This window comes from Rhinolophus sinicus, chromosome 2, assembly GCF_057876585.1.
Source record: "Rhinolophus sinicus isolate RSI-liver-muscle chromosome 2, RSI-T2T, whole genome shotgun sequence".
NCBI lineage: Eukaryota > Metazoa > Chordata > Mammalia > Chiroptera > Rhinolophidae > Rhinolophus > Rhinolophus sinicus.
Window position 1 is genome coordinate 137,145,090 of NC_142502.1, and position 105,754 is coordinate 137,250,843.

Here is a 105,754-nt window from a genome sequence, read left to right on the forward strand (position 1 = left end):
AGACCTCAGGCTGCTGGGTCAGTACCCTACCAGTTAGCAGTGTGAGTGTGGGGGTCAGATATCGGGAGTCCTGTGCCTCTTGGAGAAGATTCAAGTCTAGGACAGGCTAAGAGGTACTGGGGAGGGGACATTTCTGAAAGGCTGGAAGAGCAAGGAGCCAGCTCAGCCTGAAAGCAAAGATACTACACAGTAATGGTGGGCAGTGATTCTCTGAGGGGCCAGGAGCCCTAGTGGAGTCTCCAAAGCAGAGAGGTCCCCCAGAACTAGAAGGCCAGATGGGCCAGCCTCTGAGGGAGTCACTGTAATATAATCACCCCTTAAACAAACTACTTCTCCCCAACCAGGCATGAGCAAAGAATTTCCAGGGCAAATAATTCTATACTTAGGGAGGGGCCAGTCAAGTTAATTGGCTCTGAGCCATAATCCCCTTCCACTTGAGGCTTCCTAAATTCTAGCCCAATGCTGCCACCTCTTGTAATCAAGCTTTGAATAAACAAAACTCAAACATATCCCATCAAAATGGTCTCTAGATGGGTGTCTCCTCGGCTAGGTCCCAGAGCAGTGCATTAGAATCACCTGGAGGTCTACTGAAACACAAGTTTCTGTCCCCCCCCCCCCCCCCCCGCAGATTCCGATTTAGAAGGTCTAGGGTGGGAATTTGCATTTGTAACAAGTTCCCAGGTGACGCTGATGCTGCTGGTCCAGGTTCCACACTTTGAGAACCACAGTCCCAGGAACTCTCTATTTTGTGACATAAGCAATTTACTCACACTACTGTCTTTCCACCACGAGAATCATGAATATGTAGGACAGATGCAGATAAAAACTGGTTTATTTAACAGCCACTATATACCAGGCACTTGGTAGGTATTTTCTCACACTTTCTCTTTCAGTCCTCACAACAGCCCTGTGAGGTAGGGATTGCCCCCATTTTACAGATGAGGGAACTGAGGCACAGATATTGAGAGACCTGCCCAAGGAGACCCAACTAGTAATGGTAGACTTCATCCTGCTATATAGCATTTAAGGGGCCTGCACCATAGACAACAAAAGGAATTTGGGAAAGCCCTATATAAAGGAGGTGTTTCAACACCTCCTATCTCCAGGTGTAAATGCTGCCTGTGAGCAAGTCCCATAAAGCAGCAGGAATCATCCTGATGAATGGTTCCTCTTGGGAGGGCATTCTGGGAGGCCTAAAGGTCCCCTACAGATCCACATTTAAATGAGCTGAGGGTTCCAGGCAGGGTTAGGTAGCAACTAGCCAGGGGCAGCTGCCAGGATCTCAGAAGAGAAAACAAAAGGAACTCATGATTCTTACACAGGAAGTAGAGAATTATAGCCCTCTCTGGGGGCAGTGACCTTTGGTGGAAAAACAGAAATGCACACAGGGAAAGGCTAGTTACAATGCCCAGTGCTGGACTAGAGAAAGAGCATGGCCAAGCTAGCAGCAGCCTGGGCGCCTGCTGAGGCCCCAGCACAGCAGAGCAGCAGTGAGAAGTGTGGGGCTCCAGGCAGGAACTGGTCAGGGAATTCCCAAATGCAAACCCTTGGTGGATCTTCTAGCAATTGGAGGAATGAACATCAGACCACTGGGCAAAGGTGAAGTCAGAATGTGCACAGAAATGGGGACAGGAAGCAGGGCATGAGGGGCTGGGGCTGGAGAAAACAGGGCAAGAACTGGGATCAGGAAGAGATGGGCATGCATCAGGGTGAAGTGGGGACTATTCTTCACCATGACCCCATTCCTGAGCACACAGGTCTGGCTGGTGAATGAGTCCCCCAGGGCCAAGAGCAGAACAAACCCCAAATGCCCCTTGCTGGATAGTCTGAAACCTGACCTTTTGTACAGTTCCCTTCTTGAGCCTTGGTGAGTTTTATTTTTCCTTACTGCCCCCCAGAGGACATTTATCTGCTTGAGAACCAAAGACAGGCTGTTTCAGTGGACGAGGGGGTCCTTTCTCTCATCAGGTCTCCATGGCAAGAAGAATGATGGCCAGGGGTGTCTCTAGCTATGGTTTTAGAGTACAAGGTCTCAAAATATGCAGGGAACCACCACCACACAGTGTCCCTCTCCCTGTGGGATGCACACATGGCCTTGTCCTATGAGGGACAGGTCCTCCCTCATCTTGCCTGAGGTAGATGCCGGGGCCCCAGCCCCAGGATGTCGTAGCTCTTGGAGGGGTTCTGGAGACGGACAGGACAGGGGCTTCTACTAGGCGTCTGGGGGAGGGGCCGGTTGGAGGGGCTCAGGAGACATGGCGGATAATGCAAGGGTGGAGACAGAAGGCCAGGGGCCCTTGGAGCCCTGTTTTGAGGGCGACTGGGGGAGAGGAGGCCTGAGGCCCCTGGCTCAGTGTGGGGTAATGGTAACGGCTGGGGGCACCTGCTTGGCAGAGGTGACGCATGGATTCTTCCCGGCTGATCCTGCTGAGAAGGGAAGGGAGGCGCGCCTGGTACTCCTTTCCAGCAGCACAGCCCCTGCCCCATCACCCACGGAGGCAGAAGACACTGCTGCTGGGTGCTGCAGGCCCAGCCAGTGCTTCCTCTGCCCCCTCAGCAGAGAGTGGGCCTGGTTCCCTTACCAGAGAGAGTCGCTGAAGACACGAGTGAAGCTCCCGGGCGGCGTCAGGCTGAGACCCGCCTCTCAGAGTCTCCTGGAACACAGCAGCTGCGTCCTCAAAGAGCTGCGGTCCCCGAGGGATTAGAAAGAGGAACGTTTAGGTATGGGGGGTTGTCAAGGAACTTAAAAGTGCCCCCTTTCTCAAACTGGCCCAGTTCCTAGTACCATGAACATTGTGACACGGTGGTATTCAGAGCTTACCTAGAAAACTTCAGTGTAGACCTGATACCCACCCCATCCCACCCAAATTCCTCCTCTGCTCCCAATTCCAGACCCATTACCTGCAGTCCCATCAAGGCCTTGCCCAGGCGGAAGAGGCCCCGGGGCCAACCGGGCCTCAGGGTAAGGGCCACCTGTGCGTCAGCCAGTGCCCATGCTGGCTGACCCAGCCGCTCATGGCAGAAAGAGCGATTTCCAAATAACCTGAGGAAGACAGAGCGACCACAAGTCCATTGCTCAGCAGGGTGCCTCGCCCTGACCTCCCAGCACAGCGGCCACGCCCCACTCACCGGTGGTCCCGGGGGTTGAGCTTCAAAGCCTGAGTGAACAGGCCCACAGCCTCGCGGTAGAAACCTTTTTGGGCAAAGCTGGTACCCAGCTCTGGGGAAGAGAGAGGGTGTGAAGATTCAGATTGCGCTACCCCAGGGAGGGTGTGGTGAGGAGAGAGAGAGAAAGAATCTCACTTGCTAGCTCCTGGCTCTGTTGTATGGCAGCTGCCAGCAGTCTCAGAGATGCCTAGGGACAGGAGAAAAGTCAAGCAGGACTCAAGGCCTCAGCCTCCCCAAACCTTTCTCCTTTGTTTAAACAGTTAACATTGCAATTAGCATCACCCAACTCATGGAATTCTCCTGGCAGCTCTGCGAGATGCTATCAGCTCTCCCTTCCTGCAGAGGAAACCACCCAGGATCAAGGTGACAATGATGCAGCTTGATCCCAGGTCTCTTAATCCTGGGACCAGAGAACTCCTGCTGGTCACTGCCCTCAACACTTAGACCATGGGACTTCCCAAAGACCTCTGCCACCCTTGCCACTGGCTCCAGCTGAGCTTCTTCTGCCCCTCCCTCACCTCTTCCTTAGGACTCTGCGTGGGGCTCTCTTCTCTTGGAGAGCTATCGTCCTGCTGGTCCATCTTCTCCTGGGGGCCCAGGCTCTTGCCTTGGGGCTCCTGGCTCAGTTCCTTCTCTCTGAGGGTACTGGGGGGCCAATCCCCAACCTTGCGCAAAGCCAGAGACACGAAAGTACTAGATAGATCCAGTGAGTCCTGTGAGCAGAAAGAAAAGGTAGGGAGTGGGTGGAATGAAGTATGTCCTGGAGTAGGGGGAGGAGGGCGTGGGCAGACCAAGAAGGGAAGGAGGGGGCCTCTCACCTCTTCCTCACCACAGCATCCGTGAGCTGGGTTCCCAGGGCTGGATGGGGGACTCCCATCCCCCTCTGGGGTGGCCTCGGCCTGGAGGGAAGGTGGACAGATACAGAGTTGGGATCGCTTTGAGCTGCCTGCCTTCTCAGCCTCCACCTTTCTGGCACTTGGGGCTTAGTATCTTCCTGTCAACACTCACCTTGAGCTCCCCACTGTCCTGCTCCAAGCGCTTCTGTCGCTTTCGGTCCTTTTGACGCTGCAATAATAATAATGACGATGTATTTTGAGCACTATATTTAAGTACACACACACAGACACACACAATTTGTCTCTTGAAACCAATTCTTCATGTGTGTAATATATATTTTATGTCGTACTAGGCTGAGTTTTGCATACGTTATTTAATCCTTGGAACTCTGTGAGGTAGGTATTGTTATCTTCATTTTACAGGTGAAAAGAGAAGACAAGAGAGTCACCAGGCAGATGTCTCACAGTAAGGAGGCAGATTCCAACCCAGGCAGTATCCTGTGACCCTACAACTGCTGCACCACGTGGCCTCTGGGAGACCCTCCAGTCTCTGAGCCCCTTGGGCGCCCCTGGCAAGAGGATCCACTCACTGCAGGCCACCCTGAGTCCTTTCCTGTTCTCGCAAAGCTTCCCTCTTTCGCTCCCCCAACACCCCTGAACTCCCACTCCTTCCGCCCTCCAGCTACCTTCTTCTTGAGTCGCTTCTTCTCTGCTTTCTGTTTCACGCGCTCCTCCTCAGCTACGAGCTCCTCAGCCAGGCGGTTGGCTTCCTGGAGGAGGAAAGGCAGGTGACAGGAAGAGAGAGAATGAGAGAGAAAACAATAGGGAGGCAAGCAGTATGGAAGGCTCTTGAAATGTCCAGATTAGGGGAGAATACAGATATGGGAATCTGGGGGCTGGAAGAACCTGGGGGACAGTCTCACCTCTTCAGTCAGCAGGAGCTTCTGGGGCATGGCCACGTGAAGCAGGCTGTCTGAGCTACTGGGGAAGGACGCCGAGGCCGAGGGTCTTGGAGGGCAGGGCTTAGACCCTTGGGGAGTGTACAGGAAGGACTTTGGGAAACTGCAGTAGGTGCCCAGTCCCTCAGCCCCCTTGTCCCTGTCACTCTGTCCAGTAGTTTCCCCCTCATCACAGAAATGGTCCAGGAGGTAATCTGTCAGGAGGAAGAAAGAGAAGGGAAAGGAAGAACATGAGAGAGAGGAACGTCCGAGGGCCAGCCCTCCCAGGGTCCAGCCTCGATCCCTGGGCCGGGCCCCTGCACTCCCCACCATGGTGCCACAGCTGCAGCCGCCCGCTGCTCCCATCCACATGGATCCGGTGCAGGCGCTGGGGATCACTCTCCACAAGTCTTCGAAGAAAATCCACTATGTCCTGGGAGGGGGAGGGAAGGGGAGGCTGGTGTTGGGGGGAGCTCGGGAAGACAGCAAGGGGCTTGGCTGGACCCCTCCACCGTGACAACCACAAATCAGCAACCCAGCCTGGAGAACGTTGCTGGCTGACCTCCCCCCCAGGCACCCCAGAACACACTGCTCCCAGCTTTCATAGTGTATCACCTCACTACTGGCCGGCCTTCCCAGGGGTTGAGTGTGGCATTCGGCCCGGCCTTCTCTACCACCCAGGATCCCCTCCCCTTGACCTGCCACTAGGTCAGCCACACTGAAGCCCCTGAAATGGAGCCTCCTTACCTGCTCTTCCAGCTATGTCCCCTGTTATATTCTTGAACATGAAAGCCTCATACAACCAACCCTGGAGCTACCTCACATTTATAGGAGTAGAGCAGTTCCTGGCTGGCCTCTCCCCTGTATTTCATCTGTTTCCCCCCCAAAGCAAGATCTCAACAATCATTCCCTTACTCAAAAGCTTCCAGTTATTCCCCCACTGCCAGGGCCACAGGCAGGATTGAATCTAGCTCCTCAGCCTGGGATTTGGAGCCTTCCAAAAAGCTCCCTGGCTGGCTTTTCCAATCTTCCCTTGCAATCCTCCCCTGCCGCCCTCCCTCTGCCAGCAGGCTCCTTCCAGCCTTGGGGTCTTCCCCTAGCAGTCCTTGAATCCCTCCTGCTGAGCTTTCTTCTCACCACATCTTGGCTCACCTCAAGGTCCAGTTCAAATTCCATTTCCTCTCAAAGACTTGCCAGACCCTTTCATCTCCAATTATGTCTACCCTCTCTCAACAAAGCTGTACTCACACAGTCTGTGGTATACAATTTAGAGCCTTACTAGCCATTGCTTTTTATTCGTCTCTTCATTGGTGAGGCAGCATGGACCTGGAAAGAGCACTGCGCTGGAGCAGAGCCGCTTGTGTCCTAGTTCTGCCTCAGCCACTGCCTGGCTGTTTGATTTTGGACAAGTCATTGAACATCTCTGGACCTCAGCTTCCTCATTCACAAAATGAGGCAAGACTCTTCAAGCCCTGGCCTGTACATTCTGTGATTCTAATGAGAATCGTTTCCTCAGTTAGTATACGCTAAGGAGGACAGAGATCGTCACATCCCCGTGTGGCATAATTAGGCCTAAACAGGGCAGACACCAACCAAGTGGTGGCCCACTGACTGAGAGGCTTAGAAGCCACATGAAACTCCAAAGTGCTGACAATGCATAGGCAGCACTTCAGATCACTCGAGGAACAGTCAACCTTCTAAACAATTTTAGATCCAGGGCTCCCCTCAGGAGACAGTCCTGACTCAACAGCATCTTTATTTACACTGCTGGGCACTTTCATCAAGTCTTATTCTCAAATTCAATTTCCTGGTGGGTTTATTTCAACTTCCTAACTAGAACTTAGACACAAATAATGCGTGCTCTAGATACACTTTGAGCAACATCCCCAGGAAGTGCCACTCAAATATATAATGTCTTTTCCTGTATCTTCAACTTCCTTCTTCCTCCTCAGCCCAGGCCAGCCATCAAAAAAAAAGGTCTTCTTTGACCTTCCACCTCTCACGCAAACAGTCTATGCTACTCTCTTAATTCACTACATGACCACACGTGACCTGGCCCCCCAGTACCTTCAGGAATCATGTCCTACCCTCTCGTTGCCCTCCTCCAGCTACTGTCGTCTCCTTTGAAGTTCCTACAACACACCAAGTGCACTGAAAAGCTATCTCAGAGCTTTTGTACTTGCTATTTCCTCTGCTCTTTCCCCAGGGAATGGCTCAATCCTTTGTCTCCTTCAAATCTCTGCTCCAACCTTCTTAGGGAGGCCTTCTCTGACCATTCCTTTTAAAACAAGAAATCGCTCAACTCCACTCAATGCTCCCTCTCCTCCTTCTTGCTTTATTTTTCTTTGCACTTCTCTTATTTGATATACTATATTCTTTATTTATTGACTGGCTGCCCCCACTAGATTCTTCTCATTTATTAAATAGAGGGATTTTTGTCAGTTTGATTTGTCTTCCCAGCCTATGACAGTGCTCGTTTTAGGTGCATAGTTGGTACTCAACGAGTGTGTAATGATGAGTAAAAGCAGAGATTGGTGAGGAGACTATTCTAATAGAGATGCAGTCGGGAGCTGTATCTGAATTCTGTGTGACACAGTGAGTTTGAACTTTGTCCTGTCAGTGATGGGAGTGGACCTGATCTGGGGAGTGAAACACTCAAATAAAATAGTCCTGAGGAAGTCTAAGGGTGGAATGTTTAGTTAGAAGGCCATTACAACTGTTCAAGCCCCAGAGAATGAGTTCTTGAACTAAGGCAGTGGCAGTGGGAGCAGGAATGGAAATGATGGGTTTGATTTAAGAGACATTTTAGAAATAGGTTTTAGTGACTAAATGTGTGAGGTAAAGGAAAGGGAGGACTATACAGAATGATTCTCAGGTTTCTGGTTTAAGCAACTAGATGGAAATTTGTGTTACTAACCAAAACTAAGATTAGAGAAAAAGCAACCAATTTGCAAAGATGATGAATGAACTCCTGGACTTGCGAGTGTGCGGTTTTAGAGCTGACGGAAGCAGCTGGAAGTATAGCTTCCCAATGTGCCCAAATCTGATCCTGTCCCTCCCTCAATAACCCTATCACCTACCTGAGCACATCCAAACTCCAGTGTCGGGCAAGGCCTTTCAAGTCACGTGCTGCCTTCTTTCCCACCTCATCTCTTATGGTTCCAGCCAAACCCTCCACTCAGGTCTCATTTCAATGAGGTTCTTTTAACTTTCCCTTGCCTTACTGTCTTTGCTCCACACTGCTCCCTCTGTTTATAATATCCCTCCCCAGAGAACTAGCCACACCCCAATCTTCAGCCCAGATACTCCCACTGTCCAACCCTGCCCACTTCAAGCATTTATCCCGCAGCGTGGTCCCGGATCCCCGCCCCGCCCCGCCCCCGTCCCTCCCCGCCTCCCGTGCGCTCCTGGAGGGCGGGCCCCAGGCAACGCCTCTCCCGGGCCCCAGAAGTCCAGCGCGGCGCCCCGCCCGCCACGGCCCAGTTCAACACAGCAGCTTGAGAAGAGGCGTGACAGGGCGGGGGCGAGAGTCCCTTTTACCTCTTCGCCGTAGTCCTCAGGACCAAATTCCTTGCAGAGTTTGGGGACAGCAGCGACCCCCAGCGGGCAGCCAGGCCGCAGAGGGCAGTCTACAGGAAAGGAAAGCCGCGGCGCGTTAGGGGGACTCGGGATGGATTGGCCGCAGCCCTCTGCTCACCGCGTGAAGTTCAAAATCTTGCTGAAAACCGATAGACCCAAGTGAGGCTGCCCCGACCCTCCTGGACCCCCTCCCGTCCTGTCACACCTGCTCACCTAGCTTGATCCGCCCCACCGTCTTGGGAATCGGCGCCATCTCCCGTCCACCGTGACCCGAAAGTGAAAGAGTCTGGTATTTGTTGCCGGCCAAAGGAGGAGTAGGGCGGGCTGGGCAGCCATTTTTGTTAGGGGCAGAAGCCTCCGACTACGGAGCGCGAGAGAGTCCAGGACGGTTCCGGAGGCTCCCGGGCAAGAGATGACGGCTGTTGGGGTGGGGCGGAGTCCCGGCTGCAGCGGGCGTTGGGCGGTGCGGGCAAGTGGGACTCATTAGGTTCGTTCCCGACGCGCCGCTCTATGGCCCAGGCATCTCGCTCGGGTGGCCTTCTGCCTCCGCTCGGTCCTGTGCCGCCGTTGCGGTCGCAAGCCGGGAGCGCCGGGGAGGAGCAGTGGGAGAGAGGGCGGACGGGCGCTCTCGGCTGGGATGTTCGTGCCCGGCCCGAGCTGCCGGTTGCCGGGAGCATCCCCTGCTCGAACCCACCGCCCGGCGGAGTTCCCGGAGGGCAGCCGTGGTGGGCGGCGCCGGCGGGCGCGGGAGAGCACCCCGAGGCTGCCGCTGCGGACTGGAGGCAGGAGTCCGCCGCGAGAGGCCCGATCCCCCCGGCGCTGCAGTGTCTCCGGGCCGTGTTGTTGCGGCTGCACCGCGAGCGGGAGCAGCTCCTCCAAGCCCGGGAATGCGCCCGCCATCTCCAGGCGGCCGTGCACCTCCTGAGGATACTGAGTCCCGGCGCGCCGTCCCCTGGCCCCCTGCCTCAGCTGTGTCGCGACCTGCTGCCGCAGCCTTCCCGAGGGGCCATCCTGAGAACCGGTCTTCGGGAGACTCCAGAGCCGCTACTCCTGGCGCGCGCGGTCGGACTAGCAGCCCAACGCCTACATGCTGTCATCGAGATGCAGCTTCGCGCCCTGGGCCGGACGCCTGCCAGCCCCGGCCTGTTGTCCCAACTTGCCGACCTGTTGCTGGTGCTTCCGGCCTACCATCAGCTGCTGGGAACAGCCTTGAGCCACGTTCCAGGGGCGGCGCGCCCTTTCTCCCCAGCGCGTGTGCTATCCCTCCTGACCCAGGAGCGGGGTTGCCAAGTGGCAGGTCGGCTGCTTGAGGCGCTCAGGGGATCCGGCTTACGGGACCAGCTCAGCAGGCAGTGTTGTGAGGAGCAGGAGCTGCTGCCAGGACTCCTGGGCCTGATGAGGGGCATGGAGAATTCAGCCAGCAGTGGACTGGGGCTTGAAGGGACTGGAGCCCTGTGGAGCCAGTACTGGACCCTGCTGTGGGCCGCCTGTGCGCAGAGTCTGGACCTAAGTCTAGGACCCTGGAGGGACCCCAGGGCAGCGGCACAACAGCTGAATAAAGCACTGGATCAGGGTGAGTGGTGGACTTGGGTGGGCATTTGGGAAAGCTGGGGTCCCTTCCTTCTCCCTAATCACCTCACTCACCGGCCAGCCTGACTACAAAAGCAGGTCCTTTAGCATCAACTACCCCTTCCCCGCCTCCCCTTACCCTCACCCTGTGGTTCAGGCTGTAGCTTCAGAGCTTTCAAGGTAAAGTCTTGCTTCCTGCCCCAGTCTTGCTTGAGTCTCGGTGGATTCCTTCCCTCTTTCCCATCATTCAGGGAACCGTGATTGTGGAAAATCGAGGCCTTGTTTGCAGGCTCTAAGGTCATTTCTCCCACTAGGGTCATTTCTGCCTCAGCAGTGTGAGAAGGAGCTGGCTTCTTTGTGTCACAGCCTATTTCATCAGTCTCTTATCCGGAGCTGGGACCAAGGTGAGAAGGAAGGGGCACTGGGAGTGACAAGCCCCAGGTTGCCCCTTCCCCATTAAACCATACCCCCTCATCCTCAGGCTTCTGCCAGGCCTTGGGATCTGCTGGTGATCAGAGCAGCCTTTCTTCGTCCTCTCCTACCACTGAACTTCTGCAGCGGCTCTTCCCTCCTCTCTTGGATGCTCTTCGGGAGCCCAGGTCAGGGCTGCTCCTCTGTCAGCCTTCAGGTGAGGGAGTTGGGGAACAGAACAGTTGAGGATATCTCCTTTATTCCTCCACTCTCTTCTGAAGCCTGCCTCCTCCCAGACGTGCTCCATGATGTCTCAGATACTTGTCCCTCCCCTCCCCAGGTCCTGTACTCCTTGCTCTGGGGCTCTGCACCCTGCAGACAACCTTGCTCTGGTTTTGGGGCAAAGCTCAGCAGCATTTGGCATCGTGGGCCCCAGGTTCCTTCCTGCCTCTCATCCAGAAGGACTTACCTGTGAGTAGCTGGGGATGGGGAGGGGAGCAGCCTAGGCTAGGCTCAGACCTCATATCCTGTCTCTGCCAAAGCCTCTATTGCACAAGGCAGAAGCTCTGTCTAGCCTGGCAGCAGAGGAAAGCTTGGCCCTGGAAGTGGAACAGCAGCTGGGCCTGGAGATCCGGAAGCTGACAACACAGATCCAGGTGAGGAAAGTGGGGACCCTGACAATGGCCAGCTTTGGGGTTAGTGTGGTGGGTGGTGGAGGCAGAACATCTCAGTGACTTGGAATCTTTTTGGAGTCTGCTAAATTTATCTTGTTTGCTTTGCTTATTTTTTGTTGTTTTTATTATGGAATATTTCAAAGGTAGAGAAAAGAGTATAATGGACCCCATATTCCTACCATAGAGGCTTTAACAATGATCAACTTGTGGTCAATTTTGTTTCATCTATACATTCTACCCGCACCATACCAGGCTCTCATTTTATTATGTTAACAGCCACTGATGACCATTGCCTAGATCCTTGATTTCATTAGGGGGTGCAAAGTGGTGATATTCCAATTCTATCATGCCTTGTTTGTTTGTTATTTGGATTACTCCCATAAAGTGAAACTTGCCCTCCTTAATTATTTGGTTACTCTGAGTTATATTTGTAGAGAAAAAAGCAAGATAAATGATTCCTTTTATTTACAAATTTTGAATACAATGTTTCTCCTTTTTTAAACATGTAATTTGTATCTTTGTTAAAGTAATACACTCCATTGTTTAAAAGTGAAGTAGAATATTACTTTAGAAGGCCTCTAATGAAAACATGGCACTTTAATTGCCCCCCACTCCTACCTCTGACTCCCGTTCCACTGTGGTAATAACCTTCATCTACTCTTGGCTGTTTCTTCCAACATTTATTTTCTTCTAAATTTATGAAAAAATTACTATGCTTGTATTTTAATTTTCCACCATTTTGCACATTATCTGTTCTACTATGAAAGATTTCTCTCGTTTTCTCTTCCTGCCCAAATTTCTCCTCCTTGCCTTGAATAAGGGCATAGCTGTAGAGTTCAGTCCTTGTCCCTCTGCTCCTTTCTCTCTGCATTTCTGCTTACCCACAGTGCCTTGGTGCTGTGGACTGCCCCCTCCCGCCCCCCAGTTTAGACCTAATCCACCATGTGCATCTGCCTGTTGGGCATTTCCACCTCCATTTATTGCTGCTTCCTTCAACTCAGCGTGCCCCAGAGCAGGCTCCTCGAGTAGGGTGGACAGTGGGGTCATGGGAGCTCTTAAGAGGGAAGATGGTAGCATGTGGTGACAGAAGCTCCATACAAGGCCTATGGCTCGAGCTGGTGCCTGGGCAGCCTCAGAGGAGTGCCAAGAGGTAGGCAGTTCGTATTCCTTGGGGGAGCAATGGGGAGATAGCCTGACCAAAGCAGAAGCTCCCTTTGTGTATAGTGTGTATGCATGTGTGCATACATCTGGGATGGCGCTGGGGGACTATGGAGGAGTAAGCAGAGTGGTATCAAGTTGTGGAGGGCACTGAACACCAGTCCACAGATTTGGAGCTTTATCTCATGAGTGATGGGGAACGACTGTAAGAGCAGAAGGGGAACAGGGAAGACGGTGATGGAGTTCGATCCAGATATAGTGGTTACGATGGAAGGGAGGTGAGGAGAGCTAACATGAGAAGGGTCCAGCTCTTGGCAATTGCGAGACAGAGCAAAAGGAACAGGGACATTGTGTTCACTGTATGAGCCAAATACTGTGCAACGCTCTCTGAAGTCTCGCTCCTCTGCCTGACAATGGCACTGTCAGGTGTCTGCTCTGGGCACTCCACCATGCAGCACTGGGATGAACAAGAAGAAGCTGATGTTGTGAATTTTCTCCCCGGCTGGACTGTAGTGTCCCAGAGAGAAAGACTGTCTCATCGTGTGACCTGTGTTTCTTGGGTGTTGAGTGCAGAGGTTCCTCACCAATATCACTTGACAGGGGTGATTTCTTTGGCCTAAATAAGGAAGAAGGGGGTGCTGATTTTCAGGAGAAGAGAGGAAGAGTTTAGATTTAGATAGGTTGTTTTCAGGATATGTGCCAGGAACTACATGGGCTCCATAACCACCCCTATGTTTGGCCCCCCTCTCCTCAGGCTTGCTGGCCTCTAGTCACCTTTTCTTTATAGAGCTGCACCTTTTCTTTATATCCCATTCATTGGAGTTCTCCTCCAACATGAGCTGTAGAGATCCTCTCTTTTTTGCCATCCCCTCCTCCTCCAAAAACAAAACCTATCAAACCAAAGAAACCAAACCAGCACATGGGCTTATTCTTGCTTTACAGGCTCCACTGCTCTGGAGAAATGCAAGTGAGCTGGAAGAACACTCAGTGTAAGGACGTCCCAGAGGCTCCTGAATCTCAGTTATAGTCATTGCTCCTCATTTACACGCAGTTCCTGCCTTCCTTTCATAGGTGATAGCCAGAGATTATAGACTCCCCTTTGTTTCTTCAGCTTCTCCCTAGCATTTGCTTTTGAACTTTGGTCATGGTGAGGGTGTCTGTTTCCTATTAATGTTCTCATAGAAGAAAACCTGGAGGATTTCCATCCTCTGAACCAAGCTGGGGAGAGCAGGTAATCCTAGTACAACTGTCCATAATCTTTTCTGGGTCCAGACCTTTTGGAAAACCCAATAAAAGCTATGGCATCTCTCCTCAGAAAATGCCTGAGCTCATACAAGTACACATATAATTCTGTTCTGGGATTTTATGGATGCCAGGTTAAACACCTCAGATTTAGAAGAACATCAGAACTTGACAAGTACCTAACAGATAAGCCCCTTTTATTTTGTCCCTATTCCAACAGCTCCTGCCTGAAGAGTCACTACGTCTCTTTTTTCAAGAATGTCATAAACAAGCTACACAGGGCTTTGAACTTCACATGCCACGGGGTCGGTACTGGCGGCATCGTCTCTGTCCTGGTAACTCCTCATTGCAGCACCCCCAGGGTCCCCAGGGGGTAAGAGTATTCCAACCCCTCCAAATCTGGATTCTGCTCGTCTCTCTCCATCCTTCTCGTCACCTCCTATGTCCCTCTCCCCCTCCGGAAATCATATTTTCTCCCCCCAAACACTCCATTAGGGGCTCACTAGATCTCTATAGCCTTATATCCTGTCCTTTCTCTTCTCTCACTCCAGAACTGCCCAGCATTCCTAGTGAGTATGCCGGGTTGGTGGTCCGCACTGTACTGGAGCCCGTATTGCAAGGATTGCAGGGGTTGCCACCTGAAGCCCAGGCCCCTGCCCTTGGCCAGGCGCTGACAGCCATGCTGGGTGCCTGGCTTGACCACATTCTCACCCACAGGATCCGGTTCAGGTGGGGAGGAAAGGAGGCAGGGGCAAGGGGATGAAAGGAACTGGAAAAGGGAGGGGGAAAGGGGACAGAGCAGTTTGGAGAGACGCGGGTCAAGCGGCCACATTGTACCTCGGCCTCCAGCCTGCAGGGGGCACTGCAGCTCAGACAAGACTTTGGAGTGGTCCCAGAGTTGCTGGAAGAAGAGCGGTGGGGACTGACCCCTGAACTTCGCCAGAGTCTGCTCAGGCTCAGCATATTCCAGCGGCTGGATGGGGCCCTGCTGTGTCTATTGCAGCAGCCCTTGCCCAAAACTCAAGTCCACAGAAGGCCTCCCTGTTGCTGTGAGTCACTCCCCCTCCCCATCTCCAGATTCTCTTGACCCTCCCTCACTATTTTATGTGCCCCACTCCCCATACTCATCATTGAGCTGGTTTCAGCGACCCCCCGCAGCCACCTGCCTTCCATTCCTGCCTTACCAGGTGCCTGTAATGAAGTCCAGACCTTAGACTTGCCCAGCAGTAGCCTCAACAGCCTGGAGAGCTTGGAACCCCCTCTTCGGCCTGGAGCACCCCCAGCCCAGACAGCTCAGCTGCTAAGCACGCTGTGGGAAGGGGGACCTAGCCCCCAGGTTTACATGGTGGGAAATCAGCAGGCCTGGCTTGCCCTGAGGCAGCACCAGCGCCCCCACCCCCGTTGGCACTTGCCTTTTCTTTCCTGCCTGGGGACTAGTCCTGAATAGTAAGGAGGCTGATGAGGAGCCAGAAGGTCAGAGCCCTGCATTTCTGGCTGGAAAAGCCCAGGCATTTGGAACTACATGTTAAAGAAGCCTACAATTGGAAACAGGAAGAAAGCATACCTGAGAACCACAAACTACACAGAGCCTGGACTAGCAAGCTAAGAATCCAAGATCACTCCAGTACCAGGAATCCAAGTAAATGGCAAAACCACAGCCTGGAAGCTGGAGGTCAGCATTTCTGAAGGTTCAGGCCTAATTCCCCATCAGTGAAGCCATCTCAGGGCTAGACACTGGGAGGACGGCTATAGGGTTGGATCCCAGGGGAGAGGGAAAGAGAAAAAGCAATAGAAAGCAGCCTAGATGCCACTTCCTCTTAAATCCTCAGAGCCAGGCTAAACATAAAGTTAATTCATCAGGAACCAGAGGTGAAGTAGATCTTTCTATGGCTGCATCAGCCCCAAGGGCTGTACTACCCTGTACTCCCCTCCCCATTATTATTTCAGCCATTGAAGCATACTGAGCTGTAGGACCTTCACGATTAAGCTTTGGTTACTCAGAGTTCAACATGTTCAATCTTTAATTACCTGAGTGGGGTTTACCCCCTGGTAGGTACATAATCCCTGGTGGTGGTGGTGGTGCCCTCTCCTTGGAAGGGACCAGCACTTAATCGGGCACAGCAGGGTATTGAAGGGGAATGTATGCAGAAGACGGATGTTAACGAGCCAGGTGCAAGTGGCTTCTGCACTGTTTAGTGTCTTCACCGTGGTACCAGAGGGCTATGAATGAAAGTAGTATTTGTTGACCGCTTACTTTGGGCGACTCGTACCCAAGGCCGAAACCACCTCACCCTTCTCCAACTCCTCTCGGGTTGGAGAGCCCGGAGTGGCGGTTCCTAGTGGATGGCACGTGGGAGTGCGCGCTCCTGAGGGGCGGATGGGGCGAGTCCTGCAGCGAGCGCGGCCACTCACAGTCGTCCTTACTGCTAACGCGTCCGTCCGCCCGAGTGCTTCCGGGGTGGAGGTTACCATGGCGGCAGCCTTGGCTCGGCTCGGGCTCCGGGCTGTCAAGCAGGTTCGGGTTCAATTTTGCCCCTTCGAGAAGGACGTGGAGTCGACGAGGTACGAGGGGGAGGGAATGGGGACGGGAAGGGACGAGCCTCGCTCCCGCCGGGCGTCCACCCCCTCGGCTTGGCGCTCACGCCGCTTTCCCACCGCAGGACCTTCCTCCAGGCGGTGAGCAGCGAGAAGGTCCGCTCCACCAACCTCAACTGCTCGGTGATTGCAGACGTGAGGCACGACGGCTCCGAGCCCTGCGTAGACGTGCTGTTCGGTGGGCTTGAGTGGGGAGTAGGGTGGGAGGGGGCAGCAGGCAGCCCGCGCGCCCTCAGCCCCCGCCCAGCCGTCCTTCCCGTGCCTGATGCGTTCGTTTCTTCCCCAGGAGACGGCCATCGCCTGATTATGCGCGGCGCCCACCTCACCGCCCAGGAAATGCTCACTGCCTTCGCGTCCCACATCCAGGCCAGGGGCGCGGCGGGGAGCGGGGACAAGCCTGGTCCTAGTGCCGAGCGCTGATAGCGCGGAAGAGACCAGCAAGCATATTTTAGCCTGGGACTTACTAGGATACTTATCCAAGAAAAGCTTGACTTATTCACTCAAATCACTATTTGGAGGGACACAAAGAATGTTCCCCGCCCCCCGCAAAAAAAAAAAAAAAGAGCCCTTTGACTACAAATCTAACCAGTGTTTCTGGGACGAGACAGGATCCTGGAGGGGTCTGGACAAACTTGAATTCATTTCACTTTCTTACCATCACTCAATTGCTGAACCGTTTTGAATCTGGCTTCCCCCACCACTCACTCAAGGTACCTCTTACTCTTATTACATAGCTAAATTCAGTGCTATTTTCTCAATCCTCATGTTTCCATATCAGTAGCTTCTGCCACTTTCAATTCACTCCCTTGTAGAACTTCTCATCCTTTTTCTTATCTTAACCGTAAAGGGGCACTTCATTTTTTCCTCTATTTTGGAGGCATCTCTTCTGTCATGACTTGAACTACCCTCTTTGGCTAAACCTTACATTTCTGTTTAGCTCTAATCTCAATTTCTGTGCTATAGTTAAATTACCTACTACATGTTTTCTCCAAATCCCACTAACACTTTCTGTCCAAAATAGAAGTGACGATCTTACGTACACATGTACTTTCCCCACCCCCTGACTACCTGGTTCCTTTTAAAGACAGTTCACCTGCTCAGCCACCTGGGCTGGTAATCACAGCATTATCTCTGGTTCTTCCCTCTCCGTTCCCTGCATATCCAGTCAGTAAATTCAGAATATTCTGTCTTAAACAAAAGCTCCTGAAATGTTCTCTTCATTCCCATTCACTCCTGTATCATTGTTGCATTCTCCTAGCTTGTCTCCTTTTTTCTAATCATTTTTGCGGCAGCTTCATCCTATCTTTCCAAAGCATATCACTGGTTATTTGTCTCACTACTACTTGTTTGAGAGAACAGTACCTAAAGTACTTTTAGGCATTGTGTTTAAAGTATTTTTCATATTGAGTTACCACCTGTTAGTGTGGATATGAAATGAATTTAGGGAGTAAATCAACCTTTAAAAAACAAAGTAAAATAGAATAAAAAGTATCAGAGTGCATGGCACATGAAATGGGAAGTATTCTTTTAAGAAACTGAAGTTTTAGGCATATATGAATATATATGTGCATGTGTATAGATATAAAGTATGTGTATGTGTGTGTAGCTGTATGTACTTGGTTGCAAGAGAGAATTATTTCTTACTGTAGGTTATAGGAAAAATGGTTGCTAGTCATTGGTTTAGAGAACTTCAGAATGCTCAGCTAGGCAATCAAGGAAGGCTCTCTAGACACTGGCTCCTGTGTACTCTGGCAAATACATTTTCCATGACTCTCCTATAGCATTACTACACTGTTCTGCTTAAAAGGGTGCTATCTTCAAAGAGTTATTCTTTTCCCTCCCCCTTTAAAAAAAGAAAACAATCAGGAAGCAGTATAGTGTAGAAGAGCCAGAATGCTTGAGGTTGAATTCCCAACTTTGCTCTTAAGTAGCTGTGTACCTTTGGACAAATGACTTAAGTCTCTCAGTGCCTGTTTCCTCATTTATAAAATGGGGATAATACTGTGTTTCCCCGAAAATAAGACCTAGCTGGACAATCAGCTCTAATGCATCTTTTGGAGCAAAAATCAATATACGACCCAGTGTTATATTAATTATATTTTATTATATTTATTATGTTATATTTATTATATTACATTACATTATATTATTACCCAATCGTATAGTAAAATAAGATCAGGTCTTATATTAATTTTTGCTCCAAAAGACCCGTTAGAGCTGATTGTCCGGCTAGGTCTTACTTTCAGGGAAACACGGTAGTACATACCTTATAAAACTTTGAGAGGATTAAATGAATTGATAACTGTTAAGCACCTAGAACATTACTAGGAACAAAATAAATGTTATGTAGAGTCCTTACTGTGCTACTTTGGGTACACCATGAGAAGGCAGACTCACCATGAGAAGACTTTTCTTTGGAAAAGTCAGTAATGCTGGAAAAAATAGAAGGCAGCAGGAAAAGAGGAAGACCAAATGTGAGATGGATTGACTCCTTAAAAGAAGCCACAGGCATGAGTCTTCAGGAGTTGAGCAGGGATGTTGACAGGACATTGGGGACATCACCTTATTTATGGGTCATCAGGAATCGGAGCCAACTCAGCGGCACAGCACATAACACATGAGGCTTTATGCTAGAGGCGAAAAAATACTGACAACCTAAATGTGAGTCCCCACTTCTGTGGTTAACTGGCTATTGTCTGGCCAGACTTAACCACTCAATTGTAAAATGGGGATGGTTCAAACATTACTATAAACATGGATTGAGTGTTGGCAATGTATTTCTAGATTGTGAACTTGAGGTTGGGGCTGTTTTCTCTCTGTCCCCAGCACTTTATATAGTCCCTGATACAGAGTGTACAATAAACATTTGTTGAATTTACAAGTATTTAGCATCTACCTTGTGCCTATAACTGTGATTAGTACTGGGATACAAAGATGAATAATAAAACTCAGGTATGTAATAAGTGCTACAATAGAGATGTGGACCAGGTACAATGGTAGCAAGAAAGACAGGGCTGACCATTGGGTTTGATCAGAAGACGACTGCTGGGGGCCGGCCCGGTGGCTCAGGCGGTTGGAGCTCCGTGTTCCTAACGCTGAAGGCTGCTGGTTCGATTCCCACATGGACCAGTGGGCTCTCAACCGCAAGGCATGGTGGGCTGTGCCCCCTGCAACTAACAACGGCAACTGGACCTGGAGCTGAATAGCGCCCTCCACAACTAAGATTGAACGGACAACGGCTTGGAAAAAGTCCTGGAAGTACACACTTTCCCCAATAAAGTCCTGTTCCCCTTCCCCAATAAAATCTTTAAAGATGACTGCCAAATGAGCAAAGTCTACCAGTGCAGGGTGGGCCCAGAAATTAGATTATAGTGGAATAGGAAGTGGATGTCAGCATAAAATATTAGTTTTATCTAATGCATTTGGGTGGGAGGTGTGGTAATAGAAAAGCATAGAGGTGTGAAATAGTTTTTTTAAAGAGATTTTAAAAGTTTTTTAAAAAGGGATTTTCAAAATCCCTATTTTGATAGGGATTTTTACTTTACGAAAATACCTTTTGTGGAGGAGAGACTACTCTGTGACATGACTGCTGCCTGCCCCTACCCGCCAGGTAGATCCTGGCCAGAACAGATTGCTTCTCGAAAATCCCTTCAGAGTCTGATCATCTCCCAGCCCCAGGCACACGTAAGGCATTTTCCCCTTATCTGGGTTAGGTCATAACTCCTTAGTGCCTGCCTCGTGGCGTGGAGGGTACCCATGTTGTCTTGCTGGCGCACCTCATATGTAAGTTCCCTTCATGTAATGATGCAATTGCCAGCCTCTTTCTCTAGTCTCTTGGTCCCCGGAAATGTTACATAATACCTTTTATGCGGAGCTGTTGGTGAGAAATAAGTAACCATCTAAGTTCTAAAGCAACATCAAATGTAACGTCTCTTTTAGGTTAACCTGAAGTGCTGATGCTACCTCCTTCCTACAGCCTTCCCTGAGCTGGACATTAAAACGATCCTTTCCCTAAGCTCCTTTGCTTTCTAGGTTGTAGAAAAGAAAAAAATACACATTCTCTAGGTGCATGCACCACCATTATGGTCCTTTTAGGGTTCATCTAGATAAGGAATCCTAGAATGAGGAGAGATATAACTTATTTAAAGTGTAAAAACCCTACTGGAACAGATCTCAGGCTTCATCTTGGGCCCACTCTAGCACTCTTTACTAGGAAAGTGGCCAAATTGATTGAGTTTGATTCAGACACACCTGGGTTCCAAGTTACCCACTTCCTGTCTCTGGCCAGGGCCAAGTGACTTGAACTTTCTAAGCCACAGTTTTCAGCCACCTGACTGGCGTGTTGTGGGAGTAGTTAAATATAAAACACTCAGGATAGTATCTCAGGTGTATATCTATAATATATGTTTTGAAATATATATGTATCCCCCCCCCCCACACACACACACACACACACACACACTCCGGTTCAAGCCATTGTTTCTCCGTCTAGTTGTGTAGGACATAGCTCCTTGGCCCATGCTGGTATTATGAGCTTTGTGCTTCCCCTGGGCTGAGACAGTCAGTCACCAATGGTTGGTCGGCCGCTCACGGCAGCACACCACAACACACAGCAGCCCATGGCAGCACACAGCCACTCACGCTGGCCACCGGCTGCTAGTGGAGGCACGCAGCAGGCCAGGGCAGCTCACCCAACCTCTGGCTGTTCACTGCAGCCCAGTTGCAGGGAGAGCTGTTGTTCACAATCTTAGCTGTAGAGGGCGCAGCTCACTGGCCCATGTGGGAATCTAACCCAAGACCTCCCTGTTAAGAGCATGGCGCTCCAACCACCTGAGCACCGGGCTGGCCTAAGATATGTTTAAAAGAGCCCAATGTCAGATTTTATTTTTCCGTACTAGCCTGGGAACTCCGTGAGGACAGCAAATAAACACGACCCGGCCGAGGGAACCGACCAGACCCAGGGAACCAATCCGGTTGACTAGCCTTATGCCACGCCGACGACCACAGTTCCGGTTCGGGGGTCTTAACCTAACGTAGTGGGGCGGGACTTCCGGTAGGAGGCGGAAGCGGAGCTGGAGCGCCGGGCTGTCTCGTGTGGCTGGTAGATCAGCGGCAGCCCAGGCGCTGCGCTAGACCGGGAGGCGAGGCAGGACCCTGCCTCCTTTGCCGCCTCCCGGAGCTCCCGCGACGCCGACCTCCGTGCCAGGATGGCTCGCGGCGAGAGGCGGCGCCGCGGAGCGCCGGCAGATGGAGCGCGGACGGCTGAGGGGGCGGCTCGGGGCGGCCCCGCGCGACGGGACAACCGGGTCGGCGTAGCTCGTAGCACGGTCAGGGGAGCAGTTCTGGCCATTGTGGCTCTGATTCTGGCCCTGAGCCTGTCGGGAAGCTGGCTGCTGGCGTGGTACCGTGTGCGGCGGGCGGTCACACTGCACTCTGCGCCCCCGGCGCTGCCTCCAGACTCTTCCAGCCCCACCGTGGCCCCGGACTTCTTCTGGGGCACCTACCGCCCTCACGTCTACTTCGGCATGAAGACTCGAAGCCCGCAGCCCCTGCTCACCGGTAACAGGGCCCCGGCGGGCAGGCAGGCAAACTCTTAATCTAGGTGCCCCAGCTTCACGCCAGAGCAAGGGTGGGGAGGAGTGGATCAGGAGAGTTATGAAGAGGGAAGACCCAGAAGTTCTCGGAGACCCAGAGGGACAGGATCCCTGCTCTTGACTTACGTGGCCATTCTACCCCCAGGACTGATGTGGGCGCAACAAGGCGCCACCCCAGGGACCCCTAAGCTCAGGCACACGTGTGAGCAGGGGGACGGCGTGGGTCCCTATGGCTGGGAGTTCCACGACGGTCTCTCCTTCGGGCGGCAACACATCCAGGATGGGGCCTTAAGGCTCACCACTGAATTCGTCAAGAGACCTGGGGGTCAGCACGGAGGGGACTGGAGCTGGAGAGTGACTGTAGAGCCTCAGGTCAGGGCCCCAGGACACCCTTCCCCCAGCCCAGACTCCCTCCACCCTTTGCTGCCAGCGAATGCAGTGTGAAGGTGGGGGAGGGGTAACAGAAGGAACTGAATCTGGCTATCTAGTTTGAATCTGGTTACCTGCCTTAAACACTTGCTGGTAAAACCATCTCTATACTATTTCTAAGCCTTGGTTTCCTTTTTTTGTAAAATGAAGATAAAAATAGCACCTAACTCAATAGTATTGTAAGAATTAAAGGAAATGATATGTAGCATTCTTAGCATATGTGGCACGGTACTCTTATTTCCCAGAGAACCCAGTTCTAGGCTCTTTGTCTCATCCTGGGTGCTTACCTCAGTGACCCTCAGCACTGCCAGATGTATGTTGTTTCTCATGTTGCTCCCACCTAGTGCCCTTTTCCCTCACTAAGCCTGATTTTCAAGGGAGAATGCCAATCTAATGCTGTTTTTCTGTTCTCTCTGGTTATCCAGGCCTCAGGTACCTCTGCCCTCCCTTTGGTGTCCCTGTTCTTCTATGTGGTGACAGATGGCAAGGAAGTCCTAGTGCCAGAGGTTGGGGCTAAGGGCCAGTTGAAGTTCATCAGTGGGCACACCAGTGAACTTGGTGACTTCCGTTTTACACTTCTGCCACCAACCAGTCCAGGGGATACTGTACCCAAGTACAGCAGGTAACTGGGGGAAGAGTGTGGGGTGGTATGGATGTTGACCTAGCCTGATTTCTCCCTCCCCCACTCTACCCTTTCCACCAGTTATTTCCCTTTTCACCAGGCTCCACGTCCCCTGCTTTGCCAAGACCCTCCCATCCTGACTCCTGATGACCTCATGTCTCTTTATAATCCCCTCCACTTCTTCCTTAGTAACATTTCCTATTTATCTTTTTCATTTCAAGCTACAATGTCTTCTGGTCCTCCAACCCGGGACTTCCCTTGCTGACAGAGATGGTGAAGAGTCGCCTAAATAGCTGGTTTCAGCATCGGTCGCCAGGGGCCTCCCCTGAACGCTACCTTGGCTTGCCAGGTTCTCTGAAGTGGGAGGACAGAGGCCCAAGTGGGCAGAGACAGGAACAAGGGCAATTCTTGATACAACAGGTGACACTGAAAGCCCCCTTTTCCATGGAGCTGGTGTTTGAATCAGGCAGTGCCCGGGCAGGAAGAAACCAAGCTCTGGGGCAGCTGGCAGGCAGCCTGCTGAGCCAGGCCCTGGAGACCCATACTGAAGCCTTTAAAGAACGCTTTGAGAAGACCTTCCGGCTGCAGGAGAAGGGCCTGAGCCCTGGGGAGCAGGCTTTGGGTCGGGCTGCCCTCAGCGGCCTCCTTGGGGGGATTGGCTACTTCTATGGACAGGGTCTGGTGTTGCCAGACATGAAGGTTGAGGGGTCTGAACAGAAGGTGGCCCCCGCCCTTTTTCCCCCTGTCCCTCTTTTCACAGCGGTGCCCTCCCGGTCATTCTTCCCACGAGGCTTCCTTTGGGATGAAGGCTTTCACCAGCTGGTGGTCCAGCGGTGGGATCCCCGCCTCACCCAAGAGGCCCTAGGCCATTGGCTGGGACTGCTTAATGCTGATGGCTGGATTGGACGGGAGCAGGTGCTCGGGGATGAGGCTCGAGCCCGGGTACCCCCAGAATTTCTGGTGCAACGAGCAGCCCATGCTAACCCCCCCACCCTACTTTTGCCTGTAGCCCACATGCTAGAAGGTGGTGACCCTGCGGACTTAGCCTTCCTCCGCAGGGCTTTTCCCCGTCTGTACGCCTGGTTCTCCTGGCTCCATCAGAGCCAGACAGGGCCAGTGCCACTATCTTACCGCTGGCGGGGCCGGGACCCAACCTTGCCAACGCTGTTGAACCCCAAGACGCTGCCTTCGGGACTAGATGATTATCCCCGAGCTTCGCACCCTTCAGCCACTGAACGGCACCTGGACCTGCGGTGTTGGGTTGCACTGGGTGCCCGTGTGCTGATGCGGCTAGCAGAGCAGCTGGGAGAGGCTGAGGCAGCTGCAGAGCTGGGCGCACTTGCTGCCTCACTGGGAGACGAGAAGATCCTGGATGAGCTGCACTGGGCCCCAGAGCTAGGAGTCTTTGCAGACTTTGGGAACCACACAAAAGCTGTGCAGCTAAAGCCTCGGCCCCCTCAGGGGCTGGTGCGGGTGGTGGGCCGGCCCCACCCTCGCTTGCAGTATGTGGATGCCTTGGGCTATGTCAGTATTTTTCCCTTGTTGCTGCGGCTGCTGGACCCCCACTCATCCCGCCTTGGGCCCCTACTGGATGTTCTAGCTGACAGTCGCCATCTCTGGAGCCGTTTTGGTTTGCGCTCCCTTGCAGCCTCCAGCTCCTTTTACGGCCAGCGCAATTCAGAGCACGATCCTCCCTACTGGCGGGGTGCTGTGTGGCTCAATGTCAACTACTTGGCCCTGGGGGCTCTCCACCACTATGGGCAGCTGGAGGGTCCCCACCAGGCCCGGGCTGCCAAGCTCCACAGTGAGCTACGTGCCAATGTGGTGGGCAATGTGTGGCAGCAGTACCAGGCCACAGGTTTCCTGTGGGAGCAATACAGTGACCAGGATGGGAGGGGCATGGGTTGCCGGCCTTTCCAAGGTTGGACCAGCCTTGTGCTACTGGCCATGGCTGAAGACTACTAAAAGGGGAGTGTGGGAAGAGAGCCAGGCCCCTTGTGCCACTCTGGACTAGAAAGATAAGGTCTCTAGCTTCTGCCCCCAGCCCTCAGATACCAGTGCTTCAAACCCTCCTCAGCTCATCTCAGGTGTCTCCTTACTGTTATACCACACAGCCCTGGGGTGAATGTGAATTCAGAGTCTTATTTTTCTAAATAAATTGGAAAAGCATGCCAAACTCTCTTGTTTTTGCCAGCTTTGCCTCACCAAGAGAGGTCTTAGCTCAATCCAGACCTTAAGGCTGCCTGCTGTCCTTTAGAGAAGGTGCAAAGAGTGGCCATTACCTGTCCCTTCCCAATCCAGTCAGGTCAAGTGCAATGCAGTGAGTTGAGCACTGGTCCACCCAAGTCCACAGCAGCTGGTTCACATCTCTTTAATGAGATCAAAGGCTCCTGTGTATGTCATGGGGGGGTAGAACTAGCACAGTCCCCCAAACACTGCCCCTTTCTGTAAGACACCAGCCCTTCCAGGCAGATTCTAGGAGGACAGAGGCAGAAGAAAACTCAAGGAGTTAGGACCAGGCCTGTTTTTGGTGGACAAGTAACCCACCCACCCTCCCCTAACTGCTTATGGGATATCCCCTTCACTGGAAGCCAGCCCCGCAGGAGAAACCTGGGGTATGGGATCTAGGGGCAGGGCACGAGGGGAGTGGTCCCTCAGATCAGGCTGAGTGGCACCAACCCTAGCTTTGATTGGCTCGCCCTCACTGGAGTCAGGACAAGGGCAGAGCTCAATACCCGAGTCACCAGTCAGGCGGCGATAGCGGCCAGAAGGGGTTGTGGGGTCAGGGCTCACCCCTGCCCCAAGCTCACCCTCCTGATGAGGGGGGGCACTCTGGTGGGAGGAAACACCTTGCACATTTGTTCCCTCGCAGTGGGCAGGGCAGCTAGAAGCAGAGGAGCAGCAGGTGCATTCCCTGGAAGCAGTCAAGGCGCAGCCTGGGGCTGCAGTGTAAGGAGGCGGCGGTGTGCCTGGGTGGTGAACCACGTCCTCATAGGCTGGGGGTTTGAAGGCGCTGAGGAGGCCTGCAGGAAAGAAGGGCATGGTTGGTTGAAGGCAACCAGAGGTGAGATGGTGGTCTCTTTCCTATTAGGGAAAAGTGCTTTGAAATGTCTGAAAAGGGAATGTGGGGATGATTCAGGGTCGTGGTGTGGGAGGGGGCAGTCGTGGTGAGCCCGGAGCCTCAAGTCACTCACGAAGGTCAAGCAGTGAACCGGTAGGGACAGGGCCAGCCCCATGGCACGCCCCATGGTAGGCCAACAAGTTGATCTCACGCTGCCGCTGCTGTTGCTGCAGCCGGAGTTTAGCTCGACGATGGCGGAAGGCGCAACAGCAACTAAAGAGGATGAGGACAGTCCAGAGAAGCCAGAACCCTGCAGGGGGTGAGGAGAGTATTAGATACTTCCCATGCAGGGAAGGTCGGTCCTTGAAGGCTGGAATTCTGAGGTCCAAGGGAGGGTGGGCAGGACCAGAGAACAGCCCCCCTGCAGACTCACACCAAAGCTCATAGTAGTAGGTGCAGCAGCCAGTCTCCCCACAGCAGTGACCACTCTCACAGAGGTAGGGCTGGTTGTTCACTCCTGGACACAGCTCTCGAAGCTGGGAGCAAGGAGGCACTTAGAACCAGCCCAAGGCACTGTCCACCCCCATCCCCAACCCCTGCATGCACATACACAACCCCACCCTGGGAACCGAGTTTAGCTCAGATCTATGGGGAGAGGGAAGAGTGATGCTGAGAGGAGTGTTCAAATATCTGAAGGGCTGTCAACATGGAATAGCAAAAATCAGTCTAGCGAACAAGATGAAAGGGGGGACCTACAGAGGCAGATTTGAGCTCTGCGTATAGGCTGGCCCCCAAGGTGTTTTCTGTTAATGGAATGTTTTGGCAGAAGACAATCTGAGATATCTCAAAGTCTTGGACAATGGGTAAGGGGTTTAAAGTAATTTCCAAAGCTAAGATGCTTTCATCGTCCCCCACCGTCTGCCACTCCCCCTCCCCAAGGTGGATCTTTCCACCCCTGGATCTCAGACTTCCTAGGGTAGAGGACTGGCAGTGTGAGACCCAGAACAGTGCTCCCAACCAGATGGGATTGCTGTGGATGATAAAGGATGGCATCCAGGCCGCGAGTCTGGGTTCCAGCTCTCCAAATTGCTCCCTCAGGAGAAGCCGCTGCTGGACTCTGTTGTGACAATAGGCACACAGAAAAAAAATCACAAATAACTGATGCAAGACAGGGAGCCTCCCTGGGGCCTCTCTATGCCTCTGGTCACTGGAGAGCCACTGCAAGCTCCCACCGCAGCCATGGGATGAGTCTATGAGGCTTCAGGCAAAGTCAACTGCATCTACGTTACAAAGTTTAGACAAAGAGTGGAAGGAGCATATTTAGGAACTTCACAGTACCTTTAGCTCCGTGAGTTCCTCCCTCACCCCACCCCTCCCCCACCCTAAAAAGCAGGGACAGGAAAGGGGAAAGGGAAATAAATGGCTGTCGCGATGGGCTTTGGGAGCTGTTGGGATACCTGCTGTTGCGGCACCCGAAGTGCCCCCCAGGCCTCCTCGCTGCTGTTCCCGCTGCTGGCCTGAGCCATGCCTCCACCTACAGCCCCTTGAAGGCCACAGCCTCCTCCACTGCCAGCCACCCCGCCCCTGCCACCACGGCCGCCACCGCCATGGTCCCTGCCCGGCCCATCTTCACTGCTGCCACCATCACTCCACGGTCGGAGCTCCCATCCGGGGAGAGCACTGCCAACTAGGACCCAGGTTGCTCTGTCCTACCAATCAGCATCGCCCTCCGGGGAACGGGCGAATAGGAGCTGGTCGGAGGCTTCTCCCGGTGACCAATCCACAGCAGCGCCTCCGCCACTCTCCCAGACAACAAGAGCTCTCACAGACAAAGAGTGGGGTAAGATTCGACCCATGGCTCTGACTGACAGCTACAATAGCCAATACGGACAATAGAACAGGCTTGGAGTTGTCAACCAATGAACGGCCATCCAGAAGAGCCAAGTTTCCGCCGATTGGCTTGAGCCCTGTTTTCGGGATGACACCAAAAGCCTGACCTCGCCAGTTAACACCGGTGGAAGAAGCTAGGTCCCCAAATCAGCCTGAGTCTGGGCGCAAGTGGCCCGTCTTCCTGCGGCCTGGTGGACGTTTCCCAGGCGTGGATGCAAGCTTCAATGGGGGCATTGGTACGGGGAATTGGCCTCCCATACCCCATTCCCCAATTCTGTACAAGTCGAGGCACTGGATTAAATTTAATAAGGTGGGGAAAGACACTGAATCTGGGCAGGGGAGAGGGCGCAGTCTGGGTTAAAGGCCTTAAGTAGCCAAAAGGGGGGATCCGGGGCCCTCGGGTCCCCCCAGCCGCATCTGCAGGTTGATGCGGTAGCATTGAAGGCTGCAGAGTGCCTGGCCGGTGCGGGAGCAGGCGTAGCGGCGCGGGTGCGGGCAGCCAGGGACGGAGCATCGGGGAGGAGGGCCAGATGGGGACGGCCGCTGAGCCACTGGCGCGGGGGTGGGGACGCCAGGTGGGAAGGAAAGTGTGGAACCCTGGGCCCCACTGCTGTAGCGCACCATGGGGGCCGGGGCCGCAGCCCGCCCTCCCCGCCGCTCTCCCCGCGCAGCCCCGCGGCCGCCCCTCCCACTGGGGGCAGCAGTCTTGGTGAGGCGCTCAATAGTCTGGTTCTTGTGCTCCTCCGCGCGCCGCGCCGCCTGCAGTCGCCTCTTACGGGCCCGCTCCTCACGCTTCAGCAGCATCTCCTCGGTGAGGACGGGGGCCGGGCACTCTCCAGCCACAGGCAGGGGCAGCATGGGGGAAGGCTGACTCTGTGCCTTTTGGAGCAGAGCTCGCTGGTAAGAGACAAATGGGTGGTGTCAGAAAATGGATAGGTGAGGTCCACAGGAAGGAGGCGGGGGGAGGAGGGAAGAAGGCATGTGTAAAGCGGGGTCTTAAGGACCTTGAGCACCCTTCTCCAGGAGCCCTTACTACTCCTCCCTGGTCTCCACACTTGCAACCTGCCTGCCCTGTGTACCGAAACTCTGCAGCACATGGGGGGAAGGGGGTTGTTTTCAATCTTTTTATCTCAATAGATAGCATCAATGGATAACTGCTCAAGCTAAAAACTCAAGGTTACCCTTGATTCCTCTTCCCTGCTCCCAATAAACGTCTACTTGTAAAACATACCCATCTGATTTTCTCCTACAACTTCACCTTGGTTCAAGCCACCACCATCTTTCAATGACTACTTTAACAGCTTCCTAGTTGGTTTGCTGGCTTCTATCCCTTATCCCCCCCAAGAAGCCAAAGTAATCTACTGAAATGTAAATCAAATATATCACTTCTCTGCTTCCAATCCTTCCATGTTTTAGTCACACTTATTCTCCTTGACCACTACTAGGCATGTTCCCCTCAGGGCCTTTGTGCCTGTTGGTCTCTGCCTGAAAAGCAACTCTGGTATTAGAAATGTTACCTCTTCAGAGAGGTCATCCCTCCCTATCTAATGTTGTTCCTTTTCCACCACTTTGTTTCATCACCCTATTTTTGTTATAAACCTAATAGCTTTTCAAAATTATCTACTTATTTACCTCCCAACATACACACACGAATACCAGGTCCATGAGAACAGAAACCTTGTCTTTTCTCCACTGTTGATTTCCCACTGCCCAGAAAAGTTCTTGGGACATGGAAGGTTCTCTCTATATATTTGGTAACTGAATAAAAAATGGATCAACTTACCTGTCGAGCAGTGAGCAGCCGTTCATTGATCTCCTTCTTCAGATCTCCATTGTCATCCAGCTCCCCCTTCTCCAGGGCATCCAGCCACCTCTGTTCCTCCTCTTCCTCTTGACCCCCTAAGTCCCCTGACAGGTCACGAAGTGGGGAGGGGGACAAATTACTGTCTTCATCTGGAAAGGAAAATTGGAGAGATAAAAGTAGAATTGTTCAGATGAGGCAGCCTAATTTGGCCAATACTGGGACACAAAATTCTCACCTTCCTCGGAACCAACCCTCTCCCATTAACCAGGTATGATGAGAAACCCAGTTTCCCCACCTCCAGATCCTTCTCACCCAGCCAGGCACGGTACTGCTCAAGGGGGACTCCTTCCATAGGTTCCTCTTCATTGTCCACAACCATAAGGGGAGAGGGTGAGCGAGGCCCCTCAGGGATCACAGTGAAGGTAGGAACACTGCAGAGAAGCAACACCACTGTAAGCTGAGCAAGTGCCCTCCTTCTGCTCAGTAGCTACATCCAGCTTTCCTCCACATCCTTTAGGGTTCTTGCTGCCTTCACCCCGGCCCTGTAGTCACAGTGTCCATTCTGTCTTCTGGAAAGCCCAGCCAGCTTCCCCCTCTAGCTTTGTGGGCTCCTAAAGTTCCCCAAGTAACACACCTTGGCTCTCTTGGCCTCACCTCTTGGTGCCCAGGACCTGCCCGCCCAGCTTAATTTTGAGTTTGAGCTGCGGCTTGGCAGGAGACGGTTGTGTGGGTCCAGCCTCTTCTTCCTGGTGGTGTTTCTTCTTGTGTTTCTTCTTGTGCTTCTTGTGCTTTTTCTTGTGCACTCCGTGGACGTGGGCACCTGCCAGACTCAACTCAAGCGCCTCCCCTGCGGAAGGAGAGTCTGTCAACAGTTTATGGGAGGAGAGGGATAGTGAGAGCGCTGAAGAACCCAGTACCCCTATGAGGTCCCCTTCTTCCCGCGGTACTCGCTGTTACCATAACAACAGCCCCACCTACCTCCTCCCACCTGTGGCGAAGTACCCTGGAAGCTCCGAGGAGCTCCTTTTTTTTGTTTTGTTTTGCGAAGGTCTGGGATGCTTCATCGACTCGCGCTTACCTGGCTCAGGGGCCTCCATAGCACCAGAGATGTTCCCGCGTCGCCACAGCTTACTCATGAGGTCCTGCTAAGAAAGGGGACTGCAAACGGTCTGGACACACGCAGACACGCCTTTTCCGCCCCGCGGAAGAACTAAATCCAGCAAAATAACCGGCTACTTCCGGTGCGTAGCAACCATGCTTGTGCCGGGTACGCTTTGCGGCTAAAAAAAAAAAAAAAAAAATCCTCCCTGAGAAACAACGATACTCCCCAACAGAAGTTCCGGGCCCTCTGAGAATGGGACAAGTCAAAGGGGCAGGGCTTTCCCCTCGCTCTGCCTCTCTACACTCGATTCCAGAACTCAGCGCGGTCGATTCAATTATTATTACATTCAAGAGGGGTGAGCATATATACTCCGGACCAAATTCGGGGCTAGACTGTGAGGATGCAAAAATGAATATGAACACTTTACTTTGCCTTTGAAGAGCTCACAGTTTGATTGAGGAGTACATAAGAAACTGTATTGCCGGCAAAATGGCAGAAATGCTTAACAGCACAAGTGCCCTAGGAGCAGGGCAAACAGTGTTTAAGCCTAAATGCTAGCAAGTAGGGAAATGGATAAATGAATTATGGGTACATCTGTCCAATCTGGAGCACCATGTTGCTAACAAAAGAGTGATAAATAACTGATAAAATTGACATGGTATTTAGATCCGAGTGGGTAATGGCATTGGAAATGGTCTTAAGTGTCGCTCTAATAAAACACCAAAATAATTTGGGATATGGTTTTGGTTCATCCATACAATGGGAAGGTATACTGCTATTAAAAGCAGTGAGGCCCCAGAAGACTACTCAAGTAACTGGTGACAGCAATTCTGATGGGTAGCTGGGGAACAAGGGTGAAGGGAGACTTGTTTTTCATAAAATACCCTTTTTTGCCTATTGAACTTTGTATAAAACCTGTGTTTTTTTAACCTAACTTCAAAAAAAAAAAGAAGAAGCTAGGTCTGTATATGCTGATATGTAAAATGAGAAAAAAGCAAGTTTCAAGATGATGTGATTCCATTTTTAAAAGCATAATATGCTATTAATATATGCATAGAAAAAAATTGAGGAATGTATACTTACCATTAATGGTGATTGTCTTTAAAAGTTAGGGTTGGAGAATTTTCACTATCTAGAGCTGTAATGAATTTTCTTACATCCAGTATATATCACATTTATAATTAGAAAAAAAAGCACCATCTATATACATATATTTAAATATGTATGAGGTATGTATCTGAACAAGATATTACAGTAACAGTGAAAAACGAAAGAACTGATTCAAGAGATATTTCACTGAGAAAATTAAAAGGAATCAATGAGCAATTTTATATGAGAATTCAGTCAGGAAGAAATCAATGTTATATATATATAGTGATTCAGATTAAAAGAAGGGACTTTGGAGTCAGACAAACCTATTATCAAATACTAGTTCTACCATGTAGATGAAGAGGGGACCACATACTATACCTGACAAGCTCAGGGGAGGCCAGCATGGAGGGCCTTACAAATTCAGAGACCAAAAGTAACCACGTAGGATGGGCTGAATGTAAAAATTCTTAACTAAAAGCAGGTAGTCGTGTCCTAGCCCTATAGCTTCCTTGACAAAGGTCTATTTTTACTTTACATGAACCTGTCTATTGTCTTTTTTTTTTTTAACAGGACTTTATTGGGGAACAGTGTGTACTTCCAGGCCTTTTTTTTTTTCCAAGTCAAGTTGTTGTCCTTTCAATCTTAGTTGTGGAGGGTCCCGTTCAGCTTCAAGTTGTTGTCCTTTCAGTTTTAGTTGTGGAGGGTGCAGCTCAGCTCCAGGTCCAGTTGCCATTTCTAGTTGCAGGGGTGTGCCCACCCTTGTGGGAGTCTAGCGGCAACCTTGTGGTTGAGAGCCTGTGCTCCAACCTACTGAGCCAACCGGGAGCTCAGCGGCAGCTCAGCTCAAGGTGCCGTGTTCAATCTTAGTTGCAGGGGGCTCTGCCCACCATCCCTTGCGGGACTCGAGGAATTGAACTGGCAACCTTGTGGTTGAGAGCCCGCGCTCCAACCTACTGAGCCATCTGGGAGGCAGCTCAGCTCAAGGTGCTGTGTTCAATCTTAGTTGCAGGGGGCGGAGCCCGCCATCCCTTGCAGGAGTCGAGGAATTGAACTGGCAACCTTGTGGTTGAGAGCCCACTGGCCCATGTGGGAATCGAACCGGCAGCCTTCAGAGTTAGGAGCATGGAGCGCTAACCACCTGAGCCACTGGGCCGGCCCATGTCTATTGTCTTTTTTACATCTAAGATAACATAACTTTGAAATGTCCGAATAATTCCCTTTTCCAGACCCTCAGAGCACAACCTACTGTATCAGAGCAGGAGACCAGAGAACCCCTCATTATTATCTTGTTCCCCACATACCATCTCCATGTGCTGTAAATGTTAATTATTAACTATCCCATACCCACTAAGGTAAAAGAAGTATGTGTCTCCATTTTTTTATCCAGTCTCAGTGATTCCCCGCTTTGCTTTCTCCCACCTCCTTAATCTACCACCAATAGATTTCATGTAACCCTCCTTACATCTCCTCCTTTGATTCTAATGTATAAAATAAGTGGCAAAGCTACCATTCTCCAGAGCATTTTCTCAATCCGTTGAGATTTTGTTTCCTGGCAATTGACATCAGTTTGGCTCGTAAAAATTCTCTACAGGTTTAGACATTTCTTACGTTGACAATCCTTCATTAGCTATGTAATCTTGAGCTCAAAGTTATTTAAGCTCTCTGAACCTCAAATTTCAGCTTTGTAAGATGGAATAAAATGGGATCTATTTCATAGGGTTCTTTCAAGGATTAAAGCAAATCAAGAATGCAGTACCTAGGGTAGTATCTAGCACATAGTATGTGTTCAATAAGCAAACAACAGCAACAATAATAAATAACCTCCACATTTCTAGCCCAAGTATTTAGAGGAAACAAAGTGTTTTAAATAAAGAGAACATAGGTAGAAAAGCAAGTAAGAAGAGAATCATTTAGTGTTGCCTAAGGTGAGTTTGAAGTACCTATGGGAGTGTGCAGATGAAGATGGAATACTGAGAGAAGAAACCAATGCAGAAGGTGTGAGGGTTTCATCAGCATAATAATGGAGGTCCCTAAAGGGACAGAAACAGATGAAACAAGTAGATGAAGCAAGTAGATGAAGAGGAAAGGACTAGGAACAGATCTGAATGGGCACCTGTCCTGGACAGGCAGGCAGAAGGGCCGGGCTAGGTTGAGAAGAGGAGGTCGAGAGGCAAGAAAGGCATGCACGGGCAGAGAGTACCAGCAGACGAAGACTGATCAGCAATGTACAGTCCTGCAAAGGGCGGGCTGAGCTCCTAGAAGAAGATGCATTCTAGCAGGGTGTGAAGGCAATAGTCCTCTATCACCAGGAGTTACAGAGACGGATCACCTGCTGTTGGCATTGGAATTTATAACCTGCTTTCATATCCCTTCTCTCCATTGATCCCCATGGCAGCTCCATAAGGGAGATGCTATTGTTCCCTCATGAGGACACTGAGGCTCAAAGAAGTTAAATGATTTGGCCAAAGTCCCCTGGTTAGAGAGTGGCAGAGCCAGCCTCAAACAGGCTTCCTGACAGTGGGCCCAGTGATGTTTCCTCAACATCCTGATACCCAGCAGGGAGGAAGTGGCAACAGCAAGTAGCCACTGGCTTCATTATTTTGTTTTGTTTTTAATTTTGCTTTGTTTAGAATGGGAGAGGTTTGAGCATGTTCCTAGGCTGAAAGGAAGAACTTTGTCTTTCTGAAAGAGTTCTTGGCCTTATTTTTTAAATATAACTTACTTTGAAATAATTTCAAACTTTAGAAAAGTTGCAAGAAGAGTGCAAAGAACTTTCTTAACTCCTTAAATAGATTCTTCAATTGTTAACATTTACCATTTTGTTCCCCCATCCCATTATCATATTCGTTTTCTAATTAATCTGAAAGCTAGTTGCAGACATGACACCATTTCACCCCTAAATATTTCCTCAAAACAAGTACACTGTTCTCTAACCTTTGTGCAGCCCTCCCAATGAGGAAATTAACATTGATACAACATTACTGTCCAATCCACAGACCCCATTCAAATTTCACCAAATGTCTTATGTCGCTTTTTCTAGCCCAGGATCCAAATCCAGGATCATGCATTCCACTTACTTATCATTACTCTTTGATCTGCTTCAATCTGGAATATTTCCTTGCTCCTTCCCTATCTTTTGTGACCTTGACAATTTTAAAGAGTATGGGCCTGTGATTCTGTAAGTTGTCCCTCCACCTGGATCTGTCTGGTGTTTCCTCATGTCTAGACTCATAAATTCTTGGGAGGAGTACTACGCACACACCAAAAGGTTATGGTGTGTTCATCTCAGTGTATCACATCAGGAGGCACACGATGTCAGCCTGGCCCCACCACTGGTGATGCTAAACTTGATCACCTGGTCAAGGTGGTGACTGCCATTTTCTTCACTATCAAGTCACTATTTTCACTTTTGTAATTAATGAGTGTTTTCTGGGGAAATACTCTGAAACTAATATCCTATTCCCCGTCAAACCTCCATTTACCAGGCTTAGTATCCATTGATGAATACTGTATAAATCAGCTCTACTATAATAATTGCCAGTTGGTATAATAATCTTTCTACTTCCATTCCATCGACATGTATTAGTTGGCATTCTACTGTGACGAAGAGCTTTCTCTTCTCCTTATATTCATTTACATATATATCAGTATGGATTCCTGTTTCAGTCAGTGGTTGTAATCTATTACTCTCATTGTTTATTTTGATGCTCAAATTTGTCCCCGATTTTGTGAGTGGGCAATTCTTTAAGATGGCTTCCATGTCCTTTTGACATGTATCCATTATTCTTTGAGCACTTTTTTACTTCCTTGCACTACAAAATGATTGGGGGTCATCTTGCACTTTCCCTAGACAAGGGGTGGGAACCAAAGGCGGCCAGGCAGTAGGAATACACAGCTGAGGTTATGCCAAGGCCACACCAAAGTCACACAATAGGAACCTGCTGGTGAGACTTTTCTTGTTGGCACAGCCACCCACTCCTCATGGGTTGCAGGTGCAGTGATTATGACTGAACTCTGTCTGAGTCTTGTTTTCATTTATTTGAGATTCAAAGTCCAGTTGGGAGCATTCCAGTTGCTTGGATTAGGCCAAGTGCCTACCCCTCGGCTGTGAAGAAGTGGGAGGGAGGACGAATGTCCTTCCACAGCTGCCAGAAAAAGGGTAGAGCCTCAACTTACTAATATCGTCCACAGTAGGGGACTATGCAGAAATAAGAAGATGATTTGAATGTTGGGTGACCAACAACCTCTTCCCCCAATGTCTACTTCATAGTTGGGGAGACAGAGATACAGACATAAGCAGCAGAGGAAAAAGTTGGAAAGATTATGCACCAAACCAGTGGTATGCTGGTAAATATTTAACAAAAGCTCCTGAAGATAAAAACAGACCTGATTTATAGTGTTCACCTATTTCTATTGTGTAAATACTCCCACCATGGCCAATTTAAAATGTGACATCATTGAAGACAGAATTGGGAAGAAATGTGCGGTAGGTCACCATTACATAGCATTTCTACCATACAGGTACAATAGATGTAAACGACCTCAAGAGATAATAGGGAAATGGAGTAAAATAATTAGGAGATGATGAGTTTTGAGTATCTATCACCTTTGCTTTAATAAAATTTATTTAGTTGTGAGCTTTTGTAATTTAATTTTTAATTAAAGTTGTGTTTAACAACTGGAATGCACGATTCCAGAAAATTCAGCAGTTGTCTCTCATGAGCCAGCGTGAGGCACCACATTATCTCAGTATTTTTCTCTGATGGTAGGGAGGGCATGCTTTGATTCATTTATGTTTTTACTTTATGTTATTTTTAAGTGGTAGAATTAGGAGTTTTTTTTTTTTTTTTAAAAACTGTATAAAAATGAATAAATCCATGGAAAGTTTGGCCCTTGTTTCTCCACCCTCAGTGGAGAACAGTGTCAGCTGGCTTCCCTGACCCCACTCACAAATCTCCAACTGATTTATGCAAAAAGTTGCTAGGTTATGATCTCCAAAACGTAACTAGTTGTGTCACTCCTTTTCCAAAATATTCAGTCACATCGAATACAAATTCTCAGGCAGGATTTGAGCTTCACTTCCTTTCCAAACGTCTTCCAATCCTCCACCTCTTGTCAGGGGTTTTCGAACTCTCCGTAGAGTCCCTGTTCCACTGAGAGGGTTGGCAGTGGGGCAGCTGAGGGCCTGCAGAGAGGACAAGGCGTGAGCCCACAGCCCCTGCTTCCATTACAGAAGCTCTGGCTCCATTTCACATATTCCAGGTAAGGTTTCATTTGGGGGAAAGAAAGCATTGTGTTGCTAAAAAACAAATGTTTGAAATGAACCATTTTAGTCCAACATCCTGGCTCATCCCAGTCAAGTACTCTGAAATCTGCCTGTTCTATTTAGGCATCTCCTTTGTTGATTTACTTCAGCTGATGGTTTATGGAGTGCTTCCTATGTGCCAGGCACTGCACATAAAACAGTGGATAAGACAGACTGTCCTTCTCTGGGGAACATACAGGTTGGAGGAATGACAATAGATACTAGAAGAAATTAAGAAATAATGGCTTTCCCTTTCTTTCCCCTCACCTATCATTTGAGGTTTATCTCAGAGGCCACAGGTTTTATGAAATCTTTTGATCTGTCTTTCTCATTGATCAGAAGAATGCCCTTTCCATGTAAATTTTTGTAAGTTGAGGATGTTGTTTTTCCTGTCCAACATCCATTCCTTTACCTGGGGGAACCACCTCTCTCCTGCCTCCTCTCTTTCCCAGCTCACTGGGTTCAAGCTGATCTCTAGGAGGACAAGTGGCCCAGTCTTGGCCTATTAGCACAGAATCCTCCTTAGTCCAGTGATTGGTTCAAGTCTGGCCACCCCTCTGGCTACAAAGATTGGTTTCGGAGGGATAAACTATCCCAAATGGCCCACAGTGAATCCAAAATATGTAGGAACTTCAGGAAACAGCTCTCTTTACCACTAAATTTAAACCTGAAAAGATACAGACCCAGAATTTTTGGCAACAATCTTGTGCTGTGGAGAGTGAAGCCCACATGGAGAAGAGAAGAGCCAGACGATGGGAAGAGACAGGATCCTGGCAACACTAAATTCCTGGGCCAAGCCACATCCAAAGCCCGACCCCTTGTCACTTTAGTTTCTGAAGCCAATAAAGTTCCCTTTTTGCTAAAGTAATTTTAAGTCAGTTTCTCTAAAAGAATATTGGGTTAATTTGCCATATCAGAGCAACGTTCACCTGGGCTGTCTAAAGCCAAAGGCTGGTATTTTTTTTTTTTTCTCCAGCCCACCTGCTATGAAGGAGCCCTACTCTCTCAATTTCTCCCCAGTAAGTTCTAAAGTCCCCTGGAGACTCCTCATGTGTAGTCAGCAAGCCAAGCCAATCTTCTGTCATTTCCTTCTCCCTAACTAGGCTCTCTTGGAGTGAGGAGGGGGCCCCCTTTTTTTCTGCAGAAACAGAGAATGGTAACCCTGTTTAAGCCACCCAGCAAAAGAGCTGGAAGATAGCCACTACTGACGCCACCATTTCCTCATCCTCTTAAAGAACTTAAGGTCTGGGTCCAGAGAGCTGAGGTCGCTGGTGCCCCATCCAAGGGCACAAGAGTCCTTGCCACACTTGCTCCTTTTTCTTCATAGCTCCACTTATGGACCGCTTGTCTTGTGCTGGGCACTGTCCTGGGTATTTTACGCTCATTCTCACATGTAATTCTCATAGCAACCCGAGGAGTGTAGATAATTACAGTATCCCCATTGAACAGATGAAAAAACAGAAGCTCAGAAAGTTCAATGACTGAGTCAGGGCGCCACAGTTAGTAAGTGACAGAACAGGTTTCCAAGCCGTTTCCAAGACAGCTTTCCAAGGCATTGCCCCATGAATTTTGGTCACAAGAGATGGACAGAGAGCCGGGAGGGCAGCCTAACGGGGGAGGTGGACGAAGAAGGAACATTTGGGATTGTAGGAAGTTGGAATGGTCTCTTCAGAAGCTGCTCAAGTGTGCCCGGCGGCGATCCACGTGGCCAAGGGGTTTTGCGCGCTCAGGGAACCTGACATGCCAGGTGGGGGCGGTGGGTGGGGCGGAAGCCCCGCCCCGTGTCCAGGTGAGGAGCTCCGGGCCGGAAGGGATGGTGCGCCCCCGCAGTGCTCGCGAGGCGTTGGGTGTCGTCGCGGTGGGACTAAGACGGCTCGGCGTCCCGGGACTGGTCCCGCAGGCCGGGCTTTCGGCAGGGGTGGAGGAGGAGTGGGCCGTGCCCTGCCCGGCCCAGGTGCCGTCTCCAGGGGCGGAGTTTAGGAATTCCGCAGCGTGAGCTTCCCGGCCCGGGCCGGCGGGCGGACTTCGAGGGACTGAAGCGGAGCGCACCAGGCAGAGCCGGGCGGCGCGGGAAGCGCACAGGGCGGGCAAACGCGTCGAGCCGCCAGCATGTTTTCTCGAAACCACCGGAGCCGGGTCACCGTGGCTAGGGGCTCCGCCCTGGAGATGGAGTTCAAACGCGGCCGCTTCCGACTCAGCCTCTTCAGCGACCCGCCGGAGGTGAGCGCCCGCATTCGGTCTTCCCTTCCCCTCCGGGACTCCCGCAGCCGCGGCCGCCTCTACCCCGCCCTCGCGCACGCCGGGGGGCGGGGACGCTGCTGGCAGTGTCCAAACCCGTGGTTGTTGACTTAAAAAGTCGGGCGCGGACCGTGTGCACGTTAATCGGACTTGTGTGACCCCAGACACTCCCTGCCCCGGTTGGGATGATTTGCCTCTGCCGGGACAAACTCCGCTTGGACTCAGTTGAAGGGGCCATGGGTTCAATTCCCCAAATGTGCCAGGCCCCTCCTGGGCATCCCCGCGCAAAGGACGGTAGGCAGCTGGGCGGGGCCCAACAGCTTGGACTCTTGGCTTGGACGCCCGCTCCTTCCCCGGGCCGTCAGCCCCATCTCGCAACCTGTCTCAACCGTCTGGGACAGCCTCCACCCTCAGTCTCGACTTCCAGGCCAGACCTGCCCACTTCTCTGACGCTCTTCCCAACCGCTCCTCTGTGCCCCTGAAGGGCTTGGGAAGAGGTGTGTGTGTGTGTGTGTGTGTGTGTGTGTGTGTGTGTGTGTGTGTGTATGTGGGGAGAGGGGCCCCTTTTAATGATTAGGGGTTATTTTCCACACCCACTCCTTTCCTGGGGACTGAGATGAGTCCAGCCCCAAGTCTGACAGTTTCCTCCCGAGCCCAGCGCTTTTCAGGGTGGCCAGGTCTGAGCCCTAGCGAGGCTTCGGAGGGTCTGAGCTAGGGCTGAGAGGGCAAGTAACGACAGCTAAGAGGTTGTCTCCAAGGTCAGCTCTCCTGCCCTGCTGGGCCTGGAAGGGTTAAATGAGGGGGCCTTCCTCCCGCCCCACTCTCTCCGGCGGGGATTCCAGGCCTGGCTTTTGCCTTTTCCCCCCCAGCCTGCCCAGAACAAAGGCCCTTTCACACCCGCGTCCCGATGTCCTGGGCCTTTTCTGACTCAGAAGCTAGTGGGCTTCGGGGACAGGGCCTTTGTCGGGTCTCTCACAAGCAACCCCGCCCGTGGCTAGCGTGGGAGAATGAGGGGCCAGGCCCCGGGACCAGGAGGGAGGGGCCTGTGGGCTGGGGCCGCCCCGGGATAAGCCGGGCCTTTGGGGGCCAGTGCGGAGAGCCGGGGCGGAGCCGCAGGGCCCGGCCAGCCGCCCAGGGGAGTGTGACTCCGTGGGCCTGGGGTGGAGGGGGGGGGGCAGGCAAAGCTGCAGCTGGCTGGGAATCGGGGCTGGTTTCCTGTCTGGAAGGGAAGGGGCCCGCAGAGGGGAGCGGGGGCAGCAGCAGACAGGCACACCCCTGCCTTTCTCCCTCCCTCTTCTCCCTTCTGCTGGAAAAGCGAGGTAATTGTGAGCCGGGGTGGGGGTGGGAAGTCGGGCTGGATGGGGCCCCCAAGTTGGAAGAGGTGGCCCTGGGGGTTGGGCCGCATTTACCCCTTTGTCCCACTCCCAGGGCTCACTTTCCCAAGTCCTCACTTCCGTCGCTCTTCTTCCTCACACTAAGCCAGAACTCCTCTCGGAAAGCTCCTGCCTCCTGACAAACTCCAGGACTCTGTAGAACCTGCTTGAGGCGTCCCCTCCCTGCCCCCTTCCAGCTGTGCCTGCCCCTCAGGCCCTACTGGCACACAGATTCTCTGTCCACCCGGCCAGGGATGTGGGCGGGGGCTGGGGAGGGGCCAGAGTCGGAATGAAAGGGCCTTTTTCTTCCACAGCTGGGAGAACAGCTGCCACCAAAGCAAGACTGGACACTCTGTGCCCAGAGCCCCTTCTGCAGCTGGCCTCCCTTCCCGGGACCCCACTTACCCTCACCTCGCTTTCCTTTCCTCCCATGCCTGGCTCCCACCAGGGCCCTGGAACAGTGGTAGGCAAGGAAAGTTTGTCACAACAGCCAGAGGGGTCTAACAGGAGTGCAGAGGGACAGGGGCACCCTCTGCCCTCTGTCCAGGAGCTGCCCATCTCTTTCAAGAGCAGGGGAGCAGTGGGAGGAGGCATTGTGGGGTAGTGTGGTACCTGCCAGCCCCCTCCCTCTGGAGGGTTTGACAAGGGAAGAGGCACTGGGGGGCACAGAGATGCAGGACAGATTGCACATCCTGGAGGACCTGAATATGCTCTACATTCGGCAGATGGCGCTCAGCCTGGAGGTAATGTCCTGCAGCGCCCCCCACCCCCACCCCCTGCATCCATGCATGCCTCCCATCCCCAGTCTCTGCCTTGCTCACCCCTGCTGGGGCTGAGGGGGGAGGGTGGGCCTGCTCAAAGTGGGGAGAGGGACAGGTGGTTCTGTATGCCTTGCTTGGCCTTCACAGAGAAGGGAAAGGGGACTCTGGGTCAGCATGTAAACATTTTGCTGGCTCTGGAGATGGCAGGGAGCTGCTTATTCATTTATTCTTAAACACATTCATTGAACACTTACTATGTGCCAAGCTCCCTTCTAGATCATGGGATACTTCAGTGAACCAGACAGGAAAGGTCCATTAGACTGGGGAACAGACAATAAACATCAAACACATAAATAATCTCACATAGTGAACTTATGATGAAAATGGGGATGGAATCAACATGAGGTAGGGAGGGCAGCATTAGATGTGCTGGTCAGAGAAGGCTTCAATGAGGAGGCCGTTGAGCCGAGGGGACCAGAAGGGTTTGGAGAGATGTGAAGATTGAAGGAAAGGCTTTCCAACCAGGGCACAGAAAGCTCAGAGGCTCTTGCGTGGGTATGAGTTCCAGTTCCGGTGTGGCTGGAACATAGTTGGGGTGGAGCTCATGGGCAGGGGACAGATATGCAGGGCCTTGAAAGTCATACAAGGCACTTAGATTGTACTCAGTGTGATGTTGGCCTACGGAAGGGTTTTAAGCAGGGGGACGACTCATCTAATGTTTTAAAATGATGGCTGCTTAGGAGACTGGACTCGGTGGGGGTGGGAGTGGGAGAGAATAGGGTTGGCACGAGAGATAGCAGACCACCACCAGATGGGAGGTTGTTACAGCATCAGAGGAGTGAACCTGGTGATTTGGATGAAAGTGCTCGTGGTGGAGAAGAGAAGTGGGTGGATTTCAAACGATTGTAGTAGATCTGACTGGGCTTGCTGATGGATTGGATGTGAGGGCTGAGGCAAAGGACTCCAGGATGATTCCTGGGTTGTGGCTAAGCAACTGGGCGGTGTGGTCATTGACTGAGGTGGGGAAGATGGAGGAAGCTTTGGAAATGACCGTGTGCACTAGGCAGAGGTTTTCTGCTGAGGAGGTCAGAGGCAGGACTGGAGAGAGTCTAGATCAGGAATGGCAATTTATTTCACCTGTGTTGCCCCTCTCAGCCCAAACCCTGATTCCCTGGTCATAGTAGACATTACAATCACTCATGGCACGCTTTACCAGCAAGCCCAGATGTACCTCAGAATCTTTCTCAGCACAACCTTGGCATACATTGTGCAGGTTGTTTCCTTCATAAGGGTGCCAGGCAGAGGCAGGAGTCCTGGCCTGGGTTTTAGGCTGCATCAGGAGGAGGCACCTTTTTCTAATTTGTTTGCCTAGAGAGGGTCACCTTTTTCTAATATGCAGAAAGGTGCCCAATGAGCCTGTCGGGACTCTGACACTACCTGTTTTTCTGCGTTGGTACATGACAAGAAACCTATTTGCCATCCCAGGTCTTCTGCACTGTCCATGTTACTAGTTATATGTGGCTATTTAAATTTATAATTTAGTTAAAATGAAATAAAATAAAAAATGTGGTTCCTTAGTTGCTCTAGCCGCATTTCAAGTGCTAGATGGCTACTGAATATTTCCATCATTGCAAATTTTATTGTTCAGGTTGGTCTAGGTATTTAAATGTTTAAATTCTGCATCCCCCCACCCCCATACCCAAGTAATTTTTCTTCATGGGAGGTTTGCCCAAATTCTGGGGCAGAGGAAGGACCTTAGATTTCACTTTTGTCACCTCTGCTTCAGCTATGGGCTGCGGATGCTGTGTTCTTTCTCCATGAAGCTCAGCAGTACCCTTCCCTCCTCCCTAAGAGAGAGACCCATTGATGTTTCAGGGATTTCGCAAGAGAGGTAGTCATAGAGTAAATCCAAGAAGACTTCCTGGAGGAGGCAACTTAAGCTGCAAGTAAAGGGGAGGTGGGAGTAAGAAAAAGGTTGTTTTTAAATATGTCCTGGGCCCAGGTAGAGGTTAGACTTTCCCATTTAATCCTCAAACAGTGCTATAAAGGAGGTGGAGTACTCCCCTGGTTTACAAACTGAGGCTACAGAGGTTAAATTCTCACAGCTCGTGAAATTCCTAAGCTAGGATTTGAATTTAGCCCTGGTGGAGATTCTGAAGGGAACAGAAGGTGAAGCAGGGTAGGAAGTCCGGGACAGAAGAGAGTAGGAGGGACAGGAAAGGATGTCCCATGTGTGTTGGGGCCTCAGCCCATTACTCATCCTCCTTCAACCCCTTGGGCCCTGACCCTGGATGTCAGTTGGCTGATATCCAACTTTGGGCTCTTTCTCTGGATAGTCTGGTGAAAATGCTGCCTCCTTGGGGAGAAGGTGTGGGCGTAGGGGGTGGGGAAGGGGTGACAAGAAGCTATCCCTGGGGCAGGGAGATGAGTGCAAATCCAGCAACTGCACCAGGATTCCTGAGATGCTCTGTCCAAAGGGTTGGAGCTGTGGTTTCTGTGCCGTGGGAGAATGGATTTGGGGCCTGAGGGCAGTGAGCTTGTGGTAGCAGGGGTGTCTACGGGTAGCAGGGCCCTTAGTCAGGCTCATCCCGGCTGGCCCAGTGACTTCCACAGCCCCAATTATTCCAATTTACACTCTATCCTCTTCCTGCATGCTCCCGGTCAAGGGGTCACCTTGGAGGGAAAGCGCACCGGCCTCCTGCAGTTTGAGATCGCAGCCCTGGGCGGAAGCCCTTTACAGATCGACTCAGGCGCTCCCGGTGCTAGCGTCACACCGTGGTCATGCCACTGAGAGCCCGGAGCCTCGCCTGGCCGCACTCACGGAGGGACCGCCAGCGCCCTGGAGCCCCTCAGCCGTTATCGCGGCAGTTGGGAGCTGATGTCACCAGCGCCCTGAGCGCCGCGGGCGGGGGTGGGGGTGGGGGTGGTTGAGCCGGCACCGGAGCTGTGCGGCTTCCCGGACCTGCGCGCCCTGCGGTGTCTGCGTTGGCGTGGCACGGGCAATGGCCAGGGCTAGGGAAGGATCCGTGAGTGCTGGGGCCGGGACGGAGACGCCAGCTAGGAGGGGGGCTTGAGGACGCCAATCTGTCGTCCCCCCGCCCTGCTCTCACTCGTTTGGGGGTGTTTGTGGCGGAAGCTGGATGCAGAATGGGATGGGGGTTGGCAAGCAGGGAAGCTTAGCAGAGGTGGGACCCTGGTGCCCACAGATAGATATAGCGGTGCTGGGGGGAGCTGTGTAGTCTGGGAGGGCTTCCTGGTGGAGGGGGCTTTGGTACCAAGTTGGCCTATTTCTGAAAGGTCAGGAAGGGTAACAGTACTGAGGCAAGGGGTGTGAGTCTGGTCTTGCCCAGTGGCCTGGGAATAGATAGTGAAGGAAGAATCTGCAGGGAGGCCAAACAAGGCTTTTGCCAGCAGGAATTTAGGGTGTTCATGTCTTAGAGACTTGAAGGCTGGAGCCACGAGGACGGAAGCAAGGGCACAGGGTGTGGAAGAGACCTGGTGTGAGGGAGAAGACAGGTTTTCAGTGGTCATATTTCCCCCCGTCTTCTAGTCCGATGCCTCCATTGGCCTGCCTCCTGAGCTGATCTGCACTGTGTGATGGGGTTAGTCTTCCACCTCTCTGAAGCCTTCCCTGTCACTCAACCAGAAACGAACAGGGTCTGTTGCCTACGAGCATATTTATACCATGACATGGCACTTATGGAGCAGCTATTAATGTCTGCATCTCTTACCAGCTGGATATTCAGTGGAGCCTTGGATGCACCAGTGTTTATTGGGTGAATGCTACTGCTGCCGAAGTAACATCATGAAAACAAGCATCCCCACCATTCATGTGTACCACATGCTGGGCACCCGGCTAATGCTTTACCTTCCTGTCTCACTGAGTCCTCCCAACTCTGGCCCGTGGGGACTATTTTCATCCTCATTTTACAGATGGAGAAACCAAGGTTTAGGGAGGTTGAGTACATTTCCAGTGCTTTTTCAATAAGTTTCTGCCCAGCTTCTCAAGGCTGGCAGGGCTGTGACTTAGACCCAGGTTTGTCTCATGTCAAACTGGTGCCCTCCCCTCTGCTCTGTACCAAGACCTCCAGGGCTCGTTTCCGAGAGAATGGTTCTGAGAATCATGGTGCCTCCCCTAGCCCCCCACCTGGCCCTGTGCACAACCTGCTTACCCCTCATTCCTGACCTCCTGCCTCACCTGCCCCCCATCCCCACTCCTTGCTTCTGTCCTCACCTCCCAAGCTCAGAGCGCCAGCAGGGGGCAAACCCCTAATTTAGGGTGTGTACTGGGTAAACTCTGTAGATGGTATGCTACTTCTCCACTGCTCCCTTGCCAATTTGATACTCCCCCATCACTTGAGTCTTTGGGGTAACCCAGGATGGCTTTTACTATCTGTGTCCATTCCCTTTAGTTGGTGGTTTAAAAAAAAAAAAAAAAAAAGCACATGCCCCACTTATTCTTCAAGTCTAAGGTAGGGCCTGGTACTTTTTCTTTTTTTTTTTTAAACTGAGAAGATTTAAGTTTTTAAAAAGGCAACACAATTTCCAATAGTACAGTAGTAAAGACAGGTACATGTAAATAAGTGTAATAAATCTGTTTTCCATTCCTGGCTCCCAGTCCTGCAAGCACTACTTGTTTATGCGTATCTCTGTCTATGTAAAGGCGTGTGTATATATTGTGCACAAATGGTAGCATACTATAATACTGTTCTTTTCTCACTTCACATTTTTAAGAATGTTTCATATCTGCACACATGTCTAACTCTTTAATGTCTGCACTATTCCATATTCCATGGTAGACATGAGCTGTAAATTATTTAACCAATGCCCTTCTGAATGACTTTTATTCTTGGTGTTTTAAAACGTGGCTTTGCTCACGTGTATAACTATATCTATAGGATAAACTAGATATTGGATGGCTGGATCAAAGGAATATGTGAATTTGTAGTTTTCATAGGTTTTTTCCAAACTGCACTCTAAAGAAGCTGAAGGAATGTATACTTCCCCCATCAAATGCATGAAGGCATCTGTATGCACAAAGCTGCTCTGGTAAATCTTGGGTAGCGGAGGTTGAGACAACCCATAACCTTGAAGTACTTGAAATACAAGTTTCCCCTGGGCCACAGCCCACTTGGGGACTGGAGGGTGTATCTGCTTGTCCCTTGTCTGACATGTCCCTCTCATCCTTCTCCTCACTCCGGCCAGGACACAGAGTTGCAGAGAAAGCTAGACCATGAGATCCGGATGAGGGAAGGGGCCTGCAAGCTGCTGGCGGCCTGCTCCCAGCGTGAGCAGGCTCTGGAGGCCACCAAGAGCCTGCTGGTGTGCAACAGCCGCATCCTCAGCTACATGGGCGAGCTGCAGCGGCGCAAGGAGGCGCAGGTGCTGGGGAAGACAGGCCGGCGGTGAGCGAGGGGGACGCGAGGACTTGGGGGGTGGGTGCCGCATGTGTGTGTCCGGAGTGGGCCACCCTGAAGCCGACCCCCCATGCCACCTTGGGGTTTCAGCACCGCAGCGTGCTGCCCAGAGGTCACTGCTGAGGAGCGAGGCTGGGCTCGGGAAAGCCAGTGTCTCTGGGGAAAGGCTGGCAGTCTGAGGGTTAGTAATGCAAAAGCGCTAATTGGATAACCCTGTCTGCAATCTGGTGAGGCTGGCTGGCTGGCGGGCTTCTGGAAGGCCACTTTTCTCAAAGCTGGTTCACCAAATGGCCAATTTGCTGACTAGCCAATTTACCACAAACTGACACTAGTTCATTTTTTTTTTTTTTTAAAGATTTTATTGGGGAAGGGGAACAGGACTTTATTGGGGAACAGTGTGCACTTCCAGGACTTTTTCTCCAAGTCAAGTTGTTGTCCTTTCAATCTTAGTTGTGGAGGGTTCTGTTCAGCTTCAAGTTGTTGTTCTTTCAGTCTTAGTTGTGGAGGGCGCAGCTCAGCTCCAGGTCCAGTTGCCGTTTCTAGTTGCAGGGGGCGCAGCCCACCATCCCTTGCGGGAGTCGAACCGGCAACCTTGTGGTTGAGAGGACACGCTCCAACCAACTGAGCCATCCGGGAGCTCAGCGGCAGCTCAGCTCAAGGTGCCGTGTTCAATCTTAGTTGCAGGGGGCGCTGCCCACCATCCCTTGCGGGAGTTGAGGAATTGAACTGGCAACCTTGTGGTTGAGAGCCCGCGCTCTAACCAACAACTGAGCCATCCGGGAGGTAGCTCAGCTCAAGGTGCCGTGTTCAATCTTAGTTGCAGGGGGCAGAGCCCACCATCCCTTGCGGGACTTGAGGAATTGAACTGACAACCTTGTGGTTGAGAGCCCACTGGCCCATGTGGGAATCGAACCAGCAGACTTCGGAGTTAAGAGCACAGAGCTCTAACTGCCTGAGCCACCGGGCCGGCCCTGACACTAGTTCATTTTACCTGGGGTTCATGATCAGAGGCAGGGATTGTGGAAGAAATTAATTAAAAAAAAAAAAAAAATTGAAGGGAAAGGCTGCCCCATCACATAAATTAGATTGTGCATCCTAAAAGGGCTCGGCTTCTGGATGTGAAACACAAGCAACCCTGACATTACACTCGGCTGATCTGACAGATCTGCAGTGAAATGGTTGAGGTGATGCTCTGGTAAAATGTTGGAGAAAATAGTTGGCAAATTGATCATTCCAAGAATTGGCCATTTTTGATAAGTTGGTCACTTGGAAAATTGGCTTCTGGCAAAATAGTCTGCTTGAACCCGCAAGGTGAGAGAAGGTTCTAGCTCAGCCCCGAAGGCTGACACAAGGAGAGATTGCCAGGAGCCCTCCAGAGCTCACCCGTGAAGCTACAGGGTAGGCAGAAAACCCATTCATTCTATACCTGCCCCAGAAAGCTGAAGGAAGGGCACGCAGGCAGGGGGACAGCTTCTACTATGAGTTTGTTGTCTCCTGAGAGGCAGTCATCAACAGTCTCTGCCCTGCCCGAGCCCCCACACGGCCTGGACAGTGTGACTTGAGGTGCACCCCAAGTCCCTGACAGCTAACCAAACTGCCATCAGTGCCACGTCATTTAGCTTAAGGCCTAAGTTGCTAATTACATCAGTGGCATCATGAATTAGTGTGGGTAAACTGGCTGTCATCTTAGAGAGACGCATGCTTGGTGGGTTCTGATGCGGGGCAGGGAAGTGAGGAAAGCTGGGTGTCTGGGGCTGTGTAGCGGGGTACTGGGGAATTTGGGGCACTGGGAAAGCTCAGCTTATCTAGCCAGAAGGTAAAGGAGAAACCAGAGCTGAGGGGTAAGAGAGAGGTTTGTGGCAAATGGAACACAAATGTTTCCTACTTGGGTTGTTTTCCTTTTGTTAAACACTGGTCCACTTGATTTTATGACTGACCACGACCCTCCTGTATCTAAGAAGTGATGAGGTGGTGCAGACAAGCAGCTTCCCTTATTAAAAAGAAAGCCTGCAAACTCCTCCGAGCCTGGGGTTTCTCAGAGAAGAGCCCTTGAAAGGGAGTCTGTGGGCCCGTCCCCTCAATTCCCACTGGTCCCTGGCAGGGGTGTAGGGAGGGAGAGTACTTGGAGGGAGAGGAGTCCTGAGCTTGTACTGTGTGAGAGCTAACTGCCTCCAGTGAGCCCAGCAATCCCCTGGGTTAAATCTACAACTCTGCCAGTCCCTCTGGCTGGGCACCTAGGGGCTGCCTGGGCTGGGGAGGGGGCGGTCCTAGAGCCCTTGGGAGCCACAGCCAGGGGGAGTTTGTCTGGAGGCAGGCTGGGACGCTGTGATTTGCCCACAGGCCTTCTGACAGTGGGCCACCCGCCGATCGCTCCCCCTGCCGAGGCCGGCTCTGCATCTCTGGTAAGAAGCACAGTTACTCCAGCTGGCTCCTTGCCCCACCACACGACCCCCTGCCCCGTCTCAACATTTATTCCTACCCCTCCGCCCCTTAGACCTCCGGATTCCACTCATGTGGAAGGACACAGAATATTTCAAGAACAAAGGCGGTGAGTTCCACACACACTGGGACAAATCCAGGGGAGTGACGCGGAGTATGGAGGCTCCTATGTGGGGGTTTGTTTTTTTAACCAGTTTTGCCCTCTTTGTCCCCAGACCTGCACCGCTGGGCTGTGTTCCTGCTGCTGCAGTTGGGGGAAGACATTCAGGACACGGAGATGGTCCTGGTGGACAGGACCCTCACAGACATCTCCTTCCAGAGCAGCCTGCTCTTGTGAGTACCTCACCCCTGTGGCTCCCTCCTCTCTCCACTCTGCTCCAGTACCTGCTGAGGTAGCTTCGGGGAGGGGAAGGGAGGAGAGGGGAGAGCGAGAGGAGATGGGCCTCCCTCTGGAGCTGTCCTGAGCTTGTACCACATGCATCCTCCACCCCACCCCCAGCCCTTGCGCCTCCTGGACTTCTCCAGAACCATCCTTCTCTCTTGCTTCCACACTTCCCTAGCACCGAGGCAGGGCCAGACTTTGACCTCCGGCTGGAGCTGTATGGGGCCTGCATGGAAGAGGAAGGGGCCCTGGCTGGTGCCCCCAAAAGGCTGGCCACCAAACTCAGCAGCTCCCTAGGCCGTTCCTCCGGGAGGCGTGTCCGGGCATCGCTGGAGAGTGCTGGGGGTTCCGGGAGCAGTCCCATCCTGCTCCCCACCCCAGCTGTGGGGTAAGGCCCTGCATTTCCCCACTGCCCTCAGATGCCTGTCCTGGCCACGGGTGACCTCTGAGCTGTGGGGAGCAGGCAGAACCTACTTTGCATGGCTGCCAGGACGTGCAGACAGACATGGGTGAGCAGTGGCCACTTAGCTGGGAGGCACTCATAGCTGGGCCCAAGCCAACTGAGACCCACAGGAGTGCAGAGCGAGCTAGGCTCCCGGGTCTTCACTTCTTTCGCAGCAGCAAACGCATCTCACATGGATGGAGTGCCCTGGTTGGAGGCGGGTGGCCTAGGCTCTGTGGTGGTGCCTACAGGTGACTGGAAGCGCCCGGTGCAACCACTGGGCCTCTGAGGAGCAGTGTGAGAACCTCTAGGGTAACGAACAGAATGATGATTTTAGAGACGGACATGAGTTCAAATCCCAGCTCCACCATCTACCAACTGTACCTTATGGGCAAATTTCTTAACCTCTCTATACTTCAAGCTGCCTCATCTATTAACTAAAGAATGCCATCAAGCTCACAGGGCGGTCATGGGCATATAGTAGGATAAGATATATAAAGCACAGGCTTCGGCACCTAGCAGGAACTCAGTAATTGTTTGTTCCCACCCCTGTGGGGGAGGCAAGCTAGTTATCCATGGGGCTGTGGGAACAGGGCAGACCCACACTCAGCCTTACAGTGCCTGCCATCTAATGTGGCCCTCACTTGCCCTTCACGTGGCTGAGGCCCACTTCTCCATCTGCCCTGCAGTGGCCCTCGTTACCACCTCTTGGCTCATACCACGCTCACCCTGGCAGCAGTGCAAGATGGGTTCCGCACACATGACCTCACCCTTGCCAGCCATGGTGAGTATGTGTGTGCCTGGGGGATGCTGGATGGTGAGAAAAGTGGCCGTCGGATGGTCCCCTTCTGACTCCCCACCTTTACTCTGCACTTCCTCTCCCCGCTAGAGGAGAACCCTGCCTGGCTGCCCCTTTATGGGAGTGTGTGTTGCCGCCTGGTGGCTCAGCCTCTCTGCATGACTCAGCCTACTGCAAGTGGTTCCCTCAGGGTGCAGGTGAGGGGCGCTGACAAGTGGAAAGGCATGGGGGAAGGCAGAGCAGAGCTGGATTTGGGAATGGAAGGACTACGGAAAAATCAAGTTCTGGGTAGGAGGAGGAGTATGGCAGGATGAGAGGACGCTCAGATAGGAGGGTGGGCAGGAAGGAGCAGATTTTTGATGGGGGCTGGGAAGAAGGGTGTTGGGGGGGGTGTGATTCCCCTAGGAAACCTTGAGTCATTTATGCAGCAAGCTGGGGAGCGGCAGGACTGGGCACGAGTGCACGGAGTCCTGAAAGGCACAAACCTCTTCTGTTACCGGCAACTCGAAGATGCAGACACTGGGAAAGAGCCACTGTTTACTATTGCAATCAACAAGGTGATGGGTCCCCTAGTGGTCAAGCCACCAGGTACTGGGGCCCCAGGAGTCTCTCCTTCAGGCCCCAGGAGGGTGGGCACAGACCTCAGAGAGATCCAAGCCTCATGTTGCTCACAGCACCACACCCGGCTGCAGGGCCAGGAATGCTGAGGGACCATATTCTCCGCAGGCAGCATCACTGGAAAACAGTGTCCCTTCTACTTTACCAGCCTCAGCCCCTATCAGTTCTCAGAGAGGATTCTACAACCAGTTTTGGATTTCTCATCCTCCTGCCATCTTCCCCCTCAGAGTCTGATCTCCATCTACTCCATCTTTTCCTGGTTTCCTCTGCCAACCCGAGTCCAATGACCCCCTGTCCCCTAGCCCCTTTGCTGACTTTCCTGCCAGCTTTCATGGAAATAGCGAGGGACCCCAGGTCTCAGCGTTCATGCCTGCCTCCATGCCTTCCCCACCCAGTCCCTCTTTCCCTGTCTGAGGACCACTGTTGCAGCCCCAGTCCCTTCCTACCATTCCTTCCCACTCTGGTCAGTAGGAGGCAAAGGAGAGGGCTTGGTGAAAGCCCCACAAGCCCCTCTTTCCGAGGCAGGACGACCAAGCCCACCCTGAGCCCCTGCTGACTTCTGTGACCAAGGTGGAGCTGGAAGCAGACCCTTTCCTTCTGCAGGAGACTCGAGTCCGGGCAGGGGAGCTGGACCAGGCTGCAGGCCGGCCCTTCACCCTGAGCATCAGTAACCAGTATGGGGAGGACGAAGTGACACACACCCTTCAGACTGAGAGTCGGGGAGCCCTGCAGAGCTGGATGGAAGCTCTGTGGCAGCTTTTCTTTGACATGAGTAAGAGGAGGGGACTGGATTGAACCTTTGAGAAGAATTGGAGTTTGTTATTTTTACCATAAGCCTCTGTTTCAAGAATGTGTGGAAGGGAATGTAGCAGAAGAGAGGGCAGCTTGGCCCTCTCAGTCCTGCCCGCCTCTGCCCGCCCCCAATCAGTGCTCTCCCTTCAGGCCAGTGGAAGCAGTGCTGTGATGAAATCATGAAGATTGAAACCCCAGCTCCCCGGAAACCACCCCAAGTACTGGCCAAGCAGGGCTCCTTGTACCACGAGATGGGTGAGTGACAGTATACTCTGGGAACCTGATGGGAAGTGGGATTGGGGGCTTCCAGGGAACCCAGATAATGGAAGCAGTCAGCAAGTACACTTTGGGCTAAGGCAGAGCTCCGGGGATCCAAGTCCCACCAAATCCTAGTGTATTCCTTTTTCTTCTCCAACTCTTAGAACCACCTCCACCAAAGTTCAAAACAAAACCCCAGAGAACCAGACTCATTTCATGGATTTCTTTCCTAATTTCTTCTTTTTTGTTTCCCTTTCTGCATGCGGATTCCCGTCTCTTCCTCTGACCTTCACTTGCCTGGCATTGCTCTCATGTTTCCTCCTCTTTCTTGATTTCTTCATCCACTTCTTCCCACCCCCCATCCCTGTCCACACTGTACTCTGTATCCCATAGTTTTACCAGAGCCTGGGGCTCCAGGGGGCCCAGGGGAGGGGCTGCTCCTGCAGGATACCGCAATCTCGGCTGAGATCCGGGCTTTGCTTTCCTCCTATTACAGTGACAGGTGATGGTCAGGGTGGGGTAGGCCTGGGCCCTGAGCTCTGACTAGCCCCCTCCCCTTACCCCCTTCCTGGTGCCACAGCTATTGAGCCACTGGATGACATTGCAGCAGTGACAGACATCCTGGCCCAGCGGGAGGGCGCGAGGCTGGAGACCACCCCACCCTGGCTAGCCGTGTTTACAGACCAGCCTGCACTGCCTAACCCCTGCACGCCTGCCACAGTGGCCCCAGCCCGGACCCACCCCCTGCCCTGGGGGCGACCCCGAACGTTCTCCCTGGATGCTGCCCCCCCAGACCACTCCCCCAGGGCTTCCTGCTCCGTGGCCCCTCTACCCCCGCATCGATCCCCACGGCCCAGAGGCCTCTGCAGCAAAGGCCCGCCCCGCACTTGGCTCCAGTCACCGGTGTGAAAGAGAAAGGTACTGCCAACAGGTTTGGCCAGAAGAGGAGATGACCTGTATGCAGCTGGGCTCTGGATACGGCACTGTCTGTGGCAGGTTGGCTAGCTCGGCCTCCCCTTCCTCTGCTGGACTGGGAGGAGGCTGGAGGTGGGGAGCAGAAGCCCCTCAAAGTTGTGGTTGTCATGGTGTTGAGGGACTCATTCCGAGGGCTGGCTGGGACCCCCTAGGCCCTTCCTGGGTGAAAACTGGAACCAACCCTGCCCTACCTCCTGCACTAATCAGCTTTGAGGATGGCACTGAAGAGCCCTGGGACAGAATGCACCTCCTTTGTGACTCCCACGTTAACCATTAAAGTTATTTAACAGCAGCTTTCACCTGGTTCTTGACGACAGGTTGCCTCTCTGCTTGGTCTGGACATGCTCCACCCCCTCCTCCTGGGGCTTAGTTTGTGGTGAAGGATGACTGATGCTGAGTAACGAGACAGGGCTAGGTGTGGAGGTACTTTATATACACCACAGGGAGAAAGGAGGGCTGCTCTCCTCACACGCTGCTGAACCTCAGGATCTCAGCGAGGTCGTAGCCAGTCACAGCGAAGGCGCGGCCTGAGGGATCACAGAATCGGGCGCCACACACCTGGGTGTCGGGCACAGACTCCCCGTGACAGTGTTCCACCTGGGTGACAAGAGGAGCTGCTCAGGGCCTGCTGCCCCAGCTTGGGTCCCCACTCCACAACTCGAGCCATACGTACCTCAATGTGGCCACTCTCCGGGCTTCTGCTCAGCTTCCACATGTGTACAAAGGTGTCCTCGGCCGCAGACAGTAGCTATTTGAAAAAGGCAGGGAAGACAAGTGGGAGTCGGCACATGCTGATGGGACTGGGATAGCTGGACTGGCTAGACCAGGTGCCCGGGTGGGGGCTACACCAAGTGGCAAAGACAAGCTTGGACAGTTCCTTTCAACATCCCAGCACCAGGAACAAGGGAATGTAGGGATGGAGGAGGACACTGACCTTGCCCACCTCGGGAGCCAGGTCCAGGGCACAGATGGCCCGGGCATGGGCGTTGATCTGGACATGTAGAATTCCTGTACTGGCCTCGTACAAACGTACTTGCCCGTTCCCATAGCCTGCTGCTACAGTCCCCTGCCACAACTGCACGGAAGTACATGGGACCCTGCAAAGGTGATGCCCCACTTTAATTTCCCCAGACCCAAGCACACTCCCCACCCTGAAGCTACCCTCAGGAAGGCCTCAGCTGCTTCTGCCTCACCTACCCAAATCCTGGAATTCTGGTGGATAATGTGAATTCAGGCCCTGATTGCCAGACGCACAGCAAGCCGGAGTCATCTGCTGTCACCATGTCAGCCACGCAGTCCTGCGGGGAAAGGCAGGATCAGCCCTGCCCTTTCTTCCCTGCTGGGTCCTATATACAGGGGAAGGGAGGCAGTATTTATTTGCATCTTTGCCTCTCCAGGGAAAGGAAAGATGTGGAGCCCTCCACAGGCTGGACCCAGGGTTCCCTCAGGAAGCAAAATGCTTTCCTTGCGTTCTTTGGACCCTTCCCACACACACACCACGTGTTAGGAGGCAGCATACAATTGTCCTCAGTGGATGGATGATGAAACAGGCCATAGGGTTGTGACATTCTGGAGGTCTAACAGAGAGCCTGTCACAGTCATGTCTAGACTCCGCCTTGTGACCCCCAACTCCAGGGAGCCACCATAGCCCATGGACCTAGCTCTGGGCCAGGTTCAGTGGAGAATATGAATTAGAAGAGACAAACCAGGTCGTCAAGAGGTTTGCAATCCAATTAGGGACAAAAGAGTTGTCTTTGAAAGCGGTACCAATTCAGGGTTCAGCTAAGGGAGATCAGTGGGAGCTAGAATAAGGAGAAGGCTTCCTGGAGGTGGTGGCACTGGAGGTAGGCCTGACAAGGTAGGACTTGCCCAAGTCCAGAGAAGGAAGCTGCACATGTTAGAGCTAGAAACCATTTGTCCCAACTCCTCAACTTACGCCAGCATTGAAAAGTGTTAGTGAACTATTAAATGCCATGTAAACGTAAAGTATCTGGCTTCATCACTGGACCTCAGGTTGCTGATACCCAGGAAAGTGCAGTAATTTGCCCAAAGTCATCAGCTGATTAGTGGCAGAACCAAGAACCAGAATCCAGGTCTGTTGCGTCCCAAGGGGGGAAGGCTCCCAGGCTCACTGCAATTGGAAGGGGGAATCCACTCACCTGTCCCTGGGCAGGCTCGCTGGCAATGTCTGTGATTGATGTTGGGTGCGCAGCCAGCTCTTCACTCAGTACAATGTTGGGACCCTTGGCTGGTATGTCAAATACCAGTACCCGGCCTGACCATGTTCCTGCAGAAGCAGTGCGTCCTGGTCCTCACTAGTCTCCAGCCACCACGCTCAGCACCCCCTCCATCCCAGAAACCTTAGTAACAAATTCACTTCTCACTGTTCCAACAGTTCTGCCCCTCCATGATGACCCTTATTCTATCCTACCCTGCACCTCTGAACCTTTCCACGCCTTTTTGGAGTCTCGCATGCCCCCCTTCACTTCTACGCTTTCCTCTAACCCTCCACAATTTCCTCAGACCTTCAGCATCCTCCTGGCCAAAGTCCACACTCCTATGACTCCCGCAGCCCCCAAAGTCTTCCCCTTGGCCCCCTCACCCACACAGATGAAGTGGCCACTGCAAGCAATTCCTCGGGCAAACACAGCCTGTACTGAGTAGGAAAGGGGGAAAGTATTAGACATAGAGCCTCTTCCAGCCCCAGAAAACACTCCCTACCCCCACCCGACTCAGTCCTGCAGGTACCTGGAGAGGCATCTCCAGAGTCCAGCGCGTGCCAATAGACCATGACGGAGCCATCAGACTCATACACCTAGAAGATGAGGGCAAGGGCAGGGGCACAACCCAGCTAACCTTTGCTGCACTCTGCTGAGCCTGTCGCATACTCATCTTAGCGTTAGCCCATTTAATCCTCAGAACAACTCTGGCAGAAGGCACTACTTTTATTCCTATTGTACAGAGGAGGACATGGAGGCTCTGAGAAGTGAACTCAATTGCCCAAGGGCATACAGCTAGCAAAGGGGCAGATAGTGGAGATGGCACTTGAGAATTGGAAAAGATAGAAGAAGGCAAGACGATGAGAAATAAGGAAGAGTGGGCTAAGCATGTGTAAACTTCGGGAGTGTTTAGAAGAAAGTGGGAAAGGTCTCAGGGCCTTGGAGGGGTTGAGACGCCTCTAGTGGGGGAGGATAGGTAGGTCCTCCTCTTACCTGTATTCCTCTATGTGAGGTGAGCACCAGCAATACTCGGAAGGGAAGGACACACCAGTGGACCTGGGGCGAGGTGGATCAGGGCAGGAAGAAGTGGTCAGAGCAGGGGACACGAGGACTCAGAAAAGTGGAAATTCAGAGGGTTAGGGAAAGCCTATTTGAAGTTTGGCGAGAAAGAACAGGGGTTAGGGCTGGGTTCAGCAACACCACCCCTAAATCCATGCCTTACCTGGGTGATAAGTGCGGGGCTCACTCCGGCTCCCTCTTTAGCGTGGAGCTGGCGCTGGGCCAAAGGCACACCCTCAGGAGCAGCGCTCAGAAGTTGGGCGCTGGGTCCATGGACTACCCCAAAATGTGTGAGGTTGCGGACGGGCAACTGCAGCACACTGAGGTTGTTGCACAGGGCGGCGGCAGAACCACCAAGGGGAATGGAGCGCTCCCGACGGAACATGCTGGAGGAGAGACGCCCGAATCACCAAAAGAGCAGGGTAAACAGATGGCAGCAGTGATTCCTGCGGAGGGTCGGGGGGTTCCTGCGGGGTGTCGGGGGGTTCCTGCGGGGTGTCGGGGGGTGCCGTAGTGAGGCACTGGGGAAGACTCCTGAGATTGGGTCATGATGTAATGGTGGACCCCCAAGGACAGTGATGGGGGTTCTGGCATAGGGAGCGTCTCGTGGAGCAGGAGAGGGGAGCCCTAGGGCTGTCATGGGGCGATGGGGGAATTCTAGAGGAGGAATGGTGATGGCACAGGACCCGGTGGCCCCAAGTGCCCGAGCCAAGGCGGGTTGAGGCAGGGTAGCTCCCAGGTCGTTCCTCCCTTGGTTCGGCTCCCAGAAGCCCCCGGCCCGGGTCAGAGGTCACACCCGTAGCCCCAGGTCGGCTTGCCTGACGCCAGGATCCTTCCGTCCCTCCGAATCCGCCGCCACCATAGAGACGACGCACGTACGCACGGCCGTTGGGCGGGGCGAGCAACCCAAACGTACAGCGCGTGGAGCGGTTGCCAGGGTAACTATGGGCGGGGCGAGCGGCTCTGCGCACTGTTTGGTTGTCGGTGCGACGGTTAGGCAGAGGGTACAGCGTCCGGGCAGGGCAGCGGCTGAAACCTAGGGGTTGGAGAGTCAGCTGCGGCGATGACGCACGAAAGCTCGGTGAGCTTCAGCTCAGCTCGGGGTGCGCCAGAGCCGGGATCGGCCTTTAAGGTCGGTGTCGGAAACCGTGAGCCAGCTATGGGACACCCGGTGCCCGCCCGCCCACGCAGGCGTACAAGATGACCAAGGAATCCACGTCGGATACCTGGGCGGAAAACCTACACCTGCACCACGCCCACTCACACTCTCGCTTTGTCGCACTCGGAAGCTGAGGGAAGGGGTCAGATGGGTGGTGCAGAGTCCAAGAACAAGAAGTGACTTGGAAATAACTAATGCATGTAATAAGTCTCTTACGTTGAGGTACCTATTTAAATGTATAAATCAGGCATTGGGGACAGGTGTTGCCAAATAAGTTACCCGCTTTGAGAGTTTCAGAAGGAAGAAATGGATTAAGGAACTCAAGAGGCTGCACTTGAAAATCAAATCATTTTAAAACCAAGCAATTTTAAAATAAAACAGATTTGAAGAGCCTTTGTGTAACAATATGTCTGGCATCTCTGGTCAGGCCACATCTAGGCATGGTCACTATTACGGGTGTCACATGAGAGGCTGGGAGGGAAACTACGGAACTGGATTCTCCTCTTCCAGCCCTACCTGTCCTGCTCTGGCCAAGCCTAAACCGGACTTTGGGCCATTACCTAGGCTTGCCACCAGGGTTGTTCTCACTAGCAGAGAGGGCAAATGAGACTTAAGGGATTTTGAGTTCAGTGTGTGAAGTTTAGAAAACACCAGACTTGGGGGAGAATGAATTTTGGGCAACGTCAATATGAGTCAATAAAGTCGGGGGTGAGGAGGCAAAGGTTTGGGAAGATTACATTTGGAGATCAATTTTAGAAGGAACCAAGTTCAAGGAGACTGTTGTGGGGAAGTGAGGAGACTCCCAAGAATCTGCTAGGAAATTCCTATGTCCTGAAATGAATCTTTGGGACTAGTCTTTTTCTAAGTGGATTTTTCTTGATTGTAAAGGGATACAAACTAACTGTAGAGAACTTATAAAATAAGTAAGAGCTTAGGAAAGAAACAGGCCCATTGTTAAAGTTTCGGTGTTTTCCTTTTCTTCAACAATACTGGTTTACCTTATCTTTGATCATGCTTGATATGTAATTTTGTATCCTGTTTCTTTCATTTAACATTAGGTCATTTACAAATTCTTAAAGATTACCTTCAATAATTGCGTAATATTTCATCATATAGATAGTGCACAATTAGCCATCTATTCTCTTTTTGTTAGATATATGTTCTCAATATTCTGATATTATAAATCACACCACAGGAAATATGTTGGAGAATGTATTTTTATTTTCATTTCAGAGTATGCCTTTGAGTGCATATATAAAACTAGAATTGATATTTTTGAAGATTAGACATATTTTCAAATGTTTATTAGTGACCCAACAGTTCCACTTTTGTGAAATGTTATGTCGTTTGCTTATTTTCCTTTGTAAAAATTTTATTTAAAAAAATTTTTTTTCAATTACAGTTGACATTCACTATTATTTTAGTTTCAGGTGTAAGGTTTTTCTTATGTGAGTTTTTAATATAATTTGGGGATATTTATTTTTTTCATATTTGCTATAAATATTTTTTGTTTGGGAAGCAGTATAAAGTCAGGCTCTAGGGTCACACTTGCATATGAATCATGATTCCACTACTTCCTTGCTGTGTGATCCTGAGAAAATTCTGTAAAATGGGGATAAAAAGAGTATGTAGTCTAAAAAAATGTAGGAATTGAGTCAATATATGTAACTTTAAATGCCAGTGTTTACTTTACATGCCAGCAAATGGAAACCACTATCAGCTTGTAAGTAGGAATGTTTTAAAATATAAGTAGAGGAAAATTTGACTTATATGTATATACCTATCTATTTTTTAAATTATTATTACATTACTTTTATGCTTAAGCAGTTCTTTCTCGCCCAGAGGTTATATGACAATTTATCCTATTTCCTACATTTAATTTTTGTTTATATTTTTGTTTTATGTGTGTGTGTGTGTGTGTGTGTGTGTGTGTGTGTGTGTGTGTGTTTATCCTTTACTGCATCTGGAATTTATTTAGAGGCATATTGTGAAATGAGGATCTAAGTTGATTTGGAGGACGGGGAGGAGGAGAGGAGGCTCTAAACAGCATCAATAATACCAGCACCATATATTGACTGTCTTTCTCAAAAACTTTGAACACGTTGAACTGTGAAGTTGGAGCTATGTATAGCCTGGGTGTACTGTGTGATCCCAAGCAAGTACTGGTTAACTTGTGTCAAGTTTCGGTTTCTTTGTCAGGGAAATGGGTTTAGTGAGCTGTTATGAAAATTAAATTATCTATGTCAAACACCTAAAGAGCATCTGTTACTCGGTAGGCTCTTACGAGTAGTAAATTGTCCCTTTCAAAAGGTTTTTCCTTACTACTGGATAACTTGAGAAAGCTTCTCCCTAGCCTATAGTTGCTTCTCTGTTCCACTCCTGGGTTTCCTGCACTGATTGCCCTCTTCCTTTCCCACAGAGGCAGGCCCGAGACCGCGGGGTGACCCGATCCAAGGCAGAAAAGGCACGGCCGCCTACGGTGCCGGTGCCGCAGGTGGACATCGTTCCTGGGAGGCTCACTGAAGCTGAGTGGATGGCGCTGTCTGCTCTGGAGGAAGGCGAGGACGTGGTGGGGGACATCCTGGAGGAGCTGCTGGCGAGAGTCATGGACTCTGCCTTCAAAGTCTACCTGACTCAGCAGGTGGGCCTTGATCCGGGTCCTCCAGACCCACTTCCCGACTCTCCAACAGTCCCTGCCCAGCTGAGACCCCTCTCTTGCCTCCACAGTGCGTTCCATTCACCATCAGCCAGGCTCGGGAGGCCATGCTGCAGATCACCGAGTGGTGCTTCCTGGCCCGGGACGAGGGAGAATCTGCAGTGGCCGAGGACCCCACATGGGGCGAGGATGAGGAGCCCTTGCCCTGTCCAATTGACGCTTGGGCTCAGGGATGCGTGCCCGTGCTGCACGCGCCCGCCTCCGTGGGGCTGGAGGAGACCTTCCAAAGTGAAGTAAGCCCAACCCCCAGCTCCCTCTGACCCCTACGCCTACCCCAGCGGGATCTTAGTTCTCCTCAGGGCCTCTCTGGACTCCTTCACCCTTAGTTCCTCTCTCGTCTTCCTGACGTCTTACTACCTACCTCCCACCCCCATCCCGGGTGCATTTCCCCAGGACCAAGAGAGCGCGGACCAGATTTCTTTAGGAAGATCGTGGATGGATAGAGGCTTTGAGGAGCGGATGGAATCTTGGGAACATTCTCGCAAGCTGAGAGAAACCCCCAGTCCCCTGTCCACGCCGGAGCTGTTTCAGGAGGTCGGGCCCGGGAGTCCTTTAGAGGAACTGGAAGGCAAGGGAGGAGGCCACTTGTCCTCTGCTGAGTCCTCGAACGTGAGCCTCCAACGGTCGTCATTGTCGGTGGAGATGGCTCCCGCCGGCAGTTCCCACCCTTCTGTGGCGCTGTCCTCGGTAGCCAGCCCCCAGGAGTGGGCCGAGAGGGCACAGCCCCTCAGCTCCCAGTTCTCGCTGGGGGACCTCTACTGTTGCACGCCGCAGCTGCACGCGGCTGGAGACCTGCCAGGGCTCAAAAAGGAGGAGGTGCCCTGTATAGCCTCCGGCGGCAGCATGATGTTGGACGGCTCCTCTGCGGGTGGTCTCGCAGCGCTCCGCCCTTCCGCGTCCTTCCGGCCGCAGCCCCAACCGCAGCCCGAGCGCGCAAACGTGTGGCTGAGCTCGCGTTCCCACAGTTCCTACAGCGCCCACCGCGAAGCGGCGGTGGGACGCCTGGACCCCGCACGGCTACCGCGCCACTGGGTGTGCCCCCTGGCTGAGATTGTGGACGCAGGCGACATGGAGCCCTCCCTGGAAACCTACCGTAGGCGAAGGCGGGGCGATAAGATGGAGGCCTGGGCCAGATGTCCAGCCACCCGCCCCGTTGTCCCTGTCTCCCGGGCAGCTTTCTTTCCTCACCCTCCTGGAGTTCCTTTCCGTTCCCTGTGCCGGGGTGTCCAATTCCCCACATTAAGCATAGGCCAACCACCGCCAGGCTTCTGGTCAAAGCTGCCCTTGCCCAGACCCAAGAGCCGCTTTCTCTACACTCACCGGGAGCTCCCCAAAGTGGCCCGCAGTCCCAGACCCCAAATGTGGCCTGGTGCAAAGTGGCCCAGGGGCTGGGAGGGGGACGCCATGTTGCTGGAAAAGCTGTGGGCGGGCCGCACCCACGCACCTTCTCAGCGCGTGGACCTGCGGTATAAGGAGCCCCCAGATCCTAACAGGTGTCCTCATCCTGAGCTCCACGCCCTCGAGGCCACGTCCCAGCTAATGTGGGAGCCCATGGTGCTGCTGGAAGCCATGAAGCTGGCTCCTGGTGTGAGTCTATGGAACCCAGCCACCCAGATGCTGCTCAGATCTGGCACACCCCAGCAGGAGGACGAAGAAGGTGACACCTCTCCTCCCATCTAACAGCACCCCATCCAGACAGGTGCCCAGAAGTCCCAAGTGACTGTGCTACAGCTAACGAAGAACTCAGCCCCTAAAATGTGATGACCCCTCCAAGCTCCTGCCCCATTATGAGCCCTGAACCTCAACAAGTGGGAATCCTACCTTCCTTCTGTCTGCTTGCCAGAAATAAACACCTCAGTTGCCTTAACAATTGGCCTGATATCTGTCAGTTTCTTCCAAGGGTGTGTGTATTCTTACTGAACTGGAGAGGAGCAGGTGTCTTACAGGCCTGGAAGAGAAGAGAACACTGGCTCTAGGGAAGAAACCCATTTCCACCCTTAGGAGACCTGCTTCAGGACCAAAGCTACTCCAGCAGAGGCATTCAGGAGAACCACTCCTGTCCCCACAAAGGAGCAGACATGAGGGTTATACGTGAGATCTATCTCAGTTGAGAGAACTTAGTCTGCTTTCAGTTGGGGAAGAAGGGGATGGCCCAGCTTAGGCAGAGTGGTTCCAGACATTAGGAATTTGATTTCTCATTTCTCTGGTTCCTGGAGCTCTATCAATTCCAAGTTTCACTTGGAGACAAATTTGAGCCCATGTAGGACTCAGAGAAGCCCTGACCCTTCTGTTGATTTTTGACTTGGGGTGAGGCAATGAAGTGGCTGGGGCACACAATTTAAGGAGGAACCTGCTCTCAGGTTCAAACAGGTTGCTTGAACAAATGTGAGTGCCTCCTTAAATGTTGTGTTTTTGGCTCCACACCAGCCTCACTGCTACTTTCCACTCAGCTTTGACTATCCCTCCTCCCAATGCAGCACTCTGGGTGGCAGGCCTGCAGTCTCTGCTATGTCGCTGTGGTATCTGTTCAGCACCCTGGTCGGGGGGCCCGGCTCTGTCCTCATTTTGGTCCTCCTGCTGAGACTAAGTGTGCGACTCTGGCACAAGTCTCATCTTTGGGACCTCCAGTGCTGCTCCACGGATCTGACTGGGAAGGTGGCAGTGGTGACCGGGGCCAATAGTGGTGAGTGCTCCTACCGCCCTATCACCTCAGTAGGGGCTTCAGCACCCAACAGCCTTAACAGGGAGGGCGGGGGGAGCAGCATCCACTGTCAGCACCCTTGTTCCTCTGTTTGCTCCACTGCCCTCTCGTCACTTCCCAGACTAGCCTAGTCTGAAGCTGCCCTCCTGTAGGTATGGGGAAGGTTGTGTCCCAGGAGCTGGCCCGCCGTGGGGCCCGTGTGATCCTTGCTTGCCGTAGCCGTGAGCGTGGACAGCAAGCCCTGGCTGAGATACAAGCAGCCTCAAAGGACGCCTGCATTCTGCTTGGCGAGGTGGACTTGAGCTCTATGGCCTCTATCCGCACCTTCGCCCGCTGGCTTCTACAGGAGTATCCCGAGATACATCTGTTGGTTAACAACGCTGCGGTCTGCGGTATGTGCCCTGACTTGCTTCTCCCCAACACATTTCAGGAACCTCTTTTCGAGCTCAAAGACCCCAAAACAGGCATCCCCAAAGCATAATCTGTGCACCCTCCTGGAACACTCTAATTCATACATAACCCTAAAGAACCTGCTTTAAGCTATAGCCTCAAATTTCATTCCCCCGTCTTTGCACATACACATTCCTGTGGCGTTTCTACTGAACCCCAATATATCCCCCCAGACTTTGTGTTGTGTCTGCTCGCTCGTGGGCTGGGAAAGAATTCATGAGTCAGGTAGAAACATAGAAGGAAGATTTATTAAAGTAAGAGAAGAGTCGGCTGGAAACTACTGCAAACTACTGCGTTGAGACTTTGGTTTTAAGTTTTATATTTTCTAACCAGGATGTCAATCACTCTGGCCTGTAGTAGAATTCTCTACTGAGTTCAGCTTTGTCAGGTTGAGTGGGGGAAATGGGTTAAACTGGAAATTTCAACCTATGTATTTATTATGTAGATTTAAGTTGGAGCTAGGAGTGGATCCTACACAGATGTAAAACCTCTCCCTCGTCACAGGGCCAGCACTGGGCCAAGGTAAATAGAAACATTGAAACTGATATTTGTACCCTATTTCCCCGAAAATAAGACTGGGTCTTATATTAATTTTTGCTCCAAAAGATGCATTAGGGCGTATTTTCAGGGGATGTCTGTACAACAACCTACATTTATTCAAATACAGTCATGTCATCATCTTCTGGAACATTGTCATAACGTACTAAATGCATCTGTCTGGTTGACGATCTTAACTGGGGCTTATTTTGGGGGAAACACAGTAGTAAATGTATAGAAAGCAGAATCATTAAGGCCAGGTGGAAAGGAAGCAGAGAAAGAAAAGCTTTCAAAAAGCCCCAAGCTAAATTACACTTATACCAGAGATCCAAATCTCCAAATAGAAGATTTAGTGCCACCATTACAATCCCCCTGTCTTAACACTTTGTCTCCCTCAGTGTAGTCCCTTCATTACCCAATCCCTGTGTTCTTATCTCTTCCCAGGATGCCCCAAGACACTAACCCCAGAGGGTCTTGAATTCACCTTTGCCACAAATTATGTTGGGCCCTTTCTGCTCACAAATCTACTGCAAGGTAAAGAAGCGTGCCTACTTTCTGTGCCCACCCAGTTTCTCCATTCTCCTGACATTTTGCTGGCTTACTGTCTTCCATGGCCACTTCCTTCCCCATGGCACCCCGCTGCTTGCTGAGCAATGACCCAATACGCTTTTGCTGCACACAGCAAGGGAAACACAAGTCAGGATTAGGATGCTAGTAATGGAAGCAGCCCAAAATACAACCAAGCAAGAGGATCTAAGATCCCGCCTCACCTTCCCTCAGTTCCGAGTTCCAGCCAGACCAGTAGAGTCAGTCATCTCAACAAAAACTTCTTGAGGGTGGCACCAGGCCGCTAGGAACACAGACACCGCACTGACTGACTTTCTGTTCTCAAAGAGCTCAGGAATCACCATGGATGCAGACAGAAACACACCACTGCCTTGGGCCCAAGTCCTTTGACTTTCTGAATTTTTAATCCTTTCTGATTAAAGAGTTTTAGGTTCTTCCTGGGAAGGAGGAGGGAAATGGGTGGCAGGCAAATTCTCCCCAACATTTTTTTCCTGAATTATGTAATGATCTCTTTAAGAGAAAATCCATTTTTTTTTTTGGTAAGGTAATATAAAATTGAAAGTGTACAAAAGGGTATACAGAAAAAAAAAATCTTTTCCTCTTCTTGAAAATCAGCTACCCATTTCCCTCCTGGGAGGTAACTACTGTTGGCAGAGTCTCCTGTACCCTTTAGTGGCTAATTAATTACATTAGCTCCAACTGGAAAGGGAGCAAGGCAAAACTCTATACACTTGAGACTATGACAGTGTTTTTCCTCTTCCCCAAAATTGTAACACATGCCTTCATCTTGTTTGGTAATAGTTGGTTTTGTTTTTTATGTTGTTGTTTATTTTTATTTTATTTATTTATTTATTTTTTAATAAAAAGCATTCATTTGAGCAAAAGTTGCTCCAACCTGGGATACACATATTCAGGTAGCAACCTAAATTGTCTTTCTAGTGATAGTTTCTTAAACTGTCTTCTCTCCAGTCTCCCCTTCTCTAATCTGCTACCTCCTGCCACTTTTAGAAATCATCTTTTACCATATCACTTTCTTGCTTAAAGAAGTCCTCTGAAAGTACTCTGTCCTTTATAGGATAAACTCTAACCTCGTCCTCTTCACTTACAAGACCCCATGCAGTCTGAGAACCTCCCCTTTTGCCCTCCCTTAACCCACATCCTTGTCTCCAGCCAGTCTGTAGCTCTTGGACCACACTCTGTTTTTTCTCCTCTGGCTGTGCTTTTGCACATCTGAATCCCTCTGTCTGGAGTATCCTTTCCCTCCCCCTTAGCCTGGCTAACTTTAGTTCATCTGCCAAGATTTAGCACAGATACACCTGTGCTGTGGATTGTGCCCTGACACCTCTGCCTTCCTAGGCACCCCCAGTTTACAGGGCCCCCCTAAGCCCCTTGTACTCATCTCTGTTGCCGAACTGACACTGCTCCATGAGGATCGGTCTCCAACTGGGCTGTGAGCCCCTTTGGTCTTTATGTCACTGTGTCTGCAAGTTTGGAGTCCATTGTCCTCTAAGAATAATTTTATCCCTAGCAAATTTTGGCTAAATACCACCTGTTCAAATTTTCATTTGTGATTCTTAATTTCAATGGAGGGCTCAAAATAATTTTAGCATTTTGCAAACAATATTGTACACTAATATGTGACAACTACTATTTTTCATAAATTATATAATCCAGACTTTTTTGGTATATTTAGGTACTCATTTTTTTTTAAAGATTTAACTTGTTCTATTAATTGTAATTTTATTGTTGTTCCTTTGAAAGATAGTTTTATTTTTAGTTTTTCTCTGTTTTTTTTAAAATTAGTTTCAACTGTACAAAGCAATATAATAGTTAGACATTTACATCCCTCACAAAGTAATAACCCCCCTCCCCCAAGCTACTACCCCTCTGACATCTTATGTAACTGTTACAATACCATTGACTGTCTTCCTTATGCTGTACTCCACCTTCACTGACTATCTATCTATCTATCTATCTATCATCTATCTATCTATCTATCTATCTATCTATCTATCTATCTATCTATCTATCTATCTATCTATGTATCTATCTGGTCTGACAATTAAGTTCTCGAGCTTGTTGCAACAATGTTGCTAACCTTGTTTTGATATTAGAGGGATTATTCATTACGAATTTGTACCAACTGAACAAACAGTTAACCAAGTTCACTATTTGGAAGTGCTGAAAATGCTGCATGAAAAACTTAGCAGACAACGACCTGAACTTTTTGCCAACAATTCATGGCTCTGGCATCACAACAATGCACCAGCTCACAGGGCACTGTCTGTGAGGGAGCTTTTAGCCAGTAAAAAAATAACTGTATTGGAACACCCTCCCTACTCACCTGATCTGGCCCCCAATGATTTCTTTCTTTACCCAAAGATAAAGGAAATATTGAAAGGAAGATATTTTGATGACATTCAGGGCATCAAGTATAATACGATGACAGCTCTGATGGCCATTCCAGAAAAAGAGTTCCAAAGTTGCTTTGAAGGGTGGACTAGGCGCTGGCATTGGTGCATAGTTTCCCAAGGGGAGTGCTTCAAAGGTGAGCATAGTGATATTCAGCAATGAGGTGTGTAGCACTTTTTCTAGGATGAGTTCGCGAACTTAATAGTCCGACCTCATATATATATTTCCTTAGAGTTGACATACAATATTATTCTACTTCAGCTTCAGTTGTACAGCGCTTTGGTCCTGCATCTACACAGTCTATGAAATGGTCCCCCTGATAAGTCCAGTGCCCATCTGGCACCTTCCATAATCTTGACAACATTGTTGATTATATTCCCCACACTGCATTTCATATCCCCATGACTATATTGTGACTACTAATTTGCTCTTTCTAATCACTGCACCTTCTCCCCCATCCCCTCCCCACTCTCATCTAGCAACCATAGTTTTCTTTTTTTCTATGTCTCTGAGTCTATGGAAGATAGTTTTTTTTTAAAAAAAAAAAAAAACAACAACAACACTTTCCGTAGTCTCTGCACAAAATTCTTTCCCCCACAACTAGCACCCTATGTCCTTAGCATCTGTGTGGGTGTCTGCCACAGTCCAGGGGCCTAATGAACATTTGTGGAAGCAATAAGTGGATGAACGTATGACTATGTGAGAGACAGCTCCCAGAGTTTCCAGCCTCTCCTTTTCCCCTCTCAGTGAGCTAAAACATAAACAAGCATCAATTAAATTAGCTCCAGCTGGCAAGTGGAAGAAAAGCAAGACTAAACTTCAAACGCTAAAATAAAAGAGGAGGGAGAGCTAATGAAAATGAGGTCTCACTTTACATTAAGGTCTCTGCGCCTAGCCTGGGTGCTTGGGTGGGGGCCACCGACCCTCTCCTGAAAGCCCTGGATGGATCCTGCTCTCTGAGTGTCTCCTGGAGAAGCAGGTTGGGGAGTGGGCATGGGAGTTTACCCCAACACTTGCACTGAAAGAGTGTGGTCCCCTCTCTACCCAGGTTCCCTACAACGGGCAGAGTCAGCCCGGGTGGTGAATGTGTCTTCCTTTACGCAAGTGTACGGGTACATTGATGAGGAACATCTAACAGGGGCTGGTGGACCTTTGACCTTCAACCAGAACTATTACTGCAGCAAACTGCTTTTGACCTCATTCACTGGGGAGCTTGCCCGGAGACTTCAAGGGACAGGTAACTGCCTCTGACACCCCTTACTACTCAACTCCAAACTCTTCACACCTTCTCTCAACATATCATGGCATAAAATACTCCCAATATCCCTCAAGCCAGCTGTAAATCTCCGTTTACCATTTGTGCACCCTGTATTTCTCTTAACATAGTGGAATGTGTTCACATCCCATTTTCAACCTTTTCCAACTCTCATCACCTGTAACATCTCTCTCCTCCCAGTATTTTCCAATACCAACACCATACATCATGTTTCTCCTAAAGTTCACCCAACACTTTCAAATACTTATATCTCCTTACTGGCTTGGGTACTACCATTCCTGTAAGTTACAAAGCACCAATGTCCCTGGTACCAACCCCCCAAGTCTTTGGTCACCTCTACCCAACAGACCTGGAGGGATCCTTCTTCATTGCACACTGCAGAACCACACTTCATCCTTTCGTCTCAGCATCCTCCTCTCACTTCACTTTGCACGCTGCCTCATCCTCTCAGGCGTGACCGTGAACTGTGTGGATCCGGGTGCTGTATACACGGAGATCATGAAGCAGTTCTCTTGGTTATACCGCTTCCTCTTCAAGCTCAGCAGCTTCTTCATTAAGGTGGGTAGGGGAGGAGCTGGCTTGGCCAGAAGAGGGTGGGGCAGGGCTCTGCTTGTCAGTGTGTCCCCAGCAGGCTAAAGCCTGCCTGGCAGTGACATCCCATCCCCTCCCCAGGATCCTAAACAAGGTGCAATCCCAATCCTCTACCTGAGCTTGGCAAAGGAGCTGAATGGTGTTTCTGGAAAATATTTTAGCAGTTCCTGTGTGATAACTCTTCCCCCTAAAGCTGCTCAGGATCCTGTTGTGGCCCAAAGCCTCTGGAATGCCTCAGTCCGACTAACCAACCTAGACAAGACGGACTGATCCTCTGTGACCCCTGCCCTGACTTGTCACCTCCCCCAACTCACAGCCCTTACTCTGAGTATACTTGTTGGCCAGCTCCAAGGATCAATCATCTTATCCACTTCCTCCTCTTGTTGGCTCAGTGGTACCAAGGCTCAGATGAGCCAGGGGACAGTGTCAGCTTCTACTTTATTGCCAGTTCTCTGGTGGAAGTATTCATTAGGATCTCTACGTCTGCCAAGTCCCAGGTTGTGGTGAGGGGGAGTGAAACTCCTTCCAGTGAACATTAATGGTACCAGTAAGAGAGGGAACTCCTACCTATACTTGTTTGTTCCCAGACCTTTGCATCCTGGCTTTGGGGAAACAACACCACATGGGGTCCTCTGGATTAAGGCATATCCCCCATCCTGTAGGACAGCACCCCAGCTTCCCAGGGTGTTGTCTCCCAGCTGCCACTATAAGTGAGCCTGCAGGTACTCATTCTACCTTTCTATCAACTAGCTGCTCCTGGGGATGCATTGTGCAATAAAACCAAGGAATTCTGGGAGTGAGAGCCTGTCGCTTCTTTCTTGGGGTCTTTGTTCATCTGTATCAATTTTGAAATCAGCTCTACAGATTTCATACACACACAAATCCTTTTGGGACTGCATTACATCCACTTGGGAGGACTGACATTTTTATAATATTGAGTTCTAACCATAAACAAGGTATACTCATATCTATTTAAATCTTAATACCTTTACAAAATTTTGAAATAATTTTATCCATAAATACCTTACATAAGTTTTATTATATTTATTCCAGGTACCTTACTTTTTATGCTATTGTAAATGGTATTTTAAAATTTGTATATTGATCACATATTAAGCGACTTCATGAAGTTACCTGATTCTAAGAAGTTATCTGTGGATTCTTTTGGTTTTTCTACGTAGAAAATCACATCATGTAGGAATAATAACAGTTTTATTTCTTCTCTTTCAACTATCATAACTTTATTTTTTCTCTAGAAAACCTTGATGGATTTTATAGTGTTAAACCAAACTTGCATTTCTGAAATAAACCAAACTTGGTCATAGTGCTTCTTTTGTATAGATTGCTAAATTTAGCATACTTACGTTTTTTCTTTAGAACTTTTTATTATATGCATAAATAAAATTGGCCTTTACTCTCCTTAACTTATGTTGCCATTGTCTGGTTTTGCTGTCCTTGAAATGTTGATTTTATAAGATGAGTTGGGGATTTGTGTTAGTCCAGGGACATCATCTAAGAAGCAGATGCCAAGTGAGGATGAAATGTACAAGAAACTTGTTTGGGAGAATGGTTGTGAGAAAAAATGGGGGAGAGGCTGGGAGATGCACCAGACTCTGAGTGAAGGAGAAAGGGAAGGAAAAAAGGTTGGTTGGGAGCATCTTAGCAAGCAGTGAGATTGTTTTTCCATTTTTAAAGTCTCTCTTGTTTTGAAAGTATTTAATCTATTTCTGTTCCTTAGTGGTTCGTCTAAAAAATTTAACCTGCATATTTAAATTAACAGTATCTTAATATCATTTTGCTTTTTTCGAACAATACATAGCTCTTAGCATCCTTTAATATTATCATTCCCTTTGAATTTATATGGTTTTGTAACCCAATGTTCTAATTATATTGTTATTTCATTAATCTCACAAATCAGATATATTGTTATTATTTTAAATAGTTGGTATTTGTGTAGATTTACCCGTATGTTTAATATTTTCTTTGCTCACTCCTTTTTGTATCTCAGATTTTCCATCTGGGATTATTTTTCTTCTATCCAAAGTGCATCCTTTAGATATTCCTTTAATGAGGATTCGTGATAGACAGAATTCTAAGATGGCCTCCAAGATTCCTACCCTCTTGTGTACACATTCTGCATAATCTCCTCCCCTTAAGTGTGAGCAGAACTAGTGAATATGATGGAATTTAACTCCTGTGATTACATTATGTACCTGGAAAATGGTATTTTGCTGATGTAATTAAAGTTTGTAATCAGTTGGCTTTGTGTTAATCAAAGGGGAGATTATTTTGGGTGGGCCTGACCTAATCAGGCAAGCCTTTAAAAAGGGTTAGATCTTCCCAGAAGTCAGAGAGGTTCTCCTGTTTACCAGGAAAAAAGCTAACTGCCACATTTGGGAGAGGGGTACTAGAGTTTACACTCTAGAGTGAAAACTTCAGTTCTATAGTCCTATGGAACGGAATTCTGCCCCTAATCAGTGAGCTTGGAAGAGGACCTAGAATCCAGATGAGATTGCAATCCTTGGTGATACCTTGATTTCAGCCTGATGACACCCAGGGGACACAGCTAACCTGTACTCAAGACTCCTGACTCACAGAAACTGTGAGACAATAAATGTGTTCTTTTAAGCCACTAAATTTGTAGTAATTTGTTATGTGGCAATAAAAAACTAATACAGGATCTAATGATAGTAAATTTCCCCAGTTTCATTTGTTTGATTTTTTTTTTTTTACTTTACTGTTATTTTTGAAGAATCATTTTGCTGGCTAGGGAATTATAGGTTGATAGTTATTTTCTCTTGTTTTAAAAAACATTTCTTTGTATTCTGGCTTTCATTGTTGCTATTGAGAAATCAGATGTTAATCTAATAGATGTTCTATAAGGAATCTGCCTTTTCTCTCTTGCTCCTTTTTAGATTTTATCTTTGTCATTGTTTTTCTACAGCTTCACTATTATTAATCCAGATGTGTACTTCTTTTTGTTTATCCTGGTAGGAAGCCCTTGGATTTCTTGAATTGGAAGATATATATGTATCCAGTATTTCTCTTTAAGTACAGCCTCTCCTTTGTTATCTTTCTTTTTTTATGGAATTGCAATTAGATAAAGGTTGGACTTTCTCACTTTCTCTTTCATGTTTTTTAACTTTTCTTCCACATTTTCCTTCATCTTCTGTGTTAAAGCTGCCTTTCAGTTCATTTTTTTAGATCTATTTTCCAATTCTCTAATTCTCTCTTCAGCTATGTGAAAAATAATCTAAATGTAGACACTTTAAAATGGAGTTGAACTGCCATCCAGAGAAACAGCCTTGCACATCTTATGCCTCAGACCTTTGGAATGTTAAAACAGGGCAAATATAACCTTTGAACTGAGCCTAAAGCAACATTGTGTCCCAAAGAACTGTTTACAAAGATAACAAGAAAGCAGATATTATGACAACTGGTCTGATGTCTACCAGACTGATAATTAAAAACTGTTGTTTAGAATTAACATCAAAATGTTAGCTTATCTGAACCAATAGAAATGCCTTTCTTCTATTGATGTAATTGTTCTCCTTCTCTTTCTCATAAATACCCCTTGCCTTTGTCTCCTAATTGGAACACTATTTGGATGTCTGCCTGAATCAGCATTTCCCAAACAGCTTTTTTTTTTTTAATATCAAATAAATGCTTGTTCCCTCTTACTTTGAAATGCTTTTTATTTTAGTGTAACATCTGTGACTAATCTTTTGTTTATGCTATCTAATAACTTTGTATTATAATTATTATATTTTATCATTATATTTTATAATTGGTTGTTCTGCCAATCTACCTAGTCAATTTTTATAATCTCTTGTTCCTTCTTTATATTTAAATCCCCCTTTAGCTTTTTAAAACATGTTTTAAAATATGTTTTTAAAGACATATTAAACATATTTGTTTTATATACTGTAACTGAAAATCCCAATGTCTGTAATCTTTGCAGGCTTGGGGAGTCTGGGCTGGGGCATCTGGCATGAGGCTGGGACCCCTCCTGAGCTTTAACTGCCACACACAGTGTGGGACCAGCCCATTCATGTCTCCGTCCCTCCTACCCATCTTGTGGAGGCCTCTTCTGTGTGTCCTTAGATATAGGACTTCTGTTCAGCTAGACTTCAGGTGATTCTCAATGATGGTTTTTCTGTAGTTTAGTTGTAATTTTGATATGGTCATGCGAGGAGGCAAATACAGTGTTTACCTAATCTGCTAGCTTCACTGGAATTCCATATATATATATATATATATATATATATATATATATATATTTACCAATTCTAATCATTTTCAGATTAATTTGGCATTTTCTATGTAGGTCATTATATCATTTGTGAAAAGTTATATTTTGAGTAATTAGTTTAATTTCTTCCTTTCTATCTTTATATTTTTCTTACCTTATTGTATTATGTCCTAAAATATGATGTTGATTAGAATCAGAATTATTAGACATCTTTGTATTCCTGAATTTAGAGAATCTAATGAGACCTTGTATTCTTTTCAAGGGTTGATATTTGTTTTAACAAAAAGTCTCTATCGGTATATATGGTTTTCCCCAAGATTTCTACAATAGAACTTGCAATAGCAAAAGAATGGAAACAAAATATCCCACTAGAAGAAGCTGGTTAATGAGTTAATTGTATCCATACAATAGAGTACTATGCAGCATAAAAAATGAATGAGGAAGAGCTCTACTTACTGATTTCGAAAGATCTCCAGGATATATTGTTAAGTGAAGAAACTAAGGTGCAAATGTTTATAGTATGCTACCTTCTGCTCAAGAAATGGGAGGAGTAAGATGATATATTCATATTTGCCTGCATTTACATAAAACATTGAGAGGACAAGAAAGAAACAAATAAGGGTTATCTGTAGTGGGCAATGGGGAAGGAGTGGATGGAAACAAGAGTTGAAGGGAGGTTTTTGAATGCATACTTTTTATATTGTTTTGGTTTTGTAATCTAGCAAATGCATTATCTATTCAGAATAATAATTGGAAATATTTAGAAGATGAAATGGGAAAAAAGGGGCAGTAGTGGAAAGGTTGCCCAATTCATCTTTTCTACCATTTGCCCCCCACCCCCACCCCATCACCAACTTTACGGATTTTTCAGGTTTTCAATCCAAGATTAACTGAGACAAACATAACATCACAATAGCTATATTTCAAGCTCTTTAGATAGATTCATTTAATCTTCCCAACAACCCAATAATATAGATACTATCATTAACATTTTCATTTTACAAATGAGGAACCAGAGGCACGAAGGGGTTAAGTAACCAACCAAAGATCTCACACAGCCAGTAAACTGCAGTTAGAATTGCAGCCCATTGTCTATCAAATCCTGGCTCTCTCAATATCGCTATACAAACGTCTTTGCACACTTGCTCTATTGTGTCTTTCATTTCTTTGGCTACATTATTAGAAGTGGGTGCACTGGGTCAAGGGGTTTGTACTTTTTCATGTTTTCTCTTTTTAAATAAAAAAATGTTAAAATGTCATGTAAATTTGCGTTATTTTACATTCGCATCGTAAGGGCATGAAAATGCCTGTATCCCCATATGATGGATAACATTGAGTAGCAGCAAAGTTTCATTTTTTTTCCCCTCAAGCTAACTGACAAGATACGGCTTATCACTATTGTTTTAATTAGTAGTTTAGCACTGAAAAGCTGAGCGACTCTCCGGAGGACCCATTTGCCCGCTACAAACGAGACCTCCAACCCCTCAGCGATGTCTCCTATCCGCCGGCAGGGGGCGGTGGCTCCGACACGCCTCTCCACTGTGGTCCTAATCCGCCTCCCAGGCACAGTGCGCACGCGCCTATTTCGCTCCAGGTGTCCATCTTTGTGCCTGATCGATGTCTCCTCGTCCGCGCTCGGCGCTCAGTTTTTAACCCCGGCTGGTTTTGGGGAAGAGTAGCGTGTTCCTTGGAGTCGGAGCACCTTTGGACCTTATGGGGCGACAGGGTCTGGGGCGGGCCTAGAGGGGTCGGGCGACGCGTCGGGCAGCCCACGCGGGCGGGGCGGGGCGGGGCGGGACTGGCAAGGTCTTGGGCGTCGGTCACCGGTGGGGCCGGAGCCGGGCGCGGAGCCCCTGAGTCGACAGGTACGGAGGCGGCGACCCTGCCAACCGTCCCCTCCGCCGCCCCCTGCGTGCTCGCGAGGTTCCCGGCAGTGGACTGGGGGCTCGGCGCTGGCCTGGGGGCAGCATGGAGCCCGGAGTGCGGGGCAGGGGATGGCAGGGGTGGGCCGCGGCGGGGGGGGGCGCCCGTCTGTGTCTGGGCGGGTCCGACCCACCTGAGTTGTCAGTGTGGCGGTGTTTTCCCGGGATCAGTGTGATTGCTCCTCCGAATTCCTCCAGAACTGCAAGGGCCACCCTCCTTCCTGGGCGCGTCCCAGTCACCCCTGAACCCATTCCGAGCCACAGGTTTCCTGTGGGCACATGGTTGAGAAGTTTGTGTCAAACAAGATAACCCCCCCCCTCCAAAAAGAAAATCCCCAAAAATAAAATCCATAGAAGTCTCAAGCCTGGGGGCCTGGGTGTGGGTTCGGCGTGTCTGTGTCTCCCACTGTTGGGATCCGCCTCACTAGTAGGATGATCCTTGAGAAGTTCTCTTGCATCCCTCCAGTCTTTAGGCAGAACCACAGTTAAACCACACAGGTGAGGAACTCCACTGTTTTTAAAGAGGCAGTGATTTAGAAACGTACTCATATTTTGCAGTGAGGAGAGCAGCCAGCCCGTACTGACCACCTACTAACAAGTGTGCTTAAGGTACCGAGAGTGAAGGAGCTACGAGGTAGTTTGACATTCTTTACCTGGTGTACTGCCAAAGCCTGAGTACGGGAACGTTAAGAGATAATACAAATTTTAAAGGCGTTTTGTGCTCACATACGTTTAGAAACGTCATGGTCAAAGTTTTCTCTACTACAGAGTATTTCAGAGCCTTCAATACACTAAGGATATTACCAGGACTCTCCCACTGGCAGTATGGTATGGAGAGTTGCCTAGATTTGAGCGGGAAATACTGTGTTTCTTGGGTGCTGCTTCTGCTTCACATCTGAAACAGTTTGGGAAATACAGTTCCAGGATTAGAAACTCAAGGTTTGGAAGGAGTAGTGTAGGCTTTTCAAACTTGAATAGTGCATAGACCTGTGGATCTTGTTAAAATACAGATTCTGTTTGGTTGTACATTTCTAATAAGTTCCCAAGTAGTATTTATGCTGCTGGTCCATGGACCACACTTGGAGTAGCAAGGGAATAGATTACTGGATTGAAAGTTAGAGGCCATGTTCTGCTTCCTGTTCTCCAGAACAAACTGTGCTGCCTTGAGTGACTTCACCTGTCCAGGCCTATAAAATAGACTGGACTAGATCGCTAAGGTTCCTTTCATATCTAAAATGCTGTGATGGTAGTCCAGTTTATTGGGCTTGCACATTTCTAACAGTGGGAAATTCACTGTAGGTAAGTCATCCCCTTTCATCTTGGATAGTTTAATAAGGAAGTTTTTGTTGCTGAAATACATCTCTGCAACTTCCATCCTGTGGTCCTAGGTTAGCTCTTGGAATCAAATAGAAAAAAAAGTGTAATCTCTTTTTAAAAGGTGACCTTTAAAGTATTAGATGACAGCTGTTCCTACCAAGTTTTCTCCAAAGGAAATTGCCCTTCATTCTCCCATGACGTTGTTTCAAATTCCTTTCTTTTAAACTTACCCATTCTGCTGGAGTGCGGTGGCGCTTTAGCTGGACTTTGCAGGATGGGTGGGGCTTGCAAGACTAGGGAAAGCATACTAAGCCACTGACAGTAGTGCAAAGATGACAGTGCATGTGTCAGACCCAGGATTGTTTGGCTCAAGTAAGAAATGGTATGTTAGTGAAAGATTTGGGGCAGGTGAGTATATGGGCAAAGCAATATTTTAGAGTTTATAGTTTTTTTTAATGTGGTTGGAAATGGGGAAGGAGAGGCAGGGAGCCAGATCTGCTTCACATTATTCGTAATAGAGAACTTAGGTTGCTAATAACAGTAATGTCTATATTTATGTATAACATTTTACAGATTACAGAACATTTCATAGGCATGATCTCATTTGACTTAATAATTCTGTGAGGCAGGCAGAGCAGCTTTTACCCTGTTGTAGAGTGGAGGTTCCAAAGAGGGTAAATGATTTGCCTTAATTCTCAAAGCCATTAAGTAGCAGAGCAAAGTTATGGCAGTGGTAATGGAGGATACAGGAAGGATGCAGGAGGCAATAGTACTAAGTAAGTTGGGCCTGACTAACATGAGGGTACGAAGCAGAAGAAGTTGTTAGGGAGTCAGAATAGTTGGGAGAACCCTACCATGGACAACTGCCCCTGTAGGTGGTACTCTGCCAGCTTTCTCATTGCTAGCGGCTGCCTGCTGATGCGGTTTGGGAGGGATTGTAGTAGAGGATTCCCAGGTTGCTTGTCTTGTCTCCAGCTGCTGGGTGGTGCTGAGGGGATGGGGTTATCTGTCCCGTACCACGGGAAACGAGAGCTGGGTCCTCAGTGTCGCCCAAGGAGGCAGGTGCTGAGCAATTGACTGATTCAAATGTATTTAGGGCTTGCCACCCTAGAGACTCTGAATTTGGCTTTATATCACTTTCCTTTTGAAGTTCAGGCTAGTAACAGTTGCACTTGGCTGATGGACAAATTTGGTGTCTAGTCTGACCTCCACAAGCTCCTATGTAGCCCCAGAGGGCTTCACTGAAGCAAAGACTGGTCCTTTGTCAACCCCAAAGACTCACGAAAGCTGTTTTCCCAGAAGATCTGCACTTTTCCTAGAGCCTAGAGGTGTCTCTGTGGTCCCTTTACCCTGGAAGCACATGAGATTGAAATTGAGTGTCATTACCAAATTGCACACACTGAGGACTGACCGGTAATTTCCTCCATGGTGGTGATCTGGGAAAGCTGTCAGAACCAGCTTATGTCCCCAGAGCCTAGTGTTGGTACAGGCTTCTATTCCACATTGAGTGGCTTCTGTGTTCAGTGCTTAGGATGCTGAGGTGATGTCCTCTCTGCTCTGGAGGAATTCATTATAGGATAAGGGAGACAATATTTTAAATAAAATGAGATATTGTAACAGAGATGGGTTCAAAGTCTATGTGATGGCGGAGGAGGGAATAACTAGCACTACATGGAGACGTCAAGGGAATCCTCAGGAAAGAGGTGAACATCGAGCTGAGCCTTGAAGATGAGAGAGAGAGTGGCCCTGGTGCCATTTGCAATATTTGCAGAGGCGTGAGGGGGAACATAAGTGGATTCAAGTGGGAGAACTTTGAGATCGAAGGAGAGGTGATTGATGAGACTAGGCTTATAACAAGGCCAGGTTTCTAATGGCCTGTAATGCTGTGCTGAGAAGATTCAATGTTGTGGGCATGGGCGCCACTGGAAGGTTTTAGGCAGGGAGGTGATGTGGTTGTGTTTTGGGAAGCTCACTGTGGAAATAGACTAAAAGGGGGAGAATCTGGATCAGGGACCTCAGGAGACTCTTGTCATAACCTAGGCCTGGTCTGAGGCTGCACTAAGGATTAGCTCAGTGGGGGTGGGAAGGAGACTAGAGCCAGAACTAACCTGACCTAAGGGCTGATTGGTTGTTGAGGACAAGAGAGGCGTTGCTGAGGATGACTCAGTTTTCTATTTTGGCTGGATGGTGGTGCCAGTAGTAGAGAGGGAATATAGAGGAGGAACATATTTGGGGGAGAAGGTCACGAGTGTGTTTTGGGTCATGTTGAACTTGGGGGTGTCTGTGGCACTTAGCATGCAGGTGGAAATGTGGGTCTGAGGTTCAGAAGAGTCTGTGCCTAGGGGTGGTAGGTGTAAGTGGTGGTTGATCTGTGGGAATGGATGAGCCCAGCCATGCTTACAGAGGCTGAAGATGGCGGAGTCGTGGAGGATTGGTGCACAGGGTGAGAGAGAGTGTTGTCCAGGAAGCTGGGAGAAGAAGAAGGTAGAGGAGCAGCAGCCTCACTCGCTACAGGGAGGTCAAGTAGGATGAGCTCGGAAAATGCACCTTGAGATTGGGCAGCTAGGAGGTTGCGGTCATCAGGGCTTTTACTTGATTAGCATGAAGAGGCTTATGGAGTGGTAGGGACAGGAGCCAGGTGGATTGAGGGGTGGACGGGAAGTGCAGATGGGTGGGGGTAATCACCGTGAGTAGTTTGGCAGGGAAGGAAGGAAGGGAGGGAGAGAGGGAGGGAGGGAGGGAGGGAGGGAGGGAGGAGAGACTAGAGGCAGTTTTTCCTGGACTAGAAGAGTCGTGAGCCTGGGTTATCTGATGATGTATAAGAGCCAGTAGAGAGGGTGCAGTTGAAAGTACAGGAGAAAAGACCGTTGTTAAATCAGGTCCTCGGAGGAGGTTAGAGGTGTTGGCCTTGAAAAGGAGGGATGGGGGGTGTCATCATTTCCTTTGAAGAGGGATGACGGAAGAAAGGAAAGACTGTAGGAAGAAAGAGGCAATGAGGGTTGCAGATACATCTGAATTTGCAAAGGAATTCTTATCTAATTGGCCCCGTTTCTTTCTCAGCGAGGTCATCTGCTGAGGTGAGAGGGTGCTGGTTTGGGCTCAGACAGGAATAGGGACTAGGAAGTAGCAAGGGAAGCTTGAAACAGCTGTCCAGAGGAAAGGGAGAGAGAGCAGCCTTGAGAGGTGCTCCAAGCGTGTTGAATACCTTCTGACTTAGATCCTGCACTGTAGCCTCTCCTTCATACTTGAGCGCTTCACACTAGGCATTCTTTTAATTTCTTTTCTGTCACTTTATTTTTTTAAAACTTTTATTTATTTAAGTGTGTTTTTCCAGGACCCATCAGCTCCAAGTCACGTAGTTGTTTCAATCTAGCTGTGGAGGGCGCAGCTCAACGTGGCCCATGGGGGGATCGAACTGGCAACCTTGTTGTTAAGAGCACCGCGCTCTAACCAGTTGAGCTAACCAGCCACCCCTCTTTTCAGTCATTCTTAATGTGATTTTTACAGCAACCCTGTTAGAAAGGTATTGTTGTTATCCCTTTTTACAGAAGAGGAAATTGAGGCACGGAGGATTACTTAGGCTTAGTAAGTACTACTTAGGTTTGATGAATCTGTTCTGCAGAAACGGCATTCCATTCCCTGAGGCATCAGAAAAGGCAGAAATTTCATTCCATCTCCCAATTTCTGGACCTCGAGGGGCCATAGTCTCGGGCTGCTAAGGAGTGAGGCGTACCAGGCCAGTTTGTGGGCATGAGTGTGGCATGGGTGGGCAGGGCAGTGGGGTCAGTGTTGCTACTGGCTTTTTACAGCCACGTAGGGACCCTGAAATCCTTGAGGGATTTCCTAGCATCCTGCTAGAAAGACAAGTGCCTGATAGTGTGTGGTGCTGCAGGCTGAGACCGTGTTACCGGAGACAGTGAGTGAGAAAAGAGTTCTTGTCTCAGGATGGGGATGAGGGAGAAGGTGAGGGGATTAGAAAGCACAGTCTGTAACCACAAGATGGCCACGGGGATACGAAAGTCAGTTTGGGGAATGTAATCAATAATGGAAAGATTTTGTAGGGTATCCGATGGACACATGTCTCATTAGGGAGACCACTTCAGGGATGATGTAGATGCCTGATCACTGCACTGTACACCTGAAGCTGAAGCTGAACAATAATGAATGTCAACCATAATCTTATATATATACAAGAAGGAGCACAGCATAAGGAATAGAGACAGTGGAAATGTAACGGCTGTGTGATTGGGGGAGAGGGGTTATCACTTTTAAGGGGTATAAATGATAAATGTCTAACTATTACATTGTTTTGTACACCTGAAACTAATTTAAAAAATTGGAATATTTCACAGAAAAAAAAAAAAATCTTGTCTCCATCAGCCAGAAAAAGAGATTCTTTTTCTGCCATTATGGGATGAGGCAGATCTATAACCTTATATAATAGCATAAATTATATAAACTATATAAATTATATAAACACTCACCTTTTGTGTTTTCCCCGTTGGTGTGATGGAATGTGTAGTTAAGGTGCAAACCTGACTTGAGTGACAGGGGACAATGGTGGGATGGCACGGAGGGGAGAGAAATGGACTTACCTTTTCCTGCTGCAGCCACTGGGCATCATTTCCGTGTCCTTCCTCTTGAGGTTGCCATGGATACGCCTTTGCGTGGTGACTTGAGGAGATTGATTTCCATTATGATCAGATGATGACGTGGATTTAAAAAGAGAGAGGACAGAATGCTCGGCTTCTGGGGAGTGGCCAGGGAGCTGCCGAAAAGGCAGAGCCCAGCACAGCCCAGGTGGCTGTGGCTTTGTTGGCTGCCTTGGTTTTTGCTAAAGTTGTGAAATGGTGCATCTCTCTCTTTAGAGCGCAGACTCAGGGTTCCCTGTCTGCAGGGTCCTAGTGCCAGGGACTTGGTGGTGGATTCATGGGAAGGGACCAGGAGGAACGTGGAACAGGCTGTGAAGTAGGACTCCTGCTAGCACTGGGAGGGTTACAGTTTCTGAGCACAGGGTTGCACTCAAGCGGCTGTTGCCTTCTGCAAAAGTTCTTTTATTGCGAATAAGCGAGGCGTATTGTATAGCTTTCCTTGCTGGCTCTTGGAGGTCTGGGCCCTTTGGAGGTGGGCTGGGTATTCCTGGGGTAGAGGGATGCTTTGGGAGGGGGTGGAGCTGCATGCAGGTTGGGAGTGGGCTGCAGACCTTTCTGGGGATAACGAGGAGAGGTAAAGAAAGTCCATTTAGGGTCTCAGCCCTCTCTGTGTGAGATCATAAAGCAGGTACAGGAGTAGGACCTAGGAACAAAAGACTGTATGTATCTTCTTTCTTGAGTTCCTGTGTGTGTCTGGAATCCAGCCTTCCAAGCTTCCAGCTCCCCAGCCTCTATTTCCCACTCAGTGATCCTCTCCTTTCCTGAGGGATTTCTGTCCACACTTATCCCTTCCCTTCTAGTGCTTTCAGAGATGTACAACTTTGCCCCAGTCTTAAGAGCTGGATCTTGCTCATTACCCCAGTGTTTCGTTTTATCTCTTTGCAACCAAACTAGTCTATGCTGGTGCCTAATGCAGTTCAGTTCAAGTGTGTGAACCCTGCTGTCAGCCTGCCTGAATTTCAAACCAGCTCCTCTCCCAGGGGGACCAGGGAAAGCAAACAGTTGGGTTAGTGCAGGGTCAAGTTTAGGTGAGGTGAGACAAGAGGGGGTCACGGGCTCAAATGGTGCTGGGGTGCCAGTCAAAGTGAGTAGATGTGGTCCAGGCTGGGTGCCAAAGAGGCTTTTCCTCCTTAATTCCCAACAGTCTACCTGTTTTCCTGTCATATTCTGAAATGTTCTCCAACACCATTAGTAACCTATTTATCAGACACAGAGTTTTCCATCCTCTCTTCCCATTTTCCTAGCTGTTTTAGCAGTATTTAATTTCACTGGGGAGGAAAATAGACAAGAAATCCAGAGAGTATTTGTCTTCTCCCTGGCCGAGGGAGCATGTAACTGAGTTGTCCTGAGACATGGAATGGGGCCCCGTGGTGCTGTGGAAGGGTCATGCACCTGTACAGTGGGTCACATGTGCCCCCTGCCACTTTCTGGACTTGAGGCTCGGGAGAGTCGTTTGACTTCTGAGACTCAGTTCCATCACCTGTAGGAAGGAGATAATGGAATGTGTTTTGTACGCACGACAGGCGTATTTTGGAGTACACAGTACATTTGCCCCAGAGAAGACCCTAAGAACAAGACTGACTTTCTCTCTCCTGACATGTCAGTTTCCCTTCCCATTCCCCCCCCCCCGCCCCCGTTGTCACTGTTTTCAATAATTTTTTCATTACTCATCCTTGAAAACTCCCTAATTTATTCATGTGTTTGCTTATTCATGCATTTATCCATTCATCTATCCACTCAGGCAGCATTCGAGTTCCTGCTGTGTGCGAGTCATTGACGGACCTCTCAATGATGATGAAGATGATGTCAACACTTTGTTTTCGCACATGCTCTGTGCCAGGCGCTGCGCTAACTGCTTTACTTCAATTTTATTGAATCCTCACAACGTCCGTGTGAGGTGGGCATATTTCCTCCCTTTTTTTCAGAGGAGGTAATTGGGCTCTGAAAGTTAAGTGTCTTGACCAGAGTCATATAGGTGAGGACGTAGGAGGACCAAAGCTGTACCCAGGTCTGTCTCCGGGGCCCACGCAAACCTGCTGCCTCTTTCCTCATGTCAAACCGGATCTATCATCGGGTCTTCCCAGGGCTCTTTGGTGCTGTCTCTGAATCGGCCCCTTTCCTCTTCTCTTTCATGAGGCTCCTTCAGACCCTCCTCACCCCTTGCTCATTCCTGCAGCAGTCCCCTTGCTGCTAGCCCCATCTTTACCGAGTTGCTCCTGTCTCCACTCCATCCGTTCTGCCACCGGTTTGATCTTCCTAAAGTAGTTTCCATTATGCTAGTCTCCTGCTCAGGAAGAGACTGGCGTCCTGTTATTGGATCAAGTCCATCTACCTCTACCTGATGGTAAACTCCCTGACTATCCGTACTTACCTTCCAGTACATATAAATATTAATGTGTTTATTTAGTCAATAAATATTTGACGCCATGAACTAAGGGTGATGGGATCATAAAGAGGAAAAGTTCTCTTTATGGGCTCTCCCTTAAAAGGCTTACAGTTGAATAGAACTCATCTTGGTTCCTTCACTTAGCCCAGCTAGTCTTCTCTGACATTCCCTAGTTAATCAAAATTGTTTCTGTCTCTATTCATACTGGGTTCACAATTTGTAGTGTTTGTAGGACTTTCCTATCCACGTATACAAAAAAACAACCTATAGTTCAAGGTTTAGTCAGGCCCTTTTTCTTTCTAGCTCACCTTTCTCCTGTCTGTAACCCTTATAATATTTATTGTCTAGGTATTTTAAGACATATATCATCTGTTATCATGCCAGGTGGTTTTTTGCACTTCTACAGCTTCTGCACTTTTTACTAAGCACTTTGATGTGCTTTATCTTACTTAAGCCTCATAACATTAATGTAGATATAGGAGAAGAAACAGCCTCTACAAACTTAGCTAACTATTGTGTTTCCCTGAAAATAAGACGTAGCCGGACAATCAGCTCTAATGTGTCTTTTGGAGCAAAAATTAATATAAGACCTGGTCTTATTTTACTATAAGACCGGGTATATAATATAATATAATAATATAATACCACGTCTTATATTAATTTTTGTCCCAGAAGACGCATCAGAGCTGATTGTCCGGCTAGGTCTTATTTTCGGGGAAACACGGTACATACACCTGTGTGGCTAGTGAGTTGTGAGGTTGTTAGATCCCCAAAGGTGGTGTGGTCTAGAGGAAGAGCCTGGCCTTGGGAGCCTGGAGGTGTGTGATAACAGTGAGGATGGTAGAATGGCCAGAGGGTTCCAGTTCAGGCTTTGGTTCCAGTGTTGAGTCCACCCCTCACCTTCCGTGTAACTTCAGAGAAGTCCAGTTTTCTAAGCCTGACTTTCCTTGTCTGCATTTTATCTGGCCTGCCTCTCTGTGGTGTTCCTGTGATTCCCAAATGGGCTGATCACAACATTATTAGCTAACTTTCGTTGAGTACTTATTACCTACCAGGCAATGTCTTAAATGTTCTACATGGCTTATCTTAGCTAATCCTCACAGCGCTCTCTGAGTTGTAGTTATCAAGTTGTGAAGCCAGGAATTGGACGTAAGCAGCATGAGTCGAAAACCAAGGTGCTCTGTAAAGTGTGCTGAACATGTGAAGTCCAGGCAGCAAGGACCTGCATGGCCCTGCCCACCTGTGCACTGTGATTAGGGAAGGGAGGAGGCAGCATGGGGATTTTGCAGGGGAGGAGAGAAATGGTTTCCCCGGTGGTTTGGCCAGGATTGAAGATATGGAGAGGTGTTTGGAGGCCTGAGATCTGGCTGTTGGTCACCAGTGTACTCTTAGGCTGTCTGGCCTGCCTTAGAAAAAGGGGGGCGTGGAGGCAGACCCTGCTTGGCCGGTGAAGCCCAGTCCGGACAAGGCAGGTATCCCTAGGCCCAGGGTGTCTAGATCCGCACCACACCTAGTAGGTGGGTGAGACCTCAGGCCAACCTGTTGGCGACTTAGGGGTTGTGACCCTGCTCTGTTGGTTCCTGGTCCATGTCAGATGGGAAAATGAATGAAGTGGTATCGTTACATAGCCCTCTGGAGACCTTTTGCTAGAATGTACAATCTTATTATATTAAATATTTTTCATTATAAAAGTAATACATGGTTATTAAAGGCATTTTGTGAAACAGAAATATAGACAGTAAACCATCTTTTCAGGTGATCAAGGGGAACTGGGCCTTGTGCTTTTGACCATTGCCCTTATGAATCCAGTTGAACCTGATAATCTTGGGGTTCAGAGGCTGACCATTTGTAACATCCAGAAGGGAGAAAGTGACTGTGGCAACCATTGCCAGTGTCGGGTATTGCTTTGCTGTGTGTGTGAAGTTGCCTCTGGTATTGCCCTTCCTTTGCTGGACAGTGGACAGGACCTGGCCCCTCTGGCCCTCTGTGAGATTGAAATCCAGACCCTAATATCGTGATTTTGGACCCTGAGTCCAGAGTTTAGAAAGGGAAGGGAGAACACTAGAAAGGGGGATGGGAGACCCTTATTTTGGCTGTGTGGGGGCCCTAGGCAGCTGATGGTTTTGAAGTGTCACTTGATGCTTTCATACTTGCTGAGGCCTCACATCGTGGGGGGGCAGGGCATGATAATGAGGGGGTGCACACTAGGAGGACCCGTCAGGGCTGTACTCCCAGCCCGAGGACAGTCTACTCTAGAGGTGAGTGCTGAGCGTCTGTGGCTGGGCCTCGCCCCATCGTCCTTGCCCTTCTCGTCTGGCCCAGGTGAAGCAGGGGGGCACTAGGACCCAGAGGCCAGCACTGTTCCTGACAAGTCTAGAGCAGCACTAGCGCAGAGTGAGTCTCATCAGTTGGCAAGCAGGATTCGGTGTCTCTGGGTTCAGGAATCCTCGGGCAGCGGAGGGGACTTGCTCCTCAGTCCCCACCTCGGACCCTACCCCTGCCGCAGCAGGCCCATGGACTGGGGAAGGCCGTGCCTGATGGCTTCTGTGTCTGTCCATGAGGGCCTGGAGTCCTGACCCTCCTGGCTAGGTTTCTGCCTTTTCTCTCTGTCTTTGGCCAGCCGGGGAGGGGGTAGAGGCCTTAGCGGCCAGGTGAGCAACATGGCCCAGAGCAAGAGGCACGTGTATAGCCGGGTAAGTGGCCCTGAGCTGGGGTGGCCCTGGGAGGGCTGCTGGAGAAGGCCTGGGTGCCTGTGGACATTGCCGTGGGGGCTGGGGAGGCCGGCGGGGCTGGGATGGGGCCCCTCGCAGCCCTGATGGTGTGAGGCTGCACCGGCGTCCTCTCCCAGAGGTGGGCCCTCTGGGCACGCGTGACGCCCAACCTCTGACTCGACTTGGACCTCAGGCCAGAGGTTCCTGAGGGGCTAGGCTATCTTGGGGACTCCGAATGGGGTCGGTATGTCGGAATGGCATTTATAGTGAAGTCTTTCTTCAGAGCTGCTTTGTTGTCACTTGCTTTCTCTCTCTCCCGGTTCCACTGAATCTGTACCCACTATTGTGTCCACCTGGTTCTGAGAGGCTTCTTAGGGTTGGGAGGTTGGGGGGAGTCTCTGAGTGTGGGGCCAGCCCTGATGTCACTGTTCATTCCTTTTATTGATAGGTCTAGGAGAGGTACCCTACACAGCCCCGGTAGGACTGGGGTCCTGGAGCCCCTGGGAGCGCCTCACCTTCCTCACCTTCCTGGATGAGCTCCTTGGGGAAGGGAATTGGGGAGTGACAGGCTGTGGCAGGGCTCCCTTCTGAAGCCAAGTGGAGGTCTTGGAAGGGAGCCCCTTGGAGTCTTTAGGACTATGGTGTCACTTCTTCACACCTCATTCACTTGTTTGCTCTAAGGCTCCTGGTTCATGGAGCTGCTATTGCTAAAAATGGCTTAGGTGTGATTTTCTTCTAAACCATGGACCTATTTGGGACCTAATTTCATGTTGTGTCCTGTCATCATGGGTATGTCAGAAGCTGAGAGCTTACCAAGGACAGTGTTTAGTCTCTTCCTTTGCCCTGTCCATCCTTGGGGTGATAAGCCATCCATTCGGACCACTGGGCAGAGTCTGGGGCCAGAGTGCAGCACAGATCTGAGGTACCTGATTTACAGGGCCTTCGTTTTACTTTTTGTAGCAACATAGTGTGGGGGAAGGCTCTCTAGAGCTTAGGGGTAGGGAGTTGATAGGAAGAGGGGAGTTAAATTGTCGAATGGGCTGCAGTGAGGTGGTGGGTGTGTGGCTGGGGGTGGGGCCGTCAGGTGTGGAAGGAGGGTGGCCACTTGAAGGCAGGAAGGAGGTACAGTTGTGTGTCTGGAAGAGAGAGGCCTGAGAGGACCGTCTGCACACAGGGAAGGCAGGCGACAGTGGGGACGGGAGCAGGGTTCTGTGGAACAGTTACTACTTCCCCACAGACACCCGAGTCGCCTGTCTTCCCCACTCAGGCTCCTGAGTCAGGGCACTGGGTTGTGGGGGAGCCTGGTCTACACTGAGTTATTTGCTTGAGCTTCAGTCCCCTCCTTGGGGGACAGTGTTCCTGAGAAAGCAGCCGTGTGTTGGCAGTCACAGATCTATCAATGAATTCTGATTTGTTATAAAATTTAAATATAAACTTAAAAATTCTGGCTGATTCCGGAGGAGTTTGGAGAAGTCTTAGAAGAACATGTCACTGACGTTTTTCAGAAGGGAGTTTGGGGGCCCACTTCACCCTGCGAGTGGGATTCAGGGAAGTGACTTCTGGTCCTTTCTCAGTCCAGGACCATGACTGGGGCCTTCTCATGCATTAGGAGGACACCCTTGACCCGAGGTCTTTCATGGTGTGTGTTTGCCTTGTCTTTCTTTCAGACGCCCAGCGGTAGCAGAATGAGTGCAGAGGCAAGTGCCCGGCCTCTCCGCGTGGGCTCCCGTGTGGAGGTGATTGGGAAAGGGCACCGAGGCACTGTGGCCTATGTGGGAGCCACACTCTTTGCCACTGGCAAGTGGGTAGGTGTGATCCTGGATGAAGCAAAGGGCAAGAATGATGGAACTGTCCAAGGCAGGAAATACTTCACTTGCGATGAAGGGCATGGCATCTTTGTGCGCCAATCCCAGGTACTCACGCCCTACTTGTACGTGTGCGTGTGTGTGTGCATGTGTGTGTGCGTCTGCATGTGCGTACATGTGCACATGCTTTGTTGCATATGCAACTGAAGTGTTGTTGGTGCTCCCTTTTCCTGGGCATGAGCGTAAGTCTCTGGTTGGGAGAGTGGGAGGTAGTCGGGGAGGAAAGATTGGAGATCCATCCTTAGGTAAGCTGCCCTGAACCCCAGGCTTGCTTGGGGCTTGGGGAGAGGCCCATATCACAGCATAACATTCTTGATCTGGTTATATTGAGTCTATTCTGTGGCTTCAGATTCAGGTATTTGAAGATGGAGCAGATACTACTTCCCCAGAGACACCTGATTCTTCTGCCTCAAAGGTCCTCAAAAGAGGTAACAACCACCCACTTAACTTGACCTCCCACATCCAGGAGTCCCCAGGGACTTCTCCCCAGAACACAGGGCCACAGTGGATCCTGAGATTTTCCATCACCACCATATTCCCTTGTTATAGTTTCCCTTTCCTGCTAGACTGTTCCCTGTCCCACCCCTGTGTACAAACACACACTTGTTTCTGTTTGCTTTCTACAGAGGGAACTGACTCAGCTGCAAAGACCAGCAAACTGGTGAGTGGTTGGGAGTGGGGAGAAATAGAGAGAAGGAGGGAAGGGAGAAAGAGAGCAGGGAGACCCAATGCCAGGCAGGTAGAAGCAGGAGGCGAGTAAACTGAGTTAGCCTGCTAGTTTCCAACCTTCCTGAGAATGAAGCTTCCTGAGTATGAGTTGCTGTTTTAGGGGTGAGTAGTAGGGAACAACTACTAGGGCCTGGAAGTTCAGGGTCAATTGGAACTGAGGCTGGGGGGTGAGAGGAAGGACAGGTCTGACCTTAGTATGTTGTCAACTTCCTACCTTTTGGTACCCAAGGCTGCCAAGATCTCAAGGGCCTGAGGGAAAGGGTTAGCTCGGCGCTAGGGGAAGGAGCTCTCCTGCTCACAGGGGAATGATGAGCTGGGCCCGCTGCCACCTGTCCTAGGTGGTATGTAGAGGGCCTGTCCTAGCTCCCCTTTGCTGCCCCGCACGGGGTGTGAGGTGGGGCTCCAGGCTCGCCAGCTTCTCGGGGCCAGGGTGTGGACATCCTGGGAGCTGATCTTTGAGGGACCCCTCATCGCACTTCCCCAGAGCTCGACAGTAACCTCTGTATGCCTGACTTGGTCGTAATACCTCCACCCAAGATGCCTGGCCAACGAACACAGTGTGACGTCTGTTCTCTAACTCTGCCCTTTCTTACCCTCATGCAGCGGGGACTGAAGCCTAAGAAGGTGGTGTGTTTACTATTTGTGACGGGGTGGGTGAGGGCCAGGAGCCCCCTCCCCAGCTGTCTTGCATGTCTCGGGTTGCTGCATGCACGTGTGTGTGACCGTGGGCTGGGCTGGCCGGAGGAAATGGCGGCCTTGGCTTTCAGAGTTCCTTTGAGGGCTGCAAGGACATCAGGCTCTGTGTCCAGGCCCAGGTAGCACTCATGAGAACAATCCCCACCCCTCCTCGCCTCAGGACTTCTAATCAGAGACTGCAGATGTCTACATAGCCGCCGCATGGAATAGAGCATTTACTGGATTACAGTGGGTTCCCACTTAGCCTGAGCTTGGGGGCAGTGGCAGTGGGGAGTTGAGGGTATGGAAAGTACCAAGTGAGGTGGCTGGGCAAGGCAGCAGGAGGCCAGGGAACAAAGCACAGTAAGAACAGTCACAGGTTGGAACACCTGAGTCTGCGCCTGCCTCTGGGTGGACACTGCCATGAACGCCCGCCAGCCGTCACTCTTTCCCTGCCTCTTCCTTCCTCTGCTGTTGTGCCTGAGGCCCACCTCTCTCCCTTTGCAGCCTTCCAGCAGCCATTATCGGAGTGGTGCTCAACTGTGCCACCCCCTGGAGTCTTTTAAACTCTTAAGTCGCTGCCATGAACACTTCCTCACACCAGCCTTTGCCTTGGGCCTGTGCCCAAGCTGTCTCTGAGCTGCATGTGCCTGTTTGACCTGTATGTGCTGTGCTGTATGTACGATTCTGTGATTTCCTTATTGTCAGCTGACCCTGCATGGAGAGCTGTTGGATGGGGACAGTGGGAGGGGAGAGTCTCCTTTTTGACTCCTGGTTGGTGATAGGTCCTCACTTTGAAGTCTTGTCATAGAAGAGACCACATGCTGGTACTTGCTTTTGGTCCGGTCTCTGCTGGGAATGGGGATGTAAGAAGGGAAATAATACTCCAAAGGATGCTGGACCCATTGCAAGGACATAGAAACTTGGCTTCTTCCTTTAATTATTGTCTCCTCGTTGGGGCTTCCCTCTCACACCAGGCCCCTGGATAGAGAAGAGCATGGACCTCAGTCTGATGTCTGTGGAGGAGTTCTGGCTGCGGCCTGACCTGACACTGGCAGAGCCTGAGCCATGCCCAAGTCCTGGGGTTTGGGCAGCTTCCCCAGGGAAACGTGGCAAAGCCCAGCCTGGGCTGCTGCGCTGGGATATAGTGCCTTTTTGCTCATGGTGCAAAGTGTCAGTCAAGTAAAGTCCCCCACAGGTCTTCCTCTCCAGTGGTTCTCTTGCAGCAGCTGATGGCAGCAGCAGATTGCTTAGCTGAGGGTCCCCGCTCTCACCCTTGGGGAACAGGGAGCTAACTCCAGAACAGAAGAATGTACTTTGAGGGGGAGGGCAGAGGAGAACCCAGATGTCTCTGCAAGGTCCTGGTTCTTTCTTGAAGCACCTTAGAGACAGACTTAACCTGCCTACAGCCGGGAGGGTTGGGAGAGGAGCCAGACACTGTCAGTAGAGCTGCTGCTGAATGGTCCCCAGGGCTTCTGAATGTCACTTTGTGCCCCCCAGAGCTGATGCTGGCGGGAGGGGCATTCTGGGTGTGCGTGCTGCTGAGAAGAGACAGAAGTGGAGTGGATGGGGTTGTGTCCGTGGGCAGTGTGAGTAGGAGACAGGCTGGTGGAGCAGTGAGATCGTGTCCTGCCAGTAATGCCCTGGCCCCAGAAGGTGCCTTTTCCGGGGTAGCCCCTAGCCCAGTTTCTTGGAGCAAACACTTGGGGAGGGGAGCAGAGGGAAGAACCTGTTAATTGGAGGAAGAAGCAGGTGGGATCTGCACAGCACTGTCCAGTCATGAGGAGGAGGAGGAGCCAGCAGAGACAGACGGTTGCTAGGTGACTGAGGAGCAGTGGCTCCGCCCCCTTGGAGCAGAGGAGGGCGGGTGCATGACGTCAGGTGGAGCTGGTGCTGCGGTCACGGAGGCTGCCGTCAGCCTAAACTGGCGACCTGGGCCGGTGCCTCTCTGGTGCCTGCGGGAGCCTGGCGGTCCCTCTGTGCACCCGTGGGGCTTCTGCATCTGAGCCGCAGCCATTTGGGGCTGGGCAGCCGCTGGCCGGGAAGCTGAGGCTGCATTGTTGGGATTTGATGCACTAATCTCCTGTCTCCGCCGCCTTTCCCTCTGTTCGGTCTCTTTCCCTCCCTCCGTCTGCCCTTCCTCTGTGTGTCTATCCTCCTCTCTCCCTCCTCCTTCCTCTCCTGGCTTTCTTTGGTTTTCTGCAATGATGAGACAGGCACCGACAGCCCGAAAGGTACTCTTGCTTGCTCTGGTCCTAATGCTGGGTTGCCAGGGAGATAGTGGCAGCAGGCTGCTGGGGTGGGGGTGGGGCTGATTGACTTCGTCTGTCTACCTGGTTGGGGGAGGAGGGTGGAGGTGAAGTTGGGGGCAGGGAGAGGTTTGTGTCACTGCCGTGCCCCAGACGCTGGACGTTTGCTCCCTCCCTCCCTGGCTTGCTTTTGGCTCTGACTGAGTCTGTGTTCTGGGCCTTGTACCCAGTGGCATTACAGGCTTGGGGTTGAAGCAGCTTCTGCTGCAAAGCAGCTCTGGGAGTTTCCTGTGAGAATCTGGGGAAGCAGGTGCCTCTAGTAGGCCTTCCTCCCCGAACCTCTGCTAGAATGACTCTTGGTTGTACTCCTAGCATCCTTCCCCCACCAGAGTTTGTATCAAGGGGCTTTCCTAGGGTGGGATGAGGACCCTAGAACAGTTTTTTACATACAACTATGGAAGCTTAGCTCAGACTAGGAGTGGTGGAGGTTGGTCTACCTGGCTTCAGTGTCTCCTAGAAAATGGGCCCGGGCCAAATCTTGTCTTTGCTGGAGCCATGAGATACTGGGTAGCAAGAACACTATTTGGGAGTTGGAGTTACTCATCTATTTCCCACTTTGCAGTAACCCGGGTTCCTAGATTTGCTTCAGAGCAGTAGTTAGTATATGCTTCTGCCCATCCCCACCTCCTTTCTTGCAGCGGGGTGGGGTTACTTTGCTGAGCTCTGAGCTTCTAGCTAATGTGATATTCATGGTCCTGACACCTGAGCCCTCTGCCCTGGGGATGCGGCTGCTGCAGGATCTGGTCCTGGGCAAGGGGTGGGTGGGGGTTGGAAGACAGCAGCCCTCGTTCTGCCTTCGGGGCTTGGTCTCCCTCTGTTGGGTTCATATCACTCATTTCTGGGCTCATGCCATTAGTCTTGTCACAGGGTATTTCTAAGGAGTCCCCTGTGGAGTCTAGCACTTGAAGGAAGGGGCTGACCTGGAAAAGTCCTTGGGAATGGTGGGTGGGCGGAGCCTCTGGCTCTGAGCTGGAGTGCCAGAAGTTGTTTGCAGAAGGCATGGTCTCTGGAGTCCTCCACCAGCTGCTGCCTGTGGTCTCCTGTGGCTCAGCCTAGGAGACAGAGGTTCTAGAATTTCCAGGGTGTCTGAAGGGGTGAGGTCTGCAAGGGTTGGGCAAAAGTGAGAGAAGGAAGCAGAGTTCTGAGTTCCTGGAGCAGGAACAAGGTGATGCACTGGAGGGAGAAGGGTTGGGATAGGGCTGAGGGGATGGCGAACCGAAGCCCCATTCCTGTTACTTCTTCTGCTCTCACTGCTGTCCCTTTTGCTGTCTATCTTTGTGCCATTATCCTTTCTTTCCTGCCTACTTCTCCTCTGGCTCCTGTTGCCTGTCCAGACCACAACTCGGCGGCCCAAGGTGAGAAAAAAACAGGCCTCTGTGCAAGCCACTGCTGAATGTACACACACATTTCAGGCATGTGCATGTATGTGGGCATGTGTATGACCAAGTCAGAGCTGGTCACAGTACATCTTGGGTTCTCTTTTTATGGGAGTGTGGGCACTGAGGGTAGTGACAGCCCACCCCTGGGAAAATGACTTCTGGCTCTTGAGTGGATGTCTGAGCCAGTAGCTTGAGTACAAATGAGAGATGAGAGTGGTTGTGGTGAATCAAGTCAAGCCTTCTTGAAGAAGGGTGGTTTGACTAGTTCTGATCTGGGCGGGGATTGAAAGAGGTGAAGAACTTGGCCTTGTAAATGTCTGTCAGAGGCTTTGGGTGGGAGTGTCTGTGGACACACATGGTGTCTGAGTGTCAGCCCACCGGGAGAGCTTCCGAGCTCAGCACTGCATAGGAGAGTACTGGACAGGCCTGTCCGCTCCAGGGCTAGGGGCTCCAGCGCAGCTCCTCCGCCCGCAGCCCCACACGGGCCTAGGTAGTGGCGCCTGGTTAGAGCCTCTGTCATGGAGGGAGGGAGATGACAGAAGCACTGGCTGTGCTGACCTTGTTTCATGGGAGAGTATAAGAATACAAGTTTCCCCTGGCTGTTTTATCTGCAGGGTCCCCTGAAATAGACCAAGGGAAGGAGAATCAGCTTGAGTGCGAAAGAGCAGGGAGGGCCTAGCAGGGGTTTAGAGCCCGGTAACCTCACTTTTAGCCCAGCCTTCTCTGGGAGCATGAAAGTTAGAGAACAAACTCTAATCTGTTCTTTCTCTCTGGAAATGACATTGAGGCACTTTTTATCTCTGGGGGAGGAGGGTGCAGGTCCAGAGCAATGATAGGATCAGGAATATTAAGAAACTGCTAGAATGATCACAAGTGGGTCACGGAGGGGAGTTCTGGGGAGTAAGGGATTCTGCTGTAAGGGGTAGTACCAGAGCTGGGAGGAATGTGAGGTCAGAGCCAAGGGAGGAGGCTTATAATCTTACGTCTTTCTCCATCCCTTCTTTTCCCTCCCCCCCTGCCTCCCTCCCTCCTCCCCTGTCCTTTGTCACTATCTTTGACTGTGTCATTTTCCCTCTCCCCATCACTCTGTGTCTCTGTTCTCGTTGTGCTTTGACACTCCCTTTCTGCCTTTTTCTTTCTGTCTCCTTCCCTCACCATATTCTCATATTCTGTCTCTTGCTCTTTCACCACCCTTACCCTCCGCTCTTTTTCTGGTCTGTCCCTACCCTCTCTGAATAGCCCACCCGCCCAGCCAGTAGTGCTGGGGTGGCCGGCGCCAGTAGCTCCCTGGGCCCCTCTGGCTCAGCATCAGCAGGTGAGCTGAGTAGCAGTGAGCCCAGCACTCCAGCTCAGACTCCGCTGGCAGCACCCATCATCCCCACGCCGGCCCTCACCTCTCCTGGAGCAGCACCCCCTCTTCTTTCCCCCTCCAAGGTAAGGACTGGGGTTAGAGTGAAGATGAACCAAGACACAAAGGGGCCAGTGTCCCCTGGAAGATGTTGGACATTTCCCAGGGTCGGGGAGACCCAGAACTTGGATCAGAAGAGTGAGGACATAGCATATGGGTATCCTGCCTCTAAGCTACCCTCTCCTCTCTGCCCTTCCTCCACACTTTCCCCATATGTATTGGTCTCTACTCAGATGTTTATATGCTACGTGCTTTTGACCCTGGGACTGGAATGATGTTTGCTTGCATTCCTGTCCTTTCTGCTCCAGCTTAGTCTTGGTGGGGGTGGGCGGGGTGGGGGGGAAGGTTATGCACAGAATGATGGGGTCTCTCCTTTGCAGGAGGAAGAGGGGCTGAGGGCCCAGGTGCGGGACCTGGAGGAGAAACTAGAGACCCTGCGGCTGAAACGGGCAGAGGACAAAGCAAAGCTAAAGGAGCTGGAGAAATACAAGATCCAGCTGGAGCAGGTGCAGGAATGGAAGAGCAAAATGCAGGAGCAGCAGGCAGACCTGCAGCGGCGCCTCAAGGAGGCGCGGAAGGTAGGACTCAGGGTGAAGGGGTGGCTGGGCTGGGAGGCAGGGGGTCCGCGGAAGTGCTCTGGAAACACAACTGGAGCTGGAGCCCGGAACGTTCTGTGAGACAGGACGCATCAGGCGTCTCTGCACTTGTGCCCCCACCAACCTCCACCCCTTGTCAGGAAGCCAAGGAGGCACTGGAGGCAAAGGAACGCTACATGGAGGAGATGGCTGACACTGCCGACGCCATCGAGATGGCCACTCTGGACAAGGAGATGGCTGAAGAGCGGGCCGAGTCCCTGCAGCAGGAGGTAGAGGCGCTGAAGGAGCGTGTGGACGAGCTCACCACTGACTTGGAGATCCTCAAGGCTGAGATTGAAGAAAAGGGTAAGGGGCCAGGAGCTGCTGGGGAGCAAGTGGTGGGGTTGGACCCATGTCTGAAACTGTTCATGATTTTCCTCAGGCTCCGATGGGGCTGCGTCCAGTTACCAGCTCAAGCAGTTCGAGGAACAGAACGCCCGCCTCAAAGATGCCCTGGTGAGGTAGGGTACCCTCACTGCTTGGTCCCGGAACCCACTCTTCTGTGCCCAGTTGTGTTAGAGCACACAGTGACTCTGACACACGCTACTCCTCCTGTCTCCCTGCTTCCCCATAGGATGCGGGATCTTTCTTCCTCAGAGAAGCAGGAGCATGTGAAACTCCAGAAGCTCATGGAAAAGAAAAACCAAGAGCTGGAAGTTGTGAGGCAACAGCGGGAGCGTCTGCAGGAGGAGCTGAGCCAGGCAGAGAGTACCATCGATGAGCTCAAGGAGCAGGTCTGGGATGGCCAGCCCCTTGCCCAGGGTCCTCCTCCCCTCTCCCCCGACTCTCTTGTAGGTGCCTCCTGTCTCTGGGCCCCTTTCAGCGCCTTTCTCCCCGTTGCCTCCCTGTAACACAGGTGGATGCTGCTCTGGGTGCTGAGGAGATGGTGGAGATGCTGACAGACCGGAACCTGAATCTGGAAGAGAAAGTGCGGGAATTGAGAGAGACTGTGGGGGACTTGGTAAGAGGAGAGCAGACCCCTGACTTTGACCCTACCGAAGGGTATTTAAAAGGGACTTGCTGAGAGAGGAACTGACACAAGACCCCTGACTTTTGAGCAGGGTGTGTAGTGAGTGGCCTGACCCTGGCTGGCCTGCTCCTTGACCCTGCCTTTCCTTTGTCCCAATTCCCTTGTGGCCTCCCAGGAAGCCATCAATGAGATGAATGACGAGCTGCAGGAGAATGCGCGTGAGACAGAACTGGAGCTGCGGGAGCAGCTGGACATGGCAGGTGCTCGGGTGCGCGAGGCCCAGAAGCGTGTGGAGGCAGCCCAGGAGACGGTCGCAGACTACCAGCAAACCATCAGGAAGTACCGCCAGCTGACCGCCCACCTACAGGTGCCTGTGCACCCCCTGCTCTCCACCCACCATCACCCCAGGGCTCCCTCGTGACCCAGCTGTGCCTCACTGTCCGTCCCTGCTCCCAGGATGTGAATCGAGAACTGACAAACCAACAGGAAGCATCGGTGGAGCGGCAGCAGCAGCCACCCCCAGAGACTTTTGACTTCAAAATCAAGTTTGCTGAGACTAAGGCCCATGCCAAGGTCAGGAAAGCGAGTGGGCCAGAGAGGGGAGAGTGTGGCTGTGGACTGACGCGGTGTGGATTCCTGGGGCAGGGGATGCGTTGTGTGGTGGTTCGGGGGCCTCCTGGCCTGGGCTCCTAGAAGCAGAGGACGTGGTGGCGCGAGGTGCAGTGGGCCTGGACTCTATCGCTGAGCCTGCCTCCCTGTCCCCCACACAGGCCATTGAGATGGAACTGCGGCAAATGGAGGTGGCCCAGGCCAACCGGCACATGTCCCTGCTGACAGCCTTCATGCCCGACAGCTTCCTGCGGCCTGGCGGGGACCATGACTGCGTCCTGGTGCTGCTCCTCATGCCTCGTCTCATTTGTAAGGTGCGGCCCGTCAGTCACAGCCCCGCGGGAACCCGGGCACGTGCTGTGGAGCAGGCGCTGAGGAAGCCCGGGGAGGCCCGCCGTCGGCGTCCCTGCTCCGGAGGGTTAGGATGTGGTGGAGGAACGTAGTCAGCAAAGCTCAGGTGGATGTGTATCACACGTGGCCTGTTATGAAGGGGAGGTAGCTGCTTTGAGAGAGCAGAGTTGGGGAGCTGATTTAGATGGAGGGGTGTCCCTGAAGGGTAACATTTGAGCTGAGACCTAGAAGATGACTAGGAGTTAGTGGGGGGATAACTGTCAGGATAGCGTCAGTGGAAGGGTAGCAGGAGCAGCAGCTTGCGGGAAAGAGGTCGGTCCCCCTGCGTCCGCTGCCCTCTCATCCCCATATCCCAAATCCTTACAGCCACCAGCAACCACATCATTATCCATTCCCCTGCCCACCTAGGAGCTGTTGCTGCTTTCTCCACCAGCCAGCCCCCAGTAGTTGCTCAGCTCTGTGTTCTGTATTCCTGAATCTGTGTTCTCCATCCTCTGCTCTGAGCTCTGGGGTCCTGGCACGTCTTCCCATAGGCGGAGCTAATCCGGAAGCAGGCCCAGGAGAAGTTTGAACTAAGCGAGAACTGTTCAGAGCGGCCCGGGCTTCGAGGAGCTGCAGGGGAGCAGCTCAGCTTTGCCGCTGGGCTGGTGTACTCGCTGAGTCTGCTGCAGGCCACACTTCACCGCTACGAGCAGTAAGTGATCCCTGACCCCCATTCCAGGCCACGGGTCCCAGATTGGCTGGAACTACGATGGCCTGGCAGACCCTGGCCTCACAGGGCCGTTGTCTGGTCTCCAGTGCCCTCTCTCAGTGCAATGTGGATGTGTATAAGAAGGTGGGCGGCCTCTACCCTGAGATGAGTGCCCACGAGCGCTCCTTGGACTTCCTCATTGAGCTGCTGCACAAGGACCAGCTGGATGAGACCGTCAATGTCGAACCTCTCACCAAGGCCATCAAGTACTACCAGGTCTGGGGCCAGGACTCCGGCTTGGTGCAGGGTGGACGGGAGGTTTATCCTGGGGCTGTGGCCAGCATAGCCCAGGTTGCGTGCCGGGGGCTCGGCTTGCTGTGGGTGAACTTGCCTCAGGGTGCAGTCCTTGGGGGTTTTAGATTCTCGTGCCTCTGGAGTCCAGTGATGACGGGGGCTCAAACTGCAGTTGGGGAAGAATTTTCCATCTTTCCAAGGCCTATAGGCTGTCTGTTTCTTTGTCATCCCTCAGCATCTGTACAGCATCCACCTTGCCGAACAGCCCGAGGACAGTACCATGCAGCTGGCCGACCACATCAAGGTGAGGTGTCTGGGCCGGGGGTTGAGTCCCATGTAGAGATCAGAAACGGAGGCCCTCGGGGGTGTCACGTAAGACTGGCACAGGGTCGCGAAGGCCAGATCAGGGAAGCCAGAGAACCTGCTTATGTATGGGGTGGGGACTGTTTATAGATGATGATCGGGCAGGAGAGCTCCTGCTGGGGGCTGACGAGCACGCGCTTCTGTCCTCACAGTTCACCCAGAGTGCCCTGGATTGCATGGGCGTGGAGGTGGGACGGCTGCGTGCCTTCTTGCAGGTGAGAGCACAACTGGGCCTGTTCGAGCTCCTCTTTCTTCTTAGTTTCCCCCTCCTCATCGCAGCCCCAATGCTGACTCGGTTTCCCATCCGTTTCTTATTCCCTGAGTAGGGTGGGCAGGAGGCTTCAGATATTGCCCTCCTGCTCCGCGACCTGGAAACGTCGTGCAGTGACATCCGCCAGTTCTGCAAGAAGATCCGGAGGCGAATGCCGGGGACAGATGCTCCTGGGATCCCTACTGCCCTGGCCTTTGGACCACAGGTTTAGGGCTGTGAGGGGGGAGGGAAGGAAGCTGAGTAGAACCAGAAGTTCTACTGAGTAGAACGTTAAGTTCTGCATCTGGGCAGGGGCAAGAATGGTGTGGAGGTCCTGGGAGCTGTGGTGCTGGGCGCGGTGGGCGCCTGAGTCTGGCCTGTCGCACAGGTGTCCGACACGCTCCTGGACTGCAGGAAACACTTGACGTGGGTGGTAGCTGTGCTCCAGGAGGTGGCAGCGGCTGCCGCCCAGCTCATTGCCCCACTGGCAGAGAACGAGGCACTGCCCGTGGCTGCCCTGGAGGAACTGGCCTTCAAAGCAAGCGAGCAGGTGGGCCTGGGTGACTGGGCAGGAGGGTGGGCTGGGAGTCAGGTGGCCGACGTGAGGTTTTCACTGCTGCCCTTGGCTCTTCCAGATCTACGGGACCCCTTCCAGCAGCCCCTACGAGTGTCTGCGCCAGTCATGCAGCATCCTCATCAGCACCATGAACAAGCTGGCCACGGCCATGCAGGAAGGAGAGTATGATGCAGAGCGGCCCCCCAGCAAGGTGGGAGGAGCTCCTCGGGGCTTCTGGGCGGTGGGCAGGACTTAGAGACGCTGCTGTTTGGGGGAGGGGCCTGGAATCTGGAGAGTACTGTCCTGATTAGAAGGCAAGAAATTGGATCTCTCTGAAAGGAACATGTTGGTGACCCCCTCTCCCCACCTCTGTCCTCTGCCCCCACCTGGCCCTTAGCCTCCTCCTGTCGAGCTGCGGGCTGCAGCCCTTCGTGCGGAGATCACAGATGCTGAAGGCCTGGGCTTGAAGCTTGAAGATCGAGAGACAGTTATCAAGGAGTTGAAGAAGTCACTCAAGATCAAGGTGAGAGTAGGGTGGGCTCAGGATCTGGGGGCCAGGAAGTGTTGTGGGGCACAGGGCAGCAGTAAATGTTGGGCTTTGGGACTGAGACGGGTTGGGATTGTGTGGAGAAGTGGCGCCCTTGATCAGTGGGAGCTCTTGGGGGCTCCGGGGGAGCTTTGTTATGGCCTATCCCGGGTCCCTGGGGGGCCGTGGGAGGATGTAAGGGCATTAGAAGCTTTCTGCCCTGGTCCAGGGGGAGGAGCTGAGTGAGGCCAATGTGCGGCTGAGCCTCCTGGAGAAGAAGCTGGACAGCGCTGCCAAGGACGCAGATGAGCGCATTGAGAAAGTCCAGACTCGGCTGGATGAGACCCAGGCGCTGCTGCGGAAGAAGGAGAAGTCAGGCACTTCCCCGGCCCCTGCTTCCTCCATCCCTCCCCGCTGCCAGCCCTCTCAGCCTCCTAACCCACCCCCTGCACAGGCCTCTCATAGTGAGGCTCCCCAGGGGAGCAGATGGTTTTCCTTGCCCACTGCCACCCCCATTATCTCACCCCAGTCTGAACCTGTGTTGCCCTGGTCCTCACCAGCACGGTTACTCCCAGGACCTGTCAGGACTGAGGAGTGGGGTGGGGCCGTGGGGAAGGGACCCGCCCAAGCCCAGCATCTCTTCACAGAGAGTTCGAGGAGACGATGGATGCGCTGCAGGCTGACATTGACCAGCTGGAGGCAGAGAAGGCGGAGCTAAAGCAGCGGCTCAGCAGCCAGTCCAAGCGCACCATCGAGGGCCTCCGGGGGCCCCCTCCCTCGGGTATTGCTACCCTGGTCTCGGGCATTGCTGGTGGTGAGTGCAGTGGGGCAGGCAGCACCGGCCCCCAGGAGACTGAATGGCCTTGCTCTTGTCCTTGGCTCAGTTTGACTCGGCCCCCTTCTTACCCACGGATGTGCAGTGAGGAACGTGCTCGCCCAGTTTCACTCTGTGGCACCTTTCACCAAGATTTTGCTTCTGGAGATGTGCGCCTAGTCCCTCTGACCAAGGGGGGGCGTTACCAAGTTGTCAGCATAGCTCAGAATTACCATGACTCTAGTTGGACTCTAGTATGTGTCCCTTCTGGGTCTGCAGTCTGGTCTTTCTGACCCAGCACTGTATCCCAGAGGGTCATCAGCCTGCAGCGGGCCGGGCAGACTGTTGGGTACCCAGCTGTGCCCGATGCCTGCCCTTCATTGCTCTGCTTGGGCACCATTGTTTTCCCTGCTGAGTTCATGTGGCTTCCCCCTGTGGTACGGCTGTCGTCTTCCATTGCTGCATTCTCCCAGTTTCACTTGGGGCTGGGGTTCTAACCTTTGCCTGGTCTTTTAGTGTGGTCAGAGCTTCTTACCTCGAGTTTTTCTGGCTTCCAAGCTTAGTCTTCCCAGTTTCCTGACCAAGAAGGTGGCCACTGCCATGTTAGTTCTCATCTGCCCTAGAGTTTGTTGTCTTCTCTTCAGTTTCTCACTTACCCTCCTCACCGCCAGAAGACAATTTCCTTGCCCTAGAATTTAGCCCTTAGGGTCTCTAGACCTCCCCTGCTGTACTTGTCTTGTCAGCTGGCCTCACCTAGGGTCTTATCCTCATCAAAACCCCTGTCATTGGTGCTTTTTGATCTTGGGAGGTGACCAAGAGCCTTTTTGACTCCCATGGAGCAGACATGTGGCTTCCTGTTCCTTGGGGAGGGGTCCCCAGAATTACCACACTGTATTGTTTTAGCACAGGCTCTTTAAACAAATACTGGGTCTGAACTTATAAGCCTTCCCATCAGAAAAAGGGTGTCTTTTGCCTCAGAGCAGTGGGAACCCAAAGAACACAGGAATGTGTCTGTAACCTCAACTTATGCTTGTTGCTGGGGAGCAGTAAGGGTGCAGACACGTCGGGGTCTCGGGAGCACTTCCTCTGCCCTTCTTGGAGGTAGAGTATGAATCAGGGAGGCAGGAATGGCTTCCAGCCCCAAGGGCTTCCTCCAGCACATACTCCCACTGCTGCTCTTCCTCGCACGTCACATTCTCATGGCCTCATTCCCCTTTCCTGTCTCCTTCAAACGTCTGCCCCTTCCCCAAAGGTGGGCAGCAGAGGCAGGGTCTTGTTAGAGAAGGTAGGGTGGTCAGGAAAAGGGTGGTCCTGCAGGTCATGCCAGGATTCCTTGGGTGTGTCCTAACCCCCAAATCACCTAATTCCTCTCTCCTCTTTTCCTGCTCCCCACGGGCTCTCCCGAGCACAGAAGAAGAGCAGCGAGGTAGAGACCCGCCCTGGCTGGGGGTTGCCAGGGCTGGTGGGAATTGGGGCTGGGGGAACAGGGTGAGACTTCCCCTCTGGGAGCAGCCAGGACTGGGGGTGGGAGGAGATAAAGAGGGGATGAGCAGGAATGCAGCCCCTTTTCAGCCGTCTCTACCTGGGGCCAATGACATTTGTTGTGGTACCACAGGAGGCGCTCCTGGGCAGGCTCTGGGGCCTGTGCCAGGCCCGGAGCTGGTGAAGGATTCGCCACTGCTGCTTCAGCAGATCTCGGCCATGAGGCTGCACATCTCCCAGCTCCAGCATGAGAACAGCGTCCTCAAGGTGAGGGCATCGCGGGAGGACTGGGGTGAGGCCTGTCTGCCCCATTGGGGACTGCCGGCAGGGCCTTACCACCCCTCTCTTTTTCCTCCCACAGGGAGCCCAGATGAAGGCCTCCTTAGCATCCCTGCCCCCTCTGCACGTGGCAAAGCTCTCCCTCCCGCCCCACGAGGGCCCTGGCAGTGAGCTGGCGACTGGCGCGCTGTATCGAAAGACCAGCCAGCTGTTGGAGAGGTTGAATCAGCTGAGCACGCACACCCACGTAGTAGATATCACGCGCGTGAGCCCTGGTATGCACCTGCCAACCCCCGAGATGAGGAACACACCCCCTCTCTTGCCCCAGGGATGTAGCCCCTGCCCAGCCAGCTCCCACACTGCTCTCTGGTGTCAGAGTTCAGTTTGCTTGATTCACCCCCTCTCTAATGTGTGTGTTCCGCGAGAAGGTCCAGTATCTGCACTGCTGACCCTTAGTCCAGCACAGCTGCCTGCCTGGGCCTCACCATCCTTCCTTTCCCACAGCTGCCAAGAGCCCGTCAGCCCAGCTCCTGGAGCAAGTGGCTCAGCTCAAGTCCCTAAGCGACACCATCGAGAAGCTCAAGGTCAGTGCTGACCCTGCCCTTCCTCACCCTAAGAGCTCTCCCGAGAGCATTCTCTGGCGGAACCTTAGCACAGTGGCTTGCACAGGCCCTGCTGGAGTTCCTCCGGGCCCAGCCCCGTGCCAGATGCCACGTGGCAGGGGAGGTGGAAGGGAAGGCGGGTTTCTGCCTTGGGAGCTCACTGTCTTGGTGCAAACAGAAGGCAGATTCTCATCAACAAAATGGCTTGAGCAGGATCATCTGTAGAGTGTGTGGTTCAGGTGCAGCTTCTGTCAGAGCTGAGACCACCTTGGGGTACAGTGGTTGGGGACGGGTCTCCAGAGCCGGTGGAATCTGAGTTGGGCCCTACTATAAATTGAGGTTGTTGGGGTGGGGAGGGGGTCAGAGGGGAGAGCAGAAGTTTGGCGATTGAGGGGACTGGTCCCTGCTCCAGGTATTAGTGTCCCTGTGAAACAAAAGATGTTGGGGTAGCCCGTGCAGGTCCCCTAAATGAACCCTTGCTCCCCTCCTCCTCCGCCAGGATGAGGTCCTTAAGGAGACTGTATCGCAACGCCCTGGAGCCACAGTCCCCACTGACTTTGCCACCTTCCCTTCCTCAGCCTTCCTCAGGGTAAGAGAGAGTGTGGGGAGGGGCATGGCGAGCCTGGAGGCTCAGGGGGGTCCTTCCTTTCTCCCTTAGAATTTGAAGAGGCCTCTAGGGTCTCAGGTCCAGCAGTTGCACATCCATTTATCTGGCTAAGTCTCAACTCAACAGTTCTTGCACCGCCTCCAGAAATTCCGCTATTTTAGCAGTTAAGCTTCTATTGTCACCCAGAGGGCTCAAAAGTCCCTTGTCAGACTGTATACCCCAATTCTGATTTGGAAAACGTCACCATTGCCTAGGAGCCCCAAAACCTGTCTCCCAGGGCCTGCCTTGTTCTCCGGGCTCAGGGACGAGTGAGCCCCTGACCCAGCGTTCTCTCCTCACCAACCCCCAGGCCAAGGAGGAGCAGCAGGACGACACTGTGTACTTGGGCAAAGTGACCTTCCCGTGTGCGGCTGGCCTCGGACAGCGACACCGGCTGGTGCTGACCCAGGAGCAGCTGCACCAGCTTCACAGTCGCCTCATCTCCTAAGCACTCCTTCCCCCACCGGCCCCCCGCCCTCAGCCCTCCTGCTGCCGCTCTGCCCGCCCGATGCATGGCCACCTCAGCGGCCCCAGGTAGAAGCGTGTGTGTAAAGCCGTTCTGGCCCTCACTCAGCTTCACTCCACCTGTCGGTGCCCTGCCCCTGGTCTGGGTGCCCCTGTTTTCCAGTCCCTGGCCTCTGCCAGAGCTCGCTGTTAGCTGCTCCCTCCTTCCTGGGGGGCCTCAGGGCCTGTGGGACATAGGCTGCGACCCCACCGCCAACGGCTGAGGGAGGGCCACCTGATCGAGGACATCACTCTTTGATTAAAGCAGCTTCTGCTTCTGTGCTTTCTGTGTGGTATCGCCGATCGGTCCTGGGCCATTCAGCTCAGAGCAAGAGTGGAGGAGAAGGGATGCTGAGGAGGTTTTGGGGGCCAAATTTGAGGGCCCTTCTCTGTAGTGACCAGTGGAATGCAGTGTCCCTCAGACTCAAGTGCAGTATGAGCAGCGGGGAAAGGGCTGGACGGATCCTCGGCACCTGCGTTCATTTATGGAGGTAGGAGGGCTGCTGCTTCCTGGATCTTCCCCTGCTGTTCAGACCAGTGTTTGGAGCTGGGCTCATGATGTGATTACCACCCCAGCCAACTTTCTCATGCACTGGCCACAGTCTCCCCATGAGACCTGGGGCCCCTCCGAGGAAATATACTAAGACAGGAAGACCAAAGCAACAGACCGGTAAGGAAGGGTAGAAGTTACAAAGCTGCTCCCAAGTCCCTTTACAAATGAATATCTGGGAGCTTCCTTAACAAACTGATAGATTCCTAGGCCCTGACCCAGACCTGCTGAAATCACTTCTAGATTTGGGGCCCTTTAGGCCAGTGAGCAGCACCCCGGCATTCTGGAGCTTAGCCCCAGTTTAGTCTAGTTGGCTGGTCTCTTGATCTCTTTTGTTCCCCCCTTGGGGAAATCCTGCCCACGCTCCCAGAGGTGTCTGATCCACTTGGAGGAAGAGACCCTTAGCACTTAGGAGCAGCTCCAGCGGGGTCAGGCCCTCAGCTCGTGTGCCTCTTCTCGAGGGAGAGAAGCAGGCAGGGCGAGGAGGCTCCATGTTGGGAGCCCAGCGCACACAGGTGGTGCTGGGCATGTGCCCAGTGGCACGCCCTCTGGGAGGGGCAGTGGGTTCTGGTGTCCGATACCTGCTCTGTACTTCAGCCTTTCTCAGCTGGAGTCCAACAGAAAATGATTCAGTGCCTTTCCTCAGTCCTCTGCAGGCTGATATGTAGCTAATACCATCCTAGATGTACAGGGTGTGATCGTTACACACAAGGGATACCTTAGGGTGTTACACTTAGGGTGTTAGGGCTTACTTCTCTCAGAACTGGTGGAGGGGTT

General features: G+C 51.3%; 11 protein-coding genes and 1 long non-coding RNA gene across 47 annotated transcripts; 7 read left to right on the top strand and 5 right to left on the bottom strand.

Annotated features, from left to right (window-relative positions):
- Positions 1–814: 814 nt before the first annotated feature.
- On the bottom strand, positions 815–8,913 carry TTC31 (tetratricopeptide repeat domain 31). Of its 2 annotated transcripts, none has more exons than XM_019750323.3 (13): positions 8,735–8,913; positions 8,483–8,571; positions 5,273–5,375; positions 4,928–5,157; positions 4,691–4,774; positions 4,177–4,233; positions 3,987–4,067; positions 3,687–3,881; positions 3,304–3,355; positions 3,130–3,220; positions 2,902–3,043; positions 2,583–2,684; positions 815–2,424 (listed from the first exon to the last, which is right to left on the bottom strand). In XM_019750323.3, exons 1-13 carry the CDS (start codon positions 8,772–8,774, stop codon positions 2,122–2,124), a joined length of 1,569 nt encoding a protein of 522 aa, XP_019605882.3. In that variant the 5' UTR covers positions 8,775–8,913; the 3' UTR covers positions 815–2,121. The 2 variants fall into 2 exon arrangements, with proteins under 2 accessions (XP_019605882.3, XP_019605881.3); XM_019750322.3 differs by having other exon boundaries at positions 815–2,427.
- CCDC142 (coiled-coil domain containing 142) lies at positions 8,874–15,247 on the top strand. Its single transcript, XM_019750321.3, has 9 exons — positions 8,874–10,094; positions 10,405–10,494; positions 10,572–10,718; positions 10,842–10,972; positions 11,044–11,157; positions 13,796–13,910; positions 14,127–14,304; positions 14,425–14,624; positions 14,763–15,247. The coding sequence occupies exons 1-9, from the start codon at positions 9,032–9,034 to the stop codon at positions 15,020–15,022; spliced, it is 2,298 nt and encodes a 765-aa protein (XP_019605880.3). The 5' UTR covers positions 8,874–9,031; the 3' UTR covers positions 15,023–15,247.
- Positions 15,248–15,819: 572 nt separating this feature from the next.
- On the top strand, positions 15,820–17,676 carry MRPL53 (mitochondrial ribosomal protein L53). Its single transcript, XM_019750324.3, has 3 exons — positions 15,820–16,137; positions 16,236–16,348; positions 16,457–17,676. Exons 1-3 carry the CDS (start codon positions 15,953–15,955, stop codon positions 16,588–16,590), a joined length of 432 nt encoding a protein of 143 aa, XP_019605883.1. The 5' UTR covers positions 15,820–15,952; the 3' UTR covers positions 16,591–17,676.
- A 3,553-nt stretch (positions 17,677–21,229) lies between these two features.
- MOGS (mannosyl-oligosaccharide glucosidase) lies at positions 21,230–24,991 on the top strand. The gene is made up of 4 exons (XM_074332215.2): positions 21,230–21,729; positions 21,910–22,136; positions 22,619–22,815; positions 23,037–24,991. The coding sequence occupies exons 1-4, from the start codon at positions 21,378–21,380 to the stop codon at positions 24,778–24,780; spliced, it is 2,520 nt and encodes an 839-aa protein (XP_074188316.2). The 5' UTR covers positions 21,230–21,377; the 3' UTR covers positions 24,781–24,991.
- A 179-nt stretch (positions 24,992–25,170) lies between these two features.
- Positions 25,171–27,549, bottom strand: WBP1 (WW domain binding protein 1). Of its 2 annotated transcripts, XM_019750329.3 has the most exons (5): positions 27,334–27,549; positions 26,895–26,993; positions 26,310–26,412; positions 26,010–26,186; positions 25,171–25,838 (listed from the first exon to the last, which is right to left on the bottom strand). In XM_019750329.3, the coding sequence occupies exons 1-5, from the start codon at positions 27,400–27,402 to the stop codon at positions 25,381–25,383; spliced, it is 906 nt and encodes a 301-aa protein (XP_019605888.3). In that variant the 5' UTR covers positions 27,403–27,549; the 3' UTR covers positions 25,171–25,380. The 2 variants fall into 2 exon arrangements, with proteins under 2 accessions (XP_019605888.3, XP_019605887.3); XM_019750328.3 differs by lacking the exon at positions 26,895–26,993 and having other exon boundaries at positions 27,334–27,544.
- Positions 27,550–28,049: 500 nt separating this feature from the next.
- Positions 28,050–30,805, bottom strand: INO80B (INO80 complex subunit B). Of its 2 annotated transcripts, none has more exons than XM_019750327.3 (5): positions 30,649–30,805; positions 30,225–30,417; positions 29,883–30,001; positions 29,550–29,719; positions 28,050–28,663 (listed from the first exon to the last, which is right to left on the bottom strand). In XM_019750327.3, the coding sequence occupies exons 1-5, from the start codon at positions 30,704–30,706 to the stop codon at positions 28,133–28,135; spliced, it is 1,071 nt and encodes a 356-aa protein (XP_019605886.1). In that variant the 5' UTR covers positions 30,707–30,805; the 3' UTR covers positions 28,050–28,132. The 2 variants fall into 2 exon arrangements, with proteins under 2 accessions (XP_019605886.1, XP_019605885.1); XM_019750326.2 differs by having other exon boundaries at positions 30,225–30,432; positions 30,649–30,802.
- An 8,065-nt stretch (positions 30,806–38,870) lies between these two features.
- On the top strand, positions 38,871–53,855 carry RTKN (rhotekin). Of its 8 annotated transcripts, XM_019750299.3 has the most exons (13): positions 40,487–40,626; positions 40,995–41,423; positions 46,647–46,846; positions 49,199–49,260; positions 49,353–49,406; positions 49,513–49,630; positions 49,858–50,067; positions 50,811–50,905; positions 51,011–51,117; positions 51,349–51,477; positions 52,142–52,310; positions 52,481–52,585; positions 53,169–53,855. In XM_019750299.3, exons 2-13 carry the CDS (start codon positions 41,352–41,354, stop codon positions 53,495–53,497), a joined length of 1,650 nt encoding a protein of 549 aa, XP_019605858.2. In that variant the 5' UTR covers positions 40,487–40,626; positions 40,995–41,351; the 3' UTR covers positions 53,498–53,855. The 8 variants fall into 8 exon arrangements, with proteins under 8 accessions (XP_019605855.2, XP_019605865.2, XP_019605864.2 ...); XM_019750296.3 differs by lacking the exons at positions 40,487–40,626; positions 40,995–41,423 and adding an exon at positions 38,871–39,289; XM_019750306.3 differs by lacking the exons at positions 40,487–40,626; positions 40,995–41,423; positions 53,169–53,855 and adding exons at positions 39,057–39,289; positions 52,982–53,116.
- Positions 53,856–53,975: 120 nt separating this feature from the next.
- WDR54 (WD repeat domain 54) lies at positions 53,976–57,789 on the bottom strand. The gene is made up of 10 exons (XM_019750309.3): positions 57,660–57,789; positions 57,005–57,227; positions 56,776–56,838; positions 56,312–56,378; positions 56,166–56,219; positions 55,723–55,850; positions 54,761–54,861; positions 54,498–54,660; positions 54,237–54,311; positions 53,976–54,160 (listed from the first exon to the last, which is right to left on the bottom strand). The coding sequence occupies exons 1-10, from the start codon at positions 57,701–57,703 to the stop codon at positions 54,029–54,031; spliced, it is 1,050 nt and encodes a 349-aa protein (XP_019605868.1). The 5' UTR covers positions 57,704–57,789; the 3' UTR covers positions 53,976–54,028.
- Position 57,790: 1 nt separating this feature from the next.
- C2H2orf81 (chromosome 2 C2orf81 homolog) lies at positions 57,791–62,583 on the top strand. Of its 3 annotated transcripts, none has more exons than XM_019750295.3 (4): positions 57,791–57,922; positions 60,420–60,641; positions 60,728–60,949; positions 61,110–62,583. In XM_019750295.3, the coding sequence occupies exons 1-4, from the start codon at positions 57,905–57,907 to the stop codon at positions 62,394–62,396; spliced, it is 1,749 nt and encodes a 582-aa protein (XP_019605854.3). In that variant the 5' UTR covers positions 57,791–57,904; the 3' UTR covers positions 62,397–62,583. The 3 variants fall into 3 exon arrangements, with proteins under 3 accessions (XP_019605854.3, XP_074188315.2, XP_088652207.1); XM_074332214.2 differs by having other exon boundaries at positions 57,815–57,973; XM_088796081.1 differs by having other exon boundaries at positions 57,883–58,222.
- A 582-nt stretch (positions 62,584–63,165) lies between these two features.
- On the top strand, positions 63,166–72,432 carry LOC109457414 (retinol dehydrogenase 12-like). 4 transcript variants are annotated; one of them, XM_088796083.1, is made up of 6 exons: positions 63,167–63,399; positions 63,570–63,809; positions 64,849–64,938; positions 68,432–68,620; positions 69,111–69,217; positions 72,245–72,432. In XM_088796083.1, the coding sequence occupies exons 1-6, from the start codon at positions 63,225–63,227 to the stop codon at positions 72,299–72,301; spliced, it is 858 nt and encodes a 285-aa protein (XP_088652209.1). In that variant the 5' UTR covers positions 63,167–63,224; the 3' UTR covers positions 72,302–72,432. The 4 variants fall into 4 exon arrangements, with proteins under 4 accessions (XP_088652210.1, XP_088652209.1, XP_088652208.1 ...); XM_019750310.3 differs by lacking the exon at positions 72,245–72,432 and adding an exon at positions 69,332–70,046 and having other exon boundaries at positions 63,169–63,399; XM_088796084.1 differs by lacking the exon at positions 72,245–72,432 and having other exon boundaries at positions 63,166–63,399; positions 69,007–69,139.
- A 1,987-nt stretch (positions 72,433–74,419) lies between these two features.
- Positions 74,420–81,583, bottom strand: LOC109457395 (uncharacterized). Its single transcript, XR_002139023.3, has 3 exons — positions 81,337–81,583; positions 75,559–75,693; positions 74,420–75,161 (listed from the first exon to the last, which is right to left on the bottom strand). It is a non-coding gene; the product is annotated as an uncharacterized LOC109457395 (long non-coding RNA).
- Positions 75,238–104,709, top strand: DCTN1 (dynactin subunit 1). Of its 21 annotated transcripts, none has more exons than XM_074332213.2 (32): positions 75,238–75,367; positions 88,158–88,403; positions 88,705–88,783; positions 88,982–89,016; positions 89,688–89,708; positions 91,976–91,993; positions 93,403–93,423; positions 94,687–94,881; positions 95,236–95,433; positions 95,592–95,796; positions 95,873–95,951; positions 96,065–96,224; positions 96,347–96,451; positions 96,636–96,827; positions 96,917–97,033; positions 97,231–97,383; positions 97,954–98,114; positions 98,219–98,387; positions 98,641–98,709; positions 98,921–98,983; positions 99,095–99,244; positions 99,407–99,568; positions 99,654–99,785; positions 99,972–100,097; positions 100,330–100,472; positions 100,748–100,914; positions 102,326–102,340; positions 102,530–102,663; positions 102,758–102,950; positions 103,180–103,259; positions 103,777–103,866; positions 104,234–104,709. In XM_074332213.2, the coding sequence occupies exons 2-32, from the start codon at positions 88,176–88,178 to the stop codon at positions 104,369–104,371; spliced, it is 3,798 nt and encodes a 1,265-aa protein (XP_074188314.1). In that variant the 5' UTR covers positions 75,238–75,367; positions 88,158–88,175; the 3' UTR covers positions 104,372–104,709. The 21 variants fall into 21 exon arrangements, with proteins under 21 accessions (XP_074188314.1, XP_074188301.1, XP_074188304.1 ...); XM_019750317.3 differs by lacking the exon at positions 75,238–75,367 and adding an exon at positions 83,170–83,290; XM_019750312.3 differs by lacking the exon at positions 75,238–75,367 and adding an exon at positions 86,163–86,472.
- Positions 104,710–105,754: the final 1,045 nt, after the last annotated feature.

Excerpts from the sequence above, each read along its gene's own strand:
- CCDC142 (XM_019750321.3), top strand. The coding sequence starts at position 9,032 with ATGGCCCAGGCATCTCGCTCGGGTGGCCTTCTGCCTCCGCTCGGTCCT. Across the intron at positions 10,495-10,571 it reads TATCCGGAGCTGGGACCAAG|GCTTCTGCCAGGCCTTGGGA; the intron begins GTGAGAAGGAAG and ends CCTCATCCTCAG. Across the intron at positions 13,911-14,126 it reads GCGGCATCGTCTCTGTCCTG|AACTGCCCAGCATTCCTAGT; the intron begins GTAACTCCTCAT and ends CTCTCACTCCAG.
- DCTN1 (XM_019750312.3), top strand. The coding sequence starts at position 86,440 with ATGGCCCAGAGCAAGAGGCACGTGTATAGCCGG. Across the intron at positions 88,784-88,981 it reads CTCAAAGGTCCTCAAAAGAG|AGGGAACTGACTCAGCTGCA; the intron begins GTAACAACCACC and ends TGCTTTCTACAG. Across the intron at positions 96,828-96,916 it reads AGCTGACCGCCCACCTACAG|GATGTGAATCGAGAACTGAC; the intron begins GTGCCTGTGCAC and ends CCCTGCTCCCAG.
- WDR54 (XM_019750309.3), bottom strand. The coding sequence starts at position 57,703 with ATGGTGGCGGCGGATTCGGAGGGACGGAAGGATCCTGGCGTCAG. Across the intron at positions 56,839-57,004 it reads GCCCCGCACTTATCACCCAG|GTCCACTGGTGTGTCCTTCC; the intron begins GTAAGGCATGGA and ends ACCTCGCCCCAG. Across the intron at positions 54,161-54,236 it reads CGGAGAGTGGCCACATTGAG|GTGGAACACTGTCACGGGGA; the intron begins GTACGTATGGCT and ends CTTGTCACCCAG.
- RTKN (XM_019750296.3), top strand. The coding sequence starts at position 39,179 with ATGTTTTCTCGAAACCACCGGAGCCGGGTCACCGTGGCTAGGGGCTCC. Across the intron at positions 49,631-49,857 it reads TTCCAGAGCAGCCTGCTCTT|CACCGAGGCAGGGCCAGACT; the intron begins GTGAGTACCTCA and ends ACACTTCCCTAG. Across the intron at positions 50,906-51,010 it reads CCTCACCCTTGCCAGCCATG|AGGAGAACCCTGCCTGGCTG; the intron begins GTGAGTATGTGT and ends TCTCCCCGCTAG.
- WBP1 (XM_019750329.3), bottom strand. The coding sequence starts at position 27,402 with ATGGCTCAGGCCAGCAGCGGGAACAGCAGCGAGGAGGCCTGGGGGGCA. Across the intron at positions 26,994-27,333 it reads TTCGGGTGCCGCAACAGCAG|AGTCCAGCAGCGGCTTCTCC; the intron begins GTATCCCAACAG and ends TTGTCACAACAG. Across the intron at positions 26,187-26,309 it reads CTACTACTATGAGCTTTGGT|GGTTCTGGCTTCTCTGGACT; the intron begins GTGAGTCTGCAG and ends CACCCCCTGCAG.
- MOGS (XM_074332215.2), top strand. The coding sequence starts at position 21,378 with ATGGCTCGCGGCGAGAGGCGGCGCCGCGGAGCGCCGGCAGATGGAGCG. Across the intron at positions 21,730-21,909 it reads CCCGCAGCCCCTGCTCACCG|GACTGATGTGGGCGCAACAA; the intron begins GTAACAGGGCCC and ends TTCTACCCCCAG. Across the intron at positions 22,137-22,618 it reads GAGTGACTGTAGAGCCTCAG|GCCTCAGGTACCTCTGCCCT; the intron begins GTCAGGGCCCCA and ends CTGGTTATCCAG.
- INO80B (XM_019750326.2), bottom strand. The coding sequence starts at position 30,706 with ATGAGTAAGCTGTGGCGACGCGGGAACATCTCTGGTGCTATGGAGGCC. Across the intron at positions 30,433-30,648 it reads TATGGAGGCCCCTGAGCCAG|ACTCTCCTTCCGCAGGGGAG; the intron begins GTAAGCGCGAGT and ends AACTGTTGACAG. Across the intron at positions 30,002-30,224 it reads CAGGTCCTGGGCACCAAGAG|TGTTCCTACCTTCACTGTGA; the intron begins GTGAGGCCAAGA and ends GCTTCTCTGCAG.
- C2H2orf81 (XM_074332214.2), top strand. The coding sequence starts at position 57,905 with ATGACGCACGAAAGCTCGGTGAGCTTCAGCTCAGCTCGGGGTGCGCCA. Across the intron at positions 60,642-60,727 it reads AAGTCTACCTGACTCAGCAG|TGCGTTCCATTCACCATCAG; the intron begins GTGGGCCTTGAT and ends TTGCCTCCACAG. Across the intron at positions 60,950-61,109 it reads AGGAGACCTTCCAAAGTGAA|GACCAAGAGAGCGCGGACCA; the intron begins GTAAGCCCAACC and ends GCATTTCCCCAG.
- LOC109457414 (XM_019750310.3), top strand. The coding sequence starts at position 63,225 with ATGTCGCTGTGGTATCTGTTCAGCACCCTGGTCGGGGGGCCCGGCTCT. Across the intron at positions 63,810-64,848 it reads TAACAACGCTGCGGTCTGCG|GATGCCCCAAGACACTAACC; the intron begins GTATGTGCCCTG and ends ATCTCTTCCCAG. Across the intron at positions 64,939-68,431 it reads GCTCACAAATCTACTGCAAG|GTTCCCTACAACGGGCAGAG; the intron begins GTAAAGAAGCGT and ends CTCTCTACCCAG.
- TTC31 (XM_019750322.3), bottom strand. The coding sequence starts at position 8,774 with ATGGCGCCGATTCCCAAGACGGTGGGGCGGATCAAGCTAG. Across the intron at positions 4,775-4,927 it reads AGCTCCTGCTGACTGAAGAG|GAAGCCAACCGCCTGGCTGA; the intron begins GTGAGACTGTCC and ends TTCCTCCTCCAG. Across the intron at positions 4,234-4,690 it reads AGAAGCGACTCAAGAAGAAG|CGTCAAAAGGACCGAAAGCG; the intron begins GTAGCTGGAGGG and ends TTATTATTGCAG.
- MRPL53 (XM_019750324.3), top strand. The coding sequence starts at position 15,953 with ATGGGGCGAGTCCTGCAGCGAGCGCGGCCACTCACAGTCGTCCTTACT. Across the intron at positions 16,138-16,235 it reads AAGGACGTGGAGTCGACGAG|GACCTTCCTCCAGGCGGTGA; the intron begins GTACGAGGGGGA and ends TTCCCACCGCAG. Across the intron at positions 16,349-16,456 it reads CTGCGTAGACGTGCTGTTCG|GAGACGGCCATCGCCTGATT; the intron begins GTGGGCTTGAGT and ends TTTCTTCCCCAG.